The sequence below is a fragment of the Pipistrellus hanaki genome (assembly GCF_964339955.1).
Source record: "Pipistrellus hanaki genome assembly, chromosome: 15".
Classification (NCBI taxonomy): domain Eukaryota; kingdom Metazoa; phylum Chordata; class Mammalia; order Chiroptera; family Vespertilionidae; genus Pipistrellus; species Pipistrellus hanaki.
In genome coordinates, this window is record NC_140517.1 from 43,996,090 (window position 1) to 44,133,839 (window position 137,750).

The 137,750-nt window shown below is 57.9% G+C and overlaps 6 protein-coding genes across 8 annotated transcripts; 3 read left to right on the top strand and 3 right to left on the bottom strand.

Annotated features, from left to right (window-relative positions):
• Positions 1-561: 561 nt before the first annotated feature.
• HIF3A (hypoxia inducible factor 3 subunit alpha) lies at positions 562-38,508 on the top strand (the record flags this gene model as incomplete). 2 transcript variants are annotated; one of them, XM_084905963.1, is made up of 15 exons in its annotated part: positions 562-619; positions 7,339-7,529; positions 9,787-9,932; positions 13,054-13,138; positions 13,437-13,549; positions 14,932-15,140; positions 16,514-16,620; positions 16,806-16,953; positions 22,110-22,228; positions 23,169-23,359; positions 24,508-24,612; positions 27,480-27,748; positions 29,021-29,138; positions 31,001-31,079; positions 37,549-38,508. In XM_084905963.1, 15 exons carry the CDS (start codon positions 594-596, stop codon positions 37,644-37,646), a joined length of 2,004 nt encoding a protein of 667 aa, XP_084762089.1. In that variant the 3' UTR covers positions 37,647-38,508. The 2 variants fall into 2 exon arrangements, with proteins under 2 accessions (XP_084762089.1, XP_084762088.1); XM_084905962.1 differs by lacking the exon at positions 562-619 and having other exon boundaries at positions 7,256-7,529.
• Positions 38,509-44,898: 6,390 nt separating this feature from the next.
• On the top strand, positions 44,899-70,034 carry PPP5C (protein phosphatase 5 catalytic subunit). 2 transcript variants are annotated; one of them, XM_084906069.1, is made up of 13 exons: positions 44,899-45,106; positions 52,459-52,700; positions 59,393-59,540; positions 60,121-60,242; positions 64,301-64,366; positions 64,679-64,777; positions 65,634-65,739; positions 66,605-66,747; positions 67,698-67,785; positions 68,178-68,218; positions 68,294-68,472; positions 69,317-69,398; positions 69,572-70,034. In XM_084906069.1, exons 1-13 carry the CDS (start codon positions 44,986-44,988, stop codon positions 69,632-69,634), a joined length of 1,500 nt encoding a protein of 499 aa, XP_084762195.1. In that variant the 5' UTR covers positions 44,899-44,985; the 3' UTR covers positions 69,635-70,034. The 2 variants fall into 2 exon arrangements, with proteins under 2 accessions (XP_084762195.1, XP_084762196.1); XM_084906070.1 differs by lacking the exons at positions 68,178-68,218; positions 68,294-68,472; positions 69,317-69,398; positions 69,572-70,034 and adding an exon at positions 67,903-68,040 and having other exon boundaries at positions 44,910-45,106; positions 67,698-67,829.
• Positions 70,035-77,005: 6,971 nt separating this feature from the next.
• Positions 77,006-79,125, bottom strand: CCDC8 (coiled-coil domain containing 8). Its single transcript, XM_084906149.1, has one exon. The coding sequence runs from the start codon at positions 78,874-78,876 to the stop codon at positions 77,404-77,406; it is 1,473 nt and encodes a 490-aa protein (XP_084762275.1). The 5' UTR covers positions 78,877-79,125; the 3' UTR covers positions 77,006-77,403.
• Positions 79,126-87,430: 8,305 nt separating this feature from the next.
• Positions 87,431-91,441, bottom strand: PNMA8B (PNMA family member 8B). Its single transcript, XM_084905639.1, is given in 4 exon segments — positions 87,431-89,060; positions 89,063-89,253; positions 89,256-89,739; positions 89,741-91,441. Coding segments are annotated over 4 exon segments (2,394 nt in total). The 5' UTR covers positions 90,356-91,441; the 3' UTR covers positions 87,431-87,956.
• A 22,694-nt stretch (positions 91,442-114,135) lies between these two features.
• On the top strand, positions 114,136-123,057 carry CALM3 (calmodulin 3). Its single transcript, XM_084906274.1, has 6 exons — positions 114,136-114,319; positions 118,616-118,646; positions 120,734-120,877; positions 120,995-121,101; positions 121,279-121,414; positions 121,508-123,057. The coding sequence occupies exons 1-6, from the start codon at positions 114,317-114,319 to the stop codon at positions 121,534-121,536; spliced, it is 450 nt and encodes a 149-aa protein (XP_084762400.1). The 5' UTR covers positions 114,136-114,316; the 3' UTR covers positions 121,537-123,057.
• An 8,661-nt stretch (positions 123,058-131,718) lies between these two features.
• PTGIR (prostaglandin I2 receptor) lies at positions 131,719-134,422 on the bottom strand. Its single transcript, XM_084905311.1, has 2 exons — positions 133,063-134,422; positions 131,719-132,107 (listed from the first exon to the last, which is right to left on the bottom strand). The coding sequence occupies exons 1-2, from the start codon at positions 133,831-133,833 to the stop codon at positions 131,724-131,726; spliced, it is 1,155 nt and encodes a 384-aa protein (XP_084761437.1). The 5' UTR covers positions 133,834-134,422; the 3' UTR covers positions 131,719-131,723.
• Between the last annotated feature and the right edge of the window lie 3,328 nt (positions 134,423-137,750).

Consider the following 137,750-nt stretch of genomic DNA (forward strand, 5'->3'; position numbering starts at 1 on the left):
CTGAAAGGTCCCAGGTTCGATTCCGGTCAAGGGCATGTACCTTGGTTGTGGGCATTTGATGATTCTCTCTCATCAATGTTTCTGACTCTATCCCTCTCTCTTCCTCTCTGTGAAAAATCAATAAAAGAAAAAGAAGAAAAAGGAAGAGGCGAGAGGAGGCAGAGCGGGACGACTGGAGGGCCTGGGACTGGAGGTCGAAGGGGCCCAACAGGGGGAGGGGGAGGAGGAGGAAATGGAGGGGTGAGCGGGGTGGGGTTAGAGGGTGGGACTCGGGGGTAAGGAACAGAATTAACTGGGTGCATCCGAAGAGCATTGGTGTCGGGACGCCAGGGCAGAGGCTGGGCCAGGAGGCGACTCCGCTGAGAAGGGGGCGTGGTCAGGAGGGGGTGTGTTCCCCCCTCCCCCGGCCTTCCAAGACTTCGCCTCTGGTCCCGCCCCTCCCTCGGAAGTGACAGACGGTCCGACCAATCAGAGCCGCGGGCCGGGCGTGGAGCAGCCAATCCCGCGGCGGGGGCGGGTCTGGGGAGGGGGCTCGCCGGGCAGGGGAGGGGGCTGCGGGCCTCCGAGGGCGCCCGAGCCGCGACGCGCGAGCCATGGCGCTGGGGCTGCAGCGCGCAAGGTACTGGGATTTCAGGGGCCGGCATGATGAAACTGGGGGGCTCTGCTTTGAGGGACCCCTGGCCCGGGTGGAGGGGGTGCTTGGGTGCAACTCAAGGACACCCCGAAAAGAGCGGTGGGAGGCACGTCTCTGCGCACCTCCACCCTAGGGGGTTGCAGGGGTACAGGAGGCGGGGGGGTGGGGGGGCCGGGGGGTTTACCCCAGACCCTGGCAGCCCCGCCTCTTGCCACCAGGAGTGACTTCAGAGTCGCGATCCCTGACTTCTTGCTGCTGCGGATTCGTTACCCGTCCTGGTTGGGGATGACACTCGGGGTCTCCGTGGAAAAGGGGGTGTTTTGTGTGAGCGGTTCCCGGACTTCTCCAGAAGGCATTTTCGCTCCCCATACTGACTCCTCTGGCCTCTGAACCCCCTACACTGAGGCTGTCCTTCGCCACCAGACCCTTGCGATCCTAAGGGTATAGTGTAGGGCACACCCAGCTGGAGCCTTCCCAGACCTAGGGAATCCCGGGAATGGGGGCTCAGCTCCTGGGTCCAAGAGAAGAGAGAGGTCCCCTTTAGTTGGATCCTTCCTGGCGCAGTCTCCCAAACGTGAGCTCCCTAGAAATACTCAGAAGGGGTCACCTTTCAAAAGCTACCTGGGACCCCACCCCCACCCCCAGGGCCTTTCTGTGGCCTTTTGAAGGGTGGGGTCACCCCCTTTGGTAACCGAGGGACAGCCTGGCCCACTTGCCAAAGACCTGCCCGTCCCTCCTCCACCCCACCGGCTCCTGGGACCACGGGAGGGGGCGCACCCCGCTTTTTGGGGGGGGACCCAAAGGAGGGCGCTGTGCCTGGTTACGAGGAGCCTCCTGCATTGCTCAGCGGATCACCCGGGCAGAGGGAGGTGTCTGTGTTCAGCTCCAGCAGGTGCAGAGGGGGGGGGGGACCTGTGCTCTGGGGCCTCTGCCAAGAGGCCGACCTGGCTGGGTTTGCCCGGGGACCCCATAGAGTGCCCCAGCCCCTTGGCTTCCCCTCTCCAATCTGAGGCATCGGGGAAGCCTCACCCCCTCCCTCCCTCCTCCCTGGATTCCCGGGTTTGATTGGATCCGTCCACACCCCCATGTTTTTCACCCTCCCCCTTCAGCAATCTCCCTCCTCCCCCGCCCGCCCCCCCCCCCCAAATCCTTTCCAGTCTCTGGCTCTGGGCCCATTAGGGAACTCCATCCCATTCCTAAGGAGCCAGCCTGGCCCTCCCCCTCCCAGCGCCCCCTCCTGGCTGGGCAGGGCCCCTCTGGGCTGAGCAGGATGCTCTCCCCTCCCCACTGAAGGCCAGTCCTCTCCCCGGGTGTCATCCCATCACCACACACCCCTCACTCATAATCCCCACCCGGGTCCCAGCCACACTCCGTCCCCTCCGCACCCCTACGATGGCTCTTGGGCCAAAGGGGGCCTGGGCGATGGTGCGTGCCCCCCCGACCCCATAGCCCCTCACCCCCCTCCCTTCTTCCAGCTTGGGCGATGCCATCCACCTTGGTCAGGGATGTTCTTGGGAAGTTTTTTGTTTGTTTTTTTTAATATATTTTATTGATTTTTTACAGAGAGGAAGGTAGAGGGATAGATAGAGAGTTAGAAACATCGATGAGAGAGAAACATGGATCAGCCGCCTCCTGCACGCCCCCTACTGGGGGTGTGCCCGCAACCAAGGTACATGCCCTTGACCGGAATCGAACCTGGGACCTTTCAGTCCGCAGGCTGACGCTCTATCCACTGAGCCACACCGGTCTCGGCTGGGAAGTTCCTGATGGGCTCCCTGCCCACAAGCCCTATGTTCTGGTATGGGCACCCCACCGGATTACCGTGTCCCCGGGAATGAGGAAGTCGGGGAGCCGGGAGGCGCCTCCTGGCCCACACCCCAAATCCCTCCTCAAATCCATCCCCTGCCGCTGGCCTCTCGGGCCACCTCTGGACAGTGTCAAGAGGGCTCTCACCCACAGACAGCCTGAACCTCCCAGATCCTCTGCATTTTTTTTTGCAAGACCCCCCCTCCCACCTCCATCCCCCATACCCAGCTTGGTGTCAGAGGAGAGGCCCAGGAGCAGCCCTGACTATGGACAGGGTCTCCCGCTTTCCCCGGGGCCTCCGCTCACAGGTGGCCAGTTCCAGCTTCTCCCTCTCCCGGTTGGGGGAGGAGGGGCGGAGGACTGGGCTTCAGTCCCCGTTTTGGGGCCTCACCCTGGGGCCTCCCGGCCCGGGCCCCACCCCCTGTTCTCTGCTGGAACAGAGGAAGGGTGGCAGGGTTCCAGCTGCACGTCCCGAGCTGGGCAGGGTGCCAGGGGGCTGGAGCAGGCCGGGCGCCGGGCCAGCGGGGGAGACTGTCCAGCTGGGGAAATCCGGAGGCAGCGGGGACGGGACAGCGGGGGGGAAGGGACGGAGGCCCCTGGGCAAAGGAGGGGGCAGGGCAGGGATCCCTCGCGTGGGCACACCTGCCAAGGCATTTAAAGAGCTCAGGCCCCTAAAGCCAGGGTTCAAATCCCAGTCCCCCCGCGTCCTGGCTGGGTGGCCCCATGCCAGCGACGGTCTCTCTGAGCCCCTGTTTTGTGTCCTGGAAAAATATCAGCCATGCGTCCCCTCCCCCGGCCCTCGGCAAGTTGAAGAGCAGTGAGGGAACAGATCCTGGGACCGGGACACCACCCTGATAGTCAGTAAACCGAGTTCAGCTCAGACGGAGCTCTGGGTGGAAACAGGCAGCCTGGCTGTTAAGGCGGCGGCGGCTGCTGCTGAGGGCAGTGTGGCCATCACCTCCTGCTTGCTTTTCAGGGAAAATACCAGGAGCTTCAGGGTCCCACTAACTGAGCCGCCTCGAGCAGGGCTGGCCGCTGGTGGGGGACCTGGGATTGGCCGCTGGGTCCCCCGGGCCTGTGATGCCCCTGCGGCAGGAAGGTCACTCGCCTGTTGAAGGGGACTTACTGAGGTCTCCGGCTCCGTGAGTGCTCCGTACACCAACACCATCGATGGTGTTACCATCGCTATTTTTTAGTCTTTCCCGGCAGTGCTCGTGTGCAAGTCCTGTAGGTGACTGTGCACACACCTCGCCTGGGAATGAGCACCGAGGCTCCCAGTGCCTCCTGCGCCCCAGCCTTCCATCTCTGATGGGGACAGAGGGGAGGGGGGTGATAATAATAATAATAATAATAATAATAACCTTTCTAGAGCACTCACCACTTGGCAGGCCCTCTTTTAAGCCCTTGAAATATATTAACTCATCTAATGTTTAAAAGAACCGTGTGGCCGAAACCGGTGGCTCAGTGGATAGAGCGTCAGCCTGCGGACTGAAAGGTCCCAGGTTCGATTCCAGTCAAGGGCATGTACCTTGGTTGTGGGCACATCCCCAATAGGGGGTGTGCAGGAGGCAGCTGTTTCTCTCTCATCGGTGTTTCTAACTTTCTATCCCTCTCTCTTCCTTTCTGTGAAAAATCAATAAAATATATTTAAAAAAAAAAAAAAAAAACATGTGAGGCCCTGGCCAATGTGGCTCAGTGGGTTGAGCATCATCCCACGCACCCAAAGGTTGCTGGTTTGATTCTCAGTCAGGGCACATGCCTGGGTTGATCCCCAGTCGGAGGCAGGCAGGAGGCAGCATCCATGTCCTCTCTCTCTCTCTCTCTCTCTCTCTTCCTTCCTCCCTTCCTCCCTCTCTCTCTTAAATCAATAAAAGCATTTAAAAATAAATAAAGACAAGAACCCTGGGAGGTAGGTGGTGTCATTAGGCTCCGGGAGGCTGTGCCGTTTGTCCGAGGCCACACAGCTCATTAGACATGTTGTCCGGCGGGAACCCTGAGCCGGAGGAGCGAGCCCGCTCTGCGCAGTGGGAGGGGCCGGGGACCCAGGCGTCTGCGAAGCCGCCGGGAGGCCCACACTTCCTGTCAGAGAGCCGGCTGGGAGCTGGCAGGAGGGTCTGCACCAGCTGGTTCCCTCTGCGGAGGGAGAAGCCGGCCATAGAGAAGGTTGCAGAGCCCAGCTGCCTGGGCGGTGGGGGCCGGCCTCACCCCCGTTCCCGCCCACCCTCCCCACTCCCAGTTCCTCCAACTCCGGGAGGCCCGCCCACCCCACCCCGGGACAGGATGACAAACAGGGCTGGAACCGAACCAGCACGGGACAGGACGGAATGTCCTCCGGGCAGAGCAGGACTGGAGGCCCTGCTCCCCCACCAGCTGGGAGGGGAGGGATGGGGGCCGTCGCTGGCTCCCTCCACCCCCCTCCTGGCCAGCGATGTCTTTGCCCTCCGCAGTCCGCAGGACAGATCCTCCCCGCTCCTCCGCTGGTGTCTGTGGGTGGGGCTGCAGGTCTCCCGCTGGGGAGTGAGGTTGATGCCACCCCCAGAAGCGGCCTCTGGTTTCTAGGGAGGGTCAGCCTCCCCTCTCAGAGGCCCGCTCCCCTGGGGTGTGGGTCACACGGCAGGAATTACTGGTAGAAGCATGAAGGCTTTGGAACTTACCTCCCTGCCTGAGTTCGAATCCCAGCTCTGCCAGTTTCTGGCTCTGTGACTTCTGGAGCACAGGAGCTCACCTTTCAGAGCCTCAGTTTCCCCATCGCAAAGTGGAGGCTTAAGCTGCCTCCTGCCTAGAGCTCTCCTAGGCGTGAATATGTACAGAAAGGCAGAGTACTTAGTACAGTGCCGGACACAGAAATGCTTAGCAAATCCTAGCTGCTTATTATTCACTAGAGGCCCGATGCTCGAAATTTGTGCAAGAGAAGGCCTTTCTCCCCCTGGCTGCCTACAGGGGCTCCCTATGGCACCCAGGACCCGGCTTCCCTTGCAGAAGGAGGCCCCGCCCACCCGCTGCAGCCCACCGCCCCAACCAATCACATCACACCTACCTTGGCTGGCCTGGCGCCAGTGGGCGTCATAGTGTGGTCCCGGATGGTCGCCTGAGGGTGGCCCACTGTTCGGCCATCTGGTCTAATTAGTATATTATGTTTTTATTATTATAAAATATTTATAATAATATTTATAATTTATTATTATCGCTATTATATTGATTTTTTTTACAGAGAGGAAGGGAGAGGGAGAGAGAGTCAGAAACATCGATGGGAGAGAAACATCCATCAGAGCTGCCTCTTGCACGCCCCCTACTGGGGATGTGCCTGCAACCAAGGTACATGCCCTTGACCGGAATTGAATCTGGGACCTTTCAGTCCGCAGGCAGACGCTCTATCCACTGAGCCAAACCGGATAGGGCTATTATCGCTATTATAAATATAGGTACGATTATAGATGCTATGTGTAATGTACTCTACAACCTAAAAAAAATAACAACTATATCCAAAACCGGTTTGGCTCAGTGGTAGAGCGTTGGTCTGTGGACTGAAAGGTCCCAGGTTCGATTCCAGTCAGGGGTATGTACGTTGGTTGCAGGCACATCCCCGGTAAGGGGTGTGCAAGAGGCAGCTGGTCAGTGTTTCTCTCTCATCAACGTTTCTAGCTCTCTATCTCTCTCCCTTCCTCTCTGTAAAAAAATCAATAAAAATCTATTTTAAAAAAATTTTTTAATAACAACTATAGAGTTTGGCCTGGCCAGTGTGGCTTAGTGGTTGAGCATCGACCTATGAACCAGGTCAGGTTTGACTCCCGAAGCACATGCCCAGGTTGCAGGTTTGATCCCCAGTAGGGGGCGTGCTGGAGGCCACTGATCCATGATTATCTCTTATCATTGATGTTTCTACCTCTCTTCCTCTTTCTTCCTCTCTGAAATATATATATATATAAAACTATAGAGTTTGGATTCAGATAGACCTGGAGTTTGACTTTTAAGACAGCGGTAGACACAGAGAGAAGCACTAAAACCTGGAGAAAAACCCGGAGCCAGAAAGACAGAGAAAATAGAAGTGTTAACGCCCCTGCTTCACTCCTTACGGGCAAACGCAGCCCTGCTCTGTGCCTCGGTTTCCTCGCCTGTTCGATGGCGATGTGACTTTCCTTCTAGGGATGTCTGAGCTCTAGATGGGTTACTATAAGTCACCCACGTGGCGTGTGGACTGACATAATAGCAGAAGCGGAATAAGGGTCATATATATCTGAAAGAAACGCTCATCCTTCTACCCCCCCCCCTCCCCACTCCACTCGCGGAATCCAGGCATTAGAAGCGGGTGCAAGGGCAGGGGGAGCGGTTAGCTGCGGGCTGCACGTTGGTTTGCAGCGTCCAGTCGCCCGCCCTGCAGGGCCCCTGCTGGTGGTGGGTCCCTGGACTTCGAGCTCTGTCCTCCCAGATTCTGAGGACTCAGCTCAGCTGAGGAGGGGAAGGTCAGGAGAGGGGGTTCTGGCAGGCTGGAGGGCAGGGGGTCTGGCCAGCTGCAGGCAGCTTCTCCCCGCTCCTTCCCTTCCCTGGCTCCGGGCCAGCTGGGCCAGCCCCCTCCCCGCAGGCGGCCTCCCTGTCCCCCTGGAGGCCTCCCTGTCCCCCAGGCGGCCCCCCCTGTCCCCCAGGCGTCCCAAGCCGGGGGGGGGGCGGGGGGGGAGAACAGCAGATAAGTCTGGGAGGGGACCAAACGGGCCTGTGGGGCACCGGAGGGCAGATAAAGCCCGGCGCTAGGAGCAGCCCCTCTGCAGAGCCGCTCCAGGCCCCGAGCGCTTCGCTTCGGGAGCTGCGAGCCCGCGCCCCATGTGGCAGCGCCCCGCGTGCCCGTCCCGTCCGCCCCCTTCCCTCCCCGCGGGGCCGCCCCTGAACGCCGCCCCTGCCCGCAGGTCCAGTGCGGAGCTGCGCAGGGAAAAGTCGCGGGACGCGGCCCGCAGCCGGCGCAGCCAGGAGACCGAGGTGCTGTACCAGCTGGCGCGCACGCTGCCCTTCGCGCGCGGGGTCAGCGCTCACCTGGACAAGGCGTCCATCATGCGCCTCACCGTCAGCTACCTGCGCATGCGCCGCCTCTGCGCCGCAGGTGAGCCCGCCCCCGGGAGTCCCACTGCGGGAGGCCCCGCCCCCAGGAGTCCCACCGCGGGAGGCCCCGCCCCCGGGAATTCCCACCGCGGGAGGCCCCGCCCCCGGGAGGCCAGGTCCCGCCCCCACGAGGCCCCGCCCCCGGGAGTCCCACCGCGGGAGACCCCGCCCCCAGGAGTCCACCGCGGGAGGCCCCGCCCCAAGGAGTCCACCGCGGGAGGCCCCGCCCCAAGGAGTCCACCGCGGGAGGCCCCGCCCCAAGGAGTCCCACCGCGGGAGGCCCCGCCCCAAGGAGTCCACCGCGGGAGGCCCCGCCCCAAGGAGTCCCACCGCGGGAGGCCCCGCCCCCAGGAGTCCACCGCGGGAGGCCCCGCCCCAAGGAGTCCCACCGCGGGAGACCCCGCCCCCAGGAGTCCACCGCGGGAGGCCCCGCCCCAAGGAGTCCCACCGCGGGAGGCCCCGCCCCCAGGAGTCCCACCGCGGGAGGCCCCACCCCCGGGAATTCCCACCCCCGGAGACCCGGCCCCCGGGAGGCCAGGTCCCGCCCCCACGAGGCCCCGCCCCCGGGAGTCCCACCACGGGAGGCCCCGCCCCCGGGAATTCCTACCGCGGGAGGCCCCGCCCCCGGGAATTCCCACCGCGGGAGGCCCCGCCCCCAGGAGTCCACCGCGGGAGGCCCCGCCCCAAGGAGTCCACCGCGGGAGGCCCCGCCCCAAGGAGTCCCACCGCGGGAGGCCCCGCCCCCAGGAGTCCACCGCGGGAGGCCCCGCCCCAAGGAGTCCCACCGCGGGAGACCCCGCCCCCAGGAGTCCACCGCGGGAGGCCCCGCCCCAAGGAGTCCCACCGCGGGAGGCCCCGCCCCCAGGAGTCCACCGCGGGAGGCCCCGCCCCAAGGAGTCCCACCGCGGGAGGCCCCGCCCCCAGGAGTCCCACCGCGGGAGGCCCCACCCCCGGGAATTCCCACCCCGGGAGACCCGGCCCCCGGGAGGCCAGGTCCCGCCCCCACGAGGCCCCGCCCCCGGGAGTCCCACCACGGGAGGCCCCGCCCCCGGGAATTCCTACCGCGGGAGGCCCCGCCCCCGGGAATTCCCACCGCGGGAGGCCCCGCCCCCAGGAGTCCCACCGCGGGAGGCCCCACCCCCGGGAATTCCCACCGCGGGAGGCCCCGCCCCCGGGAGGCCAGGTCCCGCCCCCACGAGGCCCCGCCCCCGGGAGTCCCACCACGGGAGGCCCCGCCCCCGGGAGGCCAGGTCTCCCCACCCCCCCCACCCCCCCAGCCCCCCACCCCCCGCCTCCGCGTCGAGGCCCCGCTCCCTGACATCTTCCCTGCGGATCCCCAGCCCTCCTGGAATCCACTTCCCTGGCCCCCTTAGGTGTTCATCACTAGTGAGGCCCCACCCCCTGGAATGCACCCTTGGGAAGCTTTGCCCCCTTAGAAATCTGCGGGATAGGAGGCGGGCTAACTCCCTAACGCTCCTCAGCCCTTGGGATGTGGGCTGCAGGTAGACTTCCTAGGCAGGGCCTCGTCCCCCTATAATAAATATCCCTGGGAGCTTCTCGGCACAGTTTTTAATTACTTGGGAAAGTCCCCCTTCCCCTCCCAGATCCCTAGTTCTATTGCTTGTCCCCAGAATTCCACTCTGCAGGAGGCTCTTTCTCTCTCTCTCTCTCTCTCTCTCTCTCTCTCTCTCTCTCTCTCACACACACACACACACACACACACACACACATCCCTAGGGGCTCCAGGGCCCTTGAAAAGATCCCTTATGTGGAAAGCAGAGTCATCCTCTCAGGCTCCGCCCACTACATTTCTGTGCCCCCAAGAGCTTTAAGTGTCTGGGAGGCTCCGCCCCCTAAGAATGCTGCCACCTGGGCCTCTCGGCTCCTTTAGAACTCTGCCCACGGGAAAGGCCCTGCCCCAAGAATCCGGGGCCCCTTAAAATTCTGACTCCCCCTAAGCCCTGGCCCCTCAGCGTTTTGACCACTTGGAATATCATGCCCTTGGAATCCTGTCCCCCTGAGAGTTCCAGCCCCTTGGGAGACCCCACCGCCTTAGAATCTGTCCCCCTGAGAGGCCCCACTCCCTGAGAATTCCAGTCTTCGGTGGCCCTGCCCTCGGGGTTCCAAGCCGCTGGGGGGTGTCCCCCTCCCCTGGGGTGCCTGTAATGTCCTCTGAGTGAGGGAAGGCCGAAGGGAGCTGGCCCGTGGGGCCCATGGCTGACGGGAGATGCCCCCACCCATGCTGGCCTGGACGCCAGGGGAGTGGAACCAGGTGGGAGCAGGGCTGGAGCCCCTGGACGCCTGCTACCTGAAGGCCCTGGAGGGCTTCGTCATGGTGCTCACGGCCGAGGGCGACATGGCCTACCTGTCGGAGAATGTCAGCAAACACCTGGGCCTCAGTCAGGTGAGAAGCGCTGCGGGCTCTGTGCCTGGTCTGAGCAGGGGCTGCTGGGATACAGAGGTGACCTGGACCGCCTCAGCCCTGCCTTGGTGGGGTCCGCAGTACAGAAGGAGCCTCAAAATGCTCAGGGCTGGGAGGGGGCAGCCGAGGGGTCTGGGCAGGCCCAGGGGGGGTGCGTACCTGACCCCACCTGGAGGGATGGGGAATCAGATTTCTATTTTATTTCTTTTTTTAAATATATTTTTTTGATTTTTTACAGAGAGGAAGAGAGAGGGATAGAGAGTTAGAAACATCGATGAGAGAGAGTCACCGATCAGCTGCCTCTTGCACACCCTCTACTGGGGATGAGAGAGAGTCACCGATCAGCTGCCTCCTGCCCACCCCCCACCGGGGATGTGCCCGCAACCAAGATGCATGCCCTTGACCGGAATCGAACCTGGGACCTTTCAGTCTGCAGGCCAATGCTCTATCCACTGAGCCAAACCGGTCTCGGCTCTATTTTATTTTTTAAAATATATCCTGGAGGGAAGCTAGGGTTTCCAGGAGAAAACATCTGAGCTGAAACCTGAAAGACTTAAGCCAGTCAAAAGGTCTGGAGAATGGGCCAGCAAAGACTAGAAATATAGATAACCGAGGGAACAGAATATCCGATGACTTAGAGGTGAGGTAAAACAGAGCATTTTGGCCCTGGCTGGTGTTGCTCAGTGGGTAGAGTGTCGGTCTATGGACTGAAGGGTCCCGGGTTGGATTCCAGTCCAGGGCACATGCCCAGGTTGCAGGCTCTATCCTCAGTGGGGGGCGTGCAGGAGGCAGCTGATCCATGATCCTCTCTCATCACTGATGTTCAATCTCTCTCCCTCTCCCTTCCTCTCTGAAATCATTAAAATATATATATTTTTTTAAAAAAAAAACAACAAAAAAACACAGATCATTTTGGGAAATAAAGACATTTATCCTGGTTAGGTGCAGAGTACAATGGAAGAAGATGAGAGAAAATAGGCTAGAGGGGCCAGGAGGGGCAGAGAATTAGGGTCAAGGGAGGTTTAGTTTCAGGCCACTGGTGAGCCCTGGGAGGATTTTAAGCAAAAGAGAGGTTGCGTTAGAGAGGGAGAACCATGTTTCTATTTTATTTTTTGAAATATATCTTTATTGATTTCAGAGCAGAAGGGAGCAGGGGGAGAGAGAGAGATAGAAACACCAATAATGAGAGAGAATCATTGATCGGCTGCCTCCTGCACGCCCCCTACTGGGGATCGAGCCGGAAAACCAAGGCATGTGCCCTTAATTGGAATTGAACCTGGGGACCCTTCAGTCCACAGGCTGGTGCTCTATCCACTGAGCCAAACCGGCTAGGGCCAGATTCCTGTTTTAGAGAGACCCCTCTAAATGCTGCACAGAGATAGAATGGGAGCAAGTGGAACTAGAGGCTGGGAGAGCCTCAGGGAGGTGGGTGGGAGAAGAGTCGGAGCCTGAGGATGGGAAGACAGACAAGAGACACTTATGGAGTAGAAGAGATTTCAGCGAATCCCTAGAGCCGGCCGCATGAGAGAGCTGCCATTGTGTCTCCTAGGTCACAGGACAGGGCTTCATGCTGCTCCTTTTCCCTGCCTGTTACCCACTCTGGGTGCCAGTTTGACCTTCCAGCCTAACCTCTTGGGCTCAGAGAGATGGAAGTCCCCAGGTCCCAAAGCTAGAAAGTGGCAGAGTCAAGACTCAAATCCAGCAACAAGAGGTGCTGTCAGCCCTAGCCGGTTTGGCTCCATGGATAGAGCGTCGGCCTGTGGACTGAAGGGTCCCTGGTTCGATTATGGTCAAGGGCATGGATCTTCGCTGCAGTCTCGATCCCCAGCAGGGGGTGTGCAAGGCAGCTGATCCATGTTTCTAGCTATCCCTCTCCCTCTCTGTAAAATCAATAAAATACATTAAATCAATAAATAAAAGTAAGTTATTTTTTTACAAATGAGGTGCTGGCCGAAACCGGTTTGGCTCAGTGGATAGAGCGTCGGCCTGCAGACTGAAAGGCCCAGGTTCGATTCCGGTCAAGAGCATGTACCTTGGTTTCGGGCACATCCCCAGTAGTGGTTGTGCAAGAGGTGGCTGATCGATGATTCTCTCTCATTGATGTTTCTAACTCTCTATCCCTCTCTCTTCCTCTCTGTAAAAAATCAATAAAATGTATATATTTTTTTTAAATGAGGTGCTGTCAGAGGAGGGAGGTCTCACCCAACCCTGTTCCCCATCACCGCTGGGCTATGAGCTATGTGGTTCCCTTTCCATCTGTGCCCACCACCCCCCCAAACTCCCATCCCCTCTCACCCCCTCATCCCTGACCTCCCCCAACCCCACCCCCGGCACTAGGCTCATTGCCTGAATTGGGAAAAGGAGCTGGGTCTTTGGCTGGCCGAACAGGTGGGATGTGAGTGGGGTCTCACCGCAGGGCCTTTGCACTTGCCGTTCTGCTTCCCAGAACACCCTGCTCCCCGGAGCCACGAGACCACCTCGCTGGCTTTGTCCGGCCACATTCCCTCCTCAGAGAAACCGTCCCTGACTCACTGTCTCTGAAACAGCATCGCCCCAAAATAAATAAATACGATAGCATCCCTTCGGTCCATCGCCTTACCCTGCTTTATTTTTCCTTCATGTTTCTTAGTATATTATTTTGTAAATATGTGTTTCGTTTTGTCTACTGGGCCATCTTCCCTCACTAGCCAGCAAGCTCTGAGAGGCAGGGACTTTCTTTGTGGTCACTGCGATGAGGCCACATCTAGACCCGGGCCTGGGAAGCAATATGCTGGAGGGAGGGGAGGGGAGGGGGGGAGAGGAGAGGAGGAGGGAAGGGGAAGGAAGGGAGTGAGGGAGGAAGGAAGGAAAGGAGGGAGGGAAGAGGGGAGGAACGGAGGAAGGAAGGGAGGAAAGAAGGGAGGGAGGAAGGAAGGAAGGAAGGAAGGAAGGAAGGAAGGAAGGAAGGAAGGAAGGGAGGGAGGGAGGGAGGGAGGGAGGAGGCTGCTGACACAGCCCAGGCTCCTGACTCAGGCTGGGTGCTGGGTGATGGGCTGGGAAGGCGGAGGTGGGCCAGCGGCCTTGGAGAATTGCTTCCTCCGTGACGCCCTGCTTCCCGCCTCAGCTGGAACTCATCGGACACAGCATCTTTGACTTCATCCACCCCTGCGACCAGGAGGAGCTCCAGGACGCCCTGACGCCGCGGCTCAGTGAGTGCCCGGAGGCCTCTGTCCCCCTCAGACTGCGGGAGCCGAGGCTCCCCGCCCCCCCGCCCCCCCCCCCCGCCCGGCCCCTCTGCCTCTGGATGCTGGATTGAAAAACACGGGAAGCAGCCACGGCCCTGCCCCGGGGTGGGCAGGAGCAGGCCCCGCCTCGCGGGGTGCAGCTCTGAGTGTGGGGAAGAGGCTGGGAGACGTGGGCGCCCAGGACGCCGGAGGGAGCTGGGCCGGCCCTGTCCGGAGCTGCCCTGACCTGCCTCCCCCCCACCCGCCCCCACGGCCCCCCCAGGCCTGTCCAAAAGGAAGCCGGAGCCCCCCACGGAGCGGAGCTTCTCGCTGCGCATGAAGAGCACCCTCACCAGCCGCGGGCGCACCCTCAACCTCAAGGCGGCCACCTGGAAGGTGGGCAGGGCCTGGCTGGCGGGGGCCTGCTGGGGCCAGGCTGACCGCAGAGTCTTGCGGGGGTTGGAGTCCAGGGGTCTCCCAGGTCCAGGGGTCTCCCAGGCCGTTGGGTGTCCATGGCATTGGGGCGGTGGGGGGCCCTGGATCCCTTCTTAGCACAAATCTCTGTGGGCCGGGGGTGTCCCAGGCGGATGGGTCTAGAGCAGTGGTTCCCAGCCCTTTTTTGGCCACGCCCCACCTAAGCACCCCTAAAATCTAGATTCCCCCTGTGACATATACTTCTTACTCTTCAAAAAGTGAGCTCCTGTTCACAGGGAGGAAGCCTGAAAGGCCATGAACTTGGTCTCAACAAGCCTCCAAAGAACGTGGCATCCATGAAAAGAGAAAAATAAAAGAACGAGCCAAAACCGGTGTGGCTCAGTGGATAGAGCATCGGCCTGCGGACTGAGGGGTCCCGGGTTCAATTCCGGTCAAGGGCATGTACCTTTGCAGGCACATCCCCAGTGGGGGGTGTGCAGGAGGCAGCTGATCGAAGTTTCTCTCTCATTGATGTTTCTCTCTATCCCTCTCCCTTCCTCTCTGTAAAAAATCAATAAAATATATTTTTTTTAAAAAAAGAACGAAAGGGCAGTTGAAGGACTGAGGAAGAAATCACTAAGAAATTGTTTTTAAAAATAATAATAATAATATGAAGTGATATGAAAAAATAATAAATGAAGTTTCAAAACATATAATAGAGAACCGGAATGCATAAATATGTCATAATACATATTTATATACTCACTGTACACGAGGCCCCTCGAGCCATAAGAAATGCAAAAGATTTCACTGTAAATAACTCATTCTCGAATTGCCCCCCAAAAAAAGCAAATTGCCCATGCCGAAACCGGTTTGGCTCAATGAATAGACCGTCCGCCTGCGGACTGAAAGGTCCCGGGTTTGATTCCGGTCAAGGGCATGTACCTTGGTTGCGGGCACATCCCCAGTAGGGGTTGTGCAAGAGGCAGCTGATCGATGATTCTCTCTCATTGATGTTTCTAACTCTCTGTCCCTCTCTCCTCCTCTCTGTAAAAAATCAATAAAATATATATATATATATTTTAAAAAAGCAAATTGCCCCCCTGTGGGGCGTGTGCCCTACATTGGGAACCACTGGCCTAGAGTCTCCCTGGGGTTGGTATCGGGGCCCTCGGACCTCCCTGTGTCTTAAAATCTGGAGTTCTTCAGAAGCCCCTGAGGTGGGGCCCCTGTGGGGTTGGGGCTGGGGTCCCCCCGTCCTCAGGGGTTTCTTCTCTGCTCCCCGTGGGGCCCACAGAGGCATATCCCCCAGCCCCGCGGCTTCCCCGGCCCCCGCGCCTCCCGCCTCGCCCCTCCGCCTCCAGGTGCTGCACTGCTCTGGACACCTGAGGGTCTACACGCCCCCTGCACAGACCTCCTCGGCCGGGAGCCCCAGCCTGGAGCCCCCCCTGCAATGCCTGGTGCTCATCTGTGAAGCCATCCCCCACCCGGACAGCCTGGAGCCCCCGCTGGGCTGGGGGGCCTTCCTCAGCCGCCACAGCCTGGACATGAAGTTCACCTACTGCGATGAGAGGTGGGCGGGCCCTCCTACTCCCCACCCCTCCCCAACTCCGCCTCTTCCTCTCTGCCCAAGTCACCGAGGTTTCTGTGTGTCTTTTTATCTTTGATTCTCTCTCTGCTGCTCTCTCTTGGTTTCTCCCTGTCTGTCTGTTGCGCTCTCTCTCTCTCTCTCTCTCTCTCTCTCTCTCTCTCTCTCTCTCTCTCTCTCTCTCTCTCTCTCTCTCTCTCTCTCCTTCCCTGTCTATTGCTCTCCTAAAATGCGTCAATTCACGTGAAAAAGTTAGGACCAGCCCTAACCGGTTTGGCTCAGTGGATAGAGCATCGGCCTGCAGACTGAAGGGTCCCAGGTTCGATTCCGGTCAAGGGCATGTACCTTGGTTGTGGGCACATATCCATTAAGGAGTGTGCAGGAGGCAGCTGATTGATGTTTCTCTCTCATCGATATTTTTTTTATTATTTTATTTTTATTTTTTATTTTTTTATTAAGATATTATATGTGTACATATCTTTCCATTCCCCCCCCCCAACGCCCTCGTCAATATTTCTAATCTATCCCTCTCCCTCTGTAAAAAATCAATAAAATATATATTTTTTAAAAAGTTAGGACCGTGCCCAACAGGCAGTAAGCACTCAACAAACTGTCGTTATTAGTTCTCACTCCATCTTTGTCTTTCTCTCTTTTCCTCTCTTCCTTCTGCTCTTCACTCCCTCCCTCCCTCCCTTCACTTTGCTGCATCTTCCCTCTTTTCCTCACCCTGGCGTTGTACTCAGGAATGGTGACTCGGGGTTCGAGCTGCTTGGGTTTAAATCCTGGCTGTGTGTCCCTGGCCCAATGGTTTCACCGTCTGCGCCACACGTGTCACTGTCTTACAGAATGCTAACAGAACCTACTGTGCGCAGCTGTTCTGAGCGCTCAGTGAGTTGCCTGGTACAAAGCACGACAGAAGTGTCTATTTTTTTTAAGCCATGAACATCATTATTACTTTCTATTTCTATTCATTCTCTCAGATCTTTCTCTTTTTTTTTTTTTATTATTGATTTTTTTACACGGGGAAAGGGAGAGGGAGAGAGAATTAGAAACATCGATGAGAGAGAAACATCCATCAGCTGCCTCCTGCACACCTCCTAATGGATATGTGCCTGCAACCAAGGTACATGCCCTTGACCGGAATCAAACCTGGGACCCTTCAGCCCAAAGGCTGACGCTCTATCTATCCACTGAGCCAAACCGGTTTCTGCCACACTCTCCTCTTTTCCTATTCCTCACTCTCTCCCTTTCTCTACATGACAAGCCTGGCTCTGTCTGTCTCGCTGGCTTCATCCCTGGGTCCCCTGCCCCTGCCCCCAGCGAGTTGAACTGACCAGGCTCCGCTGTACCTGCCCCAGGATTGCCGACGTCGCTGGCTACCGCCCCGATGACCTGATCGGCTGCTCCGCGTACGAGTACATCCACGCGCTGGACTCCGACGCCGTGGGCCAGAGCATCCACACCTGTATGTGTGCGGGTTCTGTTTCCCCGGGCCTGAGCCTGCCAATACCAGCTAGCTCCCCGCTCCCCGGTCCCCGAGGAACCCGGTCCCCCCTGGCCCCTCACACCGAACCCCCTCCCCCCAGAGCCTTCTCTCCCCAGGGGCCCCTTCGGTGGCCCTGAGTCCTCCCCGTCCCCTCCCCTCCCCAGTGCTGAGCAAGGGCCAGGCAGTAACCGGGCGGTATCGCTTCCTGGCACGGAGTGGTGGCTACCTGTGGACCCAGACCCAGGCCACAGTGGTGTCGGGGGGCCGGGGCCCCCAGTCTGAGAGTATCGTCTGCGTCCACTTCCTCATCAGGTAAGCGCTCCTGGGTCTGGTCTGTGTGTGTGAACAGGTGTGTGTGTGTGTGTGTGTGTGTGTGTGTGTGCGCGCGCGCGCACAAGTGTGGCTGCATAGTGTGCACACATGTGTGAGAGTGTACACACATACCTGTGTATGGAACATGTGTGACAACACACAGGGGTCTGTGTGTGCATATGAATGTAATAAGTACATAGGCTATTCTTTTAAATTAAAAGGACTATATTCATGTTAAAATAAGAAATCTAGCCAAAACCGGTTTGGCTCAATGGATAGAGCGTCGGCTTGGGGACTGAAGGGTCCCGGGTTCGATTCCAGTCAGGGGCATGTACCTTGGTTGCAGGCATATCCCCAGTAGGGGGTGTGCAAGAGGCAGCTGATCGATGACTCTCTCTCATTGATGTTTCTAACTCTCTATCTCTCTCCCTTCCTCTCTGTACAAAATCAATAAAATAAATATTTAAAAAAAAAAAAAAGAAATCTAGTAGGTTCATGGGGACTTGTTTTGCTTTTTTTAAAAAAAAAAATTGAGGTGTTGCCCTCGCTGGTTTGGCTCAGTGACTTCTGAGTTCGATTCCGGTCAAGGGCATGTACGTTGGTTGCAGGCCTATCGCCGGTGGGGGGTGTGCAGGAGGCAGCTGGTGGATGTTTCTCTCTCGTCCATGTTTGGGCTGTTTCCTATTTTGAGTGATTATTTAAAAAGCTACTGTAAGCATTCTCACACAAGACTTTGTGAAACTATATGTTTTCAGTTCTCTTCGGCTAACTCTGAGGAGTGGAATGAACGGGTCATGTGGTCAGTGTATATTTAACTTTGTAAGAAACTACCCAACTGTTTTTCCAGAGCGGCTTACCATTTTGCATTCCATCAGCCATGTAAGAGGCTTCCGGTTGTATCCTTGCAGCTGCACAGCATTTTGTATCGGCTCTTTTTGTCTTGGTTGGTTTTATCAATTTTCTTTTAAAGCATGAAAATATGTTTTTTTTGTTGGTTTTTTTAAAATGTATTTTATTGACTTTTTACAGAGGAAGGGAGAGGGATATAAAGTTAGAAACATCGATGAGAGAGAACATCGATCAGCTGCCTCCTGCACACCCCCCACTGAGGATGTGCCCGCAACCAAGGTACATGCCCTTGACCAGAATCGAACCTAGGACCTCTCAGTCTGCAGGCCGACACTCTTTCCACTGAGCCAAACCATTTTCACCTGAAAATATGTTTTTATTGATTTGAGAGAAAGAGGAAGAGAGAGGGAGAGAGAAAAACAATGATTGGTGCCTCCCATATGCGCCCCAACCAGGGACCTAACCTGAAACCTGAGCATATGCCCTGACTGGAGGGTCGAACTGGCAAGCTTTCAGTGCACAGGACAATGCTCAACCAACTGAGCCGCTCTGGGCAGAGTTTGCTTGGTTTTCATTTTAGCCATTCTAATGGAAGTGTCATAGTAAACCATACCCCTCCTCCCCATTGCGTATCTTAGAAGTTTTCTACCATAACAACATGGTAACAAAGATAGCACATGTGTTATAATAAAAGCCTAATATGCAAATTGTCCCCTCGACTGGGAATTTGACCAGGAGTTTGACCAGGGGGTGGGGCCAGCCAGCTCCTCCCCACAGCCAGCCCCAACCTGGCCGGAGGCAGCAGGCAGCTGGGGGAAAGGAGGCAGCTGGCAGCCTCTAGGGACCCAACCCGTGCACAAATTTTGTGCACTGGGCCTCTAGTTAATCACCTAAGACAGAGAGAATGATAGCTTTCCTTTTCTTTTTTTAAATATATTTTATTGATTTCAGAGAGGAAGGGAGAGGGAAAGAGAAACATCAATGATGAGAGAGAATCATTGATCAGCTGCATTCCCCCCACTGGGGATTGAGCCTGCAACCATGAGGCATGTGCCCTGACCAGAATTGAACCGTGATCTCCCTGGTTCATAGGTCAATGCTCAGCCATTGAGCCACTCCAGCCAGATGAGAGTGACAGTTTTTTTTTTTTATGATAACCTTCTGGAACATGGCACCAATTTCTGAAGTCTTAGGAATGTTCCCAGGGTTGTGTTTTTTGTTTTTTTGTTTTTGTTTGTTTGTTTTTTAATATGTATTTTTATTGATTTCAGAAAGAAAAGGAGAGGGAGAGAGAGATAGAAACATTAATGATGACAATGAATCGTTGATCGGCTGCCTCTTACATGTCCCCTACTGGGGATCGAGCCCGAAACCTAGGCATGTGCCCTGACCGGAATCGAACCTGGGACCCTTCAGTCCATAGGCTGATGCTCTATCCACTGAACCAAACCAGCCAGGGCTTTCCCAGGTCTTTTTGATCAAGGAGAGATTTCTATTAGAAAATAGAAGTTGGTAACAGGAGTATTCGTATATGTCTTTTGCACATGAAAACAAACCGATCCTCTTTCAAATGTTCTCGCTTCAACACCTCTTCAAATCAGGATCTTAGAATAACTTACAGACAATGAAAGAGGAGAGACCTACCTCCATCTTTCCCGGAAACTCCTTTGATTCATATGGCCGGGCCCTGGGCTTTCAGTTTTGCACTCTAAGCAAAGAGCAGGCCTGGAGATTTCGGTTTTACTGGCAGAAAATGGGTGAGGAATGATAGGCATTTCAGTAGTAACAGTGAATTGAGGAGCCTGAGGTGTAAATCATCCTCAGTGCTGCGTACCTATTGTACAGCGCGCGGCTGTGTGAGTATCGTTGCTTATGCTTTGTAAAGTCTACGCCCCTCCCCTTGTACATATATTAGCTCATTTAAGCCCCATAGCAACCTGGGGAGAAGGTACTGTTATTATTCCTTCTTTTTCTTTTTTTAATATTTTATTGATTTCTTACAGAGAGGAAGGAAGAGGAGAGAAATAGAGAGCTAGAAACATCGATGAGAGAGAGACATCGATCAGCTGCCTCCCGCACACCCCACACCAGGGATGTGCCCACAACCAATGTGCATGCCCCCAACCAGAATCGAACCCGGGACCTCTCAGTCCGCAGACCGACGCTCCATCCACCGAGCCAAACCGGCCTCGGCATTATTCCTTCTTTCTAGAGGAGGAAACAGAGGCCCAGAAAGGTTCAGCCACATGCTCAAGGTCACACAGCCCCTAAGTGGCAGAGCTGGGATTTGAACCCAGGCCATACTGGTTGCAGAGCCCTCGCTCTTAACTCCTAAGCGGTACTGATTGTCTAGGAAATGTTTGTGGAAAGAATGAACGAGTGAACTCCATGTGCCAGCCTGAGTGTATGGAACATGTGCACCTATCTGTCCTTGTACATGCATGGGCATATTTGAGTGTTGTTGTTTGTGCCTGTGTGTTCCCAGTGTGTGTGCGTGTGTACTGTGTGTGCGTGTGTACTGTGTGTGCCTGTGCTTTTCAAAGGGGGTGGGTGGCTTTGGTGCAGCCTACAGGGGGATGTTTCCAGCCCGGATTGCGGGGGGAGGGGGGATCATAGCTTCTCTAAGAGCTGGCAAGAGGACCACCCACATTGTGTCCTGGATAGTGTCATGCAAATGAGATGCAAATGAGGGCCTGGTCCTCAGCCAGGCCACAGACCAATTCTCCAGAAGCCAGTTTGCTCAGGGACATTTGGATTGTCTCTGCAGCTCGAGACTGCAGGGAAGGGAGGCGCGGGGACGTAAGAAAGATGTATTAGCCAAAACCGGTTTGGCTCAGTGTATAGAGCATCTGCCTGCCAACTGAAGGGTCCCAGGTTCGACTGCAGTCAAGGGCACGTACCTTGGTTGCGGGCACATCCCTGGCAGCGGGTGTGCAAGAGGCAGCTGATTGATGATTCTCTTTCATTGATGTTTCTAACTCTCTATCCCTCTCTCTTCCTCTCTGTAAAAAATTAATAAAATATACTTTTTTAAAAAGGAAAAAAGGGATGTATTAATATGGCCATTCCCTTGAACATCTATGAATAGAATCTTCATAAATAAAATCTTATTAATTAAAATATATCCCTATCAAGTCTTCATATTTGGTAACATAGGGATGTTACATATATATTCTTCATGAATACATTTTAATGAAAGTTTATGAATAAATATATATAAAGAGGATATTTCACTTTTATGCCTTTTATTTTCCCTGTCTCTGCCCCTCAGTTCCCTACCCACTCCCCCTTGGCCTCCTCTCTCTACCCAAGTTGTACCAAGTGCCAACTCTTTTTTTTTTTTTTTTTAATATATTTTATTGAATTTTTACAGAGAGGAAGAGACAGGGATAGAGAGCTAGAAACATCGATGAGAGAGAATCATCGATCAGCTGCCTCTTGCACACCCCGTACTGGGGATGTGCCTGCAACCAAGGTTCATGCCCTTGACTGGAATCGAACCTGGGACCTTTCAGTCCACAGGCTGATGCTCTATCCACTGAGCCAAACCAGTCTCAGCAGTGCCAATTCTTTTTTCTGTCTTTCCTTCCACAGAGGGAGATTGGGAAGACACACATAACTTTCTTTTAAATGCTATTATAATAAAAAGCATTCAAGCCAAAACCTGTTTGGCTCAGTGGATAGAGCATCGGCCTGGGGACTGAAAGGTCCCAGGTTTGATTCCAGTCAAGCTCATGTACTTGGTTGCTGGCACATCCCTAGTCAGGGGATGTGCAGGAGGCAGCTGATGGGTGTTTCTCTCTCATCGGTGTTTCTAACTCTCTATCCCTCTCCCTTCCTCTCTATAAAAAAATCAATAAAATAGCCAGGACTGGTTTGGCTCAATGGATAGAGCGTCGGCTTGGGGATTGAAGAGTCCCGAGTTCGATTCCGGTCAAGGGCATGTACCTTGGTTGCCGGCATATCCCCAGTAGGGGGTGTGCAAGAGGCAGCTGATCGATGACTCTCTCATCGATGTTTCTAGCTCTCTATCTCTCTCCCTTCCTCTCTGTACAAAATCAATAAAATATATTTTTTTTTAAATCAATAACATATATATTTTTTGAAAATGTTAAAAAAAAAAAAAAGCACTAAGAGACAAATCAAATCCTTACATTCAGAAACAAGTAAATGTGGCAAATTATTTTCTGTGCAATGCCCTCCTGCCCCTGATGGGATTGCCTCCTGCGACAGGACATCATCCGAGGGGGCTGCCTGGGCCGGGCACGGACCCCCCTGACTCCCCTCCCCTTTCTGCCCTGACCCAGCCGGGTGGAAGAGACCGGAGTGGTGCTGTCCCTGGAGCAAACGGAGCGACGCCCTCGCAGACCCCTGCAGCGGGCCACCCCCTCTCAGAAGGACACCCCTAATCCTCGGGGCAGCCTTGGTATGGGGCTGGGGCTGAGAGGGGGGGGTGTCCCCAGGATGCTTAGGAGAAAGCCCAGGTGCCTTAACATGGTTTACCCTGTATGACCTGCCTCCTGCCTCCTTCCTTTTCTTACCTCAAGACCACACCAGCTCCCATGGTGCTCTAGGGCCTTGCCAGCCCCTTTCATGCCTCAGGACCTTTGCACATGCCGGTTCCTCTGCCCAGAAAGCTCTGCTCTCTCCTGCCCTCCCTCCTTTCCTGTGACCCTGGGGTGGTTGCTTCAGTCTTGTGCTCTCTGCTCTGAAACCCGCTGGCTCCCCTCTGCGCCCGCCCTTCCCTCCCCGCCTCCCGCTTCACTGCTCTTTGGCTTTCAGGCATCTTGGCCCTCCCTGATCTGGTTCCTTCCTCCCTCTTCCTTCTCCCGGCCCCCGGCCCCCAGCCCGAGATGAGCTTCCCTCTCTGCTTATTCTTCAAGGCCTCACCTGCTCCGAGCTGCTGCCGGCGGACCAGGCTCCTGGGTGTGGTGTGGGGTCGGCAGCATCCTTTCCATTTCCGGCTCAGAACTGGCTCGGGCGGTGCCTTGGCCTGCAGGGATGTTAGGACAGTTCTGAGGGCCTCGGGCCAGTCTTTTCCCTCCAGAGCCAAGTGGCCGAAGGCTGTTCTGTGCCGCTGGGGAACGGGGTCTACCCACGTTGAGTTTAAATAGTGGAGTATTGCCCCACCAGTGGGCAGTTGCTACTCTGTCAGGCCTACTTACTGTGTGCCCTCCCCACCCCATGTTGCCCCTGACAGCCGAAGGGAAGGCACCCAGGACCCAGCTCCCCAGCGCTGGGAATGGTGTCCGCCCTGATTGGGTGCTGAAGATGTCAACTAAGCTCCCTGGGGATGAGAGGGGAGGACTCTGCCCCTCAGCCCTGGGTACCATCCTGTGTCCTCCCCATCTCCATGTGCCCTGCAGACACGTCTGGTCCCCGGATCCTGGCCTTCCTACACCCCCCTGCCCTGAGCGAGGCCGCCCTGGCCGCCGACCCCCGCCGCTTCTGCAGCCCCGACCTCCGTCGCCTCCTGGCACCGATCCTCGACGGGACTTCGGTAGCTGCCACCCCCAGCGCCCCCCCAGCCACACGGCGCCCCCCGAGCCCCCTTCCGGTAAGTGATCCCTCACACCGGAGCCCTGAGGGTCCAGGCTGCTTAGTTCTTTGACGTGAACCTTGCTGTTCTCTGGGCCTCAGTTTCTCCGTCTCTGTAGTGGGAAGGTTGGGGATGACATGGGTCCCGGGGTCTCCTTAAGACCTAGATTCCAGATTGTTCAACTGCAATCTGGACCCAAACCTGGGACGTGCTTGGATTGGCGGGGGGTGACCCCCTCCCCGCTTGTGACAAAGCACCAGGCTCTCTGAACTTGGACTTCAAAGACGCAAGAACATCTAATGTCTTAAATTACACAACTCTGCATTCAAACCCCGAATCTGCCACTCACCAGCTGTGTTACCCTGGACAAGGGCCTCGGTTTCTTCACCTGTAAAGTTTGGACAAAGGCAAACAGCCACCTCATTGGCTATCGTGAGGGTTCACGGGAAGACCTTAGTAGGAACCTGACACCTATAGGTGCTCAATAGACCACAGCGGTCACTGTTTTCACGTAAGAGTCCAGACAGGCTGACCTTTGACTCAGGGGTCCATATTGACTTTCCTCATCCCGACCCTATGCCCCCAAATATCTTCTCTCCACCACAAAACTAGGTTGTGACCTTGGACTTCCCTCTTCGCCCTTGACATAGCATTACTCTGCATGGTTTTCCCCAGAATCCAAGACCTTTAACCCCAGAGGGCCTGCCGGGCTTGGCCTCGGGCTCTGGTCTCTCAAACCTTTGATGTTTTTCCTGTTGACCTATTCCGGACACTTTGAACACCCGGGTTCCGACATCATTTGCATTTGCTATTTGACCCTCTAGGTGTCCAGCTCTTTGAAATTTGACCCTCCCTTCTACTCCTGAGCTCAAATGTCTAGACCAGTGGTCGGCAAACTGCAGCTTGTGAGCCACACATTTGTTGACTAAAGAGCTTGCTGACCACTGGGATAGGGGCTTAATCACAAGGAACAACAACAGCCTGTCATTATTGGAATCGAGAGTCTAGGTCAGTGGTTGGCAAACTCATTCATCAACAGAGCAGCAAACCTCAGCTCGCAAGCTGCATGTGGCTCGAGAGCCGCAGTTTGCCGACCACTGGTCTAGATTGTCTTACTACGGACATCTCCCAGGCTTAAGAGCTGTCTCTCCTCTGTCCCCTCACAGGCCGATCTCCCGGACAAGCCTCTTGTGGGCGTGGAGAAGGCACACAAGGTCTTGGCCTCTGGGAAAGACCTTGAGGCAGTGGAGACAGACCTAGCTGTAGCTCAGGTAAGGGCAGGCGTGGGGGCCGGCATTTCTGGGCTTTAAGGAAAGGTAGTGGGATGGTGGAAAGGATGAGTGGGTGGAGAGATGGACAGACCATTGTATCCATTAGGTGGGAGGTGGTGGATAGATGGATGGGTGTGTTTAGACCGATATTTGGATGGATGGACGGAATGTTTGGATGGGTAGTTGGATAGTAAGACCTTTGGTTCATTGGATGGATGATGGGTGGATAAATGATAGTGGCAGGATGTATTAATTCTCGATTTCTGTATAACAAATTGCCCCCAAAGTCAGCACCTTAAAACAGCTCACATTTATTATGTCACACAGTCTGAGAATCAAGAATCTGGCAGCTGCTTAGATGGGTGGTTTTGCTCCTGAGGCTGGAGTCAAGCTCTTGGTCAAGACTGCAGTCAACTGGATCCACTTCCAAACTCATGCCCGTGGTTGTTGGCATGGTTTGCTGGTGGTTGGTTTTTTTTGTTTTGTTTTGTTTTTTTTGGGGGGGGGGTTGTGTGCTTTTTTTAATATATATATTTTATTGATTTTTTACAGAGAGGAAGGGAGAGAGATAGAAAGCTAGAAACATCGATGAGAGAGAAACTGCCTCCTGCACAACCCCCACTGGGAATGTGCCCGCAACCAAGGTACATGCTCTTGACCAGAATCAAACCTGGGACCCTTCAGTCCACAGGCCAACGCTCTATCCACTGAGCCAAACCGGTTTTGGCATGGTTTGTTGGTTGACCTTCCTGGCATAGCCAGCCCTCTTCACCCTGAATCACTTTGTTAGCATAAACCATCAGGCATAGTCCTGGTCCAAGGGTCCCACCATGAACGGCAAAGAAACACCTGTCACTCAGGGAATTCCACTGGTTTCTGTGTTACCTCCCAGCTGCCAGGTCAAAGGCCAAACCTCTTTTGGGATAAAGTTAATTCTGCAGTATGCAGAGAGATTGAGAATTCTCAAGATTTTCAAGTCCCAGCTCCTTCATGTCTAACATTTCTTTCTTTTTTAAATCTGTTCTTATTGATTTCAGGGAGGAAAGGAGAGGGAGAGAGAGATAGAAACATCAATGATGTGAGAGAATCGTTGATCAGCTGCCTCCTGCATGCCCCCTACTGGGGATCGAGCCCGAAACCGGAAAATGTGCCCTTGACCGGAATCAAACCCAGGTCCTTTCAGACCGCAGTTCAACGTTCTATCCAGTGAGCCAAACTGGCTAGGGCAGTGGTCGGCAAACCACGGCTCTCGAGCCACATGCGGCTCTTTGGCCCCTTGAGTGTTCTAACGCCACTTCTTCAAAATAGACTCGCCCAGGCAGAAAACCGACTTCTGCGCATGGGCCACAAAGTTTCAATCGCATGTGGTATTTTGTGGAAGAGCCACACTCAAGGGGCCAAAGAGCCGCATGTGGCTTGCAAGCCGCAGTTTGCCGACCACTGAGCTAGGGCAACATTTCTTTCTTTAACTTCTCTCTCCTCTTGCCTTATACACCAACTAGCAAGAAGAAATTGGGCAGCTCCTTCGACAGTCTGGCTAGAAATCACTCAGGTCTAGCTGCATTTCTTTTGCTTTCCACACAACTGCAGGTGGCAGTGTTGCCAAACTTTCAGCCACTGCACATCAAAAATCCCCTCTCATCTGTTTTCAAAGAACACGTTCCTCACTTCCCTTGAAGCCATTCCTGGCAAGTTCCTCCTGGCTTAGCTTTTTACTAACATTTTTCCAAGGTAACCTAGGTCTGCTCTACCGTGCTTTGGGGCAGTGGGCAGTCTCCACTCTTGGTACCAAAAGCTTATGTGTAATCTACTTCTGGATCACAAGTTGCCTTACACGTTAGAAATTTTAAAACAGCAATTATGTGCCTGGCCAGTGTGGCTCAGGGTTTGAACCAGGAGGTCAGGGTTCAATTCCTGGTCAGGGCACATGCCTGGGTTGTGGGCTCGATCCACAGTGAGGGGCGCGCAGGAGGCAGCTGATTGATGATTCTCTCTCGTCATTCATGTTTCTCTCTCTCTCTTTCCTTCTCCGTCCCTCTCTGAAACCAATAAAAATATACTTAAAAAACACAGCAATCATGCATTACCTCACATAATGTCTGAGGGTCAGGAGTCTGGAAGGCTCTTAGCTGGGTGGCTTTGGCTCAGGGTTTCTCACGAGATTGCAGTCGAGGTCAGCCGGGGTTGCAGTCATTTGAAGGCTTGAGACGATTCATTTCCACGGTCACTTGCTGGCTGTTGGCAAAGGATCTTTTTTGCCATGTGGGCCTCTCCAGTGGGCTGCTCACGACATGACATGGTTTTCCCCAGAGCAGTGGTCGGCAACTGCGGCTCCCGAGCCACATGCGGCTCTTTGGCCCCTTGAGTGTGGCTCTTCCACAAAATTCCAGGGCCTGGGCGAGTCTATTTTGAAGAAGTGGCGTTAGAAGAAGTTTAAGTTAAAAAAAAAAATGTGGCTCTCTAAAGAAATGTCAACCGTTGTACTGTTGACACTTGGCTCTGTTGACTAATGAGTTTGCCGACCACTGCTCCAGAGCAAGTGATCCGAGAAAGAGAAGGCAACAAAAGCCATGGCGTCTTTATAACGAATGTTGGAAGTCACACACCATCATCTCGCCAATAACCTTTTGTTCCCAGGGCAACCCCATGGGGTCACTGTGCTCGGGACTCCCCTAGGGCGTGAGCACCGAGAGCAGAGGATCCTTGGGGGTCATGTTGGTTACCACAGTATCCTCATACCCGTTTTACAGACGGGAACCCTGACGCTCAGAACGCGGGCACGCAGCTCGGAAGCGGTGGAGCTGGGACACTAGCCCAGGCCCATCCGAGGCCACGGCTCCTGCTCTAACCCCCTCCCGCCCCCGCAGGACGTCGACGCCCTGGATTTGGAGATGCTGGCCCCCTACATCTCCATGGACGACGATTTCCAGCTCAGCTCCAGCGAGCACCTGCCCAGGCTCTCCCACAGGCCCCTGCGGGTGGCCCCCCGGCCTCGCGCTCGGAGCTTCCACGGCCTGTCTCCCCCGACCCCTGAGCCCTCCCTGCTGCCCCGCTGGGGGAGTGACCCCCGGCTGAGCTGCTCCAGCCCTTCCCGAAGGAACACCGCCGCCCCACCCAGGCCTGGGGCTCGGAAGAGGTGAGCCACAGGAGAGGAGGGATGCGATGATCCATCACCCACACATGTTTCTCTCTCACACACACTCTCCCTTCCTCTCTGAAATCAATGAAAATATATATTTTTTTAATTTCCCTCCTCTTTAATTTCCCTGACTCCCCCATCTTTGCTCCTGCCTCCTACTCCAGCCTCATTCTCAGCAGCCCTCCGACACTGTCCTGCCCAGGCCGTACCCACAGTGAGCCGCATGTGGCATGCTTGTCCCCACCTCTATGCCTTTGCCCAGGCCGTGCCCTCCTCCTGGAGTGCACCCCACTGTGCTCACCGTCTAATCCAAGCCCACCCGTCCACCAGGCCCCCTCCTTGGGGACATATTTGTCTCTGGCCTACAGACGGTTTTTGTCACAGTCAAGAGGACTCGCCACCATGTCAGAGACACTGTCTAGAACTAAGTTTCTAACTCCGTTGAGAATCTGTTGAAAGCTATGGACTCTTTCCCAAGAAAATGGACGTCCACATGGAGACACACACTTTGCATGTAATGTCAGAGGGTCCGTGTCCCTCTTCCAAAGATGTTAAGATTCCTAATACTCAAGCTTTGGATCTCCAAGTTTGGGGCACATGCCCAGTTAGTCTCCAGAGTGGCCTCTTCTGTCCATGTGAGGCTGTGATGCATACATCTCAGCATTCCCCAGGGCTCCCAGCTTGACACTGGCTATACAGCAGGTGCCTAATAAAAACTTGTTAAGCCCAGCTAGTATGGCTAGGTGGTTGAGCATCAACCTGTGAATTGGGGGTAGGGGGGATGTCACAGTTCGATTCCCAGTTGGGACATATGCCCATGAGTGTGAGGCGTGCAGGAGGCAGCTGATCAATGATTCTCTCTCATCATTGATGTTTCTCTCACACACACACTCTCCCTTTCTCTCTGAAATCAATGAAAATATATATATTTTTTAAATTTGTTAAAATGAGGGAGGGAGGAAATTAATGGAGGGATAGATGATGGATAGATGGTTAACGGGTGAGTGGATGCATAGATATGTGAATGAATGGAAGGACAGATAGATGGAGGTTGTATGGGTGGGTGATGGATCATTGGCTAGATGAATGGAAATATAGATTGGTGGATGGATGGATGAATCAATGGATGGATGGGTGGATGGATGAATGGACAGGTGGATGGATGAGTAGATAAACAGGTGCTTGGGGGAGTGAATGAATACTCATCATCTACTCACACCAGGGCCCACACCTGCCCGTGTTCTGAGATTCTTGCCTGCTTTCCTCCAGGACCCTGGCCCAGAGCTCGGAGGATGAGGCCGAGGGGGCAGAGCTGCTGGGGGTGAGACCCCCTAAACGGTGCCCTAGCCTAAGACCCGAAAACTTCCTACTGCCTCCTCTCAGCCTGGTATGTGTGGGAATTCGTGGGGTTCTTTGGCCCTCAGAACCCAGCAGGCTCAAGCTTGCTCTTCTAGGATGGGAGAGCCAGAGGGGACAGGACTGATAGTCAGAGAGAAGTTCGGTCACCCAGCTGGAGCTGGAGCTAGGACCTTGATACTTTAGCTCAGGTAAGGGGTATGAAAGGGTTTTGGAAATGTATGTAAGTTGGTAGGAAGGGAGAAACGACAAGGGTTAGTATTTGCTCCTGTGGGGCCCCCTTTCAAACCCAGAACAGGTTTTGGCCTTGGGTGATTTGTGCAGTGTGAAAAGTACAGACACTAGAGCCTGACTGACTTGGGTTCCGGTCAGCCACCTAGTGGCTGAGACGTTGGGCCGGTGATGTCCCCAGTCTGAGCCTCCGTTTCCTCAGCTGGAAAGTGGGAGAGTTACATCTCACAGGACTGCCAAGAGAAGCAAAGGAAACCAGGCCCTTCACCAATCCTCGGCGGGCCATGGAAAACTGGGACATAAAAGCAAAGCAAATGAGAACAGCACCCCTTCCCCTGCACTCTCCCTGCCTCCTCTGGCCCTGGTTAATTCTGCACAACAGCAACCCTTCCTATGCACCAGCCTAGACTGTGTGACTTCCACAAGCCACGCCTCCCCCCCCACCAGGACCGTCCATGTTCTCTACTGCCCACACAAGGGCTCTCTGGCTCCTCGCCCAGCAGGGCTGTTTGAACATAGAGGGGTGTGACGGGTACTATCAACAGCTTATATTTGTGAGTGCCTACCACAGGCCAGACACTGACTGCACTAACTCCTGGCATGGTTAAATGATTCAATCCCTATGACCATTCTTGAAATATCACCACCGTCACCCACACTTACAATGGACAGTTCAGGTAACTGCATCCGTTACCGGCTGGGCAAGAACCAGCATGCTCACCGGCGGTGTTGCGGAGAATCTAACAGGACTGTTGGCAATGGTGTGGGCAACAAGGGCTGGTGCAGTGCCCTGGGGCCTGCAGTGTGGGGAGCTGGCACCACCCTTCGCCTGAAGGCACAGAGCAGGGGATGGTCTCATTGTAACTGGACCATCAATGGGTCCGGGCTGCCGGTCACTGCTGGAGCCAGTTCAGCAGGGACAGGGTTGAACATAGATGAGCGTTTATTCCAGTCCCGCCGGCAGCATGGGGAGCAGCAGGTCACCCACAGACATCTGCTCTGCAGCCCCCCATAAGCCCACTGCTCCCACTGGGTGGGACAGGATTCCGTGGAGAAGCTGGGATTGCAGGCTGGGGGAGTAGGCGGTTGGAGTGGGACTCCATTGTTTGGACAACAAGGGTGTTAAAGGACCGCATTCCAAGGTTGACTCCCAGGCCCCGGGGCTACATACAACTCCCAACCAGGTCAGAACGTCCTTTCTTTAACCAACACAAGGCAGTCAAGGTTAACAGAGCATGATTAATACCCATGGCCAGTCCCCAGTATCCCATTCCTGCCCCCTAACAACGGGATCTTGGAGAAGGGGGCTCTGCCTCATAAGAGCAGAAACCTTCTGTGGAGGGACATAGCCAGCCCACGACGACCCAGCAGCTGGAACCTCAAACACCCTCCTCTGCCTCCTCCCTCCTGCGGGCATCTGCCAGTGCAGAAGCCAACAGGAGCACTCGGAGCGCGGTTGTGCATGGATGGAGAGCACACACACAGCCCGCTGGGCACAGAGGGGCCACGAGGACGGAGGGGCTTGCGGAGGGTGGTCTGGGATGGGGACTTCACAAAGTCACACAGCTGATGAACAGCCACTGAACCCTACAGTGCCCTTGACCTCGGCACCGTCCTACCTCCCTGGATAGCGATGTGGTGATGCCGGTTTTGTCTCTGCAGAATTTCCTCCTGACAGGACCGGCCCCAGGGAGGCAGCAGGATCCAAGCACCCACCTCCAGGAACTGAATGAGCCCCTGGGTGAGTAGCAGCCTAGCTATGCATTCGCCCTGGGCCCCCGCTGGGAGGGAGGTGCCTGGGGGCCGAGAAAGGGGTGAGGCAAGCCTGAAGGGGGTGGGCAGCTGTCAGTGCCCAGAGGTGACTTTGCTGGAAATATGCAGCCCCTCCCTCTTCTCTCAGGGGCTGGGGGGGGGGGGGGAATGAGGGAGGCATGTAATCTAGGCCCAGCCCCCCATGCCTAGACCTCCTGAGGCCTGTGTCTGATTACTCCGTGGGGCTGAGTCACACCTCCGTCATTACCAGCCATCACCAGTCATTACCAGTGTGGTTAGGGGAAATAATTTTTGCTTCTGGAGTCTCTGTTCCACCCTCCCCACCCCCTACCCCCACCCCATCAATTAGGATCTATCATAAGTAATCGTTCTTACCTCAGGGAGATGCTTGAGGACCGGTGACACAAGACAAGCTTAGCAAGAGACCCGTTTATAGTAAACACTTAAGAAACACCTGTCCCGCCCTAACTGGTTTGGCTGAAGGGTCCCAGGTTCAATTCCTGTATAGAGCGTGTACCTTGGTTGCGGGCACATCCCCGGTGGGGAGTGTGCAGGAGGCAGCTGGTCGATGTTCCTCTCTCATCAATCTTTCTAACTTTATATCGCTCTCCCTTCCTCTCTGTAAAAATCAATAAAATATATTGAAAGAAGGAAAGAAAGAAAGAAAGAAAGAAAGAAAGAAAGAAAGAAAGAAAGAAAGAAAGAAAGACCTGCCTCAGGGCCACGCTGCTTCCACGGCACCTCTGCAGAGTGCAGCGTGTGGACGAGCTGCTTTCTGGCCTGTGATGCTATCACACCATCTTCCCCCACAGCTGCCAGCAGCCGGAGCTCCACTTGAAACCTGCAGGCATCCGCCAGAGAGGCCTTTTCAAAGCACCCTGGCTGCCTCTGCTCAGAATCCTTCCGTGGCCCCCTAGTACCTCCAGAGAGATTCTAAGTCTCCAGGTCTGACTGCTGCCGCATCTCAGACCACACGCTGCTTCACACACTCCGTTTCGGCCACAGTCACTGTCTTTTGAGTCATTCTGTCCTTTTATACCCGTAACACATGTACATATATATAGAGAACACACAGGAAATGCCGGACGCTGTCCTAGGAGCTGGAGACACGCTGCGAACAAAACACAGAAAATCCTGCCCTTTGCAGAGCTGACATGCTAGTGAGGGAGACAGTTCAGAATTGTTCATCAAAAAAACATTAAAGCCGAAACCGGTTTGGCTCAATGGATAGAGCGTCAGCCTGTGGACTGAAAGGTCCCAGGTTCGATTCCGGTCAAGGGCGTGTACCTTGGTTGCGGGCACATCCCCAGTAGGGGGTGTGCAAGAGGCAGCTGATGGGTGATTCTCTCTCATCGATGTTTCTAACTCTCTATCCCTCTCTAAAATCAGTAAAATATATTTATTTATTAAAAAAAAAACATTTAAACCTGTCAAGAGTTGTTGTTTTTTTAAATATGTTTTTTATTGATTTCAGAGAGGAAGGGAGAGGGAGAGAGATAGAAACACCAATGATGAGAGTCATTGATCAGCTGCCTCCTTCAAGTCCCCCACCAAAGATCAAGCCCACCACCCAGGGCATGTGCCCTTGACCGGAATCAAACCTGGGACTCTTCAGTCCGCAGGCTGGAGCTCTATCCACCGAGCCAAACTGGCTAGAGCAAACCTGTCAAGAATTTTTGTGAATTTGAGCCAAACTATTGACAATTGCCGGGAAGCAAAATCTTAAGGTATTGGGATAATGCTCCGGAGAATGGCGGTTTTTCCACCTTTTTTTATACATCGTATTCAAAGGAAGACTGTAAGTGGGTTACATAAAATCCATGGTGATAGATTAGAGAGGCAGGAGAAAGCAAAGGGGGTGGGGGTGAGACACCTCTGGGATTGGATAAAAAGTAAAATGATAGGCATGCTTCTTTTACTTAGGTGGGTGCAGGATAGTTAATGTCAATAATTAACATGATAGCCGGAACCGGTTTGGCTCAGTGAATAGAGCGTTGGCCTGCGGACTGAAAGGTCCCAGGTTTGATTCCGGTCAAGGGCATGTACCTTGGTTGCGGGCACATCCCCAGCGGGGGTGTGCAAGAGGCAGCTGATCGATGACTCTCTCTCATCCATGTTTCTAACTCTCTATCCCTCTCTCTTCCTCTCTGTGAAAAATCAATAAAATATATTTTTTTAAAAACAAACAAAAAATAATTAACATGATAACAATAACAAGGAAGGAATTTGTGGTCTCTGTTCTGGCACCCAAGGCATTTGATTGTGCCCTGAGGACTCTGGAGAAAAGGGCAGTTACAAGCTACCCTGATATTTCTTTATATGTTATCACAGATGAAAAAAGACAATAGTCTCTGCTAAGGTAAAGGTTGACCTTGTCAGGGAAGATACATGACCGCCACCATAACCGCATTTAGTTAGTTTTCATTTCAGACCATCCTTTGTGGTTCCTTCAGGTCTCTGAGTTTGCAAGACTGCCATGCAGGCCTCCCCTGAGCTTGTCAGGTCAGCATGTGGCCTTTTTCCATCCACAGAACAAAGAAACAAATACAGTAAAGAGTGCAGGAGAGCTGAAACCCACTTGGCTCAGTGGATAGAGTGTCCGCCTGTGGACTGAGGGGTCCCAGGTTCAATTCCAGTCAAGGGCATGTACCTGGGTTGCGTGCACATCCCCAGTGGGAGGTGTGCAGGAGGCAACTGGTCGATGTTTCTCTCTCATCGGTGTTTCTAGCTCTCTATCACTCTCCCTTCCTCTCTGTAAAAAATCAATAAAATATATTTTTTTAAAAAGAGTGCAAGAGACAGGAAGTGCTACTGGAGAAAACAATGCATACAGAGGGAAAGGGAGCCCAGGGATTTCAATTTTATGATCAGACATGATGGTCTCCTTGAGAAGGTGATGTTTGAACAAAAACCTGGCGGAGGGGAGGGAGGGAGCCGTGACAGTGTCCGGGGTAGTGCATTCCAGAGGGAGGGAACAGTGAATACAGAGCTCTTGGGTGAGGGTGTATCTGTCTTATTTGAGGGAAATAAGACCAGTGTGTGGGAGCAGAGAGGAGGGGAGGGAGGTGTAAGGCACATGACGTAGAGCCTCTATAGGGCATGGCAATGACTTTGAAATCATCTTGCTTTTGGAGGCTGCCTCAGGGCCTTTGCATGTGCTGATCTGGGTACCTGAAATGGTTTTCCACCTATTCTTTGCCTAATGACTTCATCCTTTATTTTTTATTTTTCAAAAATTTATTATTATTATTTTTTAAACCTCACTTAAGGATATTTTTCCTTTTTTCCCCCCATTGATTTTTATTTTATTTTTTTTAAATGGTAGATTTTTTTATTTATTTTTATTTTTTTTATTAAATTACTATCTGTGTACATATCGTACCATTGCCCCCCCCCCTCCCATACATACCCTCCTTCCCCAGAGTTTTGTGTTCATTGGTTGTACTTATATGCATGTATACAAGTCCTTCGGTTGATCTTTTATCTCCCCCAGATCTCCCTCCCCTCCCCACTGTAATTTGACAGTCTGCTTGTTGCTTTACTGTCTCTATATCTATCTTTTGGTTCATCAGTTTATAATGTTCTTTATTATCCATAAATGAATGAGGTCATGTGGTATTTCTCTTTCATTGTCTGGCTTATTTCACTCAGCATGATGTTCTCCAATTCCATCCAGGTTGCTGCAAATGATGAGAATTCCTTCTTTTTTGTGGCAGCATAGTATTCCATTGTGTAGATGTACCATAGTTTTTGGATCCAATCAGCTGCTGACGGGCACCTAGGCTGTTTCCAAATTCTAGCTATTGTAAATTGTGCTACTATGAACATAGGGGTGTATATATCCTTTCTGATTGGTGTTTCTAGCTTCTTGGGATATATTCCTAGGAGTGGGATTACTGGGTCAAATGGGAGTTCCATTTTCAGTTTTTTGAGGAAACTCCACACTGTTCTCCACAGTGGTTGCACCAGTCTACATTCCCACCAGCAGTGCACGAGGGTTCCTTTTTCTCCGCAACCTCGCCAACACTTGTCGTTTGTTGATTTGTTGGTGTTGGCTCCATTGATTTTTAGAGAGTGGAAGAGGGAAAGGGAAAGACAGAGAGAAATATCAATGTGAGAGAAACACATCAATGGGTTGCCTTCTGCGTGCACACCAACCAGGGAGGAGCCTGCAACCGAGGTACATGCCCTTGACTGGGATTGAATCTGGGACCCTGAGGTCTGAAGGCCAATGCTCTATCCACTGAGCCAAACAGGCTAGGACTGCCTGCATCCTTTAAATCTCTAATTAAATATTACTCCTCCCATGAAACTCCGCCCTCTTCTCCCCCCAACTTCCTAAGCTCAGGGCTCATAGCACTCATCACAGACCATATTTACATGGGTGCTTGTGTAGCTATTGGGTAATCGGCTGCCTTCTCCCGGTGAGTGTGAGCCCTGGGAAGGCAAGGGCCAGGCTGGCCAGCGGCTGGGCACAGAGCAGATCTTCAGCATATATTTGTAAAGGAAGAGCTAACGTTTATCTAACACTCACCCTGCCAACATTTGTGCTATATTTACATACATGACCTAATCGACTCCCCGAACTGGAATGCCGCCCCCACAAGGTTAGAGAGTTTCATCCATCCTGTTGGCTGCTGTGTCCCCGGTGCCTGGCTCACAGGTGTTGCGAGAAAATGCTCACCTGTCCGAATTCAGACGACAGACTCGAGTGGGTGTCTCCCCTCGAGAGCTGTCCATTGTGGCAGGCACACTGGAATTCGCTAGCACAGGCAATATTTATCATATTGCGGGAGTCCCTCTTCCAGTTTCTCATTGGCTGAGTACTGTGGAGTTTACAGCCTATTCCGAATGTCGCCTGGGTCTTATGGTCTCCTATTGGATTATTTAATAATAAAAAAAATGGGCTGAAGTCTTTTCTAGCCGTCACCACCTCCCTTTGTCTAGGGCAGTGGTCGGCAAACTCATTAGTCAACAGAGCCTAATATCAAAGATTGAAATTTCTTTGGAGAGCCAAAATTTTTTTTTTTTTTTTTTTTTACATATTTTATTGATTTTTTTTACAGAGAGAAAGAGAGAGGGATAGAGAGCTAGAAACATCAATGAGAGAGAATCATCAACCAGCTGCTTCTTGCACACCCGCTACTGGGGATGTGCCCGCAACCAAGGTACATGCCCTTGACCAGAATCGAACCCAGGACCTTTCAGTCCGCAGGTCGACACTCTATCCACTGAGCCAAACCGGTTTTGGCTGGAGAGCCAAATTTTTTAAACTTAAACTTCTTCTAGTGCCACTTCTTCAAAATAGACTCACCCAGGCCGTGGTATTTTGTGGAAGAGCCACACTCAAGGGGCCAAAGAGCCGCATGTGGCTCGAGAGCCGCAGTTTACCGATCATGGGTCTCGGGGGATCTTCCTGGAACAGGTGCTGCGGGCCACGTGCACAGCTCTCACACCCTCCCCCACCCCCCACATCCTGTTTGCTCTGGGGAAATTCAGTGACTGGCCGCATGCTGTTTCTCTTCTCTGAAGATGAATCAGAGTCATGACTCCTACAGTGTTCAATGCATGAGGCAGAGAGAAGTATCTCGGTTTTCCAGGTAGCAGCGGCACTAGTTACTGGTCCGAGCACTTCACGTGGATTCACTCATTCACTCCTCACGATAATCTTGGGAGAGACGCACTGTGATCAGCCCATTTTACAGATGAGGTAACTGAGACACCGAGAGGTCAAGTCCCTTGGCCCAGGTCACACATCAAGTAAATAGCAGAGCCTGGATTCAAACTCGGGTAGAGTCTGGCTCCTTACCGACTGTCCTAAATGTCCTGGACACCTCACAAGCAGAACTGGCCCAAGACTTAATTGCCATTTGAATCCAGGAATGCCTGCCTCACCACCCACTTTTTTTTTTTTTTTTTAATATTTTATTGATTTTTTTGCAGAGAGGAAGGGAGATAGAGTTAGAAACATCGATGAGAGAGGATCATCGATCAGCTGCCTCTTGCACAACCCCTACTGGGGATGTGCCCGCAACCAAGATACATGCCCTTGACAGGAATCAAACCCGGTCCGCAGGCCGACGCTCTATCCACTGAGCCAAACCGGTTTCGGCATCCACCCACTTTTTAAAAAAATATATATATATATTTTATTGATTTTTTACAGAGAGGAAGGGAGAGGGATAGAGAGTTAGAAACATGGATGAGAGAGAAACATCCACCAGCTGCCTCCTGCACTCTCCCCACCATGGATGTGCCCTCAACCAAGGTACATGCCCCTGACCGGAATCGAATCTGGAACCCTTCAGTACGCAGGCTGACGCTCTATCCACTGAGCCACACAGGTTAGGGCTCACCACCCACTTTTAACTGTCAAGAAGGGCTGATGGGTGGCGGTGGTAATTCCCCACTGGTTTACCTTCTACTTTCCCCCACAGGCCTGGGCCCTTCACTGCTCTGTCTCTACCCAGATGAGGAAGCCAGCCAACCCAAAAGCCACTTCCAGCCGATGACGAACTTGACCCAGGCCCACTGAGCCAGCTCCTCTTCCCATCTCTCTTCTTCCCAGAAAGGACCTCAACCACTCTCCAAGCTGGCAGCCAATGAACAGGGCCCCTGCCCACCTCGGGCCTACCTCAGTCGTCACCCCTGTCCCCCTCCCCCGGCCGGGGGCTCTCCGGGGTGGTCTCAGCTCAGTGACCTCTGGGAGGGGGGTCTCTGGCCCCTTCCTCCTCTGTCTCTCAGGACTTCCTTGGGGTTCTTCATACTGGTTACCTCATTTCTTCCTCCAACTCTCATTTTGGGTAATTAGGGGTGGGGTCTGTGTTTCTAGGCCCTGGGGTGTATTGATTACCGTCATCAATCACATTTCTTCCCATCTATCTTTCTGTTACTATTGTTCTTATCTTGGTTTTTCATGCTATGTCTTTAATTGCTATGAATTGCCTGGAGTCCATAAGAACGTGGGACTCTGATCTTCACACCCCCACTCAGGTGTCAATGGGGAGGGGAGCCTCTGGGCCAACCTCCCCTCCGCCCGCCCCCCGCCCCCCACCCCCTGTCACCCAGTGACTTCTCACTGAGCCCTCAGCCTCCCAAGCAGCCACTCAGCTCTGCCTACCTGGCTACCTCCTCCTCTCTGGACTTCTGTTGCCCACAGACTTGCCTGGACACTGACTTTATTATTTTATTCTTTTTTTTAAAATATATTTTATTGATTTTTTTTACACAGAGGAATAGAGTTGAGAGAAACATCCATCAGCTGCCTCCTGTACACCCCCTACTGGGGATGTGCCGGCAACCAAGGTAAATGCCCTTGACCGGAATCGAACCTGGGACCCTTCAGTCGGCAGGCCAAAGTTCTATCCACTGAGCCAAACTGGCCAGGGCCTGACTTTATTCTTTTTTTATTTTATTTTACTTTATTGATTTTTTACAGAGAGGAAGGGAGAGGAATAGAGAGTTAGAAACATCGATGAGAGAGAATCATCGATCAGCTGCCTCTTGCACACCCCCCACTGGGGATGTGCCCGCAACCAAGGTACATGCCCTTGACTGGAATCGAACCTGGGACCCTTCAGTCCGCAGGCCGACGCTCTATCTACTGAGCCAAACCGGTTTCGACCTGACTTTATTCTTAAATCTTCTATTCCAGGTGTAGCCTCCAACTTCCTCTGCTTCCAAACAGTACAACCTCCAGCCTTCTCCAGTTCTAGACCACACTTCAGACTCTTTGGTTCCACACCGCACAACCTCAGACCTTTCTGGTTCTGGAATGCACAACTCCCTACCTTCTCTTTCCAGACTGCACAACCTCCAACACGGCTAGTGTAAGCCTAGCACCCTCCAAACCCCTCTGATTCTAGATCTCACAACGTTCTGCTCTTTCTCACTCTGCACTTCATTACCTTCAACTCTATTTTCATACCCATGGTCTCCAAAGTTGTCAGATTCTAGACCTCACAGCCTCTAACTCCCTCTGGCTCTAGAGCCTCTGACCATCAGAATCCTTTGGTTCCAGAACTCAATCTCTTTCTCTGGTTCTAGACCGCTCCCTGTGAACTCCTTTGTTCTAGATGTCACACTCTCGAATTCCTGCTGGTTCCAGATCTTACAACTGTGTTTTCTCTGATTCTGGACCTCACAACCCCATGCTTCCTATTAGCTCTACTCTTCCTAATCTGTAACACATTTGGTTCCAAATCCAGACTTTCTAACTTCTAAATCCCATGATTCCCAGCTCATTCCTTTAAACTTTCTACACTCAAGATTTGCTTTTCTCATCAAAAAGAAGAAAATTGAGTTGTATGTCTTTTTAAAAATATATATTTTTATTGATTTCAGAGAGGGAGAGATAGAAACATCAATAATGAGTCATTGCTTGATCAAACCCACAACCTGGGCATATGCCTTGATTGGGAATCGAACCATGACCTCCCGGTTCATAGATGGATATTCATCCACTGAGCCATGCCTGCTGGGCTCTATGTCTTGATCTTATAACCAATACTTCTAAAACCAGACACCATGCTCTAGTTCTTTTTTTAAAAAAATATTTTATTGATTTTTTTTTACAGAGAGGAGGGGAGAAGGATAGTCAGAAATATTGGCACATCCCCAGTGGGGGGTGTACAAGAGGCAGCTGATCGATGATTCTCTCTCATCGATGTTTCTAACTCTCTATCCCTCTCCCTTCCTCTCTGTAAAAAATCAATAAAATAAAAAAGAATAAAGTAAGGCCCTGACCAGTTTGGCTGCCTCCTGCACTCCTCCCACAGGGGATGTGCCCATAACCAAGGTACATGCCCTTGACCAGAATCGAACCTGAGAGCAGGCCGATGCTCTATCCACTGAGCCAAACCGGTTAGGGCTCTAGTTCTTTTTTATTCTAGATCTTATGACCTCTACCATTCACTGGTTCTAGACTACACAACCTCTAGACCTTGCAAGTTCCAGGGCCCTCTGATTCTAGATCTGATTATCTCCCTTTTCTCTTGTTCTAGAACTTGGCCTCAAACATATCTGATTCCAGACTTCATACTATAAAATCCCTTGCTCCTAGACCAGTGGTCGGCAAACTCATTAGTTAAAAGAGCCAAATATCAACGGCACAACGATTCAGCTTTCTTTTGAGAGCCAAATTTTTTAAACTTAAACTTCTTCTAACGCCACTTCTTCAAAATAGACTTGTACAGGCCGTGGTATTTTGTGGAAGAGCCACACCCAAGGGGCCAAAGAGCCGCATGTGGCTCACGAGCCACGGTTTGCCAACCACTGTCCTAGACAGTCTCTAATTTCCTCTCACTCCAGATCTTATTATTCCAAATCACCCTGAGTTTAGAACCCAGACTTCAAACATCTTCTGACTATAGAACTTGCCTCATAAATTTCTCTGATTCTAGACCTTACAACTCCCAACTCTTGATTCTAGATCATATGACTCCAAAACCCCTCTAGAACTTGGTCTTCAGGCTTTCTCTAATTCTAGTCCTTACACTATTAGCATACATTCTTCTGGTGCTAGGTCTCACAGCTGCCTGATTTCAGACCCAAATTCTGATTATAGAACTCAGCCTCCAAATGCTTATGATTCTAGAATCCGAACCTCATCCTATAGATTTCTCTAGTCCCGAATCTTACAATTCTTGCCTCCCTGATTCCAAACTCCAACCACCTAACTTTATTTTGGTCTTCTCACTCCACTCAACTTGCCCCATTCCTACCCTCTTTCTTGTTTTTAATCCTCACCTGAGGATATTTTTTTCCCATGGCTTTTCAGAGAGAGTGGAAGGGAGGGAGGAGAGGGGAGAGAAGGGGAAAGAGAATCAATGGGAGAGAGACACATTGACTGGTTACCTCCTGCACCTGCCCTGACCAGGGAGCAGGGAGCAAACCTGCATCCCAGGTAACTTGCCTTTGACCAGGAATCAAACTGAACCCCAATCTGGATGGTGTGGCTCACTGGTTGAGCGTCAATCTATAAACTAGATCAGTGTTTTTCAACCTTTTTTGGGCAAAGGCACACTTGTTTCATGAAAAAAATCACGAGGCACACCACCATTAGAAAATGTTAAAAAATTTAACTCTGTGCCTATATTGACTATATATAAAGTAATTCTCTTGAATAGGAATCAAATAAACACAAAGAAAGTATTTTATAATTACTTTATTATGAAATATTAAGTAAACAAAATAGTGAAAAATTATAAAATTCTTGTCTTGTCTGCACCTACGGCACACCAGGCAACATCTCGCGGCACACTAGTGTGCCGCGGAACAGCGGTTGAAAAACGCTGAACTAGATCACAGTTCAGTTCCCTAACAGAGTCCATGCCCAGGTTTCTGGCTCGATCCCCAGTGTGGGGTGTGCAGGAGGCAACCCATCAATGATTCTCTCTCATCATTGATGTTTCTCTCTTTCTCCCTCTCCCTTCCACTCTGAAATCAATTATAATAATAAAAGCACACTATCCTTATTAGGCTGGAGGTCCCTCCCAAGAAGGCCAGGGCTGCGAGGGAAACCCAGGTCCCGGGTGCCAGAGGGAAGCCAGTGCCAGCAGCCTGGTGGAGACCTACTCTTTCACAAATTTCATGCCCTAGGCCTCTAGGATATAATTTGTTTAAAAAAAAAAAACAAACAAAAAACCAGAACCCCTTAGGTGCCTGGCTGATGCCCTTACCACTGAGCCACCAGTTAGAACCCTACTCTTAAGTCTTCTCACTTCAAGATCTCTATCCTCCAGGTTTCTCTTCTTGCGGACTTCATGCTCAGAACTTTCCATTCTCAATCTCATATCCTTAACTTTTCTCGACTCCCCACCTCAGCCCTCCAGATAATGCATTTACTTTTATTTTACCGCAGGAATGTGGGGAACCTAGGACACTCTCACCCTCTTTGGGGGGTTCACAATCCAGACCTCCCCCGCTGCCCAGGCACACGCACAGCCCTATCCACGTATCTAGAGGTGGGGAGAGAGGCGAAGACTCCTCAGTTCTCTGCCACCACTCGTGTATCCCTAGACCCCCTTCTACAATGGTGCTACTCTTGGTCTTCCTCCCTCAGCCCAATTCACCCCCTGTCTGAGGGGCACTTTTCACTTTGTTTTTCAGGGAATTGCCTGTCCAGATTGGTGCTATAGGAGGAGAAGGGTCTCCCTCGCCCCCCCCCCCTCCCACAGGGCCCTCCGTACATAAAACTGTGCTAGACTGGGGGACGGGAAGGGACTGGGCCAGCCACACTGGCTCTGAACCCCACTGATCTCTGTACCGCCATAAAGACCTCGCCTTGGTAGGCACCAGAACTCTGTGTGTGGGCTCATCTGTGGTTTACTTTAGGGGGTGTGGTTGCCCTGGGTGACAGGTGTCCACATCACTTTGTGATTTTTTGTATACACGAGTGTGACTCTGCTCCTATGTGGGTCTATGTAACGTGTCTGGTGATGTTGTCGTACCATATATGTGTCTTTGTGACATAATTCTATGAACCTGTGTGAGGAGGGCGTTGTCATTCCTTCTACATGTATGTATTAGTATGAGTGAAATACTTTTGTATGAAATACTTTGCCTAATGTATTTCTAGTTACTTCGGGCTTCTGTGTTTCTGAGTGTCTTGTGATTCGTTTGGTTTTTATTTATTTTTTTTGGTTTGTGTGGTAATATTCTGTGTACATGCATAGAACTGTTTGACACTATAATTCTATGTACTGATGTCTGTCTGACATGATTTTCTGTACGTGTGTGTGTGTGTGTGTGTGTGTGATTGCAAGTCTGTAGATTCACGTGCAGACGGCTGTGCCTCTTCTGACATGTCTCTGTGTATCACCCTCATAATCCCTTTCCGGCATTCCACATGGGAATATTTTTTTTTAATATTTTATTGATTTTGTACAGAGAGGGAGAGAGATAGAGAGTTAGAAACATCGATGAGAGGATCATCGATCAGCTGCCTCTTGCACACCCCCTACTGGGGATGTGCCCACAACCAAGGTACATGCCCTTGACCGGAATCGAACCCGGGACCTTTCAATCCCCAAGCCGACGCTCTATCCATTGAGCCAAACCAGTCTCGGCCACATGGGAATATTTTAAAGGGATAAAAACCACATTCAAGACTTGGCATTTGCTGCTCCCTCTGCCCTAAATAGCTTTCACCCTGCCCCTCTCTTCCCTTGTGCATCTCCTCATACTTCAGATGCAGGCTCAGACATCCCCTCCTGCAGAAAGCCTTCCTGCTTGTCCCAGCTGGGCGAGATCCCCCCACAGCCTCCAGTGCCCCAGTCCCCATCACAGCTCGAAGCACTCTGTCCACTCGGAATGTTTACAATGGAGTGAATGTAAAAAGCTCTGACTCTGTGTCAGGCCCTCTGCCACACATGACTCACACGATGACTCTCCTCTAAGCCTACACAATAGGCATGATGATGATCTCCACTTTACAGAGGATAAAACAGGTTTAGAGAAGGTGATTTTGCCCAAGGTCATAGAGCTGGGAAGGGCTTAGCTGAACTTGAATCCAGAATTTATATCCATCAGGGCAGCCTACCCACACAGACACCAAAAGATTCTCAAAAACTGCTCTGGCTGGTGGTATAAGCGGTTAGAGCATCAGTCCACACACCAAAGGGTTGTGGGTTCGATTCCCTGTCAAGTGTAGGTACCTGGGTTGCTAGTTTGCTCCCCACCCCGGGTCAGGGCCCATGCAGAAGGCAGCCATTCCATGTGTCTCACATGGATGTCTCTCTCTCTCCCTCTACCTTCCTTCCACTCTCTTCTCTGAAAAGCAATAGAAAAAAATATCCTCCTGTGAAGACTAATAAAACACAACAAAATGTATCCCACAAGGTGGGCTCTGGAGCAGCACAGCAGGAACTCAGAGCCCAGGAATCAGGTGGGACAGGTTCAAGTCCTGGCTCTGCCACTTTTTGTTGTTGTATGATCTTGGGTAAGTGCACTGACCTCTGCAAATCTGTGACCTCACTTGTAAAATGGAGAAGAGACTAGTCTCTTATGGGGTGATCTTTAACTGTCAGCCACAATTAGATTTGGGGGTGGGATACCGTGCACTTCTGGGAGGGAGCCAGGGCCGCGCCCTAAAGGATTCAACTACAGTTTGGCACCGGGAGCGGTCGAGGGCGAAAAGGATGGTCCGCAAGTGTGTACCATGTATGCGGATGGCGTCTGGACATGTTGCATGCGGTTCGACTATACAAGGCCTCTTAGGCCATCAGAAAGTCCTCAAATTTCCTCCTAGAGGTATAAGGACCTATGGGAGGGAGTGCGATGAGAAAGAAGGGAGACAGAGCCTTGCTCAGGATTAGGGGGCCTTAGGTTAATAACTTAGGTTTTAGAAACACTGACCCCGGAGATTGGAACTTTAGTCTGAGAAACCACCCATTTTTCAGAGAGGGGGAACAAGCCCCAGAGAGGAGAGGAGTCGGTGTTCAAGGTCACGGAGGTAACTGACCGCGGGGCTGGACTCCCGGCTCGGGTTCCGCGTTGGGCTCGGCGCAGCCCGGCCTGAGCCGCACGCACCAGCGGCCTGACCCTCCGACCCCGGGAGACGGCGGCCCAATCCGCTTCCCGCCCCCGGCTCTTCCGTCTCGGAACGTGGGGGGACCTCTTCCCCACCGCGCGCCCCCTTCACCCTTCCCCTGTGGCTTATCCTAGGAAGGGCGACGCCGGAGGACCCCGTGGACACCGTGCCCTCCGCGCGCTCCGCGGCCAGAGAGAGACCTGCGCAGGCGCGCCAAGGGGGCCTTCGGGCCCGCGCTTTACGACACTTGTGCGGCAGCGGCGGCTGGAACCCGGCACTCCTTCGCGACGCTCAGGCCGGGCGCCGCTAGCGGCTGTTGCCAGGGCGGGGGTCGCTTTGCGGCATGGCGATGGCGGAGGGCGAGCGGGCTGAGTGTCCTGAGCCCCCCCAAGACGAACCCCCGGCTGATGGCGCCCTGAAGCGGGCAGAGGAGCTCAAGACGCAGGCCAACGACTACTTCAAAGGTGCGCCCGCCCTGGGGGTGGCGGAGGGGGAGGGGGTGGGGAGCTGCCCAGGTCGAGGGGCGCCGGGGCCCGCGCGCGGAACCATGGCAACGCGGCGCGGCAGCCGGCGCCCGCCCGGGCCCGGCACTGCCCGGGGACCCGGCGCGGGGAGGCCCGGGGTGGCGCTGCCCGGGGGCGGCAGAGGGAGCTGCTGAGGGAAAAGGTGATGATACGCCTGAAAGTGGCGGGCGGAGCGGATGCTGCTCACTATGGAGACTGAGGGGGGCGCCACCCACTGTGGGGCGGGAGGCGGGGGGAGGGGAACGAGGGTTCCACCACATGGGAGACCCCCGAGCGCTGCTAGGCTGTGGCGACACCTGCAGAGGACGCTGTCAGGTTGTGACGTGGGGCGGCGGGGTAAGGGATGGCGCTGCCCAGTGGGGAGACCTGGGGTGGGGGGCGCCATGCGGGGGCTCGAGGGGGGTACAGTCTCAGTAGAGAACCGTGGGGGTCGAGGAATAGAGATCATTAGAATGGAGGGACGAGGAAGTAGGAGGTGTGGGGAGGCCCTGGGAGTAGAGGTGGGGGAATCCCAAGGAGAGTATGGGTGACAGGGTCTGGAGAAAGAGAAAGATATTGGGCGCCCTCATTCATTCATTCACTCATTCACTCATTCAGCATGTTGTGGAGCACTTGCTGTGTGCTAAGCACCGTGCTAGATTCTGGGGAGGTAGCAACCCGTGAGGGAGAGGCAGCCCTGCCCCTCTACAGCTTGGATTTAGCAGGAGCATCAAGCAATGAGTTGCTGCACAGATTAACAAAATGCTTAGAAGTTGTGATGAGTGCTTTGGGGTGGGGGTGGGGGGTGGGGGGACCAGTGTGAAGAAGATGATGAGGGTTGAGGAGCTGGAGGCTGCATATTTAGGTGGTCCGGGGAGGACTCACTGAGAAGGCCTTGAAGTTGAGCGGAACCGGGGAGGGAGTGCTCCTGGTGGGCGGAGCCTCGGGTGCAAAGGCCTGAGGTAGGAAATGAGTGGAGACTGGTGCGCCTGGACCTTGAGCACGTTGGTGGGGAGACTGATACAGGTGCGGTTAGGACAGGGGCCAGGTCATGTAGGTTTTGTAAGTCGTTGCAAAGACTGATTTGGATTTTTTTTAAAATATTTTTTTTTTTTATTGATTTTTTTTTTTTTTTTTACAGAGAGGAAGGGAGAGGGAGAGAGAGAAACATTGATGAGAGAGAAAAGAAACATGGATCAGTCGAAGCCGGTTTGGCTCAGTGGTAGAGCGTCGGTCTGCGGACTGAAAGGTCCCGGGTTCGATTCCGGTCAAGGGCATGTACATTGGTTGCGGGCACATCCCCGGTAGGGGGTGTGCAAGAGGCAGCTGGTCAATGTTTCACTCTCATCGACGTTTCTAGCTCTCTATCTCTCTCTCCCTTCCTCTCTGTAAAAAATCAATACAATATATTAAAAAAAAAAAAAGAAAGAAAGAAAGAAAGAAACATGGATCAGCTGCCTCCTGCACACCCCCTACTGGGGATGTGCCCACACCCAAGGTACATGGCCTTGATTGGAATTGAACCTGGGGCCCTTCAGTCCTCAGGCTGACGCTCTATCCACTGAGCCAGACCAGCTCGGGGTGGTTTGGATTGTGCTCAGCCATCCAAGAGGAGACTGAGTCGATGGATAGGCCAGCGTGGAGCTCCTGGGAGAGGATCCGCCTATGGATAGAACAGCACCCGTTGGGAATGGAGGGGGTTAGCCGGGAAGAGAAGGGGCCAAAGACGGAACCTTGAGGAATTCTCCTGTTCAGAACAGAAGAGGAAGAGGCAGAGGAGGGGCGGTCGGCGGAGTAGAAAGAAAACCGGGGAGAGTGTCAGGGAAGATGAGAGAGGAGAGTGCTTCTAGGAGGAGGGGGCTGGTGAGCACAGCACCGACCACTGGGTTTGGCTCCAGGGATGTTGATGGCGGCCTTGACCAGAGCAGGCTCTGGGGAAGGATGGGGATGGTGGCCAGCTAGGAGGACCCTGAAGGTGGAACGGGAGGTGTGGAAGTGGAGACAGCAAATGTGGACAGTGTTTGAGGGTTTTGGTTCTTTTTTTTCTTTTTTTTTTTAATATATTTTATTGATTTTTTTTTTTTTTTTTTTACAGAGAGGAAGGGAGAGAGATAGAGAGCTAGAAACGTCGATGGGAGAGAAACATCGACCAGCTGCCTCCTGCACACCCCCCAACGGGGATGTGCCTGCAACCAATGTACATGCCCTTGACCGGAATCAAACCCGGGACCTTTCAGTCCGCAGACCGACGCTCTACCACTGAGCCAAACCGGCTTCGGCGGGTTTTGGTTCTTAAGGGGAGTGGATAGTGGAGGAGGGAGCTGCTTTTTTGAAGGATGGAAGAGAGTAGGCTCTGGTGCATGTGAGAGCGAATTGATCCTATAGGGGAGGGGGGAGAATTGATCCTATAGGGGAGGGGGGAGAATTGATCCTATAGGGGAGGGGGGAGAATTGATCCTATAGGGGAGGGGGGAGAATTGATCCTATAGGGGAGAGGGGAGAATTGATCCTATACGGGAGAGGGGAGAATTGATCCTATAGGGGAGAGGGGAGAATTGATCCTATAGGAGAGGGGGGAGAATTGATCCTATAGGGGAGAGGGGAGAATTGATCCTATAGGAGAGAGGGGAGAATTGATCCTATAGGGGAGAGGGGAGAATTGATCCTATAGGAGAGGGGGAGAATTGAACCTATAGGGGAGAGGGGAGAATTGATCCTATAGGAGAGGGGGGAGAATTGATCCTATAGGAAAGAGGGGGGAGAATTGATCCTATAGGAGAGGGGGGAGAATTGATCCTATAGGAGAGGGGGGGGAGAATTGATCCAATAGGAGAGAGGGGAGAATTGATCCTATAGGAGAGAGGGGAGAATTGCAGCAACAAAGTCGTGGGGCAGGGGGTGGGGAGTGGAATGAATCAGAGCCCCTGGGGAGAATTGGCCTTCAGGGGAGCACAGACAGAGTCAGAGTGGGGAAGTGTGATGGCTGAGGGAGGAGGTGGGACTGGTGAGAGGTGAGGAGGGGGAGCCCTGAAGTCCGGGTCAGGGAGAACGGATGGCATCCTGGGGGGGAGGGAGCCGTGGAAGGTTCTAGGAGAGGAGCAGCGTGGTCTGGTTTGTATTTGGAAAAGCTCCCCCCGCTGCCTTGTGAAGCTTGGACACAGGGTCAGCCTGGAGACCGGAACTGTGGCCAGGCGAAAGGCGGTGGAGCTGCTGACCAGGCTGGAGAGACGGGAACTAACTCTAGAAAGGTTTCAGAGTGGCTGCCTGGAGGGAGGGAAGAGGGAACTCCGGGCAGAGAACCGATGGCAGAGAACCGATGGCGAAGGCCTGGCACTGAGGCAGGAAGTGGGGCCGGAGTGTGAGAGGCGGAGGAGTTGGTGTTGGTGAGGCTGCAGAGAGGAACCCAGCTTTCGCCCAGGACTCCGGGGAGCTGTGGCTCGTTCTGAGCAGGGAGGGGGCACGGTCAGGATTGTGCTTTGGAAACCCCTCTGGGGGGCGGGACTGCAGGGGCGGGGCCCTGGGCCTGAGGGATGGAGGCCAGGCCAGGTTCGATGGGAAGGGACTGAAATGAATAGGTTAGAGTTTGACAGAGCGTGGTGAGGGCCTGGCTGCGGGGGCTGGGGGGTCGGGAGGTGTCCGGATAGAGCCCCCTCTGCAGCTGGGGGATGACATGGAAGGTGGTGTGACCCCTGACATGGGGCTTGGGAGGAGCAGCATGGATGGGGGTTGATCCTGAGGCAGAGTAAGAATTCTGGAAAACAGTGAGCAATTGGGAGGTGCCCCTCGCCCCTCGGGGCCTGGGACCTGAGTTGTGGGGAGCCCTGGGCTGGGCGGGCAGGCAGAGGTCCGGGCGGTGAGCTGGCATGGAGGCCGCCCTCCTGGGCCAGGCCCTTCTCTGCAGGGCAGGCAGCAGCAGGCACAGGCCCTGGCCTCTGGGACAACAATAAAGAGAGTAATTACAGCTCCCCTAATTGAGCCCCTGTGGTGGCCAGGTACACGCTTTGTGCAATCCTCTCTGGAGCCCCAGGCGGGCGGCAGGTAGGAGCGGCCCCGCCTGCTTTATAGAGGAAGCTGAGGCTCAGAAGTGAAACCACGTGCCAAGGTCTGAGTGTGAGCAGCAGCGGAGCCCGGATATCCTCCTTCCTCGCGCACTCTGGGCTCCCACAGGCTTTCCCCTGGCCCCCTGCTGGGGGGGGGGGGGGGCGCCCACACCCACCTCTCCCCCAGCGAGGCTGGCTCCATTCCAGAGGCCCTGGCAGAGCCCTGTCCCTGATGTCTCAGCCCCCTTCCCCTCTCCCTGGGCCCATCAGCCCCCAAATCTTCCTTCTTCCTCTTCCCTGCTGTGTGACCAAACACAGCCTCTCTGTGCCCGTCTCCTTCCTCGTCTCTGCCCCGGGGACTGTCTTCATTAAATGCACTCAGATTAAACGCACAGACAGGCCCGGGACGCGGTGGTGTCTTGGGGCAGCTGTGTGCAGGAGCGGCCCCTCCTGTGTCCTCTGCCCCATTCTCCTTCTCTTCACTTAGTCATTCACTTGCTTCTTTCTCAAGTATCTGCTGTGGCCACATTTCATACATGAGTTCGTTTAGCCAACTACCCCAGGAGCAGGGGGGCTGTTGGTGACCCCACGTTTCAGATCATCAAGCTGAGGCTCAGAGAGGAGAGGCCCTCTGCCCGAGGTCTCGTGGCTGGGTCCGCAGAGCTGGGAGCCAGATGCTCAGACACCAGGCTTCTGCCCCGCGCCAGACGGCCATTCAGTAACACCTCGCCCGGCAGGAGAGCTGGCCGGCCGGCCTCTGGAGCCCCGCCAGGGAGCCGGAAGGAGTCTTCGAGGACTGGCATTCCAGGGAGGGTGGGTTCTGCCCTTGCTTGTTTCGGGGAAGTCCTGGGCCCGCCCACCAGGGCTCACAGTCCTGGGGGGGACACATTCCTCACTTACAGTGACAATCCAGAATGGGGTGTGCAGGGCTGGGGTAGGTGAGCCTGGAGGGGTGCCTGACCCAGCCTGAGGGTCAAGGCGGGCTTCCTGAGGGAGGGAACATCAAGCATTAAAAGACTGCAAGATGTTAGCCCGCAAAAGGCATCGCTGTTATATTGTTCCTGGCCATCTCCCTAGGACTGCTTTCTTTTTTCTCCAGTGTTGGTTATTGGGTTAGTTTGTCTCCTGCCCTCCCACCCTTCCAGAACTATCCATGGAGTTTGGAACCCTATTCCATTCTACTTCTTTACCCGGCTCACTCTTTCTCACCCTACGGGTCTCAGCTCGATACCCCCTCTGGCTTCCCAGCCCTCAGCCCTCTCGATGATCGATGATCACATTATGGGGATGGATCTGTGTATTGTCCCCATCCCAGTCCCCACCGGACTGTGAGCCCAGGGGAGGCAGGCCTGAGGGGTGCTGTATATTAGACAGGGCAAGGACTCAAAAAGAAGTAAGACCGCCGGGACTGGTTTGGCTCAATGGATAGAGCGTCGGCTTAGGGACTGAAGGGTCCCGGGCTCGATTCCGGTCAAGGGCATGTACCTTGGTTGCGGGTATATCCCCAGTAGGGGGTGTGCAAGAGGCAGCTGATCGATGACTCTCTCTCATTGATGTTTCTAACTCTATCTCTCTCCCTTCCTCTCTGTATAAAATCAATAAAAAATATATTTTAAAAAAAAAAAAGAGAGAGAGAGAAGTAAGACAAACAAGGCCCTTGCCCTCATGGGGCTTAACTTGAAATTGGGGAGATGGATTATAAGCGAACAACAAACAAAAATCTGCTGGCTTATCAGATGACTCGGGAGAAAGTAAAGTGGGAGTTAGGGCAGGAACTTCCATTGTAAGCCAGGTATTGAGAGGGCGCTCTCAAGGCGTCTGAGGATACTCGGCTAATAAGAGTCAGAGCCAGGGACGGGGCCTCGGCCACCTGCCCCTGTGCCAGGTCCCGCAGGGGCTTCCGGGGGTGGAGGGTGGGGGGGGGCATCTGGGTCTTGGCCTGGCCCAGAATCCCCGCCCGCCATTTGTGGTGTCACCTCGATCATGGGCTCTGCCTCAGTGAGCCTCAGTCCCCTCACCTGGAAGATGGGGCTGCTGCAGCTGTCCTCAGGGTTGTTATGGGGGTTCCGTGAAGGGTTGTTATGAGGGTTCCCTGTGTGGCCCGTAGTTCTAACAGGCCTTGGTCTTCTGCCTGTCGAAAGGCCTCAAGGGAGGGCTTGAGCCTGGCTTTGCCAATACAGACTGGCTGTTTGACCTTGAAAAAGACCTAATGACTCATCTGTAAAGTGAGCAGCAGATGGTGCTTATGCCATGGAGATGCGAGGATTCCACGGGTCGAGATGTGCAGGGCACAACCATAGCTCATTTTATTTTATTTTTTTTAAATATGTTTTATTGATTTTTTTACAGAGAGGAAGGGAGAGGGAGAGAGAGTTAGAAACATGGATGAGAGAGAAACATAAATCAGCTGCCTCCTGCAACACACCCCACCGGGGATGTGCCCGCAACCAAGGCACACGCCCCTGACCGAAATCGAACCCGGGACCTTTCAGTCCGCAGGCTGACGCTCTATCCACTGAGCCAAACCGGTTAGGGCAATGATAGCTCATTCTAAATAAAGTTGATCTTTCACCCTTGGCCAGGTCGCATCCTCTTGGCCCATACCTGGAACAACAATGTCCAGATCCCACTGTGGCCGTGGCCTTCAGGATCTATCCTGCCAGCCCCATGCCCTCATCTGCACCCTGCCCCAGCTCACTCTGCCCCAGCCTCAGCAGCCTCTCACTGTCCACCCCACCCTCCTGCGCCTCTGTACCCGCTGTCCCTTTTGTCAAGAATACTCTTCTCCAGTCTCGTTCGCCCCTTTCTTGGGTCTTGGCTGATATGTCCCCTTCTTACTGAGGACCGAGTGGTTTCCTTCTTCCCCACTTGGTGTTCTAGGCCCTCTTTGGGCCTGTGTCCTTGTTTTGAGGGGCGGACAGTCGAGGGGCGCAGGGCATAGTCACGTTTGCTGGTTTATATCTCAGGAGCATGTCCTCCCTGGGCCATGGGGGGGGGGGCGTGGATTCAGTGAGACCCTCCTGAGGTCCTGGAAGAAGGGCCACATGGCCTGGAAATGACCTTGGTCCTGAAGATCGGGTCATGAGGAGACAAGGTGTGGGACAGTGGGACAGGAAAGGGGGGCCGGCGGAAGAGACATCGCTGAGCTCAGCTCTGGACCTCAGCTTCCCCCTCTGAATGGGGGGACTGGGCCAATCCCCACCCTAGGACCTGCTCTTGCTCGGGGGGCAGCGGCCCTGCTTCATGCCTCCTCCTCCTCCCCTGTCTCCCCAGCCAAGGACTACGAGAACGCAATCAAGTTCTACAGCCAGGCCATCGAGCTGAACCCCAGCAATGCCATCTACTATGGCAACCGCAGCCTGGCCTACCTGCGCACCGAGTGCTACGGCTACGCCCTGGCCGACGCCACGCGGGCCATCGAGATGGACAAGAAGTACATCAAGGGCTACTACCGCCGGGCCGCCAGCAACATGGCGCTGGGCAAGTTCCGAGCCGCCCTGCGCGACTACGAGACGGTGAGCCAGGCCTCGGAGCAGGCCAGCCCCTGGGCCAGTGGATGCCGAGGGCCGGCGGGCGGCGGGCGGGCAGGCGGAGGTGTGCGCTGTGCGTGTCCAGAGGGGAGGGAGAGGGCCCTGCACGAGTTACTCAGCACCTCCTCATCCACAAATGCAGAGGCCCTTGTCCCGGAGCCACTGCCTCGGTCATATCCCGGCTCTGCCGTCACTCTCTGGGTTACCTGGGCCAGCCGCCTGGCCCCTGTGCCGCCTCCTCCATGTCTGTGACATGGGAGCGCAGTGGGCCTGCCTCTGGGGGTTGCCATGAAGAGTGAATGAGCCTCTGCTTTCCGAGTGTTTCAGACACGGTCAGTGTTCTGGGACAGGTGCTGTCGTGGGGATTGTCCTCTCTGCCGAGGGAGGGCCACAGCCTTTCCTCGGTGGAGCTGGCGGTTCAGAGGAGAGCCTGTGAACAGGATCCGTGCAGCTGAGGACACGTGCAGGGGGAGCTGGAGTGGGGTGACGTGCCCCAGAGGAAGAGCGGGGGAGGGGGCGGGTGTTGTGATGAGGGACGGGACCCCTCAGTCGCCTGCCGCTCCCGCTGTCACTGCTCTGATGACAGTAATACTGAGAGCTGGGCCAAAACCGGTTTGGCTCAGTGGTAGAGCCTCGGTCTGTGGACTGAAAGGTCCCGGGTTCGATTCCGGTCAAGGGCATGTACCTTGGTTGCGGGCACGTCCCCAGTAGGGGGTGTGCAAGAGGCAGCCAGTCGATGATTCTCTCTCATCGATGTTTCTAACTCTCTATCCCTCTCTCTTCCTCTCTGTAAAAAAATCAATAAAATATATTAAAAAAAAAAAAAAATACTGAGAGCTGGAAGGGCCCAGAGTACACGCCTTCCTGCCAGGCCCCTTCGGCAGCTTTCACGCCCGTTGGCCGAAGGAATGTGGCTCTGTGAGGTGGCAACTGTGGTTACCCATAGTACAGATGGGGCCCTGGGGGGTAAGGCACCTGCCCCCCAACATGCAGCTGGTGGGAGGATCGCAGAGCTGGGATTTGAACCCAGGCAGCCCGGCCTGTCGTCGTCGTGTGTGTCCCGTCCCGTCCCGTTCCCCCCCCGCCCCCGCCTCAGAGAGTTAGCTTCCTGAGAGTCGGGGTTCGTTTGTTGTTCATTGGAATGGTGCGTCCCGCAGTGGCTCAGTCAGTATTTGTGGATTCTTACTCTGCCCTCAATATACACGCACCCTCCTTCATTTCCCTCCTGCACACGCTGAGCAGCTTCTGCCGTGTAGGGGGGCGGCCAGGGGGGGCTGGGGGCATAGGCCACAGTGGGAGGGATCCTGTCGGACCGCCCGGCCTGGCTGCTGGCCGCTGGCCTCGGTGGAGGGTGCATTTCAGACCCAGTGAAAGCTGAACCACACCTTGGGCCGGAAGACACCTGCGTCAGGGTGCGGGCAGAGGTGTGCAGGGAGCAGGTGGTTTAGAAACAGGGACAGAATGGAGGAGGGTGCTGGGTGACACCCCACAGGATGAGGAAGGGACCAGCAGAACAGAGTCCTGTTAGCTTGGGCTCCCAAGCCATTCCTCGTCAGTCCTCCCCTGTCCCTGGTGTGTCCTCCCTCATCGGGAAGGGTGACAAGAGGAGGGGCTGTGGGCTCAGTGGTGTGGAGTGAGTAAAGGTCATGGGGGCTGGGGGGCTCAGTAATGAAAAACCCAGGACAGTGGGGGTGGGTGGGGGCAGGGCTTTGGGAGGGCTCCGGGTCAGGGCGGGGAGTCCTAGGGGGCGTTTGAAAGAGATCTGACCGCAGGGTTCTTCTCGTGCTCTGGCCCCGACGGCCCTGGCCTCGCCTTCTCCGTGACACAGATGGTTTCGGGCCAGCCGTCCTGTGTGTACAACTTGATCCCGGCCTTGTGGATGTCGTGGTGGGGGAGGTTTCACAGTCTTTCTCAAATCACCTTGAGGTGGGGCCACACCAGCCTTACTGTGGGGGCTCTGCCTGCAGCATCGGAGAGTCCCCACAGGAGCCCGAGAGCCTTCTGGGCCGGGGCCACCCTTGGCCAGCCACCCTCACGCCCGCGGGCTGGTCACCCTTCTCCATTCAGCCTCTGGGTGCAGGCAGAGGGGCCAGACCCTGGGGCTGCTCCGCCTCCAGTCTCCCTCCTACCCTCCAGAGCTGTCTTATGACACGTGGCTCATGGAGGGTGTGCCAGGCCCCCTCTCGGGTCTGGGCACCTTTGGGGGTGGGGCCAAGCTGTGACCTTGGTTCAACAAACAAGCCCAAGGTTCTGCCTCAGCAGCTGGGCCCCTGGCGGAGGGCCTTTCCTTTCGCAGCCTCAGTTTCCCCATCTGCATCCGCGTGCTCACCGGGGGCCCAGCTCTGTATGAGCTCTTGGCGTGCGTGAGTTCCGTTTCGTTTACAGGAAGGAAGCGGGTCTGGAGAGGGGGCGCCCCTTCTCCAGCTCACCCCGCAGGGAAGTGGCAGAGCTGGGACGTGAACCCAGAGTCTGTGCTGGCAACCGTTCGAGGCTGTGAAGAGAGTGTCATAGTTTGAGACCATTTCATCAAATATGATAAAGAAGAAGAAAGGTCAATATTTGGAGAAGGTTGTGTATATATGGTTCTGTGAAAAAATGTTCATTTATGTGCATTTACATGTGTGTGAGGTGTGACATGAAATACGTATTTCTTACTGTGAGCCGGAGCCTGCAGGCATTGGCGCAGCTGAGGCACCAGCCCCCCGGCCGGGATGCCCAGCTCGGACTGCGCAGCTCTGGGGGGGCGGGGGGTGGGGGGGGCGCTTCAGTGACCTTGTGAGGATTAGAGAAGATCGGTCCATCGGAGTAGGATCTGCCCCACTTAGCACTCGGTGTTGGGGGACCCCCAAGGCCCATGGGAAGCGCTGTGTGAGGGCCCGGGAGCTGGCGGGGTCTGCATTCTAAGGCCTCGGGTACCCAGCTCCCCTCTCCATGGGCCCCAGCCTCCCTCATCTCCAAGTTCATCTTCCCACAGGGACCCTTGCTTCAGGATGCCCTGCCCTTCACTGGTCCTCTTCCTGGTCCTTTCCCGTCTGCCGGGAGCTCAGCTGGTCACCTGGGCCCGGCTGGGTCTGGGGGACCCTCCGCACGCCTTCCTCGCCCCGTTCTGGGATGGGTTGGGTTGGGTGTGAATATGGTTTGCATTCGGGTTCTTACAGTGGACCCTGCGCAGTCAGGTGAACGTGTGTCTGCCTTACAAGCCCATGCAGGCCTGTGCTAAGGTGAGGACATGTGATATCACAGGGCTAGTCAGAGTCAAACCCAGGGCAGTGTCCACCACGGTTGGGACCGTAATGCCCTAATAACTCTCGTGATCTTCTTAGCAACCCTGTGCTTTGGGCCTGTTGTCCTGACTTACAGTGCGGAAGCCGAGGCCGAGAGAGGTCACTCCCCCGAGACCCCCCAGCAGGAGCCGATGGTCTGCTTCCAGAGTCAGGCTCCTGACCACCGGGTGTTGGCCGTGGGCACCAGGTTCCTGGCGCAGGGCTTGCCCTCAGCTCAGGCAGTGTACTCAAGGGCGGTCTCCTCTCCTTTCCCCTCCCCTCCTCTCCCCTCCCCTTTCCTCCCCTTCCCTTCCCTTCCCTCCTCTCCCCTCCCCAGAGGAGTGTTGGCTGAATGAATTCACTAGAGGGTCTCCACCTATGGGCCGAGAACCCTGTGTCACACTGAAGTGGAGTGTCCGCCCAAGAAACCTGGCTTCCCTCGGGCTTGGGCGGTACCAGTTATCTTGTCATTATCTGTTCTTCTGTCATTATAGATAATCATAATGGCCATCTCATTGTCAATAGGTCCCGGGAGGGCGGGAGCACTTGCCTTGGGGCCTGTCTCCTGCCCCCAGTCTACAGTCTCTCTCCCTCAGTTCCAAACCCAGGCCATGCTGAAAACCAGTTTTTCCAGTAAATTTGAGCAACTCATTTGGTGGCAAAAATCTGACCTGAACTAATGAGAGGCCATTTGCGGTCTTGATTGCTCCCACGTGATGTGACGGGAGGTGTGGGAGTGTGGTGACCAGGTGGTGAGGTGTGGGAGTGTGGTGACCAGGTGCCGCTCAGACCTGCTGGGGTGTCACATAGCAGCGTGGGCACCGGGGCAGCTTTGTGAAGCCCGGAGACTTCCGTTCCCGCGCACACGCAGCCCCGGCTTCCAGGGATCCCACGCTGTGCTGTGCCGCCATGTCATCGACCCCAGCAGACCCCGGCGTCATTGCCCGTGAGCGGCCCAGCTGCTGTGCCACCTCCTGAAAACATCTTTTGTTTTGAGAATGTGATAGGAAGTAACAGAGAGGCCCCTTCTCCCGGGCCCCCAGTGACAGAGCCACATAAACACAGCAGGAGGCTGGCACTGAGCCGACCCAGGCACCACTTTTTAAGGAAAAACTCAGTCTGAAGTTCTGGCCTAACCGGCCTCGCGTCCTGAAGAGGCCGCCCGTCCCTCCGATCTGAATCCCTGGCCTTCCTCCCAGGTGCCTCCCAGGGACCCCTCCCCCAGGGAGCGAGGACTAGCAGCGCCGCAGGCCCTGGCACCAGCCCTGGCTCACTGCTAGGCCCTGTGACGGGCCTGATGTTAATCCTCACGCCACCTCCGCAGGGCTGCTGGCACCCTCCCCACCTTCCAGAAGCTGAGGGAGACCTGAGGTGGGGCTGCCTGCCGGGAAGGCCTGACCCTAGAGAGGGCGCTCATGGCCACTGCCCCCGGGGAGGGCGTGCAGGGCGCTGTGGGGAAGGTGGCATTGGTCAGGGGGTGAACATGTGGTAGAAGTCAGGAGCCTGCACCGGAAGGGAACGGAATCCTGGCTTCTTGGGTCGGTCACACCGCCCTGGGCCTCAGTTTCCCCATCCGTCAAATGGGATTGCGATGCCACCGCATAGAGCTCCTCTGGGGATAAAATGAGCAAGTCGATTGCTTACAGCGGTGTCAGGCACCTAAAACGGGTCAGAAAATGAGCCGTGTTTTTGCTTCTATTACTGCTCCTGCTCCTCTCCCATTGTCAGGGCTTGTCCCCGTCCTCCACCCCAGGCTGGGCCGCCGTCCAGGGGCTGGTGGGAGCCCAGAGGGGTGCCTGACCCGCCTGAGGAGGAGGAGCTGGGGAGGAATGCTGTGTTCTGGGCCGGGCAGCCTCGGGACCCAGGGTGAGGGGAGATGGTGCGTGTGGGCCTCGGGGGCGCTGGCGGGCAGTGCCGGGCAGACAAAGCGGTTCTCCTGAGCCAGGCCAGGTGTGGACTCACACGTCTCCCTGCCGGGAAGGGCTCCAGGGGATGGCTGGTTCGCACCGCACCCAGAGCCCAGGTGGAGCTGCCTGGCGGGGTGCCCGAGCCTGAGCCTGTCCGGACAGGGAGGAAGCCACCGCCAGCCGCAGCCCGCCTTCCGCCTCCCGCCTGGGCCGCACAGCCGTGCCCAGCGTGGGTGAGCCGCGCTGCCCCCCGGGGGAGTGAGGGAGCCTCTGCACAGGCGTCTGGTCACTCTGCCAGGCCTTCTAGGGGGCATCGCCGCCCCCTCTGCCCCTCCTCACCCCGCACAGGGGTGTGGGGCCACTAATAACAGTGACAGTAACACAGGCTCTGAGGCTCAGAGTGGGGGAGTCACTGGCCCAAGGTCACACAGCAAGCAAGTGGCAGAGCAGGGATCAGCATCCAGCCCTCCGTGCTTCTGAGATTGGAGGAAGCCGGTGGAGAGAAAGGAGGGGACGGGCCCGTCACTGAGAACTTACGCGTCCCAAAGCCCGTTTCACATACGAGCTGTTGAACCAGCACCGCAGCCTGGGGAAGGGGCCATAGGAGCCGCCGGCGTTGGCGCGGGGCTGACTGGCCTGGCAAGCGGCACCCGCTGCTCGGCGCTCGTTCGTTCAGTCCTCACAGCCGCCCTCGCAGGCAGGTGCTCCCGCCACTTCTTCTCAGAGAGGACCCTGAGCCAGAGGCACACTCGCTCCTCCGAGATTGCTCCTCTGATGATGGGTGGAGCTGGGATCCGAACCCAGGTAACCTGGTCTGAGGCCCACTTCCCTTCAGAAGAGGACACTGAGGGAGCTCACTTGTCCTGCACCTCCCAGCAGCCCGGGTCCAGCCGGGAACGGGTGCCCCTGCAGGCTGGCCGCGCCTGTGTCCTTCCTCCTGCCCAGGAGTCTTGGCAGGTGGAACCTCTCACCGCCTTCGTTCTGTAGATGAAGAAGCTGAGGTTCAGGGGATCAGGGTCACCCAGTGAGTCTGGGCCATAATCGTGACGTTAGACCCAGCGCCTCCTTTCCTCTCAGTCCCACCCGATTCTGACGGTGATGATGGCAGCAGAGTGTGCCTCCGCTGCTCTGCTTCTGACAGGAACCAGAAGCTGAGCGTGTGCTCCGCGGATGGGGCAGTTTTATTTTAATGATGGAGCTAAGGTTTACTAAGACCTTAGCGTGGGTTCCTGTGTTTGCCCCTCACAGCGGCCCTGTGGTCCGGTTTGGGGGTGCAGAAACCTAGGCCCGGAGGTGAGGTGTCCGGGGCTGCCCCCCCCAGAGCATGGCGGCCCAAAGCCGGGCAGACCACACCTCCCGACTGCTGTCCGCCCCCTCCTCGGTCTGAGCCTCCCTCCCTCCCTTCCTCCCTTCCTCCCCCATCCTTCCCCATCCTTCTTCCCTTCTTCCCTCCCTCCCAACCTCCCTCCCTCTCCCTCATTTCCCTCCTCTCCCCCTGCCTGCCCAGGTGGTCAAGGTGAAGCCCAACGACAAAGATGCCAAAATGAAGTACCAGGAGTGCAACAAGATCGTGAAGCAGAAGGCCTTCGAGCGGGCCATCGCGGGCGACGAGCACAAGCGCTCCGTCGTGGACTCGCTGGACATCGAGAGCATGAGTGAGTCCGGCCGGTTTCCGCCGCGCCCAGCCCGGAACATTCCAGTCCTGTGGCCTCGCCATCCCCTGTGCACAGTGCGGGTGGGAGCTGGGGCTCGCGGTGCCTCCGATCCCTGCCCGCCTTCCTGGGAATCCCGAGTCCCCAGGGAGATGTGGGGGCCTCCGGGGTCTGATGGGCTCCAGGTCCCCTGGCACTCAGATAATCACTCATTCTGCCACCGCTCATCGCTGGGCACGGCTGTGCCAGACCCTGTTCTCGGCACTGCCCTCGTGGAGCTGGTGTCCTAGTGGGGAGAGATGCTTAACTAGTCAGCAACTGGACTGACAGCGTTAAGTGCTATAAAATCAAACAGGCAGAGGAGAGAGAGGCGCAGCAGGCAGGGAGGTGGGGGAGGGCCTCTGGCTGACCCCAGTGGGAGGAGCAGGCCGCGAGGCGATCGCTGGGGAGTGGAATCTCTCACCCTTTCCCCCTTCACCTGAGCGGCCAGAGCCGGTCTGCCCCGGGCCCGGGAGCCAGCCCCCACCACCCCCACCCCCCCAGTGACTGTGGCCACTGACCCGTTCCTTCCTTCCCGCGTTAGCCATCGAGGACGAGTACAGCGGGCCCAAGCTCGAGGATGGCAAGGTGACGATCACCTTCATGAAGGAGCTCATGCAGTGGTACAAGGACCAGAAGAAACTGCACCGGAAGTGCGCCTACCAGGTACCGCGTCTGTCCGGCGCACACGGGCTGTGGCCCGGGTGGCGTCACCGTGCCGGCTGCTGAGGCAGCCACACAGAGAAGGTGGCAGCAGCAGCTTAGCACTTGCTGAGCTGGGGGTGTGCTGGGCATTGCGAGTCCTCTGTTTCTGATTTTTGTTGTTTTTTATTTTTAGCATTTCCATTCAAATTCTTTTTAATAGTTGCCATCTCTCTGCCCCATATGTCCATGCATGTGTCTCCCTTTTCCACTAGACCCTTTAACACATTGATCAGAGTTATTTTTTTTTTTTTTTTTTTAAATAAGTTTTTATTTTTCATATTATTACAAATGTTCCTTCCCCCTCCCCCCCCCACCATTGCTCTCCTCCACCAGGTTCCCACCCCACCCTCTGCCCTTTCCCCTCTCCCCATTGTCCTCATCCATAGGTGCACAGTTTATGTTCAGTCTCTTCCCACATTCCCCTCTCCCCTTTTCCCCAAGAATCGTCAGTTCACTCCCCTTCCATACCTCTGATTCTATTATATTCAACAGTTAATATTGTTCATCAGATTTTTTTAATTTCCTTGGTTTTTAGATTCACTTGTTGATAATTACGTATTTGTTGTTCATAATTTTTATCTTTGTTTACTTTCTCTTCTGAAAGAACCCCCTTCAGCAATTCATATAATTCTGGTTTGGTGGTGATGAACTCCTTTAGCTTTTTTTTATTAGTGAAGCTCTTTATCTGGCCTTCGATTCTGAGTGATAGCTTTGCTGGGTAGCTTATTTTTGGCTGTAGGTTCTTGCTATTCATCACCTTGAATATTTCTTGCCATTCCCTTCTGGCCTGCATGGTTTCTGTTGAGAAGTCAGCTGACAATCGTATAGGTGCTCCTTTATAAGTTACTACCTTCTTTGCTCTTGCTTCTTTTAATATTCTCTCTTTATCTTTTGCTCTTGGAATTTTAATAATGATGTGTCTCGGTGTGGTCCTCTTTGGATTCCTTTTGTTTGGAGTTCTGTGCGCTTCCTGGACTTGTAAGTCAAATTCTTTCACCAGGTGGGGGAAGTTTTCTGTCACTATTTCTTTCAGTATGTTTTCGATATCTTGCTCTCTCTCATCTTCTGGAACCCCCATAATTCTGATGTTGGTTCGCTTGAAGTTGTCCCAGAGGTTTCTTACATTATCTTCAATTTTCTGGATTCTCTTGCCTTCTAGCTTCTGTGGAGGAGTGTCTTCTGGCTCTTTATGTTCCAAATCTTTGACTTGATTCTTGCGATCTTCCCTTCTGTTTTTAGGACTCTGTAGAATATTTTTTATTTCAGACAATGTATTCTTTATTTCTTGTTGATCCCTTATCATTTCTTGTTGACTCCTTATTAATTCTAGTTGATCTCTTTTCATATCCTCATAGGCCTTATCCATCTTTTCTAGGAAATTCTTGAAAAACCTTATAAGCGTAGATTTGAACTCTATATCCAGACGCTTTTTGTCCTCCATTTCTTTCGTTTGTGATCTATTTTGTTGTCGCATTTCGCAGTTACAGATGGGACGGGGTTTCAGGGTGGAGCCTGCAGCTTTGGCTTCCGTCAGCCCCGCCCTCTGCGGGTCCTTCAGTGCTCGCTGCCGGCGCCTCTGAGAGAAAGGTGCCCTCGATTTTCGCCTGCTGCCAAACAGTCTATGCTCTCCCCCAATGAGCCCGGTATTGGGGTTCAGTTCAGTTGGAAGTGGAGTTGGAGGTGGCGTTCACAGCAGTCTGGAGCCCCAGTCTCCTTCCCGTCAGGGCAATCCCGCGGCACAGCCGACCGTCCCTTCTCTGGGGGCAGTGTGCGCGCCTCCGGGACCTCCTTTCTCCGCTACCCCGGGGTTCCGACTTACAGCCCAGCTCCCTATGGCTGAGCCTGAGTCCCCGGGGTCTGGCCCAGAACGGGGGTTCAGAGCAGTCGGGGGCCCAGCACAGTCGGAGTTTTATCTCCTTTCCGCTAGGGAACGCCCGCCAGGCACTCGGCCTCCCTCCTCTCCGGCTCCGTCCTCTCTGCGCGCCGCGTGTCTCCGTACCTTAGGCTTTTACAGCTCCTCCGCGCTTCCTTCTGGTTTTCTCCTTGCTTCTTGTTGTAGGATTTCCAGTCAGTCGACTTTCCTGTAGTTCTGGGTAATGTCCATTTTATATTTTAGTTGTATTTTATTAAAATTGTTGTGTGCGGCTGCGGCTAGGTGCCTACCCGAGCAGCCATCTTGGATTCTCCCCTGATCAGAGTTATTTTAAAGTCTCTATCTGGTGATTCCACCATCTGGGTCATCTCTGGGTCTCCTTCTGCCAGGCAGCTGGGGTGAGAGCTGTCCGTCTCACCTGCGGTTGGCAGCCGTGGTTGGACCGAGTTCTCCACCGGCTTTAAATGGTTCCGTCTCCCCTCAGCAGGGTCTGGGACGCCAGCAGCGATGTCTTCATGCTGGAAAGTCTCCAGCTTTGGAGCTCTGAGAGCGCTTTGGGTTGCTGGGGAGTTCTCTGTTTCCAGTCTCGCCCCCCACTTTTGTGCCTCCGGAGTCTATCTCCCTTCCCCCCCCCATGCTGCCCCGCACCCGCCTCCTTTGGCCGCCAGTGAGGGAGCGGGTGGGAGGGCAGAGGTGTTGTGGGCGGGGCTCCTGGCTGTCACACCAGCCCAGGCGGGCATGGACTCCTGCCCCTCCCCCGGCCGAGGCGGCTGCCCTCCTGGAGGAGACAGATGAACACGGTCTCCTCTCCCGGTGAGGGGCTGGCACTCTCTGCAGCTGGATTGATTTAGGTTTCCTTGCATCCTCTGCTCTTGGATGTGTGTGTGTGTTTTGTTTTTTAATTTTGTTGGGGTTTTGGCTTGTTTTTATTATTAGAGTGAGTCTTTTATGATTTTACTAGAGGCCCGTGCACAGGATTTGTGCACTGGTGGGGGGCGTGGCCTGCGGGGTCAGCCCACTTTGGGAGCACCGCACATCCCGGTCAGCCAGCCGAGCGGCTGTGGACCTGCCCTGTGGGCAGCTATTCTGAGCACTCGTCTCTCCAGGCCACTCAGTTGGGGCTGGGCCCAGGGACAATGGCACCGAGAGGTGGTAGCTACGAACCCGCCTCCCAGCCTCCGGGATCGGCCCTGTAAGCCTGGTGGTGGTGCTGCATGACCTGTGGGCACCTGGAGGAGGCGCCAGGGAGCGAGGAGGAGGAGCCTGGGAAGGAGGCAGCTATCGCAGTGGTAGTTCAGTGACCACTAAGGGGAAGCTCCCGCATTGATCATCTGCTGGTGGTCAGGGTGCAGCACAGCGACTGGTCGTCCTGGTCGCTCCACCATTCAGTCACTGGGCTTTTATTTTTTATTTATTTTATTATTTTTTTTAATTCAATTATCTGTTTACATATCTTACCATCCCCCCCCAATACATACCCTCCCTCCCCAGAGTTTTGTGTCCATTGGTTGTACTTATATGCATGTATACAAGTCCTTTGGTTGATCTCTTATCTCCCCCAGGTCACTGGGCTTTTATTATTATATATAGGATATGTTCTGACCAGAATGGACATCTACTTTTTAAATATATATATATATATTTTTTTTTTTTATTGATTTCAGAGAGGAAGGGAGAGGGAGTTAGAAACATCAATGATGAGAGAGAATCACTGATTGGCTGCCTCCTACACGCCCTCTAATGGGGATCAAGCCCGCAACCTGGGCATGTGTCCTTGATCAGAATTGAACCTGGAACCCTTCAGTCTGCAGGCCAATGCTTTATCCACTGAGCCAAACCGGCTAAGGCTCATTCATGTGTTGCATCATGCTGATTATTTTAAGAGAAACCAAGACAATTTTCATGTGAAATAACTTTGATGTTGAAATCCCATAGCGGCCACTGGGGTCACAGTTTGGGGGATACTTCTGGCCCCAGCAAGCACTCACTTGTCTGGGCCTCCCCCTGCCCATTCCTCTCCACTCCCTACCTCTCCCTCCCCCTCCCCCTCAGCCCAGCAGGTTGGATCTAATGAGTCCAGGCCCTCCGGGGGGCTGGGGGCAGGCAGGCCCTCCGCAGTCCACTCACAGCCTGCCCTGCCTTCCAGATCCTGGTACAAGTCAAAGAGGTCCTTTCCAAGCTGAGCACGCTGGTGGAGACCACGCTGAAAGAGGTGCGCGCTGGGGCGGTGTGGGTGGCCGGGGGAGCTCCCTGGCCGGGGGGGCCACAGAGCTCAGAAACTCACAGGCCCCCCTGGCTTGGTCTGCCTTCCCTCTCCCTCCACCCCGTGTCTGTCCCCCTGGATGTCCCTCTTCTCCTGGCCTCTCGGTCTCTGTCCCCCCCCCTCTTCATGTCTGTGTCCTCTGCCTGTGTCTCTGCATGGTTCTTCTCGGTCTGCCATGACCTCTGCCTCTCCCCTCCCCTCGGCCCCCTCCCCACCTCTCTCTCTGGGCCCCTCCCTCTCCGGTGGCCTCTTTTCTTCCAGACAGAGAAGATTACAGTGTGCGGAGACACCCATGGCCAGTTCTATGACCTCCTCAACATATTTGAACTCAACGGTTTACCCTCCGACACCAACCCCTACGTATCCTTCTCAGAAGAGCAGCCCCTCCCCCCGGCCTGGATCTGGGAGAGGAGCCCCCCGCTGAGAAGCCTGAGCGCTGTCGGCACCGGGATGGGTGGGCACAGCCAGCCAGGCCCACACTCTGTGTGACCGGGGCAGGTGGCGCAGTCTCTCTGGGCCCCCGCTTTTCTTTATCTTGAAACTAGAGGTCCGGTGCACACAATTCGTGCAAGGGGCTCAGCCCTCGCAGTCCCAGCTTCGTCCGGCTGTCCGGTCTAATTAGCATATTACGCTTTTATTATTATCAATTACAGATAGGGCTGCTACAAGATCATTCACAGCATCTGGCACTGCCCACACTGGGTGCCCACAGCAGCTAACTTCACCTGTGGGTGCCTCAGCTTCCTCGTTGCAAAATGGGGATGATAACAGTAGGGCTGCCTCCATGGTTACTGAGGAGTCGAGGAGTTAATACACGTGAAGTGCTAAGGGCCCACAGTCAGGGCTCTACGTATTTACATGTCCTTCATGCTAATTGCCTGGTGAACGGCCACTGTTTGGTCCAGCGGCCTGAGCAGTGTCGGGTGGGAGGGTCCGTGTCCCATTCCCCGGGGGCTTGGGCCTGTATCTGGGGGAGCTGAACAGGCTGAGCACCTCGCGCCTGCCCCTCCCCTGTCCGTCTCCCTGAGAAACGGGTGAGGTGGGGACCTCGAGACACCCTGCTAAGGCTCAGAGAGGCCAGCCTGCTGCACCAGAGCCACAGCGGGGAGAGACAAAGCCAGACCCCCAGGCCCGCTGGGGAGGTGCTGCCAGGAGCCGTGGGTGCGGAGAGGCTAGGGAGGAGCGGCCCCTCCCCCCGTTTTCCTTAGCAGGACAGATATTTAATGGCGACTTTGTGGACCGGGGCTCCTTCTCCGTAGAAGTGATCCTCACCCTTTTTGGCTTTAAGCTCCTGTACCCAGACCACTTCCACCTGCTCCGAGGTGAGCGGGGGCAGCAGGAGCCGCGCTCGGCGGGCGCTGGCGGGGCCTGGCTCCTCTGTGAGCCTCCAGCTGAGTGTGTGTGTGTGTGTGTGTGTGTGTGTGTGTGTGTTCGTGGAGGGTGCCCTGTCCGGTGTGTGTGTGTGTGTGTGTGTGTGTGTGTGTGTGTGTGTGTGTGTTCGTGGAGGGTGCCCTGTCCCGGGTGTGTGTGTGTGTGTGTGTGTGTGTGTGTGTTCGTGGAGGGTGCCCTGTCCGGTGTGTGTGTGTGTGTGTGTGTGTGTGTGTGTTCGTGGAGGGTGCCCTGTCCCGGGTGTGTGTGTGTGTGTGTGTGTGTGTGTGTGTTCGTGTGTTCGTGGAGGGTGCCCTGTCCGGTCGGGCAGGTGTGCACTGCACATGGCCTTATACATGTGGAGCTCAGTGGGCCGTGAGGAGGAGTTGGGTCCCGGGAGGGCTTGGAGCAGAGGAGGGTCAGGGGCTGACCCTTGGGCCTCTGTGTGGTGAACAGACCAAGGGTGGGAGCATGTGGCGTTGGCCCAGGGGTTGGGAGCAGTGGTTTTGGCTGGAGTGGCTGGAGCGCCTGGAGGCCTGTGGCTGCCCCCGACAGACAGGGAAGACAGACAGAAAGAGCAGCCACCAGCCACTGCCCTGGCAATTCCTACAGCCCAGGCTTCGTAACCCATGCCCCTGTGTGCTCAGCCGCTGCCCCTGCAGAAAAGAGGCCAGAGCAGTGCCTGCCCCTCCCAGTGTCTGCGGCCACGGAGCTGAGGCGGGAGCGGCGTGGCTCGGAGCCTCCCTGGGCCCCCGGCCTGAGTCTGAGGCTCCTGGGCGGCGGCAGAGGCTGAGGTGTCTCCGTCCTGCTGTTGGCCAGGCAACCACGAGACGGACAACATGAACCAGATCTACGGCTTCGAGGGCGAGGTGAAGGCCAAGTACACGGCGCAGATGTACGAGCTCTTCAGCGAGGTGTTCGAGTGGCTCCCGCTGGCCCAGTGCATCAACGGCAAAGTGCTGGTGAGAGCGCGGCCGCGCCCCCGGCCCTGCCACCGCCTCCCACGGCCCCTTCCACCGCCTCCCACGGCCCCTCCCACCGCCTCCCACGGCCCCTTCCACCGCCTCCCACAGGCCCTCCCACCGCCTCCCCCGGCCCCTCCCACCGCCTCCACAGGCCCTTCCACCGCCTCCCACAGGCCCCTCCCACCGCCTCCCACGGCCCCTCCCACCGCCTCCCACTGCCCCTCCCACCGCCTCCCCGGCCCCTGCCACCGCCTCCCACAGGCCCCTCCCACCGCCTCCCACTGCCCCTGCCACCGCCTCCCACAGGCCCCTCCCACCGCCTCCCACAGGCCCCTCCCACCGCCTCCCACTGCCCCTGCCACCGCCTCCCACGGCCCCTCCCACCGCCTCCCACGGCCCCTCCCACCGCCTCCCACGGCCCCTCCCACCGCCTCCCACGGCCCCTCCCACCGCCTCCCACGGCCCCTTCCACCGCCTCCCACTGCCCCTCCCACCGCCTCCCCCGGCCCCTGCCACCGCCTCCCACAGGCCCCTCCCACCGCCTCCCACTGCCCCTCCCACCGCCTCCCACAGGCCCCTCCCACCGCCTCCACAGGCCCTTCCACCGCCTCCCACAGGCCCTCCCACCGCCTCCCCGGCCCCTCCCACCGCCTCCCACGGCCCCTCCCACCGCCTCCCACGGCCCCTCCCACCGCCTCCCACAGCCCCTCCCACAGGCCCCTCCCACCGCCTCCCCCGGCCCCTGCCACCGCCTCCCACGGCCCCTTCCACCGCCTCCCACAGGCCCCTCCCACCGCCTCCCCCGGCCCCTTCCACCGCCTCCCACAGGCCCCTCCCACCGCCTCCCACAGGCCCCGCGGGCGGACGTGCTGGTGGAGAAGCCCGAGGGAAGGGGGCAGGGATATGTCTGGCGCCTCCCCTCACAGCTGTCCCCACCCAAACCCTAGATCATGCATGGGGGCTTGTTCAGTGAGGACGGCGTCACCCTGGACGACATCAGGAAGATCGAGCGGAACCGGCAGCCCCCAGATTCAGGTGACGGGGCGGGCCGGGTGACAGCCCCCTCCCGGGGCCTCGGGGTGTCCAGGCCTGGGCTCAGGTTGCGAGGACACGAGGCTGAGCCTCAGCTTCCTCACGTGCGGCGTGGGTCAGCGTGCTCCCTCCCCTGCTGGCCAGGGAGCCTTGGTGTCCAGGGCCCGGGCACACTCAGTCACTGGTTTATTCGTGAGTCAGCTCCTGGCCTCTGGGGTGGTGCAGGGGCTTCCGTTCAAGTGACTGAGACAGACAGCTGAGGATTCGCATGTGAGCACATACACACGCACACACACACACACACACAGGAAGTGTCACGGAGGGCGGGAGCTGGTCTGTGAGCACCACCCAGGCGGCCCGGCCAGTCTCTGATGTCCCCTCTGCCTTCCCTCCAGGTCCCATGTGCGACCTGCTCTGGTCGGACCCACAGCCACAGGTCAGTGTGCCAGGCCGGGGGCAGGGGTGGGCAGGGGCCTGGCAGGGGCTGACACTGAGCCCCCCGTGTCCCCAGAACGGGCGCTCGGTCAGTAAGCGGGGCGTGAGCTGCCAGTTCGGGCCCGACGTCACCAAGGCCTTCCTGGAGGAGAACCACCTGGACTACATCATCCGCAGCCACGAGGTCAAGGCCGAGGGCTACGAGGTGGCGCACGGCGGCCGCTGCGTCACCGTGTTCTCCGCCCCCAACTACTGGTGGGTCCTCCCCGCCTCCGGCCTCTTCCCGCCCCGGCCTTTCCTTTTGTGATAGAAGACCCTAACGATGTACAGGAGCAGATAAAATAGTATGGTGACGCCCACATGCCCATCACCAGGCTCAACAGCACCAGCTCTGACACCGCCCGCCCACCGCGGTGCTTTTAAAGCAAAGCCCAGGCATCTCTCCCGCCCAGGGTTTCTGAGGGCACTTCTCTGTGCGTCACCGACGTGCCACTGGCAGGCCTTGACCAGAGGTCACCGACCCCAGCCAGAGTCCATTCCCCACCTCAGACAGTCTCTCCGGTGATTCCTCCCAAGCAGGACCTCTCCTGTCTCCTTTGCATTTCCTGTCCCATGTCGTTTTGTGGTTGAAAACCAGGGCCCCTGTCCTGCCAAATTGCCTGTGTTTGGGACCAGGCGGATTCCGGTCTCGGGGCCGGCTGCCCCGTGCCTCTGTCCCTGGGTCTGCGGGGCAGAGAGCCCGGCCTGGTCAGGTCAGAACCTAGGACCTGGCAGGAGTCCTGCCTCCTGGGGCTGCAGCGGCGCCCCACCACCCCCAAATCCTGCCTCCCTGCTCCCCGCCCCTCATGTCTCACCCCCACTCCCCCTCCCCCTCCTCCCTGGAGCCCCCTCTTCTTTCTTCTGGATTCCTCTCTCCCACACCTGTCTGTCCTCTGTGACCTTCACTCAGCATCTGTCTCCGTGTCTGCCATGACTGTCCCTCGTCTCCCGTTTTTCTCCCGGCCTTTCTGCCATTCAGCCGCCCGGCTTCTCTCTCTCTGTCCCCCCGCCTCCCGCTCCCTCTTTCCTGCTGACCGGCCCCTCTGCCCTGTCCCCACAGCGACCAGATGGGGAACAAAGCCTCCTACATCCACCTCCGGGGCTCCGACCTGCGGCCCCAGTTCCACCAGTTCACGGCAGTGGTGAGTCCCCCGCCCCGCCCCGCCCCGCCCCGCCTGGGCAGGAGGTGGCCGAGGGGCCGGGGAGGGGGAGGCCGCCTAACAACGGGGGGCCGGTGGGTGCCCACACCGGGTGCTCAGACAGGGCCCTAACGCCGCCCACTCTGTCTCTCTGTCCCCGTGTGTCTGGCTCGCAGCCTCACCCCGACGTCAAGCCCATGGCCTACGCCAGCACGCTGCTGCAGCTGGGGATGATGTGAGGCCGCAGCGGCCCCGGCAGCACCGGACCCCCTTTACTTTGTAAAGTTTGTATTTATTCCCTTCAGGTTTGCAGAGGGGTGGGGGCCTGCAGAGTCCGCTCCCTGGACACGGAGGAGGAGGTGGAGAGAGGCTGGGCTGGGGCGCTGTCCCGGGCATTTGGGAGGGAGGCCAGTTGTGGTGGGGGCGGGGCCAAAGGCTTCCCCGCCCCCTCGTTTGCATGGCCCCTCCCCTGCTAAAGCAATAGGGCCCCGCCATCAGAAGACCCTTGAAGGAGGGTCATCAGGGAGGCCTCGCCTGCACCCCCTCCTGGCAGCCCCAGGGAGGGGCTAGGCTGGGGCTTCCCCGGCTATTTTATGTCTGTAATTAAATATGTTAAAATAAAGTCATTATTGTAAGTCAGCTTGTCTCGGTAAAGCCACCAGAGCTGCTAAAATCAGGGTGACCACCTACCTCGCAGGGAATACGGGGGGGGGGGGGGGGCGGGGGCGGCGTCACCAGAGTCCCAGCCCCTCCTCCATTTCCCTGGCGCTGTCCTGCGGGCTCGGAGCTGACAGCCCTGTGTCCGCCTGTCCTGGGCTCCGGAGGGGGCGTGGCGCTGCCTGGGCCGGAGAACCCCCGCCAGCAGCATCGTCCACACAGTTAGGCGGCGTGAAGGGTGGGCCAGCAAGGCCGGGTCAGGGGAGCTGGAGGACACTTGCTCCCTGCGGGTGCCAGCCAGTGCTTCCTGAGGCTGCCGGATGCCACCCCGCCGGGGCCTCCCACAGCCCCGCCCCCGGCCTGCCGCAGCCCCGCCCCTGGCCTCCCGCAGCCCCGCCCCCGGCCTGCCGCAGCCCCGCCCCCGGCCTCTCCAGGTCCCGGGCAGACCCTTTCACAGCGGGCCCAGCTTTGGTTCTGACAGCACACAGCGAGGAAGACCGGAGGGCTTCCACCGCTCCTCCCCTCCCCGATCGGAGGTGATGCTCAGTCCCCTGCAGGCTGCCCGCCTGGCCTGGGCCTCTGCATTGACTCCTGGTTTCTGGTCTGAGCTCTCCAGGACCCTCCTTCTCCCTGGAGACGGAGCCCCGAGGACACCGGATGGAGAGGGATCTGCTGAGGGCTTCGTCCTCCTCGGCTGCCTCCCCAGGGGCAGGAATGAGGGGGTCACAGTCCTAATCCTCTTGGCGGTGCGGGCTGCTCTGCGGGCAGGCTCACTCGATAAAACAAGGCGGCGTGGCGGGAGGGAGCGGCGTGAGTCCCAGATGGCCAGTCCCCTCCATTCCCCATGAGGCGTGCTCTGAGTCCTTCCAGCCCGCGGAGGGCGTGCAGCTGTGGGGCCAGGGTCCCCCGGTGCTGGGTGTCACCGCTGCGGCACCCCAGGAGTCCCCAGGCCGCCTCGCGCTCAGTCCTCTGTGTCCTTCGGCTCCATTCCTCACCAGGGTTTCCTCAGGATCTGCACCGTCTGTGTGTCACCAGCCACAGCGACACTGTGTCTATACATCTACATCCGTGTCTGCACAGCCCGCTACGGCCTGTACGCAGCCGCAGCCACCTTACAGCTGTGTCCTTGTCTGTGCAGTGCAGCCACGTCAGGATCTAGATTCAGGTCTATGCCCACGTTTGTGTCAGGCTCCGGGCCTTGCAGGAACAAATCCCCACAAACCGGAGGCTTAAACCAACAGATGTATTTGGGCCTCATCCTGGGGCCGGGGTCCCCCCAGGGCCTGAGGGGAACACGCCTGCTGCTTCCAGTTTCTCGGGGGTCTCGGCTCCGGACGCTCCTTCAGCTGTACGTGGCCGCCTGGTCTCTGTCTTCTCTTCTGTCTCCCAATGACACTTGTCATTGGATTTGGAGCCCAATTGAATCTCCCAGGGTGACCTCACCTGAGATCCTTAATTATATTTCAAAGATCTTTTTCCAAGTGAGGCCACAATTGCAGGTTCCAGGGATTGGGTTAGAACGTGGATATGTTTGGGGGCTGATAGGGGTCGTCACCATTCAGCCCACTGTAATATGGAAATCCGTCCACATCAGTCTTATCTATATCCCGTCTAGATAGATAAATACTGTTATCTGTGTCTGTGGACTAGGTTATAATAAACAACAGATAGCCTTGGGAGACATCTTTCTGATCAAAGAATTCTTGCTGATTTTAATGTTTTGTGATTTTACATTTATCCAAATTCAATGAATATGTATTACTTTTATAACAACAAAGAAAAGGAATCTATAGCTATATTGAGGAATATAGGAAAACCTTAATTATCCTCTCATTGCAAGCCTCCTCCTCTCCTGCCCATTTCGGGGGGGCTGTCCATCCTCTCTGTCACCCAGAGGGTGGTCCCAGCCTTGTCCTGCCCCCTTCTCCTCCCCTATAGCTCTCCAGGCGGCTGCCCTCCCATCTTCTCCTTGTTTGCCCCAGGGGGTCAGCCTCTGTCACCCTGGCCCAGGGGTTCTTTCCAGATTGTTCTTTTTCCCTTTTCTGAGCAAACCCATCCCTCAGTGTCCTCAGGACAAACCCTAGCGAAGCCCCTGGCACAGTCTGCCCTTACCCTGCCATAAGCCCTTCACCCCAATTAAAGCTGAACTCAAGAATTGGGGTCTTCTATACTATAGGTTACTTTTAGGCTTCAGAAAACTGCTCTGTGTATAAGTACGCATTTGGGTATAAATATTGAATGTGGGGGAGGGGAATATGTGAAATCCATAAAATTAAAAATGCCACCAAACTGAACGTTAAAAATAGTACTTTAGCCAAGACCGGTTTGGCTCAATGGATAGAGCATCGGCTTGGGGACTGAAGGGACCCGGGTTCGATTCCGGTCAAGGGCATATCCCCAGTAGGGGGTGTGCAAGAGGCAGCTGATCGATGACTCTCATTGATGTTTCTAACTCTCTATCTCTCTCCCTTCCTCTCTGTACAAAATCAATAAAATATATAAAAAAAAAAAAAAATAGTACTTTAGCCATGGCCAGTGTGCTCAATGGTTAGAGCATTGACCTGTGCACTGGAGGGTCACAGGTTCGATTTCTGCTCAAGGGCAGGTGCCTGGGTTGTAGGTTCATCCCAGCACCCCTGTTGGGGCACATTCAGGAGGCAACCAATCTCTGTGTCTCAGATCAATAGTTCTCTCCGAAGAATCACTGGGAAAAGTGTCTCACCCCTTGGTGAGGATAACAGGTTAAATAAACAAATAGCCTGTGGGAGCTGGAGAATGAGTGAGGGCAGAAATTTAGGGATAACAATAGTGGCCCAACACCACTGATCTGAAGTACGTGTAAAACGTCAAATGAGTATTTGGAGATTCAAGTAAAAAAACATCTCCGACTTGGTCAGACTTGACCCAGCTCTTGGGAGTGATTGCTCTCCCTTGCCGGCCACAGCTCGGTGAGCCCCGCCAGGCCCCGGCAGGCACTACGGGCCCCAGTGACTGGCACTGCTGTAGAGGCGTGCACTCTGCAACAGCACTTCGTCAGCCTGAAGAGATTTCAGGCCTGTGAATAAAGAACAGGTCAGCATCTAAGACAGAAGAATCTGCTCTATAGCACACAGATCCTGGGGTTGGTGCCTGGCTGGAGGCCCCCATCCTCACCAAGCAGGCCAGCACTGGGCACCACCATCTCTTTGGGGACCTTGGCAAAGAACAGAGGAAAGAGGTTGAAGGCACAGAGGCTGGGACCAGAGCTTCTCTGCAGCTTAGTTGTGTGACTTGGGAAAATTAAGCCACCTCTCTGAGCCTTTCTTCCCTCATCCATCTTGGTTAGGTCTCATCTAGCTGCTGATGTAGAAACGGGGTGTATGGGGCACTGAGAAATGCCGTGTACCTGACACGCAGTAGGGCTGAATTGGCAGTTGTTGATATCCTTATTCCTTTCTCCATGCCCGAGATGGCATGTGCCTTGAATTAAATATGTATTGTGTCAGAGCGCCCTCTGGTGGTCACAGGAAGCCATAACTCGGGCAAAAGAAAGGAGGACCCAAAGTTTAAATGGACAATTATTTCACTCCTTTGTTCAACAAACTTCCTTGAGCCCTAGCTGGTTTGGCTCAGTGGATAGAGCATCTCAGCCTGCAGACTGAAGGGTCCCAGGTTCGATTCTGGTCAAGACCACATGCCTGGGTTGCCAGCTTGATCCCGATTAAGGGATGTGCAAGAGGCAGCCAATCAATGATTCTCTCTCATCATTGATGTTTCTATCTCTCTTTCCCTCTCCCTTCCTCTCTGAAATCGGTAAAGATATAAAATCAATAAAGATATATTTTTTTAAAACTTCCTTGAGCCCCTTCGTGCTGGGTGGGGTTGGGGATCCACTGAAGACATGTCAGTTCTGTACCTGCCACCCCGGGCTCACAGTTCAGTGGGGGACAGAGTGTCGGCCCAGAGGAGGCAGCTGACCCCGTCCAGGCACTCGGGGCCGGAATGGCCAGACCTTTCCAGCCTCCTGGGCCCTGGGAGCCATGAGGTCCTGAGCGGAGGAGGCCATGTCAGGGTGAAGTTTGGTGGGAATGGTGGGACCGGGGAAGAGAGGGCAGGAAGGAGACGGGGCTGAGGAAGGAGACACGAGGACGGGGGGACCTGAGATGGGGGAGGCGTCAGGGTGAAGCCCACGGCTTCCCAGAGAGGAAGGATGGGGCTGCCTCCAGCCTGATGCCACACCCCACTGCTGCCCGGGGGGGTGGGGGGGTGACAGGGGTGGGTTTTGGGGGGCGGGGGCGGGTCGGTGAGTGAGGTCCCCCCCCCCCCGTACCCCCACCCCCAGCCCGGCCCGGGGCGCACACGGGGCCGCGGCTCCGGGGACCGGTGGCCGATGGAGGAGGCGCTGGAGCCGCGGGGGGGCGGGGGGCGGGCGGAGCGGGTCTCAGGCCCCGGAGCGGCCGTCGAGGCCGGAAGTCCCACCGGGAGGTCCCCGCGGGGCGCCCCGGGGTGCGAGGCCCCGGAGGAGGGCGGAGCGGGGCGCCCCGAGGTGCGGAGGCCCCGGAGGGGGACGGAGCGGGCGCCTCCGGTGGGAGAAGTCGGGGCGCCTGCGAGGCTGGAAGGACGTGGATCCGGGCCCGGCGCTGGGGCTGGGGCTGCGGGAGCCGCACAAACGCAGACGCGGGTGCGGTGGGGTGCGGAGGGGGTGCGGGAAGCCGGCTGAGGAGGGAGCGGGGAGGAGCGGACACCGAGGGGAGCGCACGCGGGGCGGGAGCAGCCGGTGCAAAGCCGGGGCTGAGGTGCTGGGGGCCAGAGGAGGGTGTTCGCTTGTCGTCACTGACCCCGCAGGGTCTCTGTGGAGTCTTTGGAGTGAGTAGATTGGGGGAGAGGGAGGGGGCAGGGGTAGAGGTCTTCATTTGATTCTGTGGTTGGAATAGTTTTTTTTTTAAATATATTTTATTGATTTTTGTACAGAGAGGAAGAGAGATAGAGAGTTAGAAACATCAGTGAGAGTTATCGATCAGCTGCCTCTTGCACACCCCCTACTGGGGATATGCCCGCAACCAAGGTACATGCCCTTGACTGGAATCGAACCCGGGGCCCTTCAGTCCCCAAGCCGACGCTCTATCCATTGAGCCAAACCGGTCCCGGCGATTCTGTGGTTGGAATAGTTTTGCGAAAATGAGTTTTATCCCCATTTCCCAGATGAGCAAACTGAGGCTCAGAGAGCGGAGGAAGGGCGCTCAGTCCCCACGCCCCGCTGCGGAGGAAGAGGGCAGGAAGCCCGCGCCAGCCGCGCCCCCGGTGCCCACCAGAGGGCGCTCCGGGGCCGCTGGAGGCGCCTTAGGCCCCTCCCAGGGCCAGGAGCCCACCAGGCCTTGGAAAGCCGGGCAGGGGAAATGGACGCTCCTTCAAGCGAGGTCCTGGGGTCAGCAGCATATTCTTGGCCCTCTCAGGTCGCTCAGGGATCTCCCTCCTCTGCGGCCTCGCTGGAAGCTCAGGCCGGGGACCAGGGGGACAGGAGGGACAGAATGAGCCGGCGGAGGGGGGACGGGTAGGTTTGCCTACAGCCTGAGTCTCCCCATCTCTGCCCCGTTCACCTTCCAGCCTCCCCAACAGCCCAGGGCCCGTCGTAAGGAGGCTATTCCACGGACAGACAGACAGCCCCATTGCCACCACCAGCCTGGCACCCGGTGCCCACCCAGCTGCCCCCCAGCCGCCTGCAAAGCCCAGCCCTCCAAGGGGTGTTCAAAGTCCAGTGGTGAGGGGGGTCATGGGGTGTTGCAGCCGGCAGCACCCCATGACCACCTTCGGTTCCTGGGGAAAAGCTGAGCCACTCGGTCGGGCCGCAGCCACAGGCAGGGGTAGGAGCGGCCTTCAGACCCCCTCCTCCAGGATCCCCTCCGGGAAGTGGCTGAAGGGGCGTTGCTGTCTGGTTCTCACTGGTTGGGGGTCAGGGTGGGAGGCCTCCAGTTCCCACGGACCTTAGCAGCCCCCTCTCTCCCAATGGCAACCACGGGGCCCCCACACGGCCCCACACCCGCCTCGCATCGGCCCGTTCCCATTGCCAGCTTCCCAGGTGTCCGCGGGGCTTGACCAAACAGATTCCTGTGCCCTGGCGGGGGCTCTCAGTGGTTAGAGCCCTGGCCCGCACACCGAAGGGTCATGGATTCGATTCTTGGTCAAGGGCATGTACCTGGGTTGTGGGTTCGGAGGCAACCAATGGATGTGTGTCTCTCACATCGATGTTTCTCTCTCTCTCCCTGACCCTCCCTTTCACTTCCTCTGAAAAGCAATGGGGTCCTAACCCGATGGTGTGGCTCAGTGGATAGAGCGCCGGCCTGCAGACTGAAAGGTCCCGGGTTTGATTCTGGTCCGGGTTGCAGGCTCATTCCTCAGTTAGGGGGCCTCCAGGAGGCGGCAGGTCAATGGTTCTCTGTCATCATTAATGTTTCTATCTCTCCCTTCCTCTCTGAAATCAATAAAAATATATTTAAACACACACACACACACACACACACACACACACAGATTTCTCGGCCTCACAGGCAGCCCTAGCAAACACAGCACTTGGACACATTTCCCAGGGAGTGCTCTGTCCCTCGTGACGTGCAGGAAGCGTATACACTGCGGGCCGGACCCCTGGAGCCGGCAGAGCCAGGAGTGCGGGGTGGCGAGCAGCGGGCATAAACGCAGGGCGCCTCCCGGAGGGCGGACAAGGGTGAGGCAATCACCCTGGGACAGTCAGTCTCCAGCTGCCAAGTCCAAAGCCAGGCAACAGCGTGTACACATTTTTATTTACATGTTGTAGGTCCCAGGAGGCGGGCAGTGGGAGGTGTGGAGTGGGGGGGAGCACCCAGGGCTGCATTTGAGGAAGGTGCTGGTTTCTCTCTACATCCCTTGGGTTACTATAGAGTCTGTATTTTTTTTTTAATTTTTTAATTTAATTTTATTTTATTTTTATTTTTTATTTTTTTAATTTTATTTTATTGATTTTGTACAGAGAGGAAGGGAGAGAGATAGAGAGTTAGAAACATCGATGAGAGTCATCGATCAGCTGCCTCTTGCACACCCCCCACTGGGGATGTGCCCGCAACCAAGGTACATGCCCTTGACCGGAATCGAACCCGGGACCCTTCAGTCCCCAAGCCGACGCTCTATCCATTGAGCCAAACCGGTTTCGGCTGTATTTTTTTTTTTTTTTTAATCAATGCATGAAAGATAAAGTTTTAACAAGAAAAGAGCAGGGGTGTTGGGTGGAGATGTGAGGGTGCTGTGGCCCACACTCCGCCTCCATTTTCACGTCCCAGGGCGGGGAGGGGCGCCCTGAGGGGCCGGGAGGTGGCAGGTGGCAGGGGCTCTGGCTCCGCGCACCTCACAGCGGGTCCTCTTGCTCCTCCGGCTCCGCTTCCGCTCCGGCCCCGGCCCTCAGCACCCGGAGGCCCCGGGCCTCGCCGGCCCTGGGGGCGCCCCTGGGCAGGGGTGGCAGCCGGGCCGTGTGCCAGAAGGCTCTCGGGCGCTTCCGAAACCACGCAAAGCGCCCGGGCGTCTGGAACCTCACTGTCTGGACCTGTTTCTGGGCCCCGGCTCCTGGGGTCGCCCCGGGGGCTCCCGGGGCAGCGAAGGCGGCGGCTTCAGCGGAAGCTTCTGCCCTCTGGCCAGCTCTGGCCTCGGCCCCATCAGATGCCGCCTCTGCTCCCTGGACAACTGGGGCCTCCGCCTCCTGATCACCTGCAGCCTCCACCCTCTGATCACCCGCAGCCTCCGCCCTCTGATCAGCTGCTGCCTCCGCCCTCTGATCACCCACAACCTCCGCCCTCTGATCACCCGCAGCCTCCGCCCTCTGATGACCCGCAGCCTCCGCTCTCTGATGACCCACAGCCTCCGCCCTCTGATCACCCACAACCTCCGCCCTCTGATCACCCACAGCCTCCGCCCTCTGATGACCCGCAGCCTCCGCCCTCTGATCACCCGCAGCCTCCGCCCCCTGAGCCCCGGATGCGGCTTCCTCCCTCCTGCGCAGCCTGAAGGAGGCCCACTTAATCTTGGGCCTCCATCGCCGCCGTGGGGGGGCCTCAGGCACAGGCCCACCCCCTGCGCTCCCCACGGGCTCCCCAGGACTGGCGCCGCAGGGCCCCTCATCCCTCCCCACCCTGACAAAGGCCCGCGGGGCCTCCCCCGCTGCAGGGCCGGACCCGGGCGCCCAGCCCCGCACCCTGCGCTTCAGCTCCCGCCATCGGTCCCCTCTGGCCGGCCGCCGCCCCGGGCCGTCCTCGAACCCGGGCACCAGGGGGTTCCCGCGGGGGCGGCGGGCCGGGGCGCCCGGGGATGGCTGGTCCCCTTGCCGGAGGAAGGCCGCCACCAGCTCCTCGTCGTCCTCGCTGTCCAGGTCGCTGCCCAGGAACTTGCTGCCCAGGTAACTGACCGGCATCCTGCGCGCCCTCCTGCCGCGCACGGGGCCCCCGCGGCCCGCCCCGCCCGGCTTCGGGGAGGCCGAGGCCTCGAACTCGCTGCCCTCGCTGCTGTCGCTGGCGTTGCTGCTGTCGTAGGTGCCCACGACCAGCCGGGGCGGCGGCGGCGGCGCCATCCGCGGGACCCTCCCCGCCCTCCGCGCTCGGGGCGGCTCCGGGGGCTTCGGGGGGCGCCGGGGCGGCGGCGGGGCGCCCTTCTCCAGGAGGCGGGCCAGGTCGTCCAGGGTGCGGCCCTCCTCCGCCAGGAACTGGGCCAGGCGCTCGCGGAACTCCGCCTCCCGGGTGGCGGGCTTGGCGAGGACCCGCCACACGCCGCCCGCCACGCGCACCGCGCGCGGGATGAGCCGGCAGTCCACGTCCTCGCCGGCCTGCAGCATGCCCACCGTGGCGCCCTCCCCCTCGCGCCGGAACACCTTGCCGACCTTCCTGAAGGTGCCCACGGGCCTCAGCGCGTCCACCAGCTCGTCCAGGTCCACGTCCTCGCACGCGTCGGGCACGCTCCAGAGGACCAGGCCGTCGGGGGCCGGCAGGAAGCCCCAGGGGAACCAGCCCCCCAGGTGGCTCTTCTCCAGGGTCTGGAGGATCTCCAGCGTGGACTCCGGGTGGGGAGGCCGCGAGCCTCGCCTTCAAGAAGCGCTTCCCCTAGACGTGGGGTGGGAGCGGGGATGGGGTCCCCGCAATGCTGCCCGGAGAGGCTCCCCTCTCCAGCGCCTCCCAACTTCTCCGCCTGCAACAAGTCCCGCTGGACCCACAGGCCTGCTCCCCGCCACCAGCGGCGGGAACCAGTGTCCAGAGCCGGGCTGAGGCCGGTCCGGAGGCGCACAGCCCCCCGCGAGCGGAAAGCGGGGTGTCCCGGCTGCACGCTGGAGCGCGCGCGGGCGGCCGGGGCGCCTCCTGGCCCGGGCCCCGGGGCGCGCCTGGAACTCGGGAGAGGACTTCTCAGACAAAGATGGCTCGGCCGCGGCTCTCCAATATGGCCGAGCGCTCGGAGGAGGCAGCCCAGCCCCCCGGAGGGTCTCCCGCCCCTCGGCAGGCCGCCCCGGGTCCGGGCTGACCTTGACGCGCGCCTCCCTCCCGCCTCCTTCCTCCGGGCGGTGCAGGGGAGCCAGCGCGGGGCAGGAAGTTCTCCACGCCCTCCCCGGGCTGGGGCCCACCTTCCCGCTTCTCCTCTTACACTCCGGGGCCGGGGAAGACTGACAGGGGGGCTGGCCACTCTGTCCGAGGCGCCCGCGCTCCCCTCCCGCCCGGGGGAGTGGCCGCGCCCCGGGCCTGGCTGGGGCCAAGGCCCACGTCAGCACCTTTTCCAAACCAGCCGTCCTGGTCCTGCACGTGCGGCTCCAGCCCACCCGGAGGCCGGAGTGCTAGTGGAGCCTCCGAATAGCACTGTTTTATTTTTTAAAATATATTTTATTGATTTTTTTTTTTTTTTACAGGAAGGAAGGGAGAGGGATAGAGAGAAACGGCTATAGATACATCGATGAGAGAAACATCGATCCGCTGCCTCCTGCACAGTCCCTACTGGGGATGTGCCCGCAACGACGGCACATGCCCTTGACCAGAATTGAACCTGGGACCCTTCAGTCCGCAGACCAACGCTCTATCCACTGAGCCAAACCGGTTATGGCCGAATAGCACCATTTTGAACGGACAGGCCTCTGGGACCAGCAATTCCCTCCGACCTCCCCAGCCAAGGGGGGTGGAGAAAGGGGTACCAGGGTCTTCCTGCACCAGCTCCTAGCGTGGGATTGGCGCACAGTAGGTGCTCAATAAATATTTTTGAGTGAAATGAACGCATGAACCCAATTGTGCATCAGAGGGGACTGAATCAGTTCCACGATCTGCCCCTACAGGACAGTGCTGAGCAGCCAGAAAAAGGGATAGTCAGGCTTTTCCAGCACTTCCTGAGTAGGAGGCACCATTGCAGGCGCTCTCTATGAAACCAGCTCAGGAAATCCTCACCAGAGCATGATGAGACAGAGAACGCCATGATCAGTCCCACTTTATAGCCAAAGAAATAAAATCACGTGCTCAAGATCAGAAAGTGATAGAACCTGGGTTTGAATCTTAAACAGTCTGGTGTGTGTGTGTGTGTGTGTGTGTGTAAATGTGTGTGTGTAAGGGCCAAGGTCTATACACACATTCTGCACACAGACAAGCACAGGGAAGGGTTCTGGGCACGTGTACTTTTCTATATCCTTTCGATTGCTTGGATTTTAAAATATATATTTTTATTGATTTCAGTGAGGAAGGGAGATGGAGAGAGAGAGAGAGAAACATCAGTAATGAGAGAGAATCATCGATTGGCTGATTCTGCACACTCCCTACTGGGGATGGAGCCTACAACCCAGGCATGTGCCCTTGACTGGAATTGAACCTGGGACCCGTTAGGCCATAGGCCGATGCTCTGTCCACTGAGTCAAACCAGCTAGTCGGATTGCTTGGATTGTTAGCAATCAAAAATGTTAATGGAAAAAATTAAGTTAGCCCTCACTGGTTTGGCTCAGTGGATAGAGCATCGGCCTGTGGACTGAAGGGTCCCTGGTTCGATTCCGGTCAAGGGCATGTATCTTAGTTTTGGGCACATCCCCAGTTGGGGGAGAGGGGCGGGGTGCAGGAGGCAGCTGATCAATGTTTCTCTCTCATTGATGTTTCTAACTCTCTATTCCTCTCTGTAAAAAAAGTAATAAAATATATTTAAAGAAAAAAATTAAAAATAGAACTGCCATGTGATCCAACAATTCCACTTTGGGGTATGTCTCTGAAGGAAATAAAACACTTAATTTGAAAAGATGTATGTTCCCCAATGTTCATGGCAGCATATTTTACAACAGCCAAGACCTGGATGAATGACAAAGAAGATGTGGTGTGTCTATACAATGGAATATTATTCAGTCATAAAAAAGGAGACCCTCCCATTTGACACAGCGTGAATGGATATTGAGGGCATTACACTGAGTGAACTAAGATAGACAGAGGAAGACAAATACCTTATGATCTCACATATAACTGCAATCTTAAAAAACAACAATAGCCCTAACCGGTTTGGCTCAGTGGATAGAGCGTCTGCCTGCAGACTGAAAGGTCCCAGGTTCGATTCTAGTCAAGGGCAGGTACATTGGTTGCAAGTACAGCCACAGTAGGGGGTGTGCAGGAGGCAGCTGATGGATGTTTCTCTCTCATCGATGTTTCTAACTATCTCCCTCCCTCTGTAAAAAACACCAATAAAAAATATGTTTTAAGATCACACCAACAACAATAACAAAAACTCATCGATACAGAGGACAGAGTGGTGTTTGCTGGGGCGGGGGGAGGGGAGGGAGAGAGAGATGGGCAAATGGAGGAAGGATATAAGACACAAACGTGCAGGTGTCCAGTGATTAAGTCCCAGGAATGCACAGCGCAGTGACTGGAGTTAACACTGCGCTTTTGAAGGCTGCTGAGAGAGTAAATCTCAGAAAGCATTCATCACAAAGAAAGCATTCTGCAGCTCCGTATGGGGATGAGCGTTTTAAGAGTGGCCATGGGTTTCTGCACCCCCGGGGCACCACGGCACCTCCCTGGGCCTGTGCACCTTCCAAACCGAGAAGCAGAGGACAGAGGGTCATTTGTGTGACCCGCCAGGATGGACTGAGGCGCGCCTTGTTCCGGGCCCGGGGCGTGCCGGGCACACCTGAGGGAGCGAGACAGGCTCTGCTTTCAGGAGCTCGGCTCATGGCGGTGACAGGCCCGGCCGGCCTGTCCACAGTCAGGGAGAGAAGCCCCGTAATTATCTCCAAGATGGGTTCTGATCCTTGTATGGGGTGCAGGCTGCAGAATATGCTAATTGGAACATGTTTTGCTAAGGTTTATTTTTTTTAATTATTTTTAAAAAAACATATTTTATTGACATTTTTTACAGAGAAGAAGGGAGAGGGATAGAGAGTTAGAAACATCGATGGGAGAGAAATATCTATCAGCTGCCTCCTGCACACCCCCTACTGGGGATGTGCCCTCAACCACATTGATGAGAGATGTGCCTGCAACCAAGATACATGCCCTTAACAGGAATCGAACCTGGGACCCTTCGGTCCGCAGGCTGATGCAAACACGTGTTGTTTTCACCAGGGATCACACCCTGGGGCAGCCAGTGCCCCGGGCGGGAACTGTGCTTTTCCCGGGTCCTCTGCTGTTTCAGACGAACAGCTGAGAAGACTCGGTGGGCGGGGCCCTGAGATCCTTTGTCGCTTGGATTCAGATGCCACTTCTCAGCTTGTTGGAGCTGAGGATGCTCTTGCAGGCACGGTGCCTGGTCCGTATGCTGTCAGGGCACAGAACGGGAATCCAAATACAGCCTCGGCTCCCGCACCGCAGACCTGGCGGCCATCGCACTTTCTCTGCGAAAATAAACTGGTGAAACCTGGGGATTGGGTGGGGGTGGGAGTTATATTCTCCTCGGAGCGGGCTCCGGTTACAGCCGCCAGCTGCTGGCCCTGACTCCCTCCTCCCCTAACTCCCCCCCCCCCCCCCATGGGAGGCCAGCAGCTGTCTCCACGCCCTGACAGGGTTCCCAGTGAGCAGATGTGGCCAGGAAACTGAGAGGCCCCACATTCTTTTCTTTTTTATTTATTTACTTTTTGCCTATTTTTCCTTAAAAAAAAAAAAAAAAGGCACACAGCACAGATAATCCAGACAGTAAGTTTGCATTCTTATATAAGGTTCAAAAATAGTCTATCGCCCTGACCGGTTTGGCTCAGTGGATAGAGCGTCGGCCTGCGGACTGAAGGGTCCCGGGTCCGATTCCGGTCAAGGGCATGTACCTTGGTTGTGGGCACATCCCCAGTAGGGGGTGTGCAGGAGGCAGCTGATCGATGATTCTCTCTCATCGACGTTTCTAGCTCTCTACCCCTCTCCCTTCCTCTCTGTAAAAATCAATAAAAAATATGTTTTTTAAAAATCAGAGTGAGCGCGCTGGGCCTTACCAGAAGCCAGGGCTTGCCCTCCACACCCACGCAAGGGCGGAAGCAAGCCAGCTCTTTTCGGGCCTTTCCCAAGTGTGGGGTGGGCGATCCAAGCTGTCTGCCCACGGCCAAACCTCTAAGAACAGAGCCCGCCCGCCTCTTTCCGGCAGAGGCTCCACTTTTTGGAAAACTATTTGCACGCGATTGCAAAACGCACGCGGCACGAGAAATGGGTGAGGCGCTTAGACCCCGCCCAGTGCCGGGTACCGTTCTGAGTCCTCTGTGCTCAGCATCTCAAGGAAACAGCCCAGCAGCCTGTGAGGAAGGGGCTACTCCCAGCACCCACCCACCCCCGCCCCCTCCCCCCTCCCCGTTTGCAGATGCGGAAGCTGCGCTCAGAGGTGGTGTGACGCAGGGAAGGTGGGCGGGAAGGTTAGGCCCGGAACCCGGGTCCCCTCCGGAGATTAGACTCTTGGCCGCTACGCTCTGCAGGAACACCGTGCAAACCGGCTCTCTTGCTCATCTGCACGCGTATTTCCTCTTTTGTTGGTAACGCACATGGCAATGAACCGAGGGCGGCGTGTCGCCAGGTCACCCAGAACCGTGTAAAATGCAGGTCCTGGTGCAATAGGTCGGAGTGGTGGCGCCGAACAGGTTTCCGGATGGCCATGCGGGGGGTCCCCCTTGGAGAGGCCGCTGCCGTGCAGGAAATCACTGCCCGCAGCCTGGTGTTTGGAGGACCAGCGGCTTCGGAGCTTCCGGGCGATGGGCTAATGGGCTGATGGGCTGGAGTCCCAGGCACCTGGGAGTGCTCAGAGGCGCCGCCTCTGCACGACTTTATTTTTTTATTTTTTATTTTATTGATTATGTATCACTTAATTGTCCTCATCCCCCCATTCCCATCCCAAACCCCTCCCCACATACGCCCCCACCCCCCTGTAGTCCATGGCCACTGGCTAGGCCCATCTGCATGCACTCAAGTCCTTTGGTTGATCTCTCCCCCTTCCCCCCACCCTCCCCCACTTTCCGCTCTGAGTTTTGAGAGTCCGATCGGCTGCTTCTCTTTCTCTGGGTCTGTTTTTGTTCATCAGTTTTTGTTGTTCATTATTTCCTCTAGATGAGTGAGGTCATGTGACCCAAGAAATACCCTTGTAAGAACCGAACCTGAGACAAACCATAATGGTTATACCGAGAGGAGGCAACTCTGCAGGACTTTAAACCTTCGCTCCCCAGCGCCCCCTGGTGGGGACCGCGAGCGCGGTCTTGGAGCGCCCCCTGGCGGGAAAATAGCGCGAGGCAACTCGAGAACGTGGACCCGTCTCCGCGGGCCTGGAAGGGGGGGGGGGGGGCGGGGCGTCCTGTGTGATGGAGCGGAGCCTGAGCTGAGGGAAATGGGGGGGGGGGGGGTCTTGTGAGCACCAGGCTTTAGGGAACCACATGGAGGGGAAGGAGTGTCGTTTCTGTCCCAGGAACCCTGACTTCTCCCTCCGGGCCATTCGGGGACCTGGTCTCATTCTCGAGATCTCGGGGCGCCCCGTCTCCGTTCCAGCCGGCAGAGGGGCCCTGACTGGTTCCTCCTCAGCACACCCCCACTTCTCTGCACGCCCCGACCCCGATCCGGACCCCAGGGGCTCCGGACATTCATTTCAAGCCTGGCTCACCTCTAAACGCCAGTCACAAGGATCTCATTAGACATCCGCCCCGTGCAAACGCTGTCTCCCGTGAACCCTCCCCGACCCCGGCCCTGCGGGGTCAGTGACCGCAAGCGAACACCCCCCCTCCCTCCCAGCTAGCCCCTCAGCCCGGGCTGGGGCTTTGGCACCGGCTGCTCCCGCCCCCGCGTGCGCTTCCCTCGGTGTCCGCTCCTCCCCGCTCCCTCCTCGGCCGTCGGCCGGGCTTGCTCACGGCTTCCCCGGGGAACCCCACCCTCCTGCCCGCCTCCTGGGCCCGCCCGCTCGGCTTTCCTCCGCAGCCACCTGCTTTTCTGGGACATTAGCACCTGCCCCACCGCACCCCCCACCCCCCTCTCCGCACCCCCTCCGCACCCGCGTCTGCATTAGTGCGGCCCCCGCAGCCCCAGCCCAGCGCGGGGCCCGGGTCCACGTCCTTCCAGCCTTGCAGACGCCCCGTCTCCTCCCGGGACCCCGACTTCTCCCACCGGAGGCGCCCGCTCCGTCCCCCTCCGGGGCCTTGCACCCCGGGGCGCCCCGCGGGGATCGCTGCTGCGGAGGGGCCTCCCGGCGGGACCTCCGGCCTCTGCGGCCGCTCCGGGGCCTGAGACCCGCTCCACCCGGGCCCCCCGGCGGCTCCAGCGCCTCCTTCGTCATCGGCCACCGGACCCCGGAGCCGCGGCCCCGTGTGCACCCCGGGCCGGGCTGGGGGCGGGGGACCGGGAGGACCTCACCCACCGCCCGACTCTGCCGCCCAGATCCACCCCCCCCCCCGCGCCCACCCCATCCCCTCCTCCACCCCGTCTTCCCACCCCCACCCTCTCCGCCCCCCCACCTCCTGAGCTGGTGCACCCTCCGCCTCAGCCCGTCCTGCTCCTCTGCCAGCCGCGCTGCGGGCACCGGTGGCGGTGGGAGAGGGCGTTGTCCTGTCCGGAGGCCGCTGGGCTGCGGGGGCAGCAGCACCCCTGGGCTCGGCGCTGCGTTTCTAATCTTTGGGGGACCCACGCCCCCTTTTTGCACTTTGCCTGCAAAACTCCTGCCAATTCCCTCTCCCATCCCCCTAGAGAAATACACCCAGAGGCTCCTTAGAAGGAAAAAGTGCGGGGGGGGGGGGGGGCAGTCAGAGCTGACAGACCAGGTGGGGGTGGTGACCTTTGTAACCGGGTAGTGGGGAGCCCCCCCCCCCCATGTGACCCTGAAGAAAGACCCGCAGGAAGTGAAGGACAGACCCAGGCAAACACCCTGGGCGGGCGCGCCTGTGGCCTGTGGGTATGTCCGGAGCCTCTAACGGGTTTGGAAAGGGGAGTGACTCCATCAGCACCAGACCAGTCCTGACGGGACCGCGGGCAGCCCTGTGGCCGTGGGGGGGGGGGGGGGTTCCGGGGCAGGGACCCAGGTCGGAGGGAGGCCTCTGGGTCTGGGGTCCAGGGCAGAGCCTTGAAGGTCAGCACGGAGCTGGGCGCTAGGCAGAGGTTACAGGGTACCGGGCATTCAGAGCACCAAGGAGGGGGGTGTGGGCCGAGCGCAGAGCTGGGCCCAGTGGGTGAGGGGAGGGCAGAGAGCTGGGCTGGGTGAGGGGTGACAGGCCGGGTCCTGGCAGGGATATTTGGGTGGAGACCGACCTGAAAGCTAGCGAATGGGGCAGAGACACAGCAAGCTGTGGGGAGGGAGGTGGGCTAGGGGCCAGGATCCGGGTGAGGGCTGGGGCCTCAGGACCTGCTGTTGGGTGGGGCCAGCAAAGGGGGTCCGGGGGCAGGGACCTAAACAGGATGGAGGCCTGGGGCCTGGCAAGAGAAGACAGGGCAGGAGGCAGCAGAGGAGCTGGGGGAGGAGGCAGCGGGCAGAGCTAAGGCCTGGCAGGATCTAAGGGGGAGGGGCAGGACAGGGCAGGGGCTGAGGGCACATCCCTGAGGCAGGAAGGACACTGGGGGTAAGTGGGTGACAGGGCGGTCCAGCGGGGTCTGGCTGGACGTCAGACATGACAGGCGGGGCCTCTGGTGCCCAACCTCACACACACCCCTCCCCTCTACCCCCCCAGAGCAGAGACCAGCCAGCCACTCAGTGCACTTTACTGGGGCCCAGGTGACAGGCACAAGGAGGGGCTGACGCTGCAGGAGGAGTCAGTTCACGGCCCTCCCAGCCCGGCCAGGCCCTGAGCCCACTGGGCCCAGGGAGGACGGGCCGCCCCTCCCGCCCCATGCCCACCCGACCCCCTCCCAGGGGAGCTTGTCTGTCCCAGGGAGGCCCCTGCAGCCCAGGGGGCCCCCTCCACGCTGCCCCGCGTCTGTGTCCCTGTGGGGCTGGGACAGGCCAGTGGGCTGTGAGGACAGGACGCTGGTCACCTCCTCCCCTGGCGGGACAGGCCCTGCCCCTGGGTGTCCCTCGGGGTCCCTCTGGCAGTTCATTCCCTGCCATCTTGGTCAGGGGCTGCAAAGCCAAGTGCGGAGGGACTGGCCAGCCAGGGAGGGAGGGCAGCTGGTGGGATACGGGGGAGCCACAGGCCTGGGGGACGGGGAGAGGGCGCCGCCTGGCGGCAGAGAGAAGCCATCAACCTGGACGGGAATTGCTGTAACAGAAGATTGGCAGATAATTAGGACTTTTGGAAATCACTGCTTTGCAGTCTGCGTGACAGCCGGCCTGTGGCCTTTTTGCTGATTCCTCTGCATCCGCGGCTCCGGAGGTGGGCAGGGATGGTCTCTCCTTCCTCCTCCTCCTCCTCCCCAGCTGGGGTAGCAGGTGGCCACTCCTCCCGCCTCTTCGCCCCCTCCTCCTTCCAGGGGAGCCGCAGGTGGCGGCCTCTCAGGCTTCTCTTTCTGGAATGCTTCTCCCCTCCAGACAGGGAGCTCTGCTTCACCCTGACATCCACTGGCCCGCTGGCAGCCAAGCCTCCCTCACCGTCCCCATCAGATTTGGGGGGGGGGGGGTGTCACAGTCGCTGGCCGGAAGCATGTGTCTGGAACCTTCGGGGCACCGCGAAGAGCGACAAAGAATTCCCTGGCACCGCTGGCCTGCCCAGGTGCCCGCGTCCAGGGCGCACGCACCCCAGTGCCAACTGGGGTCACCCAAAGCCACACCCACCGGTGCCAACGCCTGGGGCTGCTGCCTGCCGGGGGAGGGGACGTGTCTTCCTCCTCCTTCCGTTAGGATCGCTAGCCGCCTGCAGAGGAGGGGCTGGGAGGTAACGGGGAGACCCCGAGCCCAGCGCCTGGCGCGCAGCAGGACGCAGAGCGCAGGGCGCGCGGCTAAGGGGAGTCCAGTCTCTGCCGCCGGGAGGGCGGGCAGAGGGGACGCCAGGGGAGAGGCCTCCGGGCCCGCCGCCTTGCTGCTGTCTCCGGAGCCGCTAGCAGCCCTGAGGGGCCGGCCTCCCGCCCGGCGAGCCTTCTTCCCGCGGCCCGGCCTGGAGCCGGCGGGCGGCTGCCCCCTGGCCGCGCCGGCCCTGGCTCCCCCGCGCCCCTTCTTCTTCTTCTTCCTCTTTTTCTTCTTCTGGTCGCCCGCCGCCTCCTCCTCGGCTTTCTTCTCGGGAGAGTCGCCCCGGTCCCCGCGGCCGCGGCCTCCCCGTCGGGTTTTGCTGGTCCCCGCGGGGGCGCCAGGCGGACCCAGGGCCTTGGGGGCCGTGCGGGGGCGCTTGGCCCGGGGCTTCCTGGAAGCCTGATCCCCAGGCTCCGACTCCCCGCTCTCCGTGTCCTTCGATGTCTCTTCCGAGCCGCCCTCCGAAGTCCCCTCCTCCTCCCCCCCCTCTCCTCCTCCTCCTCCTCCTCCTCCTCCTCCTCTTCTCTCTCCGATCTCACGCGCCGCCAGGAGCGCCAGGAGCTCCCCGAGGCTGCCCGGGTGGTGGTGCTGGCACGTCCCGCCTTCCCCGGCCCCCTCCCTCTCCTCCTTCACCCCCTCGGCCGTGTCCCGGGCCGCCAGCAGCGCCACCAGCTCCAGCAGGCCCACCTCGCCCCCCTCCTCCCCGGGCCGCGCGGGGCGGGCGCCCCCTGGCGGCGGGGCTCGGGCTGCGCCAGGGAGGAGATGCACTCCAGCAGGTCGCCGTCGTCCCGGGCCTCCCGCAGCACCAGCGCGTCCACCTGGCGGCGGGCCTCCCGCACCCGCACGCGCGCCGCGCCCGTGTCCTTGGCCATGACGGACAGCACCTCGGGCAGCCCAGCGACTCGATCACCGAGGCGATCTTCAGCATCTCCTCCCGGGCCGAGGGGTCCGCGGGGTCCGTGTAGGCCACGATGGCCACGAACTCCAGGTGTCCGGCCTCCGGCTCCAGGTCCCCGCCGCCGCCGTCCTGCGTCGTCTCGTCGCCGCCGCTGCTCTCCGGAGCGTCGCTGCCCGCCGGCCCCTCGGACCACGTGTCCCGCACGGCCAGGAGGGCCACCAGGTCGGGGACCCCGCTCAGGTCCTCCACGTTGAGGCTGATGGACTCGGCCCCCGGCGTGTCCTTCTCCAGCGCCTCCTTCTTGGCCTTGTCCGTCACGGTGACCAGCGCCAGGAGCTCGCGGGGGCCGCCGCGCGCGGCCTCGGGGTCCCCCCGCAGCGCCCCCTTCCGCACCAGCTCCCGGGCGGCCGCCCTCTGCGCCGCCAGCCCGCCCAGCGCCGCCTCGTCCAGCTCCTCGATCACGATGCCCAGGCTGTCCGAGGAGGAGGAGGAGGAGGGGGGGGGAGTCCTCGGACCCGCGCCTGGCGCAGCTGCGGGGGAACCGCCGACCCCCGCGGCCTCGCTTCTTGCCCTTCGGCGTCCACCTGTGGCCTCCGGCTCTGCTTCGGCGACGGCGACTCCCCGGGCTCTTCCTAGCCTTGCGGGCTGCGCCCGGAGCGGGGCCAGCGTCCCGGGCCGCGCGCTCCGACCCCCGGGCCTGGGCCTGAGCCTCTGCGGCGGCGGGAGCGGCGGGGGCGGCGGGCGCGGCCCCGGGCGCCGGTTCCTCCAGCAGCAGGCGCTTCAGCTGCCCCAGGACCCGGGTGTCCTCCGCGCGGGCCCCGCACAGGACCCTCCAGGCGCCGGCCCCGCCGCCGGGGACCTCGCTGGGGAGGGCGGCGGGGCCCATGTGCCCCAGGAGCTCCAGCAGGGCGGCCTGGGCCCTCCCGCCGCGCACGGCCCGCGTGCTCCGCAGCCGGAACGCGCCCAGGGCCCGGAGGGCGGGCTGCAGCGCGGCCGCGATGGCCGGCGGCCCCAGGCCCGCGGGGATGCCGGTGAGCAGCAGGGCCCGGCGCGCGTCCACGGCCAGCCCCCGGCTCCAGTCCTGCAGGAGGCTCCAGGCCATGGTGCCCAGCGCCGATCCCACTCGGGGCTCGGAGTGCGGGCTCGTGAACGTGGCGGGGCTGGGGGCTGGGGTTCGGGCTGGGGTTCGGGGATCCCCCGGCCCCCGGCCGGCGGACGCAGCGGCCCGGCCCGAGGCCCCCTCCCCGGGCTGTCGGGCAACCCAGAGGGGTCTCACGTCTCCGGCCGGGGGCTGCCGCCGGCCTCTCCGCTCCGCCTTCGTCCCCGGCCGGGGTGACGCCGGGCCGGACGCGGGGCGGGGGGCGCCGGGGCCCCGGGAGCGGGAGCGGGGCGGGCAGAGCAGCCGCCGGGCCGGGCTCCCGCCGCGTCGGGATGCGCGCCCTCCGCTCCGCGCTCAGCAGTTGCGCTGCGTCTCTGGCAGCTCCGTCCTGCGCCTGCGCGCACGGGCTCACCCCTAGGTGAGCGGGGACTGGTCTCCATGGCAACGCGGAGGGTCCGAGCTGGGTTCTGGGGACCCGCTCTTAAAGGGCCGAAGGAGGGAAGGAGGATGTGGGCGCTGACAGCACCGCCTTCAGCGATGAGCCCCCCACAGGCCAGATGCGCAGGGGAGGCTGTGGAGACCTGAGCCAAGGGCTCTGCCATGGGACCCGGACTCACGCTTGGCCTCGGAGTTGATGGGTGGGTGTCACTCCGTGGGAAGGGGATTCAGGAGGGCCCACGGGCCGCATCTGTGGGGTGCAGGCGCCATCCAGGTGCACAGGCCTCGCTCTTGCCTATGGTCCTGTTCCCGAAAGGATGCGGTGCAATGAGTCCTGGGTCTGTACGTGGTTTGGATAGGGGCGTGGTCACCAGCGAGGTCAGACAGGAATTCTGCAAGAAAGCATTTCCCTGCCGAAACCGGTTTGGCTCAGTGGATAGAGCGTCCGCCTGCGGACTGAAAGGGGGTTGATTCCGGTCAAGGGCAGGTACCTTGGTTGTGGGCACATCCCCAGTAGGGGGTGTGCAGGAGGCAGCTGATCGATAACTCTCTCATCGATGTTTCTAACTCTCTATCCCTCTCTCTTCCTCTCTGTAAAAAATCAATAAAATATATTTTTTTAAAAAGAAAGAAAGCATTTCCCTGCCTGGGTCCGCCCACTGGGCATGGGCTGTTATAGCCCCTTTAACACTCTGCTCCCCCAGCCTTTGCCTCCACCACCTCCACCACCCCCGCCCCCACCCCCACCCCCACCCCCCACGCCGCGCTGTCCTCCAGCTGTGGGGTTTCTGTCCCTCCTGCATCTCCGGCTGCAGCTTCCCGAGCTTCCCTAACCCTCAGGGTCCTCTGTGGAATGGCCATAGCCGCTGACCCTCCCTCCTAGGGTTCTTACGGGGTTGCGGGGTGAGGTATCAAAGCACTGGGCAGAGAGGGTGGCCCGCCGCTGTGCTCCATCCCAGGCGGCCATGGGATGATGTATTGAGATCTCACCACTGTATAAGCGTTTGTTAGATAGATCACCCAACCACTTCAAGCTTTTTAAAAACGTCTTTATTGATTAAGGTATTACACAGGTGTCCTGATCCTCCCCAACTCATGCCCTCACCCCCAGGTGTCTGTGTCCATTGGTTAGGCTTATAGGCATGCACACAAGTCCTTTGGTTGATCTCTCAAGCTCCCCCCCCCCCTTAATGTCAGAAGAGTTTATTGCAAGATTACCATGGCAACTGGGCCTACCGGCTTCCTCATTCTCCTGCCACCCCCCCCCCCCACACAGCTCCCGTTTCCCTGCTTTTCTCTTCTCCTTTCACCCTCCGAAGCCCCAAAGGGTGTCACCTTCTCTGCAGAGCAGAGCCCAACAGAAATAAAACGCGACCCCAAACGCAAGCCACAGGCAGGAAGTGACATGGGCTCTGGCCACCTTCGGCCAGTGCACAGACACCGGTGAGATCAGCTTCCAGAGTAGATGTCATTTATCCCCAGAGAGACAAAATGTTATTTGTGCTTGCCGTCCCCATAAAACAATTTCTGAGATAGTGACCATTTTCATCAATGATGAGAAAGAATCATCCATCAGCTGCTTCCTGGATGTCGCCCACTGAAAACTGAGCCCCCAACCTGGGCATGTGCCCCTGATGGGAATCGAACCCAGGACCCTTCAGTCTGCAGGCTGGTGCCCTCTCCACTGAGCCAGACTGAGCATCCTCTTTCCTAACAAGTCCCGCTGGGGCAGCCACGTTCGAGGGCTCATCGTTGATGTTTCTCTCTCTCTCTCTCTCTCTCTCTCTCTCTCTCCCTTCCTCTCTGGTGCAGAGGGGGTGGGCGGGGGTAGAGTGGGTGGGGGTAGGCAGAGGGGGTGGGCGTGGCGCAGAGGGGGTGGGGACAGAGGGGGTGGGGGTGGGGACAGAGGGGGTGGGGGTGGGGACAGAGGGGGAGGGCGTGGGGCAGAGGGAGTGGGGGTGGGGGCAGAGGGGGTGGGCGGGGGTAGAGTGGGTTGGGGTTGGCAGAGTGGGTGGGGATGGTGCAGAGGGGGTGGGCGTGGTGCAGAGGGGGTGGAGGTGGGGTAGAGGGGCCGGGCGGGGATGGGCAGAGGGGGTGGGTGTGGGCAGAGTTGGTGGGGTGAGCAGAGTGGGTAGGCGGAGCAGAGTGGGTAGGTGGGGGCAGAGCGGGTGGGGTGGGCAGAGTGGGTGGGGTGGGCAGAGCGGGTGGGGTGGGCAGAGCGGGTGGGGTGGTACAGAGGGGTGGGGACGAGGTCCCGGGAGCTGAGTGGAGAATTAGAGACTCAGAAACTTCTGGAAGAAGGAGGCATCCCGGAAGTTGTGGGTCCCCGCGGCAGTGCAGCAGCGCCAGGGCAGGGGTCAGGGGTTAGGGGCCCTGGGGACCCCCAAGGGCAAGCCGGTGTCACCGTGAGGCTCGGATGGTTTCCGGAGGCTGCGTGCCCGGCGACTGGGGACCCAGCGCCCTCTGCTGAGTCAGAGGAGGAAGAGATTTGCAAGTAAAGCAAGGCCATTCTCAGTTAGCTTGGGTTTTGCAAATTACGGCAATGGAAACACATGTGTGTTACTTGGGTGACTGCGTAACATGCTTGTTGCTGCTGGTTTTTTTTTTGTATATATATATATATATATATATATATATATATATATATATATATATTATTGATTTTTTGAAAAGAGGAAGGGAGAGAGATAGTTAGAAACATCGATGAGAGAGAAACATGGACCAGCTGCCTCCTGCACACTCCCAACTGGGGATGTGCCCGAAACCAAGGTACATGCCCTTGACGGGAATGGAACCCGGGACCTTTCAGTCCGCAGGCCGACGCTCTATCCACTGAGCCACACCGGTGCTGGCATTGCTGCTGTTTCTAACGGGCTCATACATGAGCACTTTCCCTCGCAGGTGAAATTCCTGACGCAGAGGGAACCCCCTGACGCAGCCCCTTTGGGGCGCTGGTCCTTGCTGACAATGAAGAGGTCCTGAGACCCATAGCTGGAGCCGCTGGAGTGGAGATTACATAGAGATTACACAGCGTTCCCGGCCACCACCCCAAAGAGATTGTGGGGGGCCTCCCCCAGGGGGCCCAATGGAAAGGGGGGAGGGAAGCAGGTGCCCGGTGGGTTGTCGGGGAGCTCGGACGCCCTGGGTGGAAGGGGCGCCACCGAGAACAGGAGCTCTGCGTGGGGACCCCGGGTGTCAGCCCCATCAGACTACAGGCTGGGGACCCCCCCCCCGAGGGCGGGGAGGGACATGCCCCCCTCCAACTAGGAGCCTGGTGGGACCCTGGGCCCGCCCCCCCCCATCCATCTTCCTATCTGGGCCGGGCCCGCTCTGCCCCTCCCACCCACCCTCCACAGCGCCCCGAGCCCGACCCAGCTCCCCGCTTTCTGTGGCTCCCGGTGGGGCGGGGACCCCGAGGAACACCCACCCCTCCCCTGGGCCCAGGAGGCCCCGCCCACACTGCAGCCCGCCCTCCTCTGGGCACCTTTCCCTCCCACCGGCTCCTCCGCTTAAACTCCCCCCGCCCCCCCCCACCGCGTGTCCCTGTCCCCCTTCCTGCCCCCCTCCTGCCCCTGCGCCCGGGCTGTGAGCCCCGGGAGGGCGAGCAGGTCCCCCAGACTGTGCGTGGGAGCAAGGGAGGCGGGTGGGAGGGAAGGAAGGAGGGACAGAAGGAGGAGGGAGGGAGGGAGGGAGGGAGGGAGGGAGGGAGGGAGGGAGGATGGAGGGAGGGAGGGAGGGAGGAAGGGAGGGAAGGAAGGAGGGACAGAAGGAGGAGGAAGGGAGGGAGGGAGTGAGGAAGGGAGGGAGGGAGGGAGGGAGGGAGGGAGGGAGGAAGTGAGGGAGGGAGAAAGGGACAGAGGGAGGGAGAGAGGACCTAAGAGAGTAGCCAGAGGATATATACAGAGTTTCCCCAAAAAGTGTCTACACACTTTACCAGCTGATGGCTCAACTGATGCTCCTTTCTTTTCAGATTTAACTCAACGTGTGCACACATTTTGGGGGACACCCTGTATACATAGCCCACAGACACAGCGGTACAGGCCAGGGGAGGGTGAGGGGCTGGGGAGGGTGCGGGCCAGGGGAGGGTGCGGGCCAGGGGAGGGTGCGGGGCTGGGGAGGGTGCGGACCAGGGGAGGGTGCGGACCAGGGGAGGGTGCGGGGCTGGGGAGGGTGCGGGCCAGGGGAGGGGTGTGGGGCTGGGGAGGGTGCGGGGCTGGGAAGGGTGCGGGCCAGGGGAGGGTGAGGGGCTGGGGAGGGTGCGGACCAGGGGAGGGTGCGGACCAGGGGAGGGTGCGGGGCTGGGGAGGGTGCGGGCCAGGGGAGGGTGCGGGGCTGGGGAGGGTGCGGGCCAGGGGAGGGGTGTGGGGCTGGGGAGGGTGCGGGGCTGGGAAGGGTGCGGGCCAGGGGAGGGTGAGGGGCTGGGGAGGGTGCGGGGCTGGGGAGGGTGCGGGGCTGGGGCGGGGTTCGGGGCTGGGGAGGGTGCGGGCCAGGGGAGGGTGCGGGGCTGGGGAGGGTGCGGGCCAGGGGAGGGGTGCGGGGCCAGGGAGGGGTGGGCAAAGCGGCGGTGGGTGGGTGTCTGGAATGGCGTTAACAATGGAGAGAAAATCCCCTTTCCCCTCCTCCCCTGCGCTGCCTCTCTGTGCCCAGCAGAGGGCGCCCTGGCCCAGCCTCCCCAGCGCTGCGCCTCCGCCCGCTCCGCACCCAGAAAGGAATGCCAATGCGGAGGACTCCGATCCACATCACGGGGAGGGAGGTGACAGGGCCCCGTGGAGGAGAGGACATGTCCCGGAGGAGCTGCAGTCCGCCCTGCGTCGCCCCCGGCGGCCCGGTCAGCACCTGCCGCCCCCGCGCTGCCGTGTCCTGTCCACGCGGTGCCTGTGCACCGGCCCCCCTGCCCCTCGCAGTGTCCCCTCCGCAGCCACCTCCACCGGCCGCCCCTCCGAGCCCTCGGGTCCGGGCTGTGGGTGCCTGTGTCCCAGCTCCCGTGCCCAGGAGGTGCCCGGCCATCCTGCCAGCAGGTCCTGCCTGCCCGCCCGGAGGAAGGCAGGGCGCCCGGACGTGTCCTCACAGCTCACTGGCCTGACCCAGCCCCACAGGGACACAGACGCGGGGCAGCGTGGAGGGGGCCCCCTGGGCTGCAGGGGCCTCCCTGGGACAGACAAGCTCCCCTGGGAGGGGATCGGGTGGGCCTGGGGCAGAAGAGGCGGCCTGTCCTCCCTGGGCCCAGTGGGCTCAGGGCCTGGCCGGGCTGGAAGGGCCGTGAACTGACTGTATCAGCCCCTCCCCTGTGCCTGTCTCCTGGGCCCCAGTAAAGTGCACTGAGTGGCCGAAACCGGTGTGGCTCAGTGGATAGAGCGTTAGCCTGCGGACTGAAAGGTCCCAGGTTCGATTCTGGTCAGGGGTCTTGGTTGCGGGCACATTCCCAGTAGGAGGTGTGTAGGAGGCAGCTGATGGATGATTCTCTCTCATCGATGTTTCTAGCTCTCTATCCCTCTTCCTTCCTCTCTGTAAAAAAATCAATAAAAATATATTAAAAAAAAAAAGAAACAACCAATGAATGCATAAATATGTGGAACAACAAATCAATGTCTATCTCTCTCTAAAATCAATTTACTTTTTTAAAATAAATAAAATAAAGATGTAACTAGTTAAGACTTTCAAGATGAAATATTTCTAGACTTAGGGTAGGACCCAAAGCCTATGGAGATTGGAAAGCACATGCCACAAGAAACATGCAATACTTGACTATATTTTTTTACTCAAAAAAATTATCGAGTAGCCCCCAAAACCTTTGCTTATGTGCATTATATTTATGTTCTTATTTACATTTACCTATATACAAATATTTTATTTTAATTATATATTTGTTTGTCCTATACTATAATAGAAATAAAAACTGAGAAATTAGAAAAATATAATAATTAATTCTCTTAAAAGACAGTGATAAATCCACTATATATTTAACACAAATCAGCTATTTCCTTTTCTTTTTTTAGTATATTTAATTGATTTTTTTTTTACAGAGAGGAAAGGAGAGAGAGAGAGAGCTAGAAATATCAATGAGAGAGAGACAATCAGCTGCCTCCTGCACCCCCCCCACTGGGGATGTCCCCACAACCAAGGTACATGCCCTTGACCGGAATCGAACCTGGGACTCTTCAGTTCACAGGCCAATGCTCTATCCACTGAGCCAAACCTATTAGGGCACAAGTCAGCGATTTTCAAACTTTATCATCCCATGGCACACATAAGCTAATTACTAAAATTCTGAAGCACACCAAAAAATATACTTAATGATCTGACAAAAAAAAAAAATAGGAATACTTTTAATTGATTTACAAAACAACAACAGCAATCATAACAGTTACCTACCTTTTTGCTCCCAAGTGACTTTTTAAAAAAGCAGATGTCTGTTCTTATATATAAGGATGTCTGGAACTAAGAATTAACCAATCAGAAATAACCTGTTATGTGTTGTGACCGATAAGATGCAACTCTGTTGGATGACCTAAATATTTATGGTTTAAGACAACTAGCTCACTCACCCCACAACCGTTGTACATCAATCAGCTGCCTCCAGCACACCCCCTACTGGGGGTGTGCCTGCAAGCAAGATACATGCCTTTGATTGGAATCGAACCTGGGACCCTTCAGTCCGCAGGGTGATGCTCTATCCATTGATCCAAACTGGTTAGAGTGAGAATTTCATTTAAAAAAAATATATATATATATATATATATATATATATATATATATATATATATTGTGTGTGTGTGTATATATATATATATATATATATATATATATATATAATTGAGTTCAGAGAGGAAAGGAGAGGGAGAGAGAGACAAAAACATCAGTGATGACAGAGAATATCGATTGGCTGCCTCCTGCACAGCCCCCACTGGGGATCAAGACTGTGACCTCCTGGTTCATAGGTCGGCGCTCAACTGCCGAGCCATGCCAGGCGAGAATGTCTTTATTCTCCAGAAACCTATGTGTTTGCTCCAAAGACCTTCAACTGATTGCACGAGGCCCACCCACCTCGTGGAGCGTCATCTGAGTGACTCCAGCCAGCTGATTGCAGCGCGGTCTCATACCTATGAGACTGGGGTCTGACCAGACAACCGGGCACCGTAACTGAGCCAAATGGCACATAGGACAAGCCATCACGCCAAGTGTCCGGAGGAAGGCGTTAGGCGGTGGAGCCTAAGGGTTTATCCACCAGAAGAGCCGTGTCATGACCCAGCTGGCGAAGACGGGACGTGCCGGCCTGGCCTCACAGCAGAACACGTGGCAGTGCGGTTCCTCACGTGGCCGAGGAGGAGAGACCTTGTTGCTATTGCAGTTGCTGGAGAAACACACACTTGGGGACAGATCTGTGTGTAAGTGGGGACTTTAAAAAAAAAATATATATATATATATATATATAATTGATTTTTTTACAGAGAGGAAGGGAGAGGGATAGAGAGCCAGAAACATCGATGAGAGAGAAACATCGATCAGCTCCTCGCGCACACACCCCCACCGGGGATGTGCCCGCAACCAAGGTACATGCCCTTGACCGGAATCGAACCTGGGACCCTTCAGTCCGCAGGCCGACGCTCTATTCACTGAGCCAAACAGGTCTTGGCAGGGACTTCCTACAGCAAGGAAATGGCGGCACCATCTGAGAGATGAACGGAAGAAATATGATAAAATGTTTTTGCCGTTGAAATGAGGACATTTTAGTATATGTGCTGCCGAAGCGAGCACGAAATGAGGACATTTTAATCCACATCTCAAAACCATGATTGTGAAATGACAGATTTTGAGATGGTGGCTCCGGCATTTTCTCAGGATGAGCAGAGAGCTATGCGGGTTCACTCAAGCGCACAGTCAGAAGACAGGCATCTAGTGTGTTTGCAACATCAAGGCCCCTGCAAACTCAGAAACCTGGGGAGTGAACCCTGGACGCTCCATATCCGGGCGCTGAACACACGCCCAGGACACGCCGGGTCCAGGGATGCGTTTGCCACGGCCCCTGCCTTCCGCTCTGGGCCCGTCTGGCCTGCTGCCTCGGGCACCGCGGGCCCTGGGGCTGCTGCGCTGTGGCTGTCCCAGACTCGGAGGCCAGACGCTGTCACGGGGTTTCGGGGAGTCTGGGGGCCGGGGGGGAAGAGGCGGGGGCAGCACACACTCATACAGGCCTGGAGCCCTCTGTGATTCCACAGCATCACGGGTGCCCCTCTGCCTGCCCCCCACCCCCACCCCGCAGCCCGGAGACCCACCCTCAGCAGGCGGAGTCCGGCTCCGAGGGGGCTGCCATTCCTCTGGGACCCGGGACACAAACTAACCAGAGACACAGTCACTTCACGGAGCCAAGAGGAGCCGCCAAAAGGCCAAATGAGGCGGAGGGGTGTGGAGGGAAGCAGGAGGGGGGGTCCCCGTGGGTGACGACACCCTGGCAGAGGAGGAGGCAGAGGAGGTGGCCATGGCGGGGAGGAGGGGGTAATGGGGGGGGCGGTGGCAAGCAGAGAGGTCCCGGCTGGCAGAGGGTTGGGCGGGCAAAGGCTTGGGGGCCGGAGGAGGGGGACCCTCACCCAGCACCCCCCCCCCCCCCGCCCGGGGCCCGACATGGAGCCTGTGACCTCAGGGCTGGCCACGTCTCTTTACTGCACGGGACCTGAGAGCCACGGAGGGCGTTTGCTTTAGAAGGTCACTCGGGCCGAAACCAGTGTGGCTCAGTGGATAGAGAGTCGGCCTGCGGACTGAAAGGTCCCGGGTTCGATTCCGGTCAAGGGCATGTACCTTGGTTGCACACCAATGGGAGGTGTGCAAGAGGTAGCTGATCGATGATTCTCTCTCATCCATGTTTCTGACTCTCTATCCCTCTCTCTTCCTCTCTGTAAAAAATCAATGAAATATATTTAAAAAAAAAGAAGGTCACTCGGCTGGGGCGGGGGGTGGATCTAGGGGAACCCGGGCACATGGGGATCCAGGGGGGTGGTGGGGCCTTGTCACGCAGGACAGGGACCACACGGATGAGGGCGGGAGCGAGGGAAGAGGAGCTCGGACCTGGGGGTGATTTTGGAGGCACGGCCGACCTGACGGTGCCCTCGTGCAACCTATGTGTCCCCAGAGCCGTGACAAGACCGCGCGACGCCAGCGCCCACAGGACAAGAGACCCCGCGGAGAGGAAGGGAAGCGGGCGGGAGGGGCCCTCAGAGGGGAGCCACAGGCCCCAAGTCTGCAAGCTCTGGTGGCACCGGCCAGCACCTGACTCCTCTGCCGGGGAGCCTTAGCTGCTGCCTGTCCACCCCCCTCCCCATCCCCCATCGGCTCCCTCTGGAGCCTCCGGAGGGTCAGCCTGAGCCGGGCACAGGCCCCGCCGAAGGGGAGCCGGGTCCCGCCCGCCGGTGGCTGAGGGGCAGCGTGTCCCTCAGTCAGCGTCCCAGAGCCGCCCCCCGTGGCTCCATGTCTGGGGGCCGGGAGCATCGAGAGGGGATGGGGAGCAGGAGCCACCGCTTTCTCTGGGACTGGTTTGGCTCAGTGGATAGAGCGTCGGCCTGCAGACTGAAGGGTCCCGGGTTCGATTCCGGTCAAGGGCATGTGCCTTAGTTGCGGGCACATCCCCGGTAGGGGGTGTGCAAGAGGCAGCTGGTCGATGACTCTCTCTCATCGATGTTTCTAACTCTCTATCCCTCTCCCTTCCTCTCTGTGAAAAATCAATAAAATATGTTTTTTGTTTTTTGGGTTTTTAAAAATATATATTTTTTATTGATTTTTTTACAGAGAGGAAGGGAGAGAGATAGAGAGCTAGAAACGTCGATGAGAGAGAAACATCAACCAGCTGCCTCTTGCACACCCCTCACTGGGGATGTGCCCACAACCAACGTACATGCCCCTGACCGGAATCAAACCTGGGACCCTTTAGTCCGCAGACCGACGCTCTACCACTGAGCCAAACTGGTTTCGACTTTTTTTTGTTGTTTGTTTGTTTAAAAATATATTTTATTAAGTTTTTACAGAAATGAAGAGAGAGGGATAGAGAGCTCGAAACATCAATGAGAAAGAATCATCAATCAGCTGCCTCCTGCACACCCCCCACTGGGGATGTGCCCGCAACCAAGGTACATGCCCTTGTCCGGATTCGAACCTGGGACCTTTCAGTCCGCAGGTAGACACTCTATCCGCTGAGCCAAACCGGTTTGGGCTAAAATATGTTGTTTTTTTTTAAAAAAAAGGAGCCTCCGCTTTCAGCTCCGGGGGTGCTGCTGGCTGGTTGTCCCGCCTCCTTCCTGAGGGGCAGCTGCCAGCCACAGCTTCTCCAGCTCCTGAGCCGGCAGCTACCCTCAGGGCCACGGCCACGGCCGGCTCCCCTGCAGGGCGCTCTCCCAGGAGCCCGGAGGCCCCAGGCGCTGAGCAGGGCCCGGGCTTCCTTCTGGGCAGCCGTCCTCACCGGCCACAGGCCAGGCCGTCCTGCCTCGGGTCATCTGCCCGCCCCACAGCCCGCCCCACTGGGTGCTGATTTCGAATGAACCTGGGCCCCTCTCCTCTGAGTTGTGCCGTCGAATGTCCCTGCAGAGCTGCTTGGTGGACCAGGCCAGGCCATCCTGCCCTCGGGGAAGGGCCCTGAGGCGGGCGTCACCACCCTGCCCCCTGCCACGTCCGTCTGCTCAGTGTCCCCGGAGGGCCTGCCCTGCACGCTGGCCCAGCGGCGGGGGGTGGCTCACCCCGGGGCCCGGGATGCTCAGAGGCGAAGGCTGCAGCGGCCACATTTCACCTCCTCCCCCTCGGCCTCCCAGGCACCCACGGAGCCGCGTCCGAGATCTTCTCCACCTGATGACGCCTGGCCACCCCCACATGTTCCGCCCGTGGCTGTCCAAGCAATCGATGTGTTTCTCTCACCTCTCTCTCTTCCTTCCAATCTCTCTTTAATCCTCGGGTAAGGATTAACCAAAATAAAAATAAAGTAAAATGAGGTGCTACTACTGGAGCAGGGCAGGTTCTCAATCCAAGAACTGGCGTCCTTATAAGAAGATACAAGGGCCCGAAACCGGTGTGGCTCAGTGGATAGAGCGTCGGCCTGCGGACTGAAGGGTCCCAGGTTCGATTCCGGTCAAGGGCATGTACCTTGGTTGCGGGCACATGCCCAGTGGGAGGTGTGCAGGAGGCAGCTGGTCGGTGTTTCTCTCTCATCGATGTTTCTAGCTCTTTATCCCCTCTCCTTTCCTCTCTGTGAAAAAAAAAAAAAAATCAATAAACTATGTATTAAAAAAAAAAAAAAAAGAAGAAGAAGATACAAGGACAGGGCGTCATAGGAGGCGGCAGACGGTGCAGTTCCACAGCTGTGAGCCACGCAAGGCCATGGCCACGGCCAGAAGCGGGGGGGGGGGGGGGGGTGCGGGGGGCGGGACCAGCAAGGTGCCTTCCGGGTTTCAGGCCGAGTGTGGGCCTCTCGGCACCTTGAGGTTGGACTTCTCTCCGGCACCATGAGACCTCGCACCCAGTTTGTGGTGCTTTGTGACAGCCGCTCCAGCAACTCCAGGAAACAAATACAGTAAGACAGAGAGAGGGAGGGAGAGAGGGAGAGAAGGAGAGAGGGAGAGAGGGAGAGAGGGAGGGAGAGAGAGAGAGAGAGAGAGAGAGAGAGAGAGAGAAGAGAGAGGGAGAGAGAGAGAGAGAGAGAAGAGAGAGGGAGAGAGGGAGAAAGAGAGAGAGAGAGAGAAAGAGAGAGAGAAAGAGAGAGAGAGAGAGAGAGAGAGAGAGAGAGAGAGAGAGAAGAGAGAGGGAGAGAGGGAGAGAGGGAGAGAAGAGAGAGGGAGAGACAGAGAGAGAGGGAGAGGGAGGGAGAGAGAGGGAGAGAGAGAGAGAGAGGGAGAGGTGACGATGCCCCCTGCTGGCTCTGCCGATGACAGAGAGCTCACAGCCCCGGAGGCAGGCGCCCCGGAGCTGGACCAGGTTCGGAAGCACATTCTCCCCACAGCTTCCGGGGAGCACGGCCCCGCCAGCACCTCCCCAGCCCCATGGGACCGGGCGGGCTCCTTGCTCTGGAACTGGGAGATCATGCACACCTGTTATTTTTTTAAAATACATTTTATTGACTTTTCACAGAGAGGAAGGGCGAGAGATAAAGAGTTAGAAACATCGATGAGAGTCATCTATCAGCTGCCTCTTGCACACCCCTACCGGGGATGTGCCCGCAACCAAGGTACATGCCCTTGACCGGAATCGAACCCGGGACCCTTGAGTCCGCAGGCCGACGCTCTATCCACTGAGCCACACCGGTTTCAGCTCAATAAAATATATTAAATAAATCCCCGTGCGGCTGTCCCGGCCTGACTCCAGAGTCCCTTTTGGCCTTGGTTGTGATTCTGTGAAGATCATGCGTTGCAGCCTGCAAAGGTGAAAGCGGGAAGCTTGAACCGGGGGGGGGGGGGGACCGGGGGCCAGTGTTTCCCAGGGAGGGGTGCCCTGTGGGCTGGCTCCGGTGTAAGCATGGAGGGGACCCTCTTCCTTCCTGCAGCTGCGCACAGAGATACTGATGGCACCCTCGAGCCCATCTAAACAGCCTGCCCACCGCACACAGACCCTGGGCGAGAACTGACCGTGTTTCCCTGGGCGTCACCAGGATGCTCTGCTGATCATTGGGACGGAAGAGTCTTGTGAGAGTCCCCCCCCAAAATTGTCGCCATAGCGTGAGCACAATCACCTCCCGGAGAAGCCTGCCATTCTGATTGGTTGTCTTGTTGTCTTTCTTGATTATGTGTTGCCATGGTGATAACATCATCTCTCTCTCTCTCTCTCTCTCTCTCTCTCTCTCTCTCTCTCTCTCTCTCTCTCTCTCTCTCTCTCATTAAAAGGAATGAATGCTTGTCGGTTTTCTCTCCCTCTCTTCATCGGAAGAGGATCGTGGGCACTTTTCTCCCACAAACATAATCGAAATAAAAGCCCGGGGCCGCTAGATTTCGTATTGGGACGAGGACAGGGAGGGTCCTGTCTCATTTAAATGCACCAAAGCGCTCAGCCCCGTGATGGTCCCTGTCATAACGGGGATGCACAATCTTAACTTCCCCAGGGCGCCCCCTGGTGGAAAAGGAGAGAACGACAGGACTGTAGCAGCCGGGAGTGCCTCTCCCCGCCCCTCCTCTCTGAGCGCTCACCACCACCACCCACCCACCCCGCTGAGGCTTGGGGCCCAGGGCGCAGCCAGGACAGAGATCTCCACAGATTCTGCAGAGAGTGCGGGGGTATGCCCTCCCTATCTCAGCGCACGCACGCGTGGACACGCACTGTGTCCCGGGCACCGGGTGCTCTGCCCTCTACACTGTCCATCCTCTGCAGCCTCTTACAGGGGGACTCACGCCTTCTCCCACTTTCCGCAGATGAAGACTCCAAAAACAGAGAGGTGGAGTCTCTTTCCCCAGGCCACACAGCCAGAAACCGGAGCAGCCGTGACTTATTTTTTTTAATACATTTTTATTGGTTTCAGACAGGAAGGGAGAGGGAGAGAGAGATAGAAGCACCAACGATAAGAGAGGATCATTGATCGGTTGCCTCCTGCATGTCCCTCACTGGGGCTCAAGCCCACAACCAGGCATGTGCCCTGGCTAAGAATTGAACTGTGACCTCCTGGTTCAGAGGTCGATGCTCAATCACTGAGCCATGAATTCTTTAAACCCAGAGCTCTCTGACTCCGGGCAGAGGACTGCTTCGGTGTAGAAGTGTGTCAGGACCCGAAAGGCCCCGAATCTACCCTCCAGAGAGACGGTCCAGGCCTGGCCGGTGTGGCCCGGTGCCTGTGGTCAGAGCTTGGGCCTGTGCACCCGAAGGTCTGTGTTCAGTTCCCTGTAAAGGTTGTGTACTTGTGCTCAGAAGGCAGCCAATCGATGCTTCTCTCTCTCCATCCCCCACTTCCACTCTCTCTAAAAAAAAACAATGGGGAAAAAAATCCTCAGGTGAGGATTAACAAATAATAATCATCTATAGATATAAAAGCCTCAGCGACCGTTACAACCGGGTGACCGGATGACCGGAGAGTAGCTATGATGCACACTAATCACCAGGGGGCAGATGCTCAACTCAGGAGCTGCCCCCTGATGGTCAGTTCGCTCCCACAGCCAACCTCCCACAGCCAGCCAACCTCCTGCATCCTTGCCCCACCCCCATCCCAGCCGGTCCCAATCGGCCCTGATCACTGGCCTGGCTGAGGGACCCCACCTGTGCACAAATTCATGCACCAGGCCTCTAGTAGTAGTAGTAGTAGTAGTAGTAGTAGTAATAATTCTATCTAATAAAGAGGGGATATGCTAATTGACCATCACTCCATCACAAAGATGGCTGCACCCACAGCTGAGGCCAAGTTCCCATAAGGAGCCTTAACAAGCAATCAGCAGGGACCTGAGGCTATGCCCTCCCCCACCCCTGTGAGGCTTTATAGGGGACCTCAGGCCACACCCCCTACCCAGTGGGGCTCGACAGGGGATCTCAGGCTGTGTCCCCCACCTGGCAGGGCTTGATGGAGGACCTCAAGGCACACACCCTCACCCTGGTCTGGGCTGGGGGGCCTCGGGCTATGCCCCCTGTCCTGGTGCAAGGTCAGGGGACCTGAGGCTACACCCCCTACCCATCAGGGCTTGACAAGGGTGGGACTGGCCAGGTCTGAATCTGGCCCCATGTTGGGGGGCCAGCCAAATCTGGGCCTCACACGATTTGAGGTGCATGTGGGTGAGTGAAGACTTGACTCTGGATCCTGTGGTGAGCCCCAGACTCTGATAGGAGGAAGGTTTCCATATACATTTTACTAATTTTCTTTTATCTCTGACACTTCTATTTAGAGAAAGGGCAAATAACACTATTAAATTATTTCCTCTAGCCGAAACTGGTTTGGCTCAGTGGATAGAGCATCGGTCTGCGAACTGAAGGGTCCCGGGTTCGATTCCGGTCAAGGGCATGTACCTTGGTTGCAGGCATATCCCCAGTAGGGGGTGTGCAAGAGGCAGCTGATCCATGACTCTCTCTCATTGATGTTTCTAACTATCTCTCTCCCTTCCTCTATGTAAAAAAACAATAAAAATATATTTTAAAAAAATTTTATTTCCTCTAATTAATCCCCTTTTAATGTGCACAGATTTTGTGCACCGGGCCACTAGTATATTATAAAAGGCCTGTGGTATATTACAAAAGGCTGTCACACCCTAATGTGGAACAACCGAACAACCGGTCACCAGGAGGGGCCGGAGCACCTCTTGGTCCCTCCTCCTGACCCCCGAGCCACTCGAGGCTCACGCGGCACGGTGGGACTCGAAGGGCAGGTCTGGGCCTGCACGATTTTACGCGCTGGGCTTCTAGTAATACATAAGAGACTATCCAGTACCAATCGGGTTTGTCAGCCAGGGGCTCACCAAAGTCATGGGAGGTCTGACCTCTTGCTAAGTGTCATGTTCTTGGGTAAGCACTTCCGATGTGTCATCTCACCAGGTCCTCCCGGAGAACATTTATCCTTGTGCCCCTTCCGCAGAGAAAGAGACCGAGGTTCCGAGAGCCCGTTCAATCACCCAAGGCCACACACATGGCAAGTGCTGAGACCAGGCTTGTGCATGCACACCTGCCTGCCTCCGAAGCTTCGCTCTTCTCCATGACACTGTCCAGGACAAAAGACGGGCTTTGGATGTGAGTGCCGGCCTGCTTCCATACAGAAAGTGCTTTCTGGGTCCAGACAACAGCCAGTTAGCTGCTTCTGCTTCTTTTTCTTTTTATTGATTTTTTTACAGACAGGAAGAGAGAGGAATAGAGAGTTAGAAACATTAATGAGAGAGAAACATTGATCAGCTGCCTCCTGCACACCCCATACTGGGGATGTGCCCGCAACCAAGGTACATGCCCTTGAGTGCAATCGAACCTGGGACCTTTCAGTCTGCAGGCCGATGCTCTGTCCACTGGGCAAACCGGTTTCAGCAGCACATTTATTTTATACCCCCAAATACAAGGAAGTATCATCAAAACTTAGGATCAAAGGAGCTTATTTGCATTCTTGAGTAGGCCCTCGCATTCCTGTTGCTTGTCTGGATTTACATATCTAGACCCGCCCCTGCCGACACCTGGGCTGATATGAAGGCCAAGCTGATGACGCGGTCCGCCATCTTGGGGAAATGTGTATCCTAGATACGGCTCCACCGGTCACCTCGGACCCAGCTGACGACAATTTAAAGAAATGTTCGTGTGCCTTCCCAGGCGGCCCTCTACAGGGTGTGACTGGGGGGCGATGGGAGGTAGGAGACCCTGCAGAGCCTTGGCCTTGCAGCTCTAAGAAGCCAGGAATCTAAGAATTGTTTTGAAGACAAAAAATGCCATTTGGGCAAAGAGTAGATCTGTTTCGGGGGCGTTTAAGGATCCAGGGGGTCTGGTTCTGCGTCTTGTTGAATGATTTACCGAAGTCCCCAGATAACCCAGTGGCTCATTCTGGAGGCAAATTGCAGTAAGGTCCCGCTCCCCGTCTGCGGGGGCCGGCAGGGAGGTGCCGAACCCAGCTGGCCCACTCTGTGCACCCCTGTCCACTGCAACCTCAGCTTCCTCGTTTTGTTTTGTTTTTTTAATATATTTTATTGATTTTCCACAGAGAGGAAGGGAGAGGGATAGAGAGCTAGAAACGTTGATGTGAGAGAAACATCGACCAGCTGCCTCTTGCACACCCCCTACCGGGGATGTGCCCGCAACCAAGGTACATGCCCTTGACTGGAATCGAACCTGGGACCCTTCAGTCCGTAGACCGATGCTCTACCACTGAGCCAAACCGGTTTCGGCTGTTTTGTTTTGTTTTTTAATATATTTTTATTGAATTCAGAGAGGAAGGGAGAGGGAGAGAGAGAAACATCAATGATGAGAGGGAATCATGGATCGGCTGCCTCCTGCACGCCCTCTACTGGGGATGGAGCCCACAACCTGGGCATGTGCCCCGACCAGAATCATACCGTGACCTCCTGGTTCATAGGTCGATGCTCAACCACTGAGCCACTCGAGGCTCACGCGGCCGTTTCAAGGACTTCAAGACATGTGCAGTGGGCGACGACAGCTCGGGAGAAATCCTGGAGACAGAAACAGAGCGCCTTTAAGAAGTGTTGCATCGCCATGGCACACAGAATGGCGTCTTGAAAAGCAACAACTCAGCCTGGCCGGGTGGCTCAGTTGGTTGGCTCATCGTCCTCCACACCAAAAGGTGGCGGGTTCAATCCCCGGTTGGAGGCAACCAATCAATGTTTCTCTCTCTCTCTCCCTTCCTCTCTCTAAATAGCAATTTTAAATGTTTTAATAAAATAAAGGTACATAGAACAATCACTACAATATAATGCAAAGTAGAGTTAAAAAAATCAGTCATAATTGATTTCAGAGAGGAAGGGAGAGGGAGAGAGATAGAAACATCCATGATGAGAGAGAATCATTGATTGGCTGCCTCCTGCATGCCCCTCTCCTGGGGATCAAGCGGGCAACCCGGGCATGTTCCCTTGACCGGAATTGAACTGGGGACTCTTCAGTCTGCAGGCCGGCGCTCTATCCACTGAGCCACACCGGCTGGGCCCAGTGCTTAGTTTCTAACATCATCCTCCAACAAATGGAGCCAGGGCTCCTCGGATACATGACTGGTTCTAGGAACGGAGCAGGAAATACACAAGATGTGTCTGGGACGTCTTATAGTGCTGGAAAAATAAGAAAGTGCTAAACCACACACACACACACACACACACACACACACACGATGAGGGTGTGTCCAATGATACAGGAGCCAACCAAAAGAGTATCCCACGGTCAAAGACGAAACAATTTGAACAACAAAATAAACGCTATGCATTGGATTATAAGCCATAGCATAAAATAAACACCCGCAAGTCCACACTGATCAAAAAACGTTAGAGTGATTGCCGGAAGTGGTTTGGCTCAGTGGATAGAGTGTCGGCCTGTGGACTGAAGGGTCCTGGGTTCGATTCCGGTCAAGGGCATTTACCTTGGTTGCGGGCAAGTCCCCAGTGAGGGATGTACAGGAGACAGCTGATGGATGTTTCTCTCTCATTAATGTTTCTAACTCTCTATTCCTCTCTCTTCCTCTCTGTGAAAAATTAATAAAATATTTTAAAAAAACAAAAACATTAGAGTGATTGAAAAATAAATAAATGGGGGAGAAGAGACAGCTTTCCTGTGCCTCAGCACATTTCCAAACAACTGATGCAAACAGCTCTCTCACAGAGAGGAAGCCAAAAGTCCACTCCCCTTTAAAGCGTGGACTGTGGCCCTAGCCGGTTTGGCTCAGTGGATAGAGCATTGGCCTGTGGACTGAAAGGTTCCAGGTTCAATTCCAGTCAAGGGCACATGCCCTGGGTGGTGGGCTAGATCCCCAGTGGGGGACTTGCAGGAGGATCCATAATTCTCTCTCATCATGGATGTTTCTATCTCTCTCCCTCTTCTTTCCTCTCTGAAATCAATGAAAATATATTTTAAAATAAATCAATAAAATGTGGACTGTGTAGTGTGACTTCCTACCAGAATAGTACAGTGAGGGAGGGGGGGGTGAACCTTTCACTGAAGAAGTCCAATAAATGCAATGATCAAGGTGAACGCTATGGGGTAAGTCACGTTGGTGGTATGTACCCTTCACATCATGGGGTGAGAATGACACTTTATCTCCGTCTTCCCCCGAAAACCATAACCCCAGCCTAATCAGGAGAAAAACGTCAGACAGACACCACATGGGAGACATTCTACAACACGCATGCCAAACTCAAAGGCTAACACGGGCCAAATAAACAAGGTGGAAGTTGGTGTGGACGGCAAAAAAAAACAAAAGCTTCCCCCTAACTGGCTTGGCTCCGTGGATAGAGCGTTGGCCTGCGGACTGAAAGGCCCTGGGTTCGATTCCGGTCAAGGCCATGTACCTTGGTTGAGGGCACATCCCCAGTAGGGGGTGTGCAGGAGGCAGCTGATCGATGTTTCCCTCTCATCGATGTTTCTAACTCTCTATCCCTCTCTCTTCCTCTGTAAAAGTCAGTAAAATATATATACTTTTAAAAAGCTTCAATCTTCATAGAAACGCAGGTTTATTTCGATAGAGACATGCAGAATACAAAGGGCTGAAACAAATGAGTCATCATTAACATAAAATAATCGCTACTGACACAAATAATCCACTTGAGCCACGCTTTGATCGTGAAATGAACAGAATGGGCCAGAAGACAAGGCAAAGTAATTTTGCCGCATGATAATGCACCATCACACACTTCAAAACCAGTGAAAGACACTTAAAAGATCTTGCCTGGGAAGTATGAACCCACCCGCCGTATTCACCAGACCTTGCACCTTCAGATTACCACTTGTTCCGATTGGTGGCACAGGCACTTTCTGAGCAACACTTCAAAACGTACGAAGAAGTGGAAAATTGGGTCTCTCAATGGTTTACCTCAAAATAAGAAAAGTTCTGCCGAAACCGGTTTGGCTCAGTGGATAGAGCGTCAGCCTATGGACTGAAAGGATCCAGGTTTGATTCCGGTCAAGGGCATGTACCTTGGTTGCGGGCACATCCCCAGGAGGGGGTGTGCAAGAGGCAGCTGATCGATGATTCTCTCTCATCGATGTTTCTAGCTCTCTATCCCTCTCCCTTCCTCTCTGTAAGAAATCAATAAAATATATTTTTTTTAAATAAGAAAAGTTCTATTGGGACGGTATCCGCAAATTACCTGAAAGATGGGGGAAATGTATAGCTAGCGATGGACATTACTTTGAATAAAGCACTTTTGATGTTTTTCTTGAAATTATCATGTTTTCTTTTAATACAAAACCCGCATTATTCACCGGTACACCTAGTAACCACCTCTCACTGCAGAAAGGTCGGCAAATGGAGTTTCCATTCGATGCGGCAGTGCCCAGCACAACGTCTGGAAGAGAGGGAAGCGGACAGTGGCAGACAAACACAGTCTCTGCCACAGGGAGCAGGTGGTGTGGAAGAGGGTGGGGTTTCAGCCAGACTGCTTGGGTTCAAATCCCGAGTCACCTCCTCTGTGTGACCAAGCCACGGCACTCTTCTGTGCAAGAGCAGAAAAGCCAGCCCTCGCAGCTGTGGCTCAGGGGGTTGGAGCACCGAAAGGTGGCGGTTTCAATTCCTGGTCACCGCACATACCCAGGTATCAGGTTCGAGCCCTGGTTGGAGCAGGTATGGGAGGCAGCCGATCAATGTTTCTCTTTCTTCTCTCTCTCAAAAAAAAATTTTTTTAATTAAAAAAAAAAAAAAAAGAGCATGGACCTATGAACCAGGAGGTCACAGTTCGATTCCCTTCTATTCTAAATTGGGGGGGGGGGGGTGCACAGCGTGTTTCTGAACTCCAACAGACCAATTGTCTTGGCTAACCTCCCACATGCCCAGGGTGGGGCTCGATTCCCAGTATAGAGCGTGCAGGAGGCAGCCGATCAATGATTCTCTGTCATCATTGATGTTTCTCTCTCTCTCTCTCTCTCTCTTTCTCTCTCTCTCTCCCTTTCCCTCTCCCTTCTTCTCAAATCAATAAAAATATTTTTTAAGCTGAAACCGGTTTGGCTCAGTGGATAGAGCATCGATCTGCGGACTGAAAGGTCCCAGGTTCGATTCTGGTCAAAGGCATGTACCTTGAATGTGGGCACATCCCCAGTAGGGGGTGTGCAAGAGGCAGCTGGTCGATGTTTTTCTCTCATCGATGTTTCTAACTCTCTATCCCTCTCTCTTGCTCTCTGTAAAAAATCAATAAAATATATATTTTTTAAAAATAAAATTAAAAAAATATATTTCTAAGAGGACCATTTCTGCCTATCTTTAAAAACAAACAAACAGCCAGGACAGGTTTGGCTCAGTGGCTAGAGCGTCGGCCTGCGGACTGAAAGGTCCCGGGTTCGATTCCGGTTGAGGGCATGTACCTTAGTTGCGGGCACATCCCCAGTAGGGGGTGTGCAAGAGGCAGCTGATTGATGATTCTCTCTCATCGATGTTTCTAACTCTCTATCCCTCTCTCTTCCTCTCTGTGAAAAATCAATAAAATATAAAACACACACACACACACACAAATACACACACACACACACACACACAAAAAAAATTCTTTCACCTGTTTGGTCTGATCAAATTCCAGTGGCAATAAAACTGTTTCATTGGGTGGAAAATGGAAGTAACAAGCCCAGAGGACAGTGGTTCTCAGCCTTCCTCATGCCGAGACCCTTTAATACAGCTCCTCATGTTGTGGTGACCCCATCCATAAAATGATTTTCATTGCTACTTCATAGCTGTAACGTTGCTGCTGCTAATGAATCGTAATGTAAATATCTGTGTTTTCCGACGGTCTTAGGCGACCCACAGGTTGGGAACCACTGCTATAGAGCCTAAGACCGTCGGAAAACACAGATATTTGCATTACGATTATAATTTTAATGGAATTCTTTGGTTGCAGGTGACAAATTCAACTCAAAGGAAAGAGGACTTTCAGAGGCTCGTGTACCCAAGATTCTGGCATGCTGGGGTGCAGGCGTCCTCTGGAGCCCTGGACCCTGGGAAGTGACTAGCAATAGGACTTTCTCACACCATCCTGTCTTTGCTTCCCCCCAGATCAGTTTTATTCTCTCCTCCGGGCAGGACCACCGCCTCAGAGAGCTCTGCACTCATTCCTTCCCAGCCTCACCACCACCCAAAAGCAAAAGGCTTCCTGTGCCCAAAATCCAAATCCAAAAAATGCGGAAAAGACTCTCACTGGCTGTGAGTGGGACATAATGATTGGTCCAGCTTGACTCACTTGTCCATCCCTCAGCCAATCACGGTGAGGAGAGGAAGGGCTTGTAACTGAATGGCAGCTTCTATTCTAAACTAGAGGCCTGGTGCATGAAATTCATGGGGGGGGGGGGGGCGGTGGCAGTCCCCTTAGCCCAGGCTGCACCCTCTTCATTCCAGGACCCCTTGGGGATCAGCCTAAACCAGCAGTCAGACATCCCTCTCATAATCTGGGACTGCTGGCTCCTAACTGCTCACCTATCTACCTGCCTGGTCACCCCTAACTGCCCTCCCCTGTTGGCCTGGTTGCCCCTAACTGCCCTCCCCTGCTGGCCTGGTTACCCCTAACTGCCCTCCCCTGCTGGCTTGGTTGCCCCTAACTGCCCTCCCCTGCTGGCCTGGTTGCCCCTAACTGCCCTCCCCTGCTGGCCTGGTTGCCCCTAACTGCCCTCCTCTGCAGGCCTGGTATCCCCTAACTGCCCTCCCCTGCTGGCCTGGTGACCCCTAACCGCCTCTGCCTTGCCCCTCACCACCGTGGCTTTTTCCGGAAGGATGTCCAGAAGATATCTGGTTTCACTAGCGTATTACCCTTTTATTAGTATAGATAAGGAGGGTGGCGTTTCTGAGCTCCAATAAACAAATTGTCTTGGCTAACCTTATCATTAATTATTTTCCCTCTTATTGCTGGCACCTTGGAACAAGGAATGAAAGATTCAGGAATGAAAGAGGAAGGAGAGTGTGGTCTCCAAAGCCCAGCTAAGCACAGGCCCCTGCATACAGCAGGCGCCCAGCTCATGCTTAGTGAATGATGGGCTAAATTAATTCCCTGTTCCTAAAGACTGTGTGGGGACGGCTCCCATTTCACAGATCAGGAGCGAAGCGGGGAAAGGAGCCCCGCCACCCGCGGGGTGCATCTCAGGACGCAGACACCTGCCCCCCGGAGTGGGGTGGGGAGGGGAAGGCAGAACCTTGCAGACCCTCCAACACCCCGGGCCCAGCTGGGGGCGGGACTTCAGGCCACTGCCTTTTGGATTGCACCATCTTCCATCTGCTAGAGGGAGGGATCCGAGAAGTTCCTGGCACCTCCCCCCGGTCGTCTGCCATTCTAGCCACAAAGATGATGATTTGTTTCTCTAGAAACAAATGCGATTTCTCCTTATCTCTTCCCGCCTCGACCGCTCCACGCGGCCACACATTTCAGGTTTCCCCCCCCCGCGCCACCCCGCAGTGGCTCTTCCCAGTTTGACGCATTGCAGGGAAGGCCGGGCCAATCGCAGCCGCGCTCTCATTTCCGCCGTGGCCGGGGCCCAATAGCGGCGCGGCTCTCACAGGGACGCGTAACGCGCAGCCCACCGTGCCCCTCCGCCGGGAGGGAGCGGTGAGGGTACAGGGGGCGGGGCGCGCGGCGACGGAAAGTAGTCCCGCGGCGGGTGCGCGCGCGCGCGTGCGCGGCCGGCGGCAAACCCGGGCCTGCGGCGGGCGGAAGCGGGAAATTCGCGGGGCCCGCGCGGCGGCGGCGGCGCGGAGAGGGGCGCGGAGGGATCCGCGGGAGGCGCAGTGCGGCCGCACGTGGCCCGGCGCGGCGGGGCGGGGCGGGGCCGGCGCGGCGGGCGGGGCGCGCGCGGCGGCCGTTGGGGGACCGTTGGGCGGGCGGCGGCGCGCGCTGCGGGCACTGAGAGTGGAGGCGCGGACGCGCGGTGGAGCTCGAGCTGCTGCAGCTGCTGCCGCCGCCGGAGGAACCTTGATCCCCGCGCCCCGGACACCCCGGCCTCGCCATGGTGAGTGAGGAGAGGGGGCTGCCCAGGCGGGGGAGGGGGGGGCTCTGAATCGACCCTCGCGGAGCAAGACCCCCTAAGAGGGCGGCTGGACCCCGGACTGGGGGGACCCCCGGGCCCGGGCGCTCGCCTCTGATCCCCTTTCTGCTTCCCCATCGGGGGCATTGGAACCCGGAGCGGTATGTGTGGGTGGTTGAGACTCCAAAAACGGGCATCCGAGCCCTCTAGGGGGGCATTGGGACCCAGGATGGAACGAGGGGACGGGTGGGTCCCCCAAAGGGCTTTTGAACCCAGGATGAGGCGTTAGGTCTCAGACATGCGGGTGCTGGACCCCGGGGGGTCGAGCTGAGCATCACTGGCCGGAAGGAGGCTATTGGGGCCCGGAGGGAGGGGGGCTTTGGGTCCCGGGAGGATGCAGGAGGAGGCTGGGGGCTGGGGAGCTCCCCTAGAAGGCGCGGGGGAGGGGGTCGCTGGGCCTGGGTGGGGATGGGGGTGACTTCAGCACATCAAACCCTGGAGGACAGAGAGGGGGTTCTCCGGGGACCGGCATTGCAGAGGGTGGAGGAGGCAGGAGGCAGGGCCGGGGTGGGTGGCCGTGGAGGTTAAAGGATGCTCCGGAGCCTGCGGGGATGGAAAGGGTTGCGGTTGGGGGGGCGGGGTGATGGTTAAAGGGGGGCAGGGGGGGTGCATGAGTGATTTGGAGGCAGCCAGAAAGGGTTGTGGGGTTACTAGTGGGTTGAGGCTGCTGATGGAGGAAGGGGGGTTGGGTTGGGTTGGGTTGGGGGAAGGGCGGAGCGTTGGGTTCGGGTCCCGGGAGTCGGAGCTGTGCCGGGAGAGAGGTAGGTGGGGGAGGCCTGGGCGGGGCGGTGGGCGGAGGCGATGAGTGACAGCGGGTGGGTCTGGGCCGGGAGGCAGAGGGGGGTTCGCTCCCGGGGAGTCTCCAGGGAGAAGCGGGGACAAAGACGGCCGGGGCTGGGTGGGGAGTGGGCTGCACAGTGGGTAGGGAGGGGTTCTGCGGAGGAGGGGGGCCCCCTCCAGGAAGAAGGGGCCGGTGCCGGCCCCATTGCGCACTGAAGCCACGTGAAGTGGGGTGGGGATCGGGGCGGAGGGTGCATCAGCTGAACCAGCCTTTGAAGCCCCAGCCTCGCCCTCACTGCCCCTGCAGCCCAGGAGAGCCGCCTTTCCCAGCAGGAGGCTGGCTCGGGGCCCCCGGCTCCTCCGGCTCCGCATCACAAATCCCAAATCCCCGCTCTCTCGCTCGCTCGCACAAATGACAGTGCGGTGCCTTGTGGCCTCCGTGCCTGCTCCGTGGCCTCGGGGCGGGAGGACCTCAGGAGGCACCTGCCTCAGCCCGCGGCCCTCACAGCGGGCCTCTGCTCATTCCCACCGCCGGCCCGGAGAGAGCCAGCTTCTCCCTCCCCCTCAGCACCGTCCTCCCAGCCCAGCCTCCCCGACCGGCCTCGGACCCGGCGCAGACTCCTCCCTGGCCAGGCCGGGAGGCCGTGGGCCAGGTCTCACCCCGCTGACGCGGACTGGGGCCCCTGTCGCTGTCCCCACCGTCCCCGCAGAGCCTGCTGAAGGGCCAGGAGGCCCCGCTCCCACACTGGCCCGCCGGTTTCTCTCTCCGGCTGCGATCGCAGGGCTGGGAGGACCAGGCGCTGGGAGCGGACTTTGGCCGGAGAGCTGGGCTCCTCCCGGCCGGTGAGGGGCCCCGGCCCCGGTCTCTGATCTCACCTCACTGCTCGGGCGCTGCCCGGGCCGGGCGAGGCAGAGAGATGCCGGCCTCCCTCCTCCCTCCCCCGCCCCACGCTGTTTCCTCGTCCAGCCCATTGCTGGAGCCCAGGAGGAGGAATAGGAGGCAGGAGCCCAGCTGCTTTATTTTAGAAGCAGTTTTGGTAAAAGCTTAGAATCTGCAGTTCTGGAAAGGGAAGCCGCCCTGAGCACGGTCCCCACTTCTCAGGCCGCAGCCGGACCCCTGGGGCGCCCTGCACCCAGCGGGGCGCCCTGCACCCAGCGGGCGGGGGTCCCGGCCTGACCGGCCGCAGGCGGAGCCACGCCTGTTTGCAGCGGCCTGGAGCGGGCTGGCAGCCTCCTCTGCGCTCAGCTCCTTCCAGAACCCGCCCAGCTTCAGGGCCCCGGCCCGGCCCCTGACAGCACCCCCGGGCGGGGGATTTGGCTGGGGCGGGGGCTGCGAGGCCGGAGAGGATGGAGCAGGTGGCATGGCGGCCCTCTTCCCCGGCTGCCGCTCGGCTCTCCATCTTCCTCCCCCCTCCCCCGGCATCGCCTGGGCTCGTAACCAGAGCCCGTCCTCCCGTCTCACGTTCCCCAGCAGCCTCCTCAGGTGGCGGGATCTGGGGATCAGCCCGGGCCCCTTTCCCCTCCAGAGCCAGGGCAAGAGGCGAGAGAAGGGGCCGTGGGCCTGAGTCTGATGTTAATCCTCTCCTGAGCTGCTTTTTCCATTGCTTGGGGGGGGGGGGCATTGATGTGAGAGAGCCCTATCGACTGCTTGCCTCCCTCATGTCCCCAACCGGGGTGGGGAGCGAACCCACAATCCAGGTGTGTGCCCTTGTCAGGAACCGAACCCGAGACCCTTTGGTCTGAGGGCTGGTGCTCTAACCACTGAGGGACACTCGCCAGGGCCCAAGTTTTTTATATGTATTTTTGGGGATGGGGGCGGTAATTCTTAGATATTTTCCCATTGATTTTTAGGGAGAGGGAAAGACAGAGAGAAACATCGATTGGTTGCCCCCTGCACAAACCCCAACCAGGCCCGGGCCAGGGAGGAGCCTGCAGCCAAGGTGCATGCCCTTGACCGGAACTGAACCTGGGACCCTTTGGTCCGCAGACCAACGCTCTACCCACTGAGCCAAACCGGTCAGGGTGAGAGTCTTTTTAAGGCAATGCAGAGTGTCTCCCTTTGGCCTCTGAACCTCTGTTTAGACTTTGGACTTTTCTAGAATGTGCATGTATTTCCTTCTTCCCCCTCCCTTAGACATCTTTCCTCTGTAACCATCTCTTTGATTTCCTCTTCCTTAGATTCTGCCTATTTGGGGCTTGGCCTCAAATTCCCCTTCCCTTTGATTTAAGAGAGAGAGAGAGAGAGAGAGAGAGAGAGAAATTTTTAGACCGGTTTTAAGAAATGTGGCCATTTCTAATATTTAGGACGGGGTCAGGTTTGGGGTAGTTTGCAGCTCCCGGGAAGCCCGGCGCCTCTGTAGCATAATGCAGACGCAGTAGTTAGCATCGGTGTGGGCACTCAGAGAGCCTGCCGCAGACTTGGAGCCTCTCTCTCCTCATTGTGAACGGAAGCCGGGAGGGGGCAGCTCTGGACCCACGGGGTCTGGGAAGGTGGTGCCTTCCTGGCCCCGTTCACAGAAGCCAAGGAAAATGGACCTCTTTGCTGCCTAAATGGAGCTAAACGTAGGATCAGCCCCCCACCTGGTCCTCCCACAGGATCCCTGCACCTGGCTGGCTCTCCCCCACCCGCCCCCAAACCCCAGCCTCTCCCCACCCGCCCCCAAACCCCAGCCTCTCCCCCACCCGCCCCCAAACCCCAGCCTCTCCCCCACCCGCCCCCAAACCCCAGCCTCTCCCCCACCCCGCCTGCAGCAGCCGCTGCCTGCCACCCACTGGCCGCCTCCCAGCAGCCAGGCTGCAGAGGGTTAAAGACTGCAGCGCAGCGGGAGCTGATGTTAGTCCTGTAGCCTCTGCCACCGCTGCTGCCGCCTGCCGCAGTCCCTCCTCCCCAAAAGCACCAGAGCGGAGGAAGCCCTGTGCCATCCTGTGTGCCAGGGAGGGAGCAGCTGCCTCCAGCCTGACCAGGGCTCCTGCCGGCGCTCAGCCGCCGCGTGGGGGACTCTGCCAGTTGGGTGCGCTGTGCTGGACTTAGCACCTCCCAGTAGCTGACACAGAAACCAGCAGAGCCCCGGACGCCGCCGCGGCCCTGCCCCAGGATGGCCTGCTTCGGTTTGGAGCTTCCAGAGCCACTTGGTTAAGCCTCTGGGCAGCTGCTCCCTTCACGCAGCCCGGCCCGGCGCAGCCCTGACTCGGGCAGACCTGCGCTGGGCGGGTCAGCTGCAGCCCGCGGAGCTGGCATCTCATCGGGCCCCGTGTCGGGCCAGCCTGGTGTCCTGCCCACCTGCGTCCCCGGCTTCTTGAATCACAGACTTGATGCCAGGCCCTAACTGGTGTGCCCCGGTGCCCCCAGCCACGCAGAGCTGGCTCTCCGGGGCCGGGCAGAGCCAGGGGGTAGTCGTGGCCACCAGCCCGGCGGCTGACTTTCTCCTTCTGCTTTTCCAGGCTGACCAGCTGACTGAGGAGCAGATCGCAGGTGAGCGTGCCCCCCGATCCCGCCTCAGGAAGGCCTCTGCGTGCCCAGCCACCTCTTCCTCCGCGGGAGTGACCCTGACAGACACCCGTGTGCCCATCGCTGGGGCGGTGCCTGTGCTCAGTGTTCTAACCCCGTGCGCCGGTAGCACCACACCCCACGGGCCCGAGGCAGCACTAACCAGACAGCCAAAGCCGAGACCCCTCCTGGCTGCGGGTCATCCGGGGCCTTTTGCTCAGTGGCTGCCGGGTGGACCCAGCTGTGTGTCCGGCTCAGCAGGTGGGCTCCTGCCTCCCTGTCCCTCGTCAGGACCGCCCAGCAGCTGCCCTCCCCCCCTGCACCTCCCTGCACGCAGCACTCCGCGTTCTCTGCCTGGGCAGCAGCTTCATCTCCAGTCCCCTCGGAGAGGCCTGCCCTCATCCCTCTGAAACAGCCTCCCTTTCCTCCTGTCAGGTCACTGTTTACCTCCTTTCCTCCTGTCAGGTCACTGTTTATGGTGGGGCACTGTTTTATGATGCCCTTACCTGCTGGGCCTCCCCCCTGGAGCTGGTCCCTGGGGCCTCGGTGCCTAGCACTTCTCAGGCGCTCTGTGTGTGTGTGTGTGTGTGTGTGTGCAGGCGCTCCGTACGTGTGTGTGTGTGTGTGTGTGTGTGTGTGCAGGCGCTCCGTACCTGTGTGCAGGTGGACAGATGAGCAAGGGCCCGCCTCGTCCCTCCCTGTGTGTCCCCCTCCTCCCGAAAGGCCGGAACGGCCGCAGCTGCAGGAACTGTGTGGCTGAGTGGGCTTCCGGGTCCGCTCTCCCCCGGCGGAGCTGCCTGAGGACAGAGACCGCCCCGGGTCTCCATAGCCACGGCCGGCACAGGCGGGAGAGGGTCAGAGATAGGCCCTCGGCCGCAGCAGCCCAGCCCGCAGCCTGCCGTCCAGTTGGCTGGGCGGTGACAGTCCTGGGCACCCTGCTTCCCACACGTCAGCCCCAGCGGCTGCGGAGACCCCCTGAGGCACCAGAGGACCGCCTTGTTCCGTGATCATGAGCTCAGGGCGCACATGTGACCCACTCGCAGCCCCCGTGCCCCCAAGAACAATGAGGGGGGTCCGGCCTCCCCAAGGAGACTGACCATCTCCCCAGGGCCCAGGGCTCCCCTGCACCTGACGCCCAGCCCCCCTCCGCGCCCGTCCCATTAGCACTGTCCTCCCTCCCCCGCCCACGCCGCTGGGAATAGGCTGCGGGCATCTGCTCTCGGGGGTTGGGGTAGAGTGCCAGGCGCCAGAATGGGCTCCTCCCGCTCCTGACGTCCCCAGCTGTGGCCTTCCCACTCGGTGCCACCGCTCCTCATCCTCCTGCCTGGCAGCCGGCCTTCCTCCCCGCCCCCGCCCCCCACGCACCGGCCGGCAGCTGAGCTCTGCCGGGCGCTCGCTCCTCCCCCGGAAGCCGGAGCGCCGGGCCCAGGGCCCCAGGGAGCGGGCTGGCAGTACCAGGCGAGGGACACTGCCGACCGGAGGCGATCTGCAGCCTCCCCTCCCGCCGACCCCTCCCTCCCCGCCCGCCGACCTTGGCTGGCACACTTCATCCCCTCCGTCACACTGGTCCATGGCATCCTCTGAGGGAGGGGCCGGTCCAGGGGCCATAAGAAATGTGAAATCGGCCGAAACCGGTTTGGCTCAATGGATAGAGCGTCGGCTTGGGGACTGAAGGGACCCGGGTTCGATTCCGGTCAAGGGCATGTACCTTGGTTGCGGGCATATCCCCAGTAGGGGGTGTGCAAGAGGCAGCTGATCGATGACTCTCTCTCATTGATGTTTCTATCTCTCTATCTCTCTCCCTTCCTCTCTGTACAAAATCAATAAAATATATTTAAAAAAAAAAAAAAAATGTGAAATCGTAGGACAGCCGGCCCCTTCCCTCTGTCCTCCCTGAGCGGGGCAGGTGCTCAGTAAGTGCTGACGGAAGGAAGAAGGGAGGAAGGGGCCTGGGCTGGAGCCCCAGGCGGTTCTGGTGTCTGTAGGTGGGCACAGCCTCACCTCCAGGGAGTCAGCATCCCAGCATCAGGGCTTCGGCGGCCTCCAGCTTTGACTCCTCCTTTCGCCCCCAGAGTTCAAGGAGGCCTTCTCCCTTTTCGACAAGGACGGGGACGGCACCATCACCACCAAGGAGCTGGGCACGGTGATGCGGTCCCTGGGACAGAACCCCACCGAAGCGGAGCTGCAGGACATGATCAACGAGGTGGACGCGGATGGTGAGCCCCCTCCTCCGCCCGCCCCCTCCCCCCGCCCCGCGGGCACAGGGCCTTCCCGGGCAGGGCTGTGGTCCTCCAGGCCCGGGCCAGGGGTTCCCAACGCCTTCTCCACCGCAGGGAACGGGACCATCGACTTCCCCGAGTTCCTGACCATGATGGCCAGGAAGATGAAGGACACCGACAGCGAGGAGGAGATCCGAGAGGCCTTCCGCGTCTTTGACAAGGTGAGCAGCCTCTCCCGGGCGGGCGGCTCGGGGCGCGGGCGGGGGCAGGCAGGCGGGGCCCCGGATGCACGGCACAGCCAGAGCCCCGGAGCCACTGCCTCCAGGCCCCCAGCCCCCGCCGCCCCTCCTCCGCCTGCCCCTGCCTCCCGCTCAAAGCCTTTCCTGTGCCAACGCCAGGACGGTAACGGCTACATTAGCGCGGCAGAGCTGCGCCACGTGATGACGAACCTGGGTGAGAAGCTGACCGACGAGGAGGTGGACGAGATGATCAGAGAGGCCGACATCGACGGCGACGGCCAGGTCAATTATGAAGGTGAGCTGGCGCGGTCGGGCTCCGGGGTCCTCCTGTCGGAGGGGCCGCCAGCCGTCCCCGCCCCCCTGACCCTCTCTCCCGCTTTCCCTGCAGAGTTTGTACAGATGATGACCGCAAAGTGAAGGCCGGGGCAGCTGGCAATGCCCATTCTCTTGATCTCTCTTCGCGCGCTCTCTTCAACACTCCCCTGCGTTCCAGTTCTAGCAAACACCACTCGATTGACTGAGAGTCTGATAAACAACAAAAGATTTGTCCCAAGCTGCATGACTGCTCTTTCTCCTTCCTCCGAGTCTCCTCCCACGCCCTCATCTCTGCCCTGCCCTCCCTCCCCTCGGCCTCTGCGGGGCCTGAGGCTTTTACACGGTGATTCCCCGTCCCCCGGGGGCCCCTGCTCTCCTCCTGCCCGGGTGGCTCTCTGTTTGGTTTGTTCCCTCTGTTTGTCATCTTATTTGGGGTGCCGGATGGCTTCCAGCCCTGTCCAGGGACCTGCCCGGGAGGGGACGCGGCCCGCACCCAGGCAGAAAAGCTCGCCTTTGTCTGTGCATGCAACCAGCCCTGTGATCCGTGTGCAAATCCCAGCAGCCTTTGGGGCAGGGGTGCTGAGAGGCGCTCCGGAGGACGGGGGGTGTGGGTGTGGATGTGGCTCCGGAGGGGGTTGGGGGTGAGAGGGAGTCTTAGTCTGGAAGCTGGCATTCTTTTCCCACTTGAGGGGCCAACTCAGAAAGGGACGGACCGCGGGGACGGCACTCGGACCCACTGGCTGATATTCCAAAACCACCCGATTGGCTTCCTGACGCCGGTCTGGGTGGGACCGCTCGATTGGCCACTCTGCAAACCGTACCTGCCCAGACCTGCGAGTTCCCAGAGTTTCCACCGCGATCGCCAGCTGTTCTGTAAATACCTGGTGCTAACACCCCACCTCCCTCCCGCCGCACCCACCCGACCGCCCACAGGAGGTCCCTCCGGGGCCGGGCGGGGATGGTCGCTTTGTCACACTGGTCATACTGTCGTTTCTTTCTTTACGCCCCTGAGAACGTTCAGTTTTACCAGAAAACCATGCCGGGCTAGCTGAAGGGTGTGGGGAGGGAAGATGCACCCCACACGCTCTCGAAAAAGCACCTGCAATAAACACACTTGTGGGCCCGCGGCCCCTCCAGCTTCTCCCTGGCGACGTGGCTGCTCCCTCAGTGTGCGCTGCCTCTGCCCCGCCCGCCTCCCCGCCCCTGCCTGCCCCCGCCCCGCGGAGAGCATGATCCGCGACCTCGCTTCTGGCTTCGCCTCTGGGACAAGTGAGTCAACGTGGGCAGCTGGGTCGTCTGGGTGGTTCTGTTTCGTTCTCCCTTTTCCGTTCGTTTCTGTGCCCCTGCCCCAGGTCGGTCACGTGGCTTTCTCTGGGACCTGCCAGCTTGGAGAATCTTGTCGCCCACCCTCTGACCCGCCTCCGGGGCCGGGAGGGGGCGGGGCGGGGCGGGAGACCGGCCCGGAGCTGAGGGGAAGGGCAGGCAGGCGTGAAGCTGTGGACATTTCCGAGTGTTTGGGTTTGGGTTGTTTTGTTTTTTTAAACCGGGCAATATTGTGTTCAGTTCAAGCTGTGAAGAAAAATATATATCAATGTTTTCCAATAAAATACAGTGACTACCTGATTGGCTCTGGCCCTCATCTTGGTTTCTGGGCCTGGGGCCCGCCGCCCTGGCCGGGAAGAGCCTTCGCTCCCTGCTTGCTTCGAGACGGCCTGGCCAAAACCGGTGTGGCTCAGTGGATGGAGCATCAGCCTGCAGACTGAAAGGTCCTAGGTTCGATTCCGGTCAAGGGCGTGTACCTTGGTTGCAGGCACATCCCCAGTGGGGGGTGTGCAGGAGGCAGCTGATCGATGTTTCTCATTGATGTTTCTGGCTCTCTATTCCTCTCTTTTCCTCTCTGTAAAAAAAACAATAAAATATATTAAAAAAAAAAAAAACTTGGCCTGGCCACTGCAGCCACAGGGATTCCGAGTCAGAGTCCGGATCCCAGCTGGACCGCAATCGCTGAAGGCTGGTCAGCCTTGAGTGACCACCACAGGCCAGCACCGGTGTGTACCTGGGCCAGAGACCAGCCCCCCCTGGTGGGGGACGTAGGACGTCAGACGGTAAGACAAGAACTGAGGAGGAGTGTCAGGCCCTGACGGGGGGCGGGGGGGGTCTCTGTCCCCTGGGGAAGGGGTGGCGTTCACGGAGGGAGCCGATGGCAGGCAGGTGCTCAGTGGTCCTGAGCTGGAGAGGGCACAGAACTAACACAGAGCAACTGCAAACTGCAGACAGCTCCTTAGCATCCCTGAGGTAAGGGGACAGAGGGAGAGCTGCACCCCGGCAGTGTGGCTCAGTGCAGAGAGTGGACTGGAGGGTCCCAGGTTCAATTCCTGGTCAGCGCACATGCCCAGGTTGCGAGCTCAGTCCCCAGTGGGGGGCGTGCAGAAGGCAGCCGATCAATGATGTTTCTATCTCCCTTTCTCTCTGAAATAAAAATTTTCTACCCAAAAAAAGGCCTGCAGCCCAGCCGTGCTCTAGGAGAGGGATGTTACAATCTGTGGGGCTTTTCCCACACACAGCACCCTTCTCCTGTGCAGACCTGCCTCTCGCATTCACACTGACCACAGGCTGGGCAGGAGGCAACGGAGACGGAGCTGAGGGGTGAAGGGACTCCGCCTGGCCTTGGAGGATGGGGAGCCTGGCAGGGCCCAACCCCAGGGCCCCAGCTGCTTGGGGGCCCCCCCCCCTTTTTAAGTTTTTTTTAGTATATTGTATTTTTATTGATTTCAGAGAGGAAAAGAAACATCAATGATGAGAGAAAATTAGTGACCAGCCACCTCCTGCACGCCCCACACTGGGGATCGAACCTACAACCTGTGCATGTGCCCTGACCGGGCATTGAACCCTGACCTCCTGGTTCATGGGTCAGTGTTCAACCACTGAGCCACACTGGCTGGTTGGCCGGTTTTAGAGTAAATGATCATTTTTAAACTAAGATGACTTCAGGCAGCCCAGGGACAGCGAGTGACGTCCCTGGTCGCCGTGGGGGTCTGAGATGGGAGCTGCCTTGGCAGCCAGGCCCGGGGGAGAGTCGCCGAGAGAAGGTGGGCTTTGGTGACCCTCAGAACGGGCTCCGGGCCCGGGCGTGCTCGCTAAGCCATGGGCCACTTCTGTGGAGCAGTGACTTCCCTTCTCTGGCCTCCGTTTACAAAACGAAGAATAGCCCTGGCTGGTTTGGCTCAGTGGATAGAGCATCCAACTGAAGGGGTCCTGAGCTCAATTCCGGTGAAAGGCACATGATCAGGTTGTGGGTTCAATCCCCACTAGGGGGTGTACAGGAAGCAGCCAATCAATGATTCTCATCATGGATGTTTATCTCTCCCTTCCTCTCTGAAATCAATAAAAATATATTTTAAAAATATCTACCTAAGCCCTGGCTGGTTTGGCTCAGTGGATAAAGCATCGGCCTACAGACCGAAGGGTCCCGGGTTCGATTCTGGTCAGGGGCACACACCCAGGGTTGTGGGCTCGATCCCCAGTGGGGGGCGTGCAGGAGGCGGCTGGTCAGTGGTTCTCTCATCGTTGATGTTTCTGTCTCTTCCTCTCCCTTCCTCTCTGAAGTCAATAAAAATATATTTAAAAAATATATCTACCTAAGAAAAACAAAAATCCACCTCAGCCCTAGACGGTGTGGCTCAGTGGGTAGAGTGTCAGCCCGCAGACGGAGGGGTCCTGGTTTTGCTTCTGCTCGAGGGCACGTACCTTGTCTGCAGGCTCGATTCCTTTCCCTGGAATGCAACCAATTCATGTGTCTCTCACATCCATGTTTCTCTGTGTCTCCCACCCCTACTTCCTAAAAATCAGTGGGAAAGTGTACCCTGCTGAGGATTAACGAAGTTTTACCTATATATACACCTCCGAGGGCTGTGCAAACACTTTCTGGATATCTCATTTCCCACCCAGGCCAGATTGAACCCCATTGAGGCAGTGCTGTGGCAGAGGCGTGAGGCCTGAGGCAGTGGTAAGGGATCTGACAGTGCGGGGCTGAGGACCCGGGCCGCCGAAGGCCCCTCACCGCACTTCCTGGAAACGCTGAGCTGGGCCTCAAAACCCCCGATCGTTCGGATCCCAATGCCCACGCCGCCACCCACGCCTCCGGGGCCCACATGGCTGCTGCCTATCATCCCCCCCCTTGGGTGCTGTGTTTTGAAAAACGTTTACTTCCAGACAGGCCAAGTGATTAAATAAATCATGACTTCCCTATCCCATTCTTTATTAATCAAAGACGGAGCACTCGGAGCTTCTGATGGGCTCAGGGAGCTGACTCAGCCCAAAGCAGAGACGCAGGGGGACTGTTTCCAGCTCAGGCCGGCCCACAGACCCGCGGGCCCGGCCGGCAGCCTGTCCTGACAAAGTGACCGGACGAGGGGACACGCCAGGAGGAGCCTAACCGGTGCCCAAGAGAGGGACATCCGGTTTCGCTCACCTCCCTGAGGGCAGTGGCCGTCCAGAGCAGTGGCTCTGGGGCCACTTCCAATGTCATTCCCAGTGCGACCAGCAGGTGGGGCAATGACTGCAGAAGTCCCCCTGAGCGGCAACTGCAGCCGGCAGCCAGGGTGTGTTGCTTGTTAGGCATAAGTCAGTCCCAAGCTAGGAAGACAATGACTAAATAAAATGACCTTAAAGACGAATAAAGCCTCCAAGGGAGAGCGATCCACCCCTGGTGTGTCACTTCCTGACCCCCAGCCCAGCCTGGCACCCGTAGTAATTCTCACACATCATGCTCTGTGCGCCCTCAGTGCGTGTCTAGCTTGTAGCTTTGTGTGTTTGCTGCGTGTGAGTGTTAAGTGGTCACGCCGCTGCATCATGGGCGAGTCAGCCATGCTGCACCCGGCAGGCACACAGCAGCCCCGGGCCCAGAGCAGGCTCAGGGGGGGTTGCATTGAGTCAGTGAATGAATGAGAGGCTCCAGAAGGGAGGCATTTGCCCGGCCGGTGTGGCTCAGTGGGTTGGCATTGTTCCGTGAACCAAAAGGCCACTGTTTTGATTCCCAGTCAGGGCACGTGACCAGGTTGCAGGCTTGATTCCCAGGGGGGAGGGCTTGCAAGAAGCAGTCAATCCATGTTTCTATCTCCCTCTCCCTTCGTCTCTCTAAAAAAAAAAAAAAAGAAAGAAAAAATCGCCGAGACCGGTTTGGCTCAGTGGATAGAGCGTCGGCCTGCGGACTGAAGGGTCCCGGGTTCGATTCTGGTCAAGGGCATGTACCTTGGTTGCGGGCACATCCCCAGTAGGGGGTGTGCAAGAGGCAGCTCGTCGGTGTCTCTCTCTCTCATCGATGTTTCTGGCTCTCTATCCTTCTCTCTTCCTCTCTGTAAAAAATCAATAAAATATATATATTAAAAAAATAAAAATAAATTTTAAAAAAATCAATAAAAACATTTTTTAAAAAAAAAAAAAAAAAAAGAAGGAAGGCCAACGTCAGAGCTGTGATCACAACAGAAACCTTCCTCTTGGCTCACTGTCTTCCCAGCCTCGTGCCTCCCGGAAGCCCTCCCCGAGGTCCCCCGGGAGAGCAGGGCCGGGCTGTGTGTCACTGCACCGGGGAAGTCGGCCCTCTGTGAGAGCCTGCTGAGCGAGCACGTGTCCGGCCAGGCAGCTGCAGGAGAGCCGCCCCAGAGTGGGAAAGTGCCAGCGTGCCTGCAGCGGTGATGAAGTCTTCAGGAGGAGGAGGAGGAGGAGTCTGAGCAGGACCGCGAAGGGCCTGGTGCTTTCCGCGGATGGAGAAGGGGACGCTCTTCCAGGAAGGAGGAGCTCATACGCAGAGGTGGCGGCTGGGAGGTCACGGCTCCCTGGGGAAACCGCGGCTGTCGCTGTGGCTGCGCAGAGTGAGTGGGAGTTGGCCCTTGACCCTCGGCCTCGGGGCCGTGGGAGCCCTGGAGCCTGGAAGCAGAGGAGTGTCCGCGCGGACAGGACCGTCCGGGCGGGACCTTGGCAGTGAGCAGAGGCTCGCGGACAGGGAGGCCAGGACACCGGCGGGGGGACAAGTCACCCCGGAGGCCGGCGGTGGCCGGGGTGGGTTGTTTGAAACCCCTGACCTGGCGGACAGTGTGGACGCCTAGGCCAGCGGTGGTGGATGGTGTGGAGGAGGGCGGACTCTGATGTGAGGCCGGTGGTGAGAGCCAGCAGGAAACTGGCTTCAACACTTCATCCTCCTCCCCTCCCCTGACACCGCAGCTGACACGGCAGCTGACAGCTGGGCGTGATAACAGCTCCCGCCTCAGGCCAGCATGCTGCGGGTCCCGTGCGAGGGCTGGCCTTCGTTTTTATTAAATGCACTAGGGGCCCAATGCACAAATTCGTGCACCATAAAAGGAACCGGGCCACGAGGCTGCAGTGGGCACAGGGGCGGGTCTCAGCCCATCCTCTGCGCCCCTGCCCGGCCCCTCCCAGGCCCTTGTCTGCCCACAGCCCCCCTCCCGCTGGCACCACTCCCACACGCGGATGGCACTGGCCTCAATCACTCAGTGCCTGCTGTCAGCAGGTGAGAGCAGTGGCTGCTGCCCTGATCGCTCCTCAGAAGCAGGGGAAGGTGGAGAACCCTCAGGAGCAATCAGGGCCAGGTACCACATGATTGGGACTAGCACCAGGCGTCAGCAGCGGGTGTGAGCAGCAGATCTGATGCCAACTGCAGGTGTGAGCAGGGTTGGCATTGGCAGTGGGTACAAGAGGCTGTTGCTGGCCTCCATCACCCCTCAGCAGCAAGGGGAGGTGGAGAAGTCCTGAGGGGTGATCGGGTCAGCAGCCACTGACAGCACCAAGAGATTGGGGCCAGCGCCAGGCTCAGGACCACAGCGAGCGGGAGCAAAGAATTTTCAGTAACCACCAGAGGCTCACCCCGATGACAGTGTCTGGTGCCCCACCTTGGCCTGGCACCCCCACAATGCTTGCCATGTTCTGTGCATGCCCCCTGGTGGTCAGCACATGTCATAGCGACTGGTTGTTCGGTTGTTCCACCATTCGATCTATTTGCATATTAGCCTTTTATTATATAGGATTTTAATTGATTTCAGACAGTAAGGGAGAGGGAGAGAGAAATGGAAACATTGATGAGAGAGAATCAATGATGAGAGAGAATCATTGATCCGCTGCCTCCCGCACACCCCACACTAGGGATGGAACCTGCAATCCGGGCATGTGCCCTGACCAGGAATTGAACTGTGACCTCCAGGTTCATAGGTCGATGCTCAACCACTGGGCCACGCCGGCCACCCTGAGGCCGGGTGGAAAGCATTGACCCACCTTCAGGGCAGCACAGAGACTGGAGGGAGCGGCCCCCTGGATGGCAGCCCCTCTCCCTGCTCCCGCCCTCTGCAGCCCCTCCCCCCTCCCCCTCCACCCCCAGGGGCCCCTGTGGGTGAGCCCCCACTGAGTCTGGGCCGTGTTCGCTGACAAAGACTGGACCCCACCAGACGTTTCTTCACCTGTTTTTGTACAATTCAACTTTATTATGAAATTCAATATCATCTATAATAATAAAAGCATAATATGCTAATTAGACCAGATGTTCTTCTCGACGAAGCTGGGGCTTCGAGGAAGCCCAGGTCCTGGGTTCCAGAGGGAAGTCGGAGCTGGCAGCTAGGGGAAGGAAGGCCTACTCTTGCATGAATTTCGTGCACTGAGCCTCTAGTATATAATAAAAAACGAATTTGCAAAACTCTGGGGGGTTAAGGCATGTATGGGAGTGGCGGGGGGAGCAATGGTAAGGTATGTACTCATGCCAAAACCAGTTTGGCTCAGTGGATAGAGCGTCAGCCTGCAGGCTGAAAGGTCCCAGATTCGATTCCGGTCAAGGGCATGTACCTTGGGTTGCAGGCGCATCCCCAGTGGGGGGTGTGCAGGAGGCAGCTGATCGGTGTTTCTCTCTCATCAATGTTTCTAACTCTCTATCCCTCTCTCTTCCTCTCTGTGAAAAATCAATAAAATATAAAAAAAGAAAAGAAATTAAAAAAGAAGATATGTACACATCTAATACCTTAATTTAAAAAAAAATGGAAAAAGAAACTAATTTGCAAATCAACCCAACAGCAGAATGACTGGTTGCTATTATGTGCACTGACCACCAGGGGGCAGATATTCAACGCAGAAGCTGCGCCCTGGTGGTCAGTGGCTCCCTCAGGGGGAGCACCGCTCAGCCAGAAGCCAGGCTCACGGCTGGCAAGCATGGTGGGGGTGGCGGGAGCCTCTCTCAGCTCCTCGGAAGCACTAAGGATGTCCGACTGCCAGATTAGCCCCACTCCCCACGCCCCGGCCTAAGCCGGCAGTCAGACATCCCCCGAGGGCTCCCGGACTGCGAGAGGGTGCAGGCCTGGCTGAAGGACACCCCCAGTGCACCCATGTTGTGCATCAAGCCTCTAGCATCTTATATTCCCTTTGTCAAGACCGCCTTAAAAATTTCTACACACTCCATTTTTCCATTACATTTGTTTTTTTATTGTGGTAAAACGCCCATAAACAAAAAAATGTATCGTTTTTTTACCATTTTAAAGTGTGCAGTTCAGAGAGACATTCGCTACATTCACCGCGTTATGCAACCACAACTCTCTGGCTCCGGAACACTTTCGTCACCCCGAAAGGAAACCCCAAACACGTTAGGCAGCCCACCTGACCTACGGTAACCTCCCCCAGACACCCATGCTCTCCTTCGATACGATTAGAAACACGGAGGAAAATGTCAGGACAACGGAGCAAGCGCTGCTTTGTTGTCAAACCACGTTGGCCCAGCGAGCCAAAGCCCAGCCCGCAATGCCAGCAGCAACAAGAGGACCTTCCTGTTCTCCACTCCAGGCCCTGCGGGGCGAACAGGGGGGGGAAGGCGGATAGCCCTCAGCACAATCCCTCAGCGAAGTACGGGGTTACGATCCCCTTCAAAGGAAGCCAAGGAACCAGAGAGGCAGAGTCACTGTCCCCACAAGGGAGCTGGGCTGCAGAGATAGGCCAGCCCCGCCCACAGGCTGGCTTCCTCCGTGCTGTGTGGCTGCGGCTGGTTAACTGCCCGCTCTGGGCCTGGACTCCGGCCCCCGGGAAAGGCTGTAAAGGCGGGCGGGAGTGAGAGGGAGCCGCTCACAGCTCACAGCTCACAGCTCACACCGAGGAGGACTCGCTGCTGTCAGCCGCCACGAAGGCTCTTGCCCTGCCTCCCCCCCCCCACCCCCCCACCCCAGGTTCTGATTCACTGTTTTCACCCGGGAGCAATGAGAAAGGGGACTGAGGTGGGCCCGGATCAGGGAATGGGGGGGGGCGACTTCCCATTCACCCCACCACCACCCTAAGCATGCGTCCTTTCAACTCCTCAGCCCACCCCAACCCCGCCCCCCCCCGGCTCACTCCCGGGCACCCGCGATCTGGGCCCCTCCGAGGGCAGGGGTGGCAGCCTGGAGACCTCCCCACGGAGTCCAGGGTGGGGCAGAGACTCGTCTGTGTCCCCAGCACCCCGCAGAGTCAGCGCCCACTACTTGCTGAATGAAGAATGAATGAATGAATGAATGGATGAATGAATGAAGAATGAATGAATGACATTTTTGTGAGGCTCTCAGGACACGTCAGGCTCTGTCTGGAGGCAGCTATTCCGTTGGGCGCAGGCACAGGACTCAGGCCTGCGTTCTTGGGCCGCGCCTGGGATTCACACGTGGCCACGCCCGTGCCTCCCCAGTCGGAGTTTTATGACCCCGGAGCCACACCGAGTTCCCGGCACACGCCCAGCAGTGTCACCCACACCCGTGCCCTCCTGAGGGAGGGGAGCTCCGGGCTAGGTGGGGAATGAGAATAGAGTGAGGGAGGCAGAGGGCGTGGCTGGGGAGAGACTGGGAGAGGGCAGGCCCCCTCACACACACCCCCGGGGCCGGGGGCGCCCTGAATGGGTGGGGACCGGCAGCAGCACTGACCCTAACAGACGCCAGAGCCCGGGAGCTCTGAGAACTCTCCCGCCTTCCAAATATTTAGACCGTGAGACGGGTGGGCGGCCGGGACCCAGCCGGCAGCCATCGGTCATTTTGAGGGAACTGCTCTGTGCTCCCTCTCCCCCGCTCTCCTCCCACAGCTGGTGTGGCCACCCTGGAGGAGAACAGCAGCTGGCTGACCGCCCCTCCCAACCCTCCCCCGAGATTCAGGGGCGAAGGCCCTGCCTGGCAGGCCAGTGCGAGCTCCAGGGTTCATGGTCCTGCTTGTCCACCAGCAGCTGCCAGCTTCCCCGGACGGTCGGGCCGCTGTCCCGGGAGACGGGCAGGAGGCCCCCGGACGCCAGGATGTCAGCAGAGCGAGCAGGCGGCCGAGGCCTCCTCTTTGGACGGCGTTCCCGTTTCCACGGCGGCGGCGCCCGGCCGCTGGGCCTCGCCCCAGGCCGGCAGCGGCACGGGGCTGCCCTCCTTGCCCCCGGGGTCCTTCCCCCCGGGGTCCTTCCCCCCGGGGGCGGGCTGGGAGCGGGGGTGCTGGGAGCAGGGGTGCGGGGGGCGGCCGCCGGCCGGCCCGGGGCGCAGGCGGCACAGCCAGAGCCGGAGGCGCTGGAAGACGGCCTTGCGGAAGAGGATGAACACCCAGGGGTCCAGGATGGGGTTGAAGGCGTAGAAGCGGAAGGCGAGGAGGTCCCCCATCTCGCTGCTGTCGGGGGCGATGGCCTGGGTGAAGCCGCGGATCTGCGGGAGGGCGGGGCGTGTCAGCCGGTGCCCGCCTACCACCCACCGCCCACCACCCACCGCCCGCCTCGCCCTCCTCCACCCGCCTGCTCGCCCAGGGGGCAGGAGGGAGGGGGGCCTGGCAGAAGGGGAAGGAAATAAGATGAAAACTAAGAAACGAGGCGAGGCATCCGGGGAGCGGGGAGATAGCCAGTCCCAGGAAGCAGCCTGGAGGCCCAGAGGGAGAGACGGACGTGTGGGCGGCCCCGGCCGGGCTGTGCGCGTCCCCGCGTCCTCCGTAACCCCCTGAAGTTGGGGTGCTTCTCCCTAGCTCAGCCCGGGGTTCCACAGAAAGAGAGCGAGGCCAGAGGACAGATGGGTGACCAGGTGCCAGCAGACGGGTCTGCCTGCTTCCACCCCGGAGAGGCTGGGCGGGCACAGAGGAAGGGGTGGGGAGGGGGTCATGGCAGATAGAGGGTGGCACTGGGCGGAGGGAGCCCGGGTGTCTGGGTGGGGGAATTGGAGTGGGGGGGGTCACATTCTGGAACCAAAGCAGCCTGGGGTGCAGACCGGACTCTGCCATCGTGGGCAGAAGCCACTGCCCTTTGTGTGTGAGAACACTGACCCCACGGCCCCTCATCGTGAGAACTCGGACCTGTTCTCCGTCAATGCCCGCAGAGGGGTCAGCCACAGGGCAAGGGCCCTATGAAGGGGGGCCTTCTCCTCACTGGGGCCAGGGGAGGCCAGGGAGCCCCTGAGGATGTGGGGACAGGAAATCCGGAAGGGGGTGGGGGGTGCCCCAGGGGTGAGGAGGAGGTCAGAGGAGCAGAAGCACACGTGGGAGAGGCTCCTCCTGGAAGCCAGCCGCAGTTTGACATCCTCGAAATGGGCACCAACAAGGGAGCCCGGAGCTGGGCACCCCCATACCCACCACCCCCCACCCCGGGCTGCCTGGGGGGGTGTAGGGGGGACTCACCGTGAGTGGCAGGGAGCACACGGCCATGATGCCCGTCATGAGGCCCAGCAGGACCAGGTGGCCCAGCTCGTCCTCGCGCCCGGGGCCCGGAGCCAGCGCGCCCTGGTGGCGGCGCTGCTGGCGGTGCATGCGGCACAGGCTGAGCGTGGCCGAGGCGTTGCACAGCAGGATGGCGGCCAGCAGCAGCGAAACGAGGCCGGCGTAGGCCAGCGAGTAGGCGCAGCCGGCGGGCGCGGGGGCGCGCAGGCGGACGAAGCACCAGCTGCCGGGGCAGTACTGCTGGTGGCGGCCCAGGCCGAGCAGCGGCGGCGCGCAGAAGGCGGCGCAGAAGGCGTAGGCGGCGGGCAGGGCGCGGCGGGCGCAGCGGGGCGCGTCCAGCCGCGCGTAGCGGTACGGGTGACTGAGCGCCAGGCAGCGCTCCACCGCCATGGCGCACAGGATGAGCGTGGACGCCAGGCCGAAGAAGGTCATGGCGAAGGCGAAGGCGTCGCACAGCGCCGGCCGGCCGCGCGCCAGGCCCAGCAGCGAGCTGTTGCGCGCGTAGGCGGCGAACACGGCGGGGCTCAGGCAGCACGTGCCCAGCAGGTCGGTGGCCGCCAGCCCGGTGACCAGCACGGCGAAGGCCGAGGGCCGCGCCCGCGCGCGCCGCCGCGCGCCCAGGATGCCCAGCGCCAGCGCGTTGCCCGCCACGCCCGCCACGAACATGAGGGCGCTGGTGGCCGGGCCCACCGAGTCCCGCACGTACGTGAGGTTCTGGCACGAGTCCGCCATCCCCCGGCCGTGCCAGCCGGCGCCTGGGCTGCGGGGCCTCGGGGGCGGGAGGCAGCGCGGGGAGAGCCGGTGCAGACACTCAGCGATCCAGCGCCTGCCTCCCCATGGGCCTCCCCGCCCGGGGTCTCCCAGTCACCCCCAGGGGTCTCCCAGTCACCCCCAGAGGTCTCCCAGTCACCCCCAGACTCCCTGTGGGCCCGGCTGTCTCTGCTCTGTCTTCTGCAGGCTCTCTTTCTCTCTCTCTCTCTCTCTCCCTCTCCCTCTCTCTCCCTCTCTCTTCTGTCTCTTTCCTTCTCTGTTTCCTCTTTTCCTCTCCTCTTTCCCTCTGTCCCTCTGTCTCTCTGCGTCTTGCTGTCTGTCTCTGTCCCCTCCCTTACCCACACCCTCTGCCTCGCCCTCCTCCTCTCTCCCCCGGCTCCCACAGCTCTCTACCCGCTTCTCCTCATCTCTGCCCTTGCAGCCCCTGCTCACCGCACCTCTGCCGGCTCTCTCTGTCCCTCCTCTGTCCCCTCGCCCGCCTGGGCCCGGGATGGCTGTCTGTGAGGTCTCTGCGTGTGTGTCAGCTTCTCCCTCCTGCCCTCCCTCCTCCTCCCTCCCTCCCTCCTCCTCATCTTGCCTGCTCGCCCCAGCTTTTTCATTTCCTCTCGCTGCCCCGCCTTCCCTCCCCCTGCTTTCTCCAGAAGAGGCCCCCCCCCCTCCCCAGGCTCTCTCCCGCCCGCCCTGGCATGCTCCCTCCGTCCCCCCCTCTGGCCAGCACATCCACCTCCGGCCCTGCCCCCTCCCCGGTCCCCATCACCGAGCCACCTGCCACCGCTGCCCGCAGGTCGCTGCCCTCCGGGCCCAGCACACCCCGCGGCCCCGGGGCGGGGTCCCTGATGGTGACACACGGAGCTCGGACTCACTGGGGACCGGACGGCCTGGGAGCGGAGCGGCCAGTGTGCAGGGCTGCCTGGGGTAGCCCCTGGGATCTATTCTGGGCTCCAGGGTTAGGATTGAGAAACGACCAGGAAATGCCTGCCCGATGCAGTGTTTTCCAGGCACTTCTGAGATCTCTATTCCCTGGACACGGCTCTCCGCTCCATCCAGGAGGAGCCGGGAGGAACGCCGGTCCCTGGAGCCGTCCTCAGGCTGGGCTCCCGCTCCGGCTCCTGCTCACGCCCAGAGCCCTGGGCAGAAGGACACGCCCTCCGGCCCTCCTGCTCCGCACCTGAGCTGTCAGGCCCCCGTCCAAGCCCCCGCGACCTTGACCTCCAGGGACAACATTCTGGCCACAGACAGCCGCCCAAGGCTCCACCTTCGGGGTCACACTGATCTCTCCCGCCCGCCCCGCCCCAAACCCAGCCCAGCTGCCGCCACCCGGGCCAGAATGCTCCCCTCCTGTGTCCCAGCCGCCTGTCCGGCTCCCACTGAGCCAGCGCTCCCAGGCCATCACCACCCTCCGCCCCCGCAGGGCCAGATGGGACCTGGGAGACCCTCTCAGACACCCCGTATCTTTCAGGGGCCACTTTCAGGATAGAGATTCTTTCTAAAAAAATACATATATTTATTGATTTTTTACAGAGAGGAAGGGAGAGGGATAGAGAGTTAGAAACATCCATGAGAGAGAAACATCAGTCAGCTGCCTCCTGCACACCTCCACCTGGAGATGTGCCCGCAACCAACGTACATGCCCTTGACCGGAATCGAACCCGGGACCCTTCAGTCCGCAGGCCGATGCTCTATCCACTGAGCCAAACCGGTTTGGGCAGGATAGAGATTCCCAACTCAGGGTCTCACTCCATCTGTCTGGAGTTTCTGTCCCAGTGTGACCACCGCCTTGCTCTGTGATGGTCTGGGGCAGGGATGGGAGCCGGGGAGCCTCAGTTTCCTCACCCATACAAGGGGTGGCAGCCGCTCCACGGCCCCGGCGCCACCTGGGCCCGTCCCAGCGCCTGTGCCAAGGGGAGAGCCTGCGCGGGTGTCCATCCGGCCGGGAGTGACAGCCCTGCTCTGAGACAGCAGGCTCCCACTCCGGCCCAGGTCCCCCTCCGGCCCAGGTCCCCCTCCGCCCCAGGTCCCCTTCCGCCCCAGGTCCCCCTCCGGCCCAGGTCCCCCTCCGGCCCAGGTCCCCTTCCGCCCCAGGTCCCCCTCTGCCCCAGGTCCCCCTCCGCCCCAGGTCCCCCTCCGCCCCAGGTCCCCCTCCGCCCCAGGTCCCCCTCCAGCCCAGGTCCCCCTCCGGCCAGGTCCCCCTCCGGCCCAGGTCCCCCTCTGCCCCAGGTCCCCCTCTGCCCCAGGTCCCCCTCCGGCCCAGGTCCCCCTCCGCCCCAGGTCCCCTCCGGCCCAGGTCCCCCTCCTGCCCAGGTCCCCCTCCGGCCCAGGTCCCCCTCCTGCCCAGGTCCCCCTCCGGCCCAGGTCCCCCTCAGCCCCAGGTCCCCCTCCGGCCAGGTTCCCCTCCAGCCTCAGGTCCCCCTCCGGCCCCATGTCCCCTCTGGCCCCATGTCCCCCTCCTGCCCAGGTCCCCTCCTGCCCAGGTCCCCCTCCGGCCCCAGGTCCCCTCCTGCCCAGGTCCCCCTCCTGCCCAGGTCCCCCTCCGGCCCCAGGTCCCCTCCTGCCCAGGTCCCCCTCCGGCCCCAGGTCCCCCTCCTGCCCAGGTCCCCCTCCGGCCCCAGGTCCCCTCCTGCCCAGGTCCCCCTCCTGCCCAGGTCCCCCTCCGGCCCCAGGTCCCCCTCCGGCCCCAGGTCCCCTCCTGCCCAGGTCCCCCTCCGCCCCAGGTCCCCTCCGGCCCAGGTCCCCCTCCTGCCCAGGTCCCCCTCCGGCCCAGGTCCCCCTCCTGCCCAGGTCCCCCTCCGGCCCAGGTCCCCCTCAGCCCCAGGTCCCCCTCCGGCCAGGTTCCCCTCCAGCCTCAGGTCCCCCTCCGGCCCCATGTCCCCTCTGGCCCCATGTCCCCCTCCTGCCCAGGTCCCCTCCTGCCCAGGTCCCCCTCCGGCCCCAGGTCCCCTCCTGCCCAGGTCCCCCTCCTGCCCAGGTCCCCCTCCGGCCCCAGGTCCCCTCCTGCCCAGGTCCCCCTCCGGCCCCAGGTCCCCCTCCTGCCCAGGTCCCCCTCCGGCCCCAGGTCCCCTCCTGCCCAGGTCCCCCTCCTGCCCAGGTCCCCCTCCTGCCCAGTTCCCCCTCTGGCCCAGGTCCCCCTCTGGCCCAGGTCCCCCTCCGGCCCCAGGTCCCCCTCCGGCCCCAGGCCCCCAGTAGCCCTGCTCCTATCGCCGCGCCCAGCTGGCACCCAGCTTCCTGAGGACGGTGCCCCAGCTCAGGCCACCCCGGCCTGCAGGAGCGCCGCACACTCACACACATGTGTGCGTGATCAGACCTCCGGCCTGTCCCCCCCGCCCAGGCCCTGCGGGCCGGCAGAGCAGAGGGAGCGGAGGGTTTATCGCATTAATGAGGCGGACACTGGCAGGCTGCATCCGCCGCGGCATCTGGGGAGTGTGTGTGGGGGGCTCTGGTTCCCGGAGCCGCCCGCTCCTGGCTTCCTGTCCCCGCCCCCGGGACCAGGGCGCGCTCAGGGCTGCAGTGTTTCCCTGCCCAGTGCGGCCTCGGCAAGCCCGCCCTCCTCCAGGCCTCAGTTTCCCCTCTGCGCCAAGGGGGCTGGAACCGGCATCGGTTGGGGGGGGGGCGGTGGGGGCGGCCGGGGCTGGAGCTCATTCCTCGGGAGAGGACTGGGGGTCCCCGGTCCGCGCCCGCCCCGCCCCGCCCTGCGGGACACACCTCCGGGCCGGGGCCTCTTCCTCAGGTGCCTGCGGGGAGAGGTCACCCCGGGGCAGGCGGGGGAGGACGGGCGGCTTCCGGGTGGGGAGGGGCCCTGCGGGGAGGGACGGCTCCGGGGGTGAGTCAGCAGCTCCCCCACCACCCCGTTAGGAGCGGGGCCCCGGACCGGGCAGCGGGCA

Bases quoted from the DNA above. Each gene is read 5' to 3' on its own strand.
- PPP5C (XM_084906069.1), top strand. From the start codon at position 44,986: ATGGCGATGGCGGAGGGCGAGCGGGCTGAGTGTCCTGAGCCCCCCCAA. The intron at 45,107-52,458 runs GTGCGCCCGCCC...CTGTCTCCCCAG, and splicing joins GGCCAACGACTACTTCAAAG to CCAAGGACTACGAGAACGCA. The intron at 64,367-64,678 runs GTGCGCGCTGGG...CTTTTCTTCCAG, and splicing joins TGGAGACCACGCTGAAAGAG to ACAGAGAAGATTACAGTGTG.
- CALM3 (XM_084906274.1), top strand. The intron at 118,647-120,733 runs GTGAGCGTGCCC...TTTCGCCCCCAG, and splicing joins GACTGAGGAGCAGATCGCAG to AGTTCAAGGAGGCCTTCTCC. The intron at 121,415-121,507 runs GTGAGCTGGCGC...CTTTCCCTGCAG, and splicing joins CGGCCAGGTCAATTATGAAG to AGTTTGTACAGATGATGACC.
- PTGIR (XM_084905311.1), bottom strand. From the start codon at position 133,833: ATGGCGGACTCGTGCCAGAACCTCACGTACGTGCGGGACTCGGTGGGC. The intron at 132,108-133,062 runs GTGAGTCCCCCC...GCCCTCCCGCAG, and splicing joins TGTGCTCCCTGCCACTCACG to ATCCGCGGCTTCACCCAGGC.
- CCDC8 (XM_084906149.1), bottom strand. From the start codon at position 78,876: ATGCTGCAGGCCGGCGAGGACGTGGACTGCCGGCTCATCCCGCGCGCG.